Source organism: Coregonus lavaretus (genome assembly GCF_964263955.1).
Source record: "Coregonus lavaretus genome assembly, chromosome: 19".
Classification (NCBI taxonomy): Eukaryota; Metazoa; Chordata; class Actinopteri; order Salmoniformes; family Salmonidae; genus Coregonus; species Coregonus lavaretus.
The window spans coordinates 27,815,185-27,959,363 of NC_140006.1; the positions used below are offsets into that span (position 1 = coordinate 27,815,185).

Here is a 144,179-nt window from a genome sequence, read left to right on the forward strand (position 1 = left end):
TCACAAGGCAGGCAATACGCTTGACCTCATCTTTACTAGATGCTGTTCTTCTACTAATCTCACTGCAACTCCCCTCCAAGTCTCTGACCACTACTTTGACCCTACCTTACGCAGAAAGCGGCACAGGTCCTAATCCAGGCACTTGTCATCTCCCGTCTGGATTACTGCAACTCGCTGTTGGCTGGGCTCCCTGCCTGTGCCATTAAACCCCTACAACTTATCCAGAACGCTGCAGCCCGTCTGGTGTTCAACCTTCCCAAGTTCTCTCATGTCACCCCGCTCCTCCGCACACTCCACTGGCTTCCAGTTGAAGCTCGCATCTACTACAAAACCATGGTGCTTGCCTACGGAGCTGTGAGGGGAACGGCACCTCCTTACCTTCAGGCTCTGATCAGACCCTACACCCAAACGAGGGCACTACGGTCATCCACCTCTGGCCTGCTAGCCCCCCTACCTCTACGGAAGCACAGTTCCCGCTCAGCCCAGTCAAAGCTATCCGCTGCTCTGGCACCCCAATGGTGGAACAAGCTCCCCCACGACGCCAGGACAGCGGAGTCACTGACCACCTTCCGGAGACACTTGAAACCCTAGCTCTTTAAGGAATACCTGGAATAGTCTAACAGTAACCCTTCTACACCCCCCCTCCCCCAGTGGTGGTCGTCCCACTGGCCATCCTAAGTTGAATGCACCAATTTGTAAGTCGCTCTGGATAAGAGCGTCTGCTAAATGACTTAAATGTAAAAATTATTTAAAAATTGAAAGAATATGGCACCACAACAAACCTGCCAAGAGAGGGCCACCTACTAAAACTCACGGACCAGACAAGGAGGGCATTAATCAGAGAGGCAACAAATAGACCAAAGATAACCCTGAAGGAGCTGCAACGCTCCACAGCGGAGATTGGAGTATCTGTCCATAGGACCACTTTACACTCCACATAGCTGGGCTTTACGGAAGAGAACGCCAGAAAAAAGCCATTGCTTAAAGAAATAAACAAGCAAACATGTTTGGTGTTCGCCAAAGTGCATTTGGGAGACTCCTCAAACATTTGGAAGAAGGTACTCTGGTCAGATGAGACTAAAAATGAGCTTTTTGGCCATCAAGGAAAACTCTATGTCTGGCGCAAACCCAACACCTCTCATCACCCGAGAACACCATCCCCACAGTGAAGCATGGTGGTGGCAGCATCATGATGTGGGGATGTTTTTCATCGGCAGGGACTGGGAAACTGGTCAGAATTGAAGTAATGATGGATGGCGCTAAATACAGGGACATTCTTGAGGGAAACCTGTGACTGGGATGGAGGTTCACCTTCCAGCAGGACAATAACCCTAAGCATACTGCTAAAGCAACACTCGAGTGGTTTAAGGGGACACATTTAAAGGTCTTGGAATGGCCTAGTTAAAGCCCAGACCTCAATCCAATTGAGAATCTGTGGTATGACTTAAAGATTGCTGTACAACAGCGGAACCCATCCAACTTACATTTACATTTTAGTCATTTAGCAGACGCTCTTATCCAGAGCGACTTACAGTTAGGAGCTGGAGCAGTTTTGCCTTGAAGAATGGGCAAAAATCCCAGTGGCTAGATGTGCCAAGCTTATAGACACCCCAAGAGACTTGCAGCTGTAATTGCTGTAAAAGGTGGCTCTACAAAGTATTGACTTTGGGGGGGGGTAAATAGTTATGCACGCTCAAGTTTTGTTTTTTTGTCTTATTTCTTGTTTCCCAATAAAACATATTTTGCATCTTCAAAGTGATAGGCATGTTGTCTAAATCAAATGATACAAACCCCACAAAAATCCATTTTAATTCCAGGTTGTAAGGCAACAAAACGGGAAAAATACCAAGGGGGGTGAATACTTTCGCAAGCCACTACATTGTGCATATGCAAAGTATCTTATGCCCTTATACAATTTATATAGTATTTTTGATCATGCTGTGGGTCACAAGCTTTGTGCACAGTAGCTGGGCATGAGTCATATCTACCACCATAATGCTGTCCGAAATGCTGTGGCCCACCATATGCGCCATTCAGCAGCCGAGCAGCGTGATATCTCCAAACATTATTACTGGGTTTCCATCACTAAGCATATTCACAGAAGTACAGTTCATTTAAAAATGATTACTACTTTGAACCCTAAAATTTTATTTTTCCCAGATTTCAAGTTATCACCTTGGACCTTAGTGGGGAAGCTGACACTATATCGTGGTGCGATGACCAATCAGGCTTGTTCTACTGTAGCTTCCAGCTGTGTTGGATGGCTGTCGATACTGGCATTACCTAGCATGCTGAGGGCTTGTTAATCACCCACATGGCGATTAGCTGTTGGCTATCAAGCGTTGTATCATTTTTATGAAACGTTATGTCCGAGAGAGCTTTTCCAGACCACTCTCAATCAATCAATCAATCAATTTTATTTTATATAGCCCTTCTTACATCAGCTAATATCTCGAAGTGCTGTACAGAAACCCAGCCTAAAACCCCAAACAGCTAGTAATGCAGGTGTAGAAGCACGGTGGCTAGGAAAAACTCCCTAGAAAGGCAAAACCTAGGAAGAAACCTAGAGAGGAACCAGGCTATGAGGGGTGGCCAGTCCTCTTCTGGCTGTGCCGGGTGGAGATTATAACAGAACCATGCCAAGATGTTCAAAAATGTTCATAAGTGACAAGCATGGTCAAATAATAATCAGGAATAAATCTCAGTTGGCTTTTCATAGCCGATCATTAGAGTTTAAAACAGCAGGTCTGGGACAGGTAGGGGTTCCATAACCGCAGGCAGAACAGTTTAAACTGGAATAGCAGCAAGGCCAGGCGGACTGGGGACAGCAAGGAGTCACCACGGCCGGTAGTCCCGACGTGTGGTCCTAGGGCTCAGGTCTCTCAGTTGGCTTTTCATAGCCGATCATTTAGAGTTGAAAACAGCAGGTCTGGGACAGGTAGGGGTTTCGTAGCCGCAGGCAGAACAGTTGAAACTGGAATAGCAGCAAGGCCAGGCGGACTGGGGATAGCAAGGTGTCATCATGCCCGGTAGTCCTGACGTATGGTCCTAGGGCTCAGGTTCTCAGAGAGAAAGAGAGAACGAGAGAATTAGAGAGAGCATACTTAAATTCACACAGGACACTGGATAAGACAGGAGAAGTACTCCAGGTATAACCAACTAACCCCAGCCCCCCGACACATAAACTACTGCAGCATAAATACTGGAGGCTGAGACAGGAGCGGTCCGGAGACACTGTGGCCCCATCCGAAGAAACCCCCGGACAGGGCCAAACAGGAAGGATATAACCCCACCCACTCCGCCAAAGCACAGCCCCCGCACCACTAGAGGGATATCCCCAACCACCAACTTACAATCCTGAGACAAGGCCGAGTATAGCCCACAGAGGTCTCCACCACAGCACAAACCAAGGGGGGGGCGCCAACCCAGACAGGAAGATCACGTCAGTAACTCAACCCACTCAAGTGACGCACCCCTCCCAGGGACGGCATGAAAGAGCACCAGCAAGCCAGTGACTCAGCCCCTGCAACAGGGTTAGAGGCAGAGAACCCCAGTGGAGAGGGGAACCGGCCTGGCAGAGACAGCAAGGGCTGTTCGTTGCTCCAGCCTTTCCGTTCACCTTCACACTCCTGGGCCAGACTACACTCAATCATATGACCTACTGAAGAGATAAGTCTTCAGTAAAGACTTAAAGGTTGAGACCGAGTCTGCGTCTCTCACATGGGTAGGCAGACTGTTCCATAAAAATGGAGATCTATAGGAGAAAGCCCTGCCTCCCGCTGTTTGCTTAGAAATTCTAGGGACAATTAGGAGGCCTGCGTCTTGTGACCGTAGCGTACGTATTGGTATGTACGGCAGGACCAACTCGGAAAGATAGGTAGGAGCAAGCCCATGTAACGCTTTATAGGTTAACAGTAAAACCTTGAAATCAGCCCTTGCCTTAACAGGAAGCCAGTGTAGGGAAGCTAGCACTGGAGTAATATGATCAAATTTCTTGGTTCTAGTCAGGATTCTAGCAGCCGTATTTAGCACTAACTGAAGTTTATTTAGTGCTTTATCCGGGTAGCCGGAAAATAGAGCATTGCAGTAGTCTAACCTAGAAGTAACAAATGCATGGATTAATTTTTCTGCATCATTTTTGGACAGAAAATTTCTGATTTTTGCAATGTTACGTAGATGGAAAAAAGCTGTCCTTGAAACAGTCTTGATATGTTCGTCAAAAGAGAGATCAGGGTCAAGAGTAACGCCTAGGTCCTTCACAGTTTTATTTGAGATGACTTTACAACCATCAAGATGAATTGTCAGATTTAACAGAAGATCTCTTTGTTTCTTGGGACCTAGAACAAGCATCTCTGTTTTGTCCGAGTTTAAAAGTAAAAAGTTTTCAGCCATCCACTTCCTTATGTCTGAAACACAGGCTTCTAGCGAGGGCAATTTTGGGGCTTCACCATGCTTCATTGAAATGTACAGCTGTGTGTCATCCGCATAGCAGTGAAAGTTAACATTATGTTTTCGAATAACATCCCCAAGAGGTAAAATATATAGTGAAAACAATAGTGGTCCTAAAACGGAACCTTGAGGAACACCGAAATGTACAGTTGATTTGTCGGAGGACAGACCATTCACAGAGACAAACTGATATCTTTCCGACAGGTAGGATCTAAACCAGGCCAGAACTTGTCCGTGTAGACCAATTTGGGTTTCCAGTCTCTCCAAAAGAATGTGGTGATCGATGGTGTCAAAGGCAGCACTAAGGTCTAGTAGCACGAGGACAGATGCAGAGCCTCGGTCTGACGCCATTAAAAGGTCATTTACCACCTTCACAAGTGCAGTCTCAGTGCTATGATGGGGTCTAAAACCAGACTGAAGCATTTCGTATACATTGTTTGTCTTCAGAAAGGCAGTGAGTTGCTGCGCAACAGCTTTTTCTAAAATTTTTGAGAGGAATGGAAGATTCGATATAGGCCGATAGTTTTTTATATTTTCCGGGTCAAGGTTTGGCTTTTTCAAGAGAGGCTTTATCACTGCCACTTTTAGTGAGTTTGGTACACATCCGGTGGATAGAGAGCTGTTTATTATGTTCAACATAGGAGGGCCAAGCACAGGAAGCAGCTCCTTCAGCAGTTTAGTAGGAATAGGATCCAGTATGCAGCTTGAAGGTTTAGAGGCCATGATTATTTTCATCGTGTCAAGAGATATAGTACTAAAACACTTAAGTGTCTCTCCCGATCCCAGGCCCTCGCAGAGCTGTGCAGATCCAGGACAGCTAAGCCCTGGAGGAATACGCAGATTCAAAGAGGAGTCCGTAATTTGCTTTCTAATGGTCATGATCTTTTCCTCAAAGAAGTTCATGAATTTATCACTGCTGAAGTGAAAACCATCCTCTCTTGGGGAATGCTGCTTTTTAGTTAGCTTTGCAACAGTATCAAAAAGAAATTTTGGATTGTTCTTATTTTCCTCGATTAATTTGGAAAAGTAGGATGATCGAGCAGCAGTGAGGGCTCTTCGGTACTGCACGGTACTGTCTTTCCAAGCTAGTCGGAAGACTTCCAGTTTGGTGTGGCGCCATTTCCGTTCCAATTTCCTGGAAGCTTGCTTCAAAGCTCGGGTATTTTCTGTATACCAGGGAGCTAGTTTCTTATGACAAATGTTTTTCGTTTTTAGGGGTGCAACTGCATCTAGGGTATTGCGCAAGGTTAAATTGAGTTCCTCAGTTAAGTGGTTAACTGATTTTTGTCCTCTGACGTCCTTGGGTAGGCAGAAGGAGTCTGGAAGGGCATCAATGAATTTTTGTGTTGTCTGAGAATTTATAGCACGACTTTTGATGCTCCTTGGTTGGGGTCTGAGCAGATTATTTGTTGCGATTGCAAACGTAATAAAATGGTGGTCCGATAGTCCAGGATTTTGTGGAAAAACATTAAGATCTACAACATTTATTCCATGGGACAAAACTAGGTCCAGAGTATGACTGTGGCAGTGAGTAGGTCCAGAGACATGTTGGACAAAACCCACTGAGTCGATAATGGCTCCGAAAGACTTTTGGAGTGGGTCTGTGGACTTCTCCATGTGAATATTAAAATCACCAAACATTAGAATATGATCTGCTATGACTACAAGGTCTGATAGGAATTCAGGAAACTCAGAGAGGAACGCTGTATATGGCCCAGGAGGCCTGTAAACAGTAGCTATAAAAAGTGATTGAGTAGGCTGCATAGATTTCATGACTAGAAGCTCAAAAGATGAAAACGCCATTTTTTTTTTTGTAAATTGAAATTTGCTATCGTAAATGTTAGCAACACCTCCGCCTTTGCGGGATGCACGGGGAATATGGTCACTAGTGTCACTCTAATCTGCAGGTCTATTCTACTAATCTATGGGGTCTATTTCTCTAGTTATCAAATCATCTATTCTTCTCTGATGGCTTACTGGCATATAAGGTTTGACAGAAGCCAATAGCTCAGGTAGACTCTATTTAGGCCTAGATTTTACATTATCATTGTCACTCTTATTGTGCATGCTTACACATTCTTGCGCATGTTGCGGATGCATCAGCTACTGCTTAACAGTATCAGTATTGACATTAGACTATTTACATAGTACTAGTGGTTGTACGTACAGTGAGGGGGAAAAAAGTATTTGATCCCCTGCTGATTTTGTACATTTGCCCACTGACAAAGACATGTTCAGTCTATAATTTTAATGGTAGGTTTATTTGAACAGTGAGAGACAGAATAACAACAAAAAAAATCCAGTAAAAAATGTTATAAATTGATTTGCATTTTAATGAGGAAATAAGTATTTGACCCCTCTGCAAAAAAAATAATGACTTAGTACTTGGTGGCAAAACCCTTGTTGGCAATCACAGAGGTCAGACGTTTCTTGTAGTTGGCCACCAGGTTTGCACACATCTCAGGAGGGATTTTGTTCCACTCCTCTTTGCAGATCTTCTCCAAGTCATTAAGGTTTCGAGGCTGACATTTGGCAACTCAAACCTTCAGCTCCCTCCACAGACTTTCTATGGGATTAAGATCTGGAGACTGGCTAGGCCACTCCAGGACATTAATGTGCTTCTTCTTGAGCCACTCCTTTGTTGCCTTGGCCGTGTGTTTTGGGTCATTGTCATGCTGGAATACCCATCCACAACCCATTTTCAATGCCCTGGCTGAGGGAAGGAGGTTCTCACTCAAGATTTGACGGTACATGGCCCAGTCCATCGTCCCTTTGATGCGGTAAAGTTGTCCTGTCCCCTTAGCAGAAAAACACCCCCAAAGCATAATGTTTCCACCTCCATGTTTGACGGTGGGGATGGTGTTCTTGGGGTCATAGGCAACATTCCTCCTCCTCCAAACACGGCAAGTTGAGTTGATGCCAAAGAGCTCGATTTTGGTCTCATCTGACCACAACACTTTCACCCAGTTCTCCTCTGAATCATTCAGATGTTCATTGGCAAACTTCAGACGTCTCTATATGTGCTTTCTTGAGCAGGGGGACCTTGCGGGCGCTGCAGGATTTCAGTCCTTCACGGCGTAGTGTGTCACCAATTGTTTTCTTGGTGACTATGGTCCCAGCTGCCTTGAGATCATTGACAAGATCCTCCCGTGTAGTTCTGGGCTGATACCTCACCATTCTCATGATCATTGCAACTCCACGAGGTGAAATCTTGCATGGAGCCCCAGGCCGAGGGAGATTATTTTTATGACAGTTATTTTGTGTTTCTTCAAATTTGCGAATAATCGCACCAACTGTTGTCACCTTCTCACCAAGCTGCTTGGCGATGGTCGTGTAGGTCTACAATCTTGTCCCTGACATCCTTGTCCCTGACAGCTCTTTGGTCTTGGCCATGGTGGAGAGTTTAGAATCTGATTGATTGCTTCTGTGGACAGGTGTTTTTTATACAGGTAACAAACTGAGATTAGGAGCACTCCCTTTAAGAGTGTGCTCCTAATCTCAGCTCGTTACCTGTATAAAAGACACCTGGGAGACAGAAATCTTTCTGATTGAGAGGGGGTCAAATACTTATTTCCCTCATTTAAAATGCAAATCAATTTATAACATTTTTGAAATGCGTTTTTCTGGATTTTGTTGTTATTATTCTGTCTCTCACTGTTCAAATAAACCTACCATTAAAATTATAGACTGATCATGTCTTTGTCAGTGGGCAAACGTACAAAATCAGTAGGGGATCAAATACTTTTTTCCCTCACTGTAGCCACCGTTGGTTGCTATTTTGGGGGGTTTGGTAGTATATTGTATGTAGTTTGCTATCGGATGGTATGTCATGGCTGAGCTGTGCTGCTCTGCAGCAGTTTAATGTCTGCTCTCTCTCTGTATGATATTTTCTGTTAATATAACCATATGCTTTTATTTATATGCAGCCTCCCTTTATCAATGGTCCGATTGCAGGGTTTCATTTTAGGCGTCAGGACCCTTCAGCGTGTAGTCTGCTCAGGAATCTGACTGCTACTCATCATGGCCTACAGAGCAGCGACCAACATGCATATGAAAGAGTATCTCTCTTCTCTCAGTACCAAAAGTTTGATTTTCATGTTAAAGCAATGGTGTTGGGTTTACACAAATGATTTTCAAGAGGCGATCTGTGTTATGGCTTTTAGGGGTTCTTCATTTTAAATACACTCAATGTTCCATCCCTTTAATCTTTCATTTCATGGACACTCACATGTTAATCGTGTTCTCATACACTCCAAGAATTTAAGACTAGAAATGGAACATTGGTTTTAATCACTACAATTAACATTGCTTTTCATCCTCTATTTCATCCTCTATTTCCACCCAATGGTGGAACAAGCTTCCTCACGACGCCAGGACAGCGGAGTCACTCACCACCTTCCGGAGACATCTGAAACCCCACCTCTTTAAGGAATACCTGGGATAGGATAAAGTATTCCTTCTAACCCCCCCCCCCCCCCCCCCAAATTGTAAAGTGGTTATCCCACTGGCTATAGGGTGAACGCACCAATTTGTGAGTCGCTCTGGCTAAGAGCGTCTGCTAAATGACGTTAATGTGCCCTTGAGCAAGGCACTTAACCCTAATTGCTCCTGTAAGTCGCTCTGGTTAAGAGCGTCTGCTAAATGACTAAAATGTAAAATGTAAATGTAATGTTATGCTACCTGCATGCCAACCACGGGCGGCACCTGGCGAACCTCTGTTCAACATTGATGCTGGCAACAATGACAGATACTGGAACTAATCTTGGCTCCGGCCTAGCTCTGAGCAATAGTCATCTTACTCCAGCATGGACACTGCTACTGCTTCTCAAACAGTCCCAGCTTCACCCTTCAAGATCATGGGCCGATAATCCTCTGCTGCTTACGAACATTACAATTGATTAAATGTTCTTAGATTGTGGAAGCCTAGATGAGTTCCTGCAGTACTTGCTAATTTTGTCATGACTGTCAGCCCCATGGTCCAGTAGCCATGTTGCTTCTCTCTTATTGCAGTGCAATCTGCTATATAACACTGACTGTATATATAGATGCAGTTGGTTGGCTGGGGTCACAGGTAGAATATTGACCAGATGTGTACCAGATGACGGCTCATCTTGTCTCAGGAAGGGCACTGGGCTGTGCGTCACATGAGAATAAGCCTACTCAGCTTCTCAGAACTATATCTCAGTGGCGTGATTACGGCACAGTGTAGATGGGTAGATTATTTTCATTTACCAAGATGGCAGGTTCATCTTGCCTTGGTGATGACACCGGCAGTGAGTATATGAGAAATAAGCCTACTGAGGTTTTCTGAGAAGCTATCTCAGTAAGGTGTGCCTGCTATAGCTTACACATAGTTTCACCATGCTACACAGTGTCATACAGATGACATTGCTGAATTACTGTATATTAAAGCTCTTAAATGGCATGCTACTGCCATACACATAGTTTGTTGTCTGGCAGCGGTTCGGCTGTTTTGGGGATTGGTACAGTGTACCTTGCTCACTGCCTGTAATTATTATGATTTTATCATGATGCAGGCTCTTGCGATGAGCTACCCTGAAGGACCAAGACAACGTATTGTATGCATTCTAATCTTTTCTAAGAAATGGTTAAATGAATACAGTGAGGGGAAAAAAGTATTTGATCCCCTGCTGATTTTGTACATTTGCCCACTGACAAAGAAATGATCAGTCTATAATTTTAATGGTAGGTTTATTTGAACAGTGAGAGACAGAATAACAACAACAAAATCCAGAAAAAACGCATGTCAAAAATTTTATAAATTGATTTGCATTTTAATGAGGGAAATAAGTATTTCACCCCCTCTCAATCAGAAAGATTTCTGGCTCCCAGGTGTCTTTTATACAGGTAACAAACTGAGATTAGGAGCACACTCTTAAAGGGAGTGCTCCTAATCTCAGTTTGTTACCTGTATAAAAGACACCTGTCCACAGAAGCAATCAATCAATCAGATTCCAAACTCTCCACCATGGCCAAGAACAAAGAACTCTCCAAGGATGTCAGGGACAAGATTGTAGACCTACACAAGGCTGGAATGGGCTACAAGACCATCACCAAGCAGCTTGGTGAGAAGGTGACAACAGTTGGTGCGATTATTTGCAAATGGAAGAAACACAAAAGAACAGTCAATCTCCCTCGGCCTGGGGCTCCATGCAAGATCTCACCTCGTGGAGTTGCAATGATCATGAGAACAGTGAGGAATCAGCCCAGAACTACACGGTAGGATCTTGTCAATGACCTCAAGGCAGCTGGGACCATAGTCACCTTGTGATCATAGTCACAAGAAAACAATTGATAACACACTACACCGTGAAGGACTGAAATCCTGCAGCGCCCGCAAGGTCCCCCTGCTCAAGAAGGCACATATACAGGCCTGTCTGAAGTTTGCCAATGAACATCTGAATGATTCAGAGGAGAACTGGGTGAAAGTGTTGTGGTCAGATGAGACCAAAATCGAGCTCTTTGGCATCAACTCAACTCGCCGTGTTTGGAGGAGGAGGAATGCTGCCTATGACCCCAAGAACACCATCCCCACCGTCAAACATGGAGGTGGAAACATTATGCTTTGGGGGTGTTTTTCTGCTAAGGGGACAGGACAACTTCACCGCATCAAAGGGACAATGGACGGGGCCATGTACCGTCAAATCTTGGGTGAGTACCTCCTTCCCTCAGCCAGGGCATTGAAAATGACCCAAAACACACGGCCAAGGCAACAAAGGAGTGGCTCAAGAAGAAGCACATTAATGTCCTGGAGTGGCCTAGCCAGTCTCCAGACCTTAATCCCATAGAAAATCTGTGGAGGGAGCTGAAGGTTCGAGTTGCCAAACGTCAGCCTCGAAACCTTAATGACTTGGAGAAGATCTGCAAAGAGGAGTGGAACAAAATCCCTCCTGAGATGTGTGCAAACCTGGTGGCCAACTACAAGAAACGTCTGACCTCTGTGATTGCCAACAAGGGTTTTGCCACCAAGTACTAAGTCATGTTTTGCAGAGGAGTCAAATACTTATTTCCCTCATTAAAATGCAAATCAATTGATAACATTTTTGACATGCGTTTTTCTTGATATTTTTTGTTGTTATTCTGTCTCTCACTGTTCAAATAAACATACCATTAAAATTATAGACTGATCATGTCTTTGTCAGTGGGCAAACGTACAAAATCAGCAGGGGATCAAATACTTTTTTCCCTCACTCTATGTGGCGTTTCCTGTCTGAACTCTGAACGGCTTCTCAACTTCCACTGGTTTCTCAGCTGTTGTTGCAATCCACTGCTGAGAAATGATGTGCATACATCACACTGTGAATATATTTTCTTGCATTGTTATTCACACAGAGTTAAGCAAGAATGACAGGAAGAAGAGTAAGAGGCCCATTGTGGAATATGGTAGTTACATTTTTGAAATGTCTCATGGGAGCCAGTTGATGCAATAGCCCATTTGAGCCACACTGATGCCAAATTGCTGTAAATAAGATTAGTTCCTATAACAGCACTGCAGGGCAAGTGGCCTCTTAATGCTGAGATGTATGTAAGGATGGAAACGGAAGGAAATGCCTCACACAATTCTTCACTCATTGTTATCCAGTTAGACTAATCACATTAAATCCTCCCGTAGGAAAATAAATAAACAGCTTTACCCTGAGAATGACTCTTTTAAAGTCTTATTCCTGCTGCATAGGACAACTGTACATTTTTAATTAAGTCTGTACCTGGTTATGTAAATTGTAAATTAACATTTACAAAGTCTAAGCTTATTTTGTCATCCCAATGTAACTGTTGGAGTGTTGAACGCAGCCTCTGTCAGTGCCAGGAGTCTGTAATTGCCAACTAAGGGTGTGGCCCAAGGTATAAATTCTTGTCTGTTTCGTTCATTCAGGGGACCCCCTCACTATGTGCAGATTGGCGTGCCTTGGGAGGATGGGTGTGGCGACTGTGGCCTAGACTAAAGTGATGACAATGGATGGTGAGTATGTTCATGGCAAGGTTGCCCGTAGCCACTGGTACATGTTCCCCTTCTCCCATAGCACGCCTCCCTAGATACAGTATGTATTTTGTGTGTTGGCCAGAAACAATAAGAATATTGATTGAAATGTAATACATTCATTGACGATTAAATGCCTGTGTGCTAATGGAACTCTGAGGATGATTTAACCCCATTGTGCTTGTCAGCAGTGATTGTACAGAGAGCTAGGTGCGGAAGATGTCCATGAGAAGCTTTCATTGAGTTGCTCGAGTAATTGAGATTGTGAATAAAACGTATATTTCTGGCCTGATCATTCCCATGCTCCACTCCCGGATGTAAAGAACCTGTGTATTTTAGATGAATCCTGAGGACCTCACCTCGAGTAGATAAAAGGTGGCGTAGTACAGCTACAGGAATACTATTTTATATTAAATCCCCATGTTACACCTACAATTTCGTATATAATTGCAGCAGTGTTTGATTTGAGCATGTGGCTATTTTTGTCTCACTCACAGGGAACAAGTTTAACATGAGCTCAAGTTTGGACTTCAACAGATTCCAAAGTATGTGTCATCTGACGAAGACTTTCATACAACTGAGTACCCATGAACATAAACTGAATCACAGTTGAGGCGGCTATGCGTAGGGTTGATGTATTTTTTCCATGAGTGCTAGTGTAGTATTCGAACAAGGCTTGTTTGTTCAGAGGTGGAGTAGTTAGTAGGTGGGGTGTGCCTGCAGACACTTTCCACTGCATAGCTGTGTTCTGCCTCTGGATGGTTGGGCCTGTCAGCGCTGTAGGACTCGGCATGTCTGACAGAGAGTAGGAAACCCCCACACCATACTTTCGACACATCATTAGCTAGTCACTGCTCCAGAGCCAGACTATCAGTATGTATCAATTCGAAATAACGAGCTCAAACATCCAGAGTGTGTGGATGCTAATGCTTTGTCGGTTACCAAACATCAGATAAAATTATGGTAAAATTGCCCAAACCCTGTAGGGATGAAGTCAACTTGTACAACAAAGATGACAGAAATAATGTATAATGATCTCCAAGTGAAGATGGATCTGATATGTGAATGGGCATAATCAGTGGATTGCAGTGACTAGTTGTCCATAAACTACTTTTGAGGGAAGGACATGATTAATAACTAAATGGAAATAGCTCTAAAGGTAAAGGCCTACACTTTCCGTTAAATAATATATAATATTTTGTTAGGGCTCTATTCAATTCGTTCATATCGCAGAAGTTTAGCGTTACAGCGTGATTTAAATTTAAATACAATTTTACTGCATTAGTTGAGACTGCATTCATGGTAAACGCTGCATACTGTATGTCGTCTCAATCGGAAATTGCCTTCACATTTATATTGCGCAATCTGTAACACTTCAGTGATACAGATTAAATAGAGCCCTAATCTAATCACACATATTGTGAGCCTGAGCCAAACATTAGCCAATCAACAAAGAATCAACAAAGCATAGAAAATACTTTATTTTTGTCCCCCTTTTCTCCATATAGGCTAGCTGTTTTGTTAAATCAAATGACAGGATAAATTATGCATGCAGTATCCACTGTGGCCTGAACTCATAACTTGAATGATTACCTCAGCTTTTTCTTGTGTAATAACAAACAGCCAAAATATACAGCATGTTCTCATGCATAATTGGGACCGATCAAAGCTTCAGTGATAGAATGTGAAACTATCTTCTATGGCAGATTGATCCTGTGAATTGAAAAGGAAACGTATTTTTTCACCCTCAGACTTTTTACATATGAATAACTAATACTGAAGTCTTTAAGCTCAAAATAGGGATCATGAATACATAACAAGTACAAATGATTTGTCACCGGATTTGTAAATTGGAAATCAATTCAAAGATTCTTGAAAGACGGGACAATCTCTACTTTTTTTTCACAAATATTTTCTTAATTTTAACATTAGAAATATATATTTTGATAGACCAAAGTATCAGCTATCACACCATGTAAAGGAACTGCCAAATTCTTTAGTCTTTTCATAAAATACAACTAACTGGATTTATGTCAACCCCATCAGACACAATAAGGCATTACATTTTTACATGTAGTTTCCTACAAGTGTTTAAAGGCCTTGATTGTTTAATTCTAACATTAGATTATTAAAATATGTAATACAAATCTCCAAACTTCTTTTTGTTGTTTTATAGAGCTATATAATGCTCCAGGGCTAATTTCGTTAGCACGTTGGCATGTTTTTCTATATTCAGAAGATAAAACAACATTTATAAAGCAAACATTATCCCTTAGGTCTAGCACAGCAAATACCGCAATAGTTTAAGCATAGTCCTATGTGGCAGACTAGTGATGAAAATATTTTTTTCAGAATATTGACAAGCCACTGACAGAGTTGACGACAAATACTCAAAACAGACATATTTTTGCCTCTAAAAATAAAAGTTCAATACAAACATTTGTAAAATATAGAAAATGATCCCCAATAAAAACATAACAATTCTCAGATCTTACAGCACTCTCTATGAAGTTGACGTTAGACAAAAATCTGATGGAATTTTACAGAGTTTACAAAAATGTCATTTTTCTTCTTCATTGTAGCAATTTAGTTTTTCCTCAGTTGCTTCTTGACTGTAAAACCTAATTAAAATAAATATACTTGAATCATAACTCATATTCTTTATTCTATCAGGGAGATTGAGTTGACAGTTCATGGTTGTGACCATGGTGATTTCAATATTGTTTGTTTAAATCTATCAAAAGTAGAGAACTTTAAAGACAATGAGTGGTCTTGTTGCAATACATGTAATGAGGACATGAATAAGGGGTCCTTATGGTGTAGCTGACCCTGCTCATTCCTGATTAATTTAGGATTTTAAACATCTGACGGAAGTTGACCAAATCTTCGGACACATTTTTTAGGAATCACAGTTTTGAGATAGAATAACTATTATTTTAAGTCATAAGATCCTTTTTTCAGTTAATATTCATTATTGCCAGTTTTTAGAATTTTAAAACACTTTTGGAGAGCTTGAAATTGGGATTATTTTCTTCGGACAAGGGCATTTCTGGGCATAGAGCCGACATGGAAATGAATTATATAGAAACCATTAAAATAATTCCCAAAATAAATATTTCCCCTTATAAAATTCCCATAAATGTAGTTTTTTCTCCCTCTCAAATAATGCAACAAAATGCTTTTTTTCAACTATTAAAATTACATTTCCCTGCCGGACAAGGATTGTCCCGACTTTCAAGAATCCCTGAATTATAAACAGCTACTTGCATACAAATAACACACAACTTAATCCTTTATCAACACAATGGTGGAGAAAATACTAAATGATGGCATAATACCTCAACAATGATATGACAGAAGATAGCACTACATGTTAAAGGATGGCTATTGGCACTGAGGGATGAGGATATAAGAAATATCCTCTCAGCGCCCCATAAGTCTGAGAGCCTGGAGTCCATGCATAATGATATTATGAACCAATAGGGACAGTGCAAGACAGTAAACATGAATCTGTGTCATCAATCTGAGCATAAGGCAGCGTAACACACAAAACTGTTAGATAGAAAATAATTAATCAACAATACTAGCTGCTGTATGTATGGTTTGAGGCTGTAGGATACTCTACAGGGAATGAAACGTACACATTGAGCAATGTAATTAAAAGATCTCAGTGCTTCACTTTGTTCTATTAAATTCAGCGTTTGATACTTAACTCATGAATTTAATTAAGATCTCTATTCAGTGGGTATAGCAAGTACAGAAAAATATTTCAAAGTAGTTACATAAATTCCCGTTGTAAGTGCAATAACTGCAAGTGCTTTGAACTTGAAATAGTCCAACCTATTAAAAATAGTCTTCTAACTGAATCACAATACTAGATTGCTGGCCTCCAGCATTGGAAATATAAATAGTCCTCAAACTTCTGGTCTCCCAAATGTGAAGACAATGAATTTCACACGGAAGTGCACACTCTAACACATACGCCATGTGTCATCTATCACTCTCCCATGCACATACACACATTTGCTCATGCACATGCACCCACGTATACAAGCACACACACACATTTTGTTTTTCTATCCTTGTGGGGACCTAAAATGTATTTCCATTCAAAATCCTATTTTCCTTAACCTTAATCTGTAACCCTAACCCAAAATCTAAACCTAACCCCTTACCCTAACCCTAATTCTAACCCTAAACCTAACCCAATAGTCTTTGTCCTCATGGGGACGTGGGAAAGGTTTGACTTATTTTACTATCCCTGTGGGTACTTTGGGGGATTTTAGGTCCCGACAAGGATAGAAGAACCAACACACACACACACACAATCAATCAATCACTATCAAGCACGTATCGTTGGCTCTTTTATCCTCCTTCAAGCATTTCTGTTAAGCATATTGAACACCAGTGCCCGGCATCATGTACCTGTACCTTGCAGTAAAAAAGAGCTTTACATGAATACAAAAGGATAAAACCTTATCTGAACATCAGTCACTACTGCTACACCATCGTGAGGGCAACCCTGTCGGGTGTCATAGGTCCTGTTTTGACCGAGATCCACAAGTCTTCATCTTTCGGACTCTTCTTCTTTTTGTCTGATTTTGCTGTGGCTGAGCTGGGGCTGTCTGCACAGCAACCAGCGCAGTTGGCCCAGCGACAGCAGCAGTGGCAGCACACCACCAGAGAAGTAAAGAGCACCACCATAGGCAGGGCTATTAGCACCACCAGGCAGACTGTGTTGTAGATCCCCTGGTCATGCTTGGTGGTGGCCACCTTCCACAAGTCACTAAAAAAATCCAAGATGTCTTCCTTCATGGTTCCCTGACAGTGAAGCAACTCCTCTTAAGGGTAATATATTGAAGAAGAAGCCAATCAGCAAGTTCTGATTGAAGTAGTGAGCAAGGTTGTTGCTGTTATCAGGGGATTGTTCCTGTGGTGATTTGACCCTGATCTAGTGCTGGTTTCAGTTTCCTGGTGAACTCTTGAAGGTGAAGATTTCGCTGATATAGTAGGACATCCCAGTCACAATGAATATCTGATGAAGGAAAGGGAGGATGGGACAGACTAGACAAATCCTTGATGTAGGGAGAATCTTGTTATCCTCCCCTCTTTACTTAACTGCCTTGTCTGGGGGTTTGAAGACCAAAGCATTTTTTATAAAAGTTTGAAGACCAAAGAGGAGGGTTTTTCCTTCGTAATCCTTCAGTTGCTGTAATGATTCCGATCTCTCCTTGCCTTGATGGGAAGGTCTATGGAGTCTGCCTGTTTGTGTAGTTTGTTTGTTTCCTCTTTTGGGATTTGGGATTCCACCTCACGTCCTCTGGAGTCTCCTCTCTATTTTAATCCATTCTCCTCTGGGAGAAGTGATGGAATGAGGACATTTTCTGTGGAGAGAATTAGAGAGAAGAAGGTGAGCAGAATGAACCCCAGTCCCACTGGTGCCTCTTCACTCTCTTCCCTCTCCTGCTCAAGTATCTTATTCAGCTTTACTCTCATTAAAGTTGGAGGAAAAAGTCATGGCTCTGGCTGCCTGAGTGCAACATGGAGGGAAATACACTTGTTCTGGACTCATTTAAATGTGCCGGGTAATGGCGGCCTTGCTTTGATTGTTTGACTTAACATTGACTGAGTGTAGCATTCCACTGTACCTTGGATCAATGGTAACCGTTATGGGTATCCAGGAGGTCAAAGGGTAGCCGTCTCTAGTTTTAAGGTTTATGGTTACTAGGATTATGGCCCTGTGAGGAAATAAATAAAAAAATCCTCTATTGCCTGCTCCACTTTCTATGACAAATGTATCTGATTGCAAGTGAACAGAAAATAGGTTGTGATTGTCTCACAGCCCAAGTGTGAAATTGGCTTACCGTAGTCAGCTCCGCTTCCTTCCTAGCATAACAAAACAGGAAACAGCACACTGCTGCTACTTTGTGGTATCGAATTAAGAAGGCTGCACCTACTTGCAGTTTGTCAACATTAAAGCTCCCATTTCAACTAAACCAAATCCATTAAATGTAAGCTTATCCATTATTTATGTAGGTCTATGCATTTGGTTTATGATGAAGTTGAGCCTGAAGTTCAGACAACATACAGCACACTAAATGATCACACATAGGAAGGTATGATGACTGGAAAGAATGAGTAACAATCCCACTGGGCACACACTGGTTGAATCAACGTTCCTTCCACGTAATTTCAATGAAATGTTGGTTCAACGTGAAATAGACGTTGAGTTGATGTCTGTTCCCAGTGCGATGTGACTCATTAGCGTTGTCTAGCAAGGTGTAAGAATAGTCTTCCTCACCAAAGTAGAAAATGGTCACAGGTCTTTTGTAGTGCACACCACATGAATTTACAGACACTGTGAAGAACTTGGAGAGTAGTTTTCAAGCAGAAATTGAGAATGAAGAGAATCAATTAAATCTCAATGCATTCAAGGGGGAGAGAAAAATATATAAACATCTTCTTCTCTATCACAACATCCCCATTCCATAAAGTGTCATGCTATCAGACTATCTTTGCACTCTGGTCAGGCTGTGGAATGAATGTAAAATAACAACAATGTAACAAAATTGCATAACATTGTCTTGGCCTACGATCAGCTGTAAACAGGAAGATACTTTCAGTGGCTCACAAAGCCAGGATGGGGAAGAAACTCTTATGACTGCATCAGTAAGCTACATCTATTTATGGAACTTGGAACCCTGCTCTGCCCAACCTAAAAGCCTGAATGATAGAAGGCAACACAAGGCATCTTTAATGAATGGCCCAAGGTAATCATTTGTTGCAAACCCCTATGACTTGTCAACACATACTTAGAAGAAATGGCTTGTTTTAAATTCTAATCCTCTTATTAATACGAGTCAATCAACAGTCTTTTGCAGGGATAGTCAATAGTTTAGAGACAGCAAAAGGTATGCATTAGTGTACCGAATTCATATCTTTAATCAAAATCAGTGTCGTGGTAAGAAACACAAGATTGCATATTTTTGATGGGAACAGTTGGGAACATGATCATATCTCCACACAGTATAAGAGAGGACATTGTCTCAATGCATTACAGTTCAAGCTGAAAGGTAAACTTTAAGTCAGAGAGTATAAGTAGTGGAGGAGAGAGCATAATGAGGCAAGGTTTCAAATCAAATTATAGAAATCTCAGACATTTAAGATCTTAAGTGAACCTTAGGTTTAAACCATCGACACCAAAATGTCACAAGTCATAGACACATTGTGCAAAGGTCCAAGGCTATATTTAAGATTGACATTGACTGAAAGAGACATGCTATAGAATGGCACTAAGTATTGACTGAACAGCAACGTATAATCTGGTACGTCACAATACCTGTTGGACCGATGGAGGGGACTTTCCAAAACAGAAGACTTCCAGTTCACGCATAGTATTAAGTAAATTAATTGACTCCTTAGCCACAGATACTCAACCAAATAAGATCAACAGCATTCAAGATCAACAGCTTCCCATTCATAATTTCTCAACATACTTTTGAAATGTACACCTTACCGGCAAACAGTTTTAGAAGTCCGGGCCAGTAAATCTATTTTCCCCCTCTCCTCTTCCTTGTATATCCTCTTTAATATCGGCTGCTTTTTCTTGATATACTCTAAGCTCTCAATTTTGCCCCATACCTGGTCTGTATTGAATTGTGCTCTTTGTGCCAGTATCTCTTTACCTCTCTCTCCCCGTGTGAGTAACTCTCTCAGGGCAGCGTCACTTCTCCCTGCCCTGCACACCCTGTGTAAGAAAGGGCCCTCTGTCTGTACTCGCGCTCCCTTGCCTGACGCGCTGCATTCTTGTGGTTACTTTATACACACAAGTTCCCAGTGATGTCAGAGAGAGAGAGAGAGAGAAAGAAAGAGGAGAGAGAGCTCCCCTGAGAATCCCACTGCTCATAATTAATTGGACTTGATGTTTTCAAATTCATATTCCAAAGAGCTGCTGACTTTAGTGTTTGAACGCTTTACCACAACATTAATGCGCATAGTTATAAGTGTTATAAACCTAAGATTAACCAAAACACCTCACCCATTTCAGCACTGCCTCACTAACTCTTATTGGAAAGAGGAAATGAAAGTATGTGTGTATGTGCGTGTGTGTGTGTGTCCTGTATGCTCAGGGTATGGACAGAGCAGGGAATCAGGTGAAGCAGAGAGAGATGCACTGATGTGTGACTGCTCTGTAGAAATCTGGGAGAGATCATATGACCCTGTTCATGAGAAGAATGGACCTCATCCATGCCTATGGCAAACAGCATGCACTCACTGGTAAGAGACTGTCACATCCCACAATATACACACTTTGACCCCTGTACTTTAATTCGCAGAGAGAGATGAGGAACAGAAAGAGGGAAATTACCCACCGAAATATGTTCTTTTAAACCAAATAGGTGCTCTGACTGTCTAACTGACACCGAAAAGGGTCCCCTATTGGAAACATTTCTTATTTTGTAAACCTCCTACTGATCAATGAATATGCTGGCTGTTGCCATATGAGTATCTGTGTTTCATGATCACAGTAATCCTCATGGTGAAATAAGAATTTGAGATTTATTCTGTTTGCTCCAGGCTTTGTTTTAATGTGGAGTTTATTGGGATAAGCTATGCCCGGTTACCTGTCTGTAGGCTATATACTGTCATACTTCACATTGAGGGGTGAGGACTGAATCGTACACTCTTAGAAAAAAGGTGCGATCTAGAACCCTTTGAAGAACCCTTTTTGGTTCCAGGTATAACCTTTTTGGGTTCCATATAGAACACTTTCCACAGAGGCTTTGGAAACTCTATTCTCAATTTTCATAAACTGTGGCAGATACCAATAACACTGCTCAGCAGAAAACATTTTCACAAAGAAGTGGCTCTTATTGGGGATCTTTGGGGATAGGCTAAATATTGCCCTGCACAGAGGCATTAGGGGGCCTTAGAAACGTTACTATGCACATTTTATGAGCTCGTGCTCTAATGAAAAGTAAATCAGAAAGACGCGGAGGCCAAAAATAGGCTAGTCCGTTCCGTTGCTAACCAGTCCCAAAAGCAAAGCAGGCCATGAGTCACTCCTGTAAAATGTTTCGGCCCAGTGCAATGAAAACAGGAGGAGGGATCTGAGGAGCACACAAAGTGAATTTGATGGAGATTATTCTATATATGGAAGTACCTCTCCTGTCTTTTCAGTGATGGCATTGTAAAAAAAAGTCGTTATTAGCTCTGATGTAAACAAAGTGGAACTTTCCAATCCACTTTCTGACCAACCTACAGCTTGTGTAAATGTGTAAATGTGACTGGATGAAATTAGTTTGACTGTGTCTATGATATCAGATTCATGTTAAAGAGACTAATGATTTTGAAAGCACATCAATAAGTAGCCAATCATTTCCAGGCTAAAAGTTGAGGACTCGAGGCAGGGGCGTCAATTGGGTATGGCAGAGTATGGCAGTCACCATACCCTAGCTCAACACCAACAATTTAAAATAGGCTACAAAAATCATTCCAATCCCGATTTAAAAAACAATTGAGTTTGCAAGAAAGGCATTTCACTGTACTTGTGCATGCGATATTAAAACTTAAAACTTGAAAAATTGCAGTTTAGGGTATTAGCGGGCTGGTTTTAAGACCATATGGGCAGCTCAGAGCGGACGGGAAGGCTGTTTGCGTGGCTGCAGTGAACAGCTCTAAAGAATGCAGAGGTGGAAGACGGCTGTAGATGACTACGTAACTCCTGTTTGACTTGACATGAAACTAAACTACACTTTTTAATCCCGGTGCATAGAAGCTAATTGCTGTATGACGTGCTGTATGACATGTTGTTGTAGAATGTTATGTATGTCCATTGTCAGCTGAGGTGCATGAAGCTACAGCAGCCAAGGTGTTCTCCAAATAGCATTTTATAGTTTTAAATTGTGTAGAAATGCAGTAAATAAGCTTCAACTTTATAAAAATTCCTTGGTTTAGCTGAAATTACACCACTGACTCAAGGTACATTTGACCACATGATATACTGGACACACTGTATGAACCGGTTGGTTAATCCCAAATGACTCATCTCTTCCTTCCCCTTATTCAAGTATTTTAAAAGGCAGAATTAAGAAGGCACCTGTCCAAACATGGATTAAGAGACCAATGCTTGGAATTGTTATTCTCAGTAGTTGACTACTAGGGTATACTGTCTGGTACATACAGTCCAGTAAGTCAGACAACATCTATGGTATAAATAGAAGTGTCTGATTTTCGGGAGGAAAGCAGCAAGATGGAGTCATGAACTTGTGTAGTCTGGCAACTTACTTCCTGTTTCTCTGTCTGTACTGTTCTGTCGCATTTTTCAATAAGTTACCCAGTATTACCATGTGATATGTACACAGAAAGGAAGAAATTCCACAGAAACTCCTAAAGAAGTGCATTATTTTTAACTTTTTGTAACTTTACCCACTTGGCACAGACATAATTTCAACGTCTAGTTTTGATTTACATTTGGTTGAGTTGTCAACTAATGTGAATTCAACGTGAAATCAACTAAAAAATTCACCATGTTATTGGATTTAGGATAAAAGTTGGGTGAAATATTGACTAAATTCCCTTATGTTGATTACTTTTTGCAAATTCAATCCGTTTTCCACGTTGATTCAACGTCATCACATCTATTTATTTTTTTGAAATTATGTGGAAACAACATTGATTCAACCAGTTTTTGCCCAGTGCGTTTTTATGTTATTGTATTCGCAATAACCTGCAAGTTCAAACAAAAACAAAAATATGAATGCAACAATCTTAAAGATTTTACTGAGTAAGAGTTCATATAAGGAAATCAGTCAATCGAAATAAATGTATTAGGCCCTAATCTATGGATTTCACATGACTGGGAATACAGATATGCATTTGTTAGTTACAGATTACGCCCCTTAAAAAAGTAGGGGCATGGATCAGAAAACCAGTCAGTATCTGGTGTGACCACCATTTGCCTCATGCAGCGCGAAAGATCTAATTCGCATAGAGTTGATCAGACTGTTGATTGTGGCCTGTGGAATGTTGTCCCACTCCTATTCAATGGCTGTGCGAAGTTGCTGGATATTGGCAGGAACTGGAACACGCTATTGTACACGTCAATCCAAAGCATCCCAAACATGCTCAATGGGTGACATGTCTGGTGAATATGCAGGCCATGGAAGAACTGGGACATTTTCAGCTTCCAGGAATTGTGTACAGATCCTTGCGACATGGGGCCGTGCATTATCATGCTGAAACATGAGGCGATGGCGGTTGATGAAAGGCACGACAATGGGCCTCAGGATCTCATCAAAGTAGATGAGATCACACTTAATATGTTGTGAAATCTGTCATGAATGTATTGTAATGTTTTTTAAATGTATAACTGCCTTAATTTTTCTGGACCCCAGGAAGAGTAGCTGCTGCCTTGGCAGCAGCTAATGGGGATCCATAATAAATACAAATACAAATACAGCATTTCTGTGCATTCAAAAAAATCTATAAAATGCAATTGTGTTCATTGTCCATAGCTTATACCTGCCCATACCATAACCCCACCGCCACCATGGGGCACTCTGCTCACAACATTGACATCAGCAAACCACTTGGCCATACGACGCCATACACGTGGTGTGCGGTTGTGAGGCCGGTTGGACGTACTGCCAAATTCTCTAACACGATGTTGGAGGCGGCTTATGGTAGAGAAACAAACATTCAATTATCTGGCAACAGCTCTGTTGGACATTCCCGCAGTCAGCATGCCAATTGCACACTCCCTCAAAACTTGAGAGATTTGTGGCATTGTGTTGTGTGACAAAACTGCACATTTTAGAGTGGCCTTTTATTGTCCCCAGCACAAGGTGCACCTGTGTAATGATCATGCTGTTTAATCAGCTTCTTGACATGCCACACCTGTCTGGTTGATGGATTATCTTTCCAAATGAGAAATGTTCACTAACAGGGATGTAAACTAATTTGTGCACAAAATTTGAGAGAAATTGAACATTTCTGCAATCTTTTATTTTAGCTCATGAAACATTGGACCAACGCTTTACATGTTGCGTTTATATTTTTGTTCAGTATCATTTCCCACACTGTCATGGAGGATATTCATTTTGTGTTAATTGTCCAATAAACACAATCCAGGCTAAATGTATATCAATATGGTCATATATCAAAGTGAGATACAGTCACCTCCAAAATTATTGGTACCCTTAATAAAGATGAGCAAAAAAGACTGTACAAAATAAACAATACAAATACTGATCTATATTGTATGCTCAGAAAAATAGACAAATTATATTATTTTATACTAATGTAATTTGTCAGAGAAAGAGATCATTCTTAAAAAGGAAGTATTGCCATTAAAAAGTATTTACTGAGAACAACCAACAACTGTAAACGTCTGGAGTTTGCTAAACACCATTGGGAACCGGGTTATATGGTCAGATTAAAAGAAAATAGAACTCTTTGGCCACACACACCAGTCATGGGTTTGGCCTCGAAAGAAGGAAGCATAAGCAGAAAAGAACCTCATACCTACTGTAAAATATGGTGGGGCCCTTGTTAAGGTCAATGGCATTCTGAACTCTACCAAGTACCAGGACATTTTAGCCAAAAACCTGGTTGCCTCTGCTAGGAGGCTGAAACTTGGCCGCAAGTGGATCTTCCATGAAGACAATGACTCCAAGCACACATCACAATCTACAAAGAAATGGTTAATTGACCACAAAATCAACATTTTTCAATGGCCATCTCAGTCTCCGGACTTGAACCCAATTAAAAACCTGTGGTTTGAATTGAAGAGGACAGTCCATAAGCGCAGACCAAAACATATCAAGAATCTGGAAAGATTCTGTATGGAGGAATGATCTAAGATTCCTCCCAATGTGTTCTCCAATCTCATAAAACATTATAGAAGAATGCTGAGTGCCGTTATCCTCGCAAGGGGAGGGTGCACAAAGTATTTTACTTTTATTTTTTTATTACATTTAATATTTTTCTCTGAGCAATTGTTTTAGTATAAAATAATATAATTTCCCCATTTTTTTTAAGCATACAATATTGCTCAGTATTTGTATTACAGTGCATTCAGAAAGTATTCAGACCCCTTGACCTTTCCCACATTTTGTTAGGTTACAGCCTTATTCTAAAATTGATTAAATTGTTTTTTCCCCTCATTAATCTACACACAATACCGCATAATGACAAAGCAAAAACAGGTTTTTAGAAATGTTTTCTAATTTATTACAAATAAAAAATAAAAATATCACATTTACAAAGGTATTCAGACCCTTTAATCAGTACTTTGTTGAAGCACCTTTGGCAGCGATTACAGCCAGTCTTCTTGGGTATGACGCTACAAGCTTGGCAAACCTGTATTCCCACGGGGGGCCAGTATGAAAAATGTATGCACTCACTAACTGTAAGTCGCTCTGGATAAGAGCGTCTGCTAAATGACTCAAATGTAAATGTAAATGTATTTGGGGAGTTTCTCCCATTCTTCTCTGCTAATCCTCTTAAGCTCTGTCAGGATGGATGGGAAGCGTTGATGCACAGCTATTTTCAGGTCTCTCCAGAGATGTTCCATCGGGTTCAAGTCCGAGCTCTGGCTGGACCACTCAAGGTCATTCAGAGACTTGTCCCGAAGCCACTCCTGCGTTGTCTTGGCTGTGTGCCTAGGGTCGTTGTCTTGTTGTAAGGTGAAACTTCGCCCCAGTCTGTCCTGAGCGCTCTGGTTGTCCTTCTGGAAGGTTCTAACATCTCCACAGAGGAACTCTAGAGCTCTGTCAGAGTGACCATCGGGTTCTTGGTCACCTCCCTGACCAAGGCACTTCTCCCCCGATTGCTCAGTTTGGCCGGGCGGCCAGCTCTAGGAAGAGTCTTGGTGGTTCCAAACTTCTTCCATTTAAGAATGATGGAGGCCACTTTGTTCTTGGGGACCTTCAATGCTGCAGATATTTTTGGTACCCTTCCCCAGATCTGTGCCTTGACACAAGCCTGTCATAGCAAAGGGTCTGAATACTTATGTAAATAAGGTATTATTTTTTATTTTTTATACACTAGCGGTCAAAAGTGTTTTTCTTTATTTTTAGTATTTTCTACATTTTAGAATAATAGTGAAGATATCAAAACTATGAAATAACACATATGGAATCATGTAGTAACCAAAAAATATGTGTGATTAACCAAGCTTTCAAATGAAGATGTGTCTCCTGAATTATTGGCACCCTTGATAAAGATGATCAAAAAAGTATACAGTGCCTTCGGAAAGTATTCAGACCCCTTGACTTTTTCCACATTTTGTTACGTTACAGCCTTATTCTAAATAGATTCAATAAATACAAATCCTCAGTAATCTACACACAATACCCGATAATGACGAAGTGAAAACAGGTTTTTAGACATTTTTGCACATTTATACACTACCGGTATACGTTTTAGAACACCTACTCATTCAAGGGTTAATCGTTTAAAAAAAACTATTTTCTACATTGTGGAATAATAGTGAAGACATCAAAACTATGAGTTAACACATATGAAATCATGTAGTAAGCAAAAAAGTGTTAAACAAATCAAAATATATTTTCTATTTGAGATTCTTCAAATAGCCACCCTTTACCTTGATGACAGCTTTGCACACTATTGGCATTCTCTCAACCAGCTTCATGAGGTAGTCACCTGGAATGCATTTCAATTAACAGTTGTGCCTTCTTAAAAGTTAATTTGTGGAATTTCTTTCCTCCTTAATGCGTTTGAGCCAATCAGTTGTGTTGTGACAAGGTAGGGAGGGGAGGGAGGGGGGGGGGGGGGGGAACAAGTCCATATTTTGGCATGAACCGCTCAAATAAGCAAAGAGAAACGACAGTCCATCATTACTTTAATTTCAATAACTTTGAAAGTTTATTTCAAGTGCAGTTGCAAAAACCATCAAGCACTATGATGAAACTGGCACTCATGAGGACTGCCACAGGAAAGGAAGACCCAGAGTTACCTCTGCTGCAGAGGTTAAGTTCATTAGAGTTACTAGCCTCAGAAATTGCAGACAAAAAAATGCTTCACAGAGTTCAAGTAACAGACACATCTCAACATCAACTGTTTAGAGGAGACTGTGTGAATCAGGCCTTCATGGTCGAATTGCTTCAAAGAATCCACTTCTAAAGGACACCAGAAGAAGAAGAGACTTGCTTGGGCCAAGAAACATGAGCAATGGACATTAGACCGCCGTGTCTTTGTGAGACACGGTGTGGGGGAACAAATGATCTCTGCATGTATATTTCCCACCATAAAGCATGGAGGAGTAAGTGTTATGGTGTGGGGGTGCCATGCTGGTGACACTGTCTCTGATTTATTTAGAATTCAAGGCACACTAAACCATCATGGCTACCACAGCATTCTGCAGCGATACACCATCCCATCTGGTTTGGGCTTAGTGGGACTATCATTTGTTTTTCAACAGGACAATGACCCAACACATCTCCAGGCTGTGTAAGGGATATTTTACCAAGAAGGAGAGTGATGGAGTGCTGCATCAGATGACCTGGCCTCCACAATCCCCCGACCTCAACCAAATTGAGATGTTTAGGGATTAGTCGGATCGCAGAGTGAAGGAAAAGCAGCCAACAAGTGCTCAGCATATGTGGGAACTCCTTCAAGACTGTTGGAAAAGCATTCCAGGTGAAGCTGGTTGAGAGAATGCCAAGAGTGTGCAAAGCTGTCATCAAGGCAAAGGTGGCTATTTGAAGATTTTTAAATATAAAATATATTTTATTTGTTTAACACTTTGTTGGTTACTACATGATTCCATATGTGTTATTTCATAGTTTTGATGTCTTCACTATTATTCTACAATGTAGAAAATAGTAACAATTGAAGAAAAACCCTTGAATGAGTAGGTGTTCTAAAACTTTTGACCGGTAGTGTATAAATGTGCATACATTTCTATAAACCAGTTTTCACTTCGTCATTATGGGGTACTGTGTGTGGATTGCTGAGGATGTTTATTTATTTAATCCATTTAGAATAAGGCTTTAACGTAACAAAATGTGGAAAAAGTCAAAGGGGTCTGAATACTTTCCGAAGGCGCTGTATAGATTTTATACAGTTATTTTTGATCATCTTTATCAAGGGTGCCAATAATTCTGGAGATACTTCTTCATTTGAGAAACTTGGTTAATCTCACATCTGTTTTGTATGATGAATGCCAGTGACATCTATTTTTCAGGTAACTGTCATTAATCAATGTCTTACATTAAAGTAGGTACTTAACCTTCATTATATGCAACTCAAATAAGCAATCATTGAATTGCTGTTAATGATCTATGCAATTCCCATAAGGAAACCTGCCACAACATTTCTAACTGGATGTTTTTTCTAACTTTATATTTCAGGCAGTTGTGGAATCTTATGATAATTGGCATATTTTAACCTTCATCTAAAATAACAGACACATTGTAGAGAGTTTCCCACAAGGCAGTGGATTGACCTCATGTTCATTCCTGGCCTAAAATACTTCATGAGCAATGAGCTCACTCAAAATAAGACAAACATAAAAATAGCTCTAGCTCCAAGCTAGAGTCTAGAAGAGGCACATGCTACACATCATGACTTAGATTATGATTCAATCATCAATGTAAAATTACATTAAAGAAACAGTAACAGAGGTCAAACATTGTGCTTTCCATCATATAAAATGACATTATCTAACAGTATAGTTTAACCCACAAAACAGAACTAGAGAGCAGTCAAAATGAAATGCTGCTGTGTCTTGAATATTTTCACTGGCATGTCCTGAGATGAGCCACTGAATTTAAATTATATTACTTCTACCCTGCTTCCCAAATGGAACCCTATTCCCTTTATAGTGCACTACTTTTGACCAGAGTGCTATGGGGAATAGGGTGCCATTTGGGGCGCATCCTATACTTTTCACCCTGAACAGCCTGTAACAGCTCTTAGCTGGACGGATATAGAACAGAGCCCAGAGCCCTGAGGCAGAACGATAAAGTGGGCCTGAGACTTCACATGGACCAGGAAGTGCTTGCTTGGACTCCTTCCAGGGGGGAAGAGAGAGACAGTGCCCAATCATAAATCAGCATTAAGGTCTCCAGGACAAAACATTACTTATTTTGGAGACGAAGAAGCAAAGCATTAATAATGCTCGCCCAGTCCACAGCCTTAAGAGGCACTTTTGTGATTGTGTATGCTGTGGCATGTTAATAAATGGGACAAAAGAGAATGGTTTAAAAAGACCCATGGATGGAAGGAGGATAGGATTTGTACAGAAATGATGCCTGTGAGCATCAATTTCAACAAAAAATTGCACTTTGTAGAGTAATTTTATACCTTCTGGCCATGTTGACTTATACACAGACACTCTCTTTCCTGTATTATCTCAACATGTGATAGGAGTCAACTCTGAACAGAATATTTACACTCCAGAAATGATGCTTTGCAAGCATGTCGCCACATGCAAGTATTGCATAGTCCTCGTCTGTCATGGTCCTCGTTATGGACTCTTTACCAAGAAATGAAGACTGACATCTTATGATTCCTTAATTATAACATACACGCCCATTTCAATAACTGCACAATGCTGACATAGTTTGCCTTTGTAAACATGGCTATTCACTATTGATGAGTTATCAGTCATTTGCTGGTAGAGTTGCAAAATGTGACTTCTCCAGCAAACGACTGATAACTCATCAATAGCGAACAGCCATGTTTACAAAGGCAAACTATGTCAGCATTGTGCAGCTATTGACATTGTCACCTTGCACAGAAACGTACACAACACACTAGATCACTGACTAAATCACGCCCTACAAGAAGAGAAAAAGCAAGAGAGAGACAGCACAACATGTAGCCAAAAATTCTTACCTCTTATTTGCCTGCCTCCAATGGAGTTGTCACTAGTCTTCTTCGTGCCCTGCAAACATTCATGTTGAGTGGCCCCACTGGCTCACTAAATGTTAGCTATGTCAGAAGTATCAATGCTATCCATCAATCCGTTCCCGGTCCCTCAATTCTCAATTAAGCCAACGTATTTACGGCACTATTACCCAGTCCAAAAGAGAGCAGCACCTCCTCCTATTCACTTGTCAGACCCAATTTGCTCCCAGGGCTCAGTGAGTTGTGAAGCCAATGCAAGCTGCCCAACCAGGCTGAAGTTTGGGGCTGGTTTTACAGTGTCGCCTTTCATCACATTCATCCCAGTGATCTGTGAAATGACTGGAGGGTTGGAAGAGGGGCAAAGGGACCTCAGGACCCATTAATGGTTGGTATCCATATACAGTATGTGGAGACAATTGTGCAATTAAGCAGGAGTACACATGCGTTATTAAGAACGCAGTGAAGAATACCAAGAGTCCTATTCTGGTGTTAAGCTCAAGCTGGCTACAGACAACAAACATCAGGTGTTAGTGACATTTATCCTATGTTACTGTTTGTTATAGGTTCATAATTTTTTTACCACAGTATATTGCAATATCTCGTGACAACCTGGTTGTCATATGGCAGAGTCAGTGACATGTTTGTTTTGATTAAGGCAGAAAGAATTATGTTTTTCAAAAGCAGCGCTATCCATGTTATATTTGGATAAGGACAGAGTATAGATAGCCATTGCATGGGCCTAATTATTGGCCTTTCCCACGGTATGCTGTTCTGTTTATATCATAACTACTTCCGGCAGTAATTGTGTTGTTCATTATTTAGTGCACCATTTCTGCTCGCTAGACATTTGTATTTAATTAATGACTAATTAGGACATGCCATTTTTATATGCCTACAACGTATTTGTCTAAGTGTTGTTGCCTGCATTTATGAATATCAGCATGCTCTCAAATACAATACTGTATAGTGTGTTCAGGATTATACAATTCTGCAGTGGATACTGTTTCCTGTGTTTAAGCATGATCCTATCCAAATGTTGTTGCCTTGACCTGGTCACGATATAATCCTCTGTGTACAGTATGCTGCTAGTATGGGGTTCTTCAACCTTGTATTTCCCAGGCACCCCTGCCCTGGCAAACCAGCAACCCAGGGACCCCCATCATATATTAGCAATATGTATTATCATCAGATGAATTAGGAAGGCAAGGAGAACTAATCAATATTTAAAATTAATAGATTTGGTAAGTATTTTGACCTCCCCACCTTATCATTGGAAGAGGAAGTGTAAACTCTAACATAGCCTATTAGCTAGAAAGGAAACGCCAAACCCATTGTTTAACCAGTTTAACAGCTGTTTAACTGGTTAAACAAAGGTGCAGAAAGGTATGTCCAAGTCAAAAAAGCTTACCAGGAACCAGCGGCACTTGTGGTTCCTTTTTAAAAGCTTATGTCAGATTCTCCAGTTAGTGGAATTAGCTCCATTGAGTGTAATTTGCTAAATATTGTGAGTTGAAAAATAAAGATGACATCGTTAGAAAGTTGACATCATTAGATAAATACTGTCCTCTTTTATACTGTAGGTATGTAATTAAAAATGTGTTTATTCTGTTGTTGCTAGCAATATTCATGAAAACATTTAAATAAAACAAATGTTTTTCACTTTTCATTTTATATTTTCGTGGACCCCCTGCAGTACCACGGAAACCAGGTTGAATATCCCCTGTGCTAAGTGTATGCTAAAGCTAAAGCATGATATCCAGGTTGTGTGTGTCTCTGTCAGGCTCTGACTACTTGGTCAAAAGAAGTGCACTATATAGGGAATAGGGTGCTATTTGGGACACAACCCGTGTCTCTGTCAGGCTCTTTCTCTGTGGGACAGTTAGTGTCAGGTTTGATGGCAGCCCCTTTGCTGCAGCCATCACAGAGAATCCCATCACACTGTAACAAGGTGAGTAGGACGGAGCCAGGCGCAGGAGGTGTCAATCAAAGAATCTGGTTTATTAGTCTGCAGCAATGTGTAAACCAAATACAGTGCGACTTAAATGCGTACTGGGAAAACAAAACACACGGGTGAATATCCCAGCAATAAAGTAACATAATGCTCAACACGAGCTAGTGACACCTCCACATGGAACAATAACACCCAAAGACATGGGGGAGCAGAGGGAATAATTATGCAGAGACTGATGAGGGATATGTACCAGGTGTGTGTGAAAAGGCTAGAAGGCCGGTGACGACGAATGCCGAAGCCTGCCCGAACAATGAGATGAGGCAGCTTCGGAGGGAGTCGTGACAGTACCCCCACCCTTGACGCGCAGCTCCAGCAGCGTGCCGACACCGGCCCCGGGGACGACCAGGAGGAAGCGGAGCAGGGCGATCCGGATGGCGACAGTGGATGTCCCGCAACAGGGAAGGATCGAGGACATCCTTCACTGGGACCCAGCACCGCTCCTCCGGACTGTACCCCTCCCACTCCATGAGGTACTGAAGGCCCCCCGCCCAACGCCTCGAATCCAGGATGGAACAGACGGAGGGGGCAGAGGGACCTCCCGCACCTCAGACTCCTGGAGCGGACTAGCCACCACCGGCCTGATTAGAGACACGTGAAACGAGGGGTTAATACGGTAATCAGGAGGGAGCAGCAACCTATACATAACCTCGTTCACTCTCCTCAGGTTCTTTGAACGGCCCCACAAACTGCAGGCCCAGCTTTCGGCAGAGCAGGCGGAGGGGCAGGTTCCGGGTCGAGAGCCAGACCCGATCACCCGGTACAAAGACCGGGGCCTCACTGCGGTGGCGGTCAGCGTTGGACTTCTGGCGACGCACAGCGCACTGGAGGTGGACGTGGGCGGCGTTCCATGTCTCCTCAGAGCGCCAAAACCAGTCGTCCACCACAGGTGCTTCAGGGTCTGGCTCTGATGCCATGGTGCCAGAACCGGCTGATACCCTAAAACACATTGAAATGGTGACATGCAAGTGGAGGAGTGGCGGAGAGAGTTCTGGGCATATTCGGCCCATGGCAAGAACACCGAGCACTCCCCCGGCCGGTCCTGGCAGTAGGACCGCAGAAACCTACCCACATCCTACTTCACCCGTTCCACCTGCCCATTAGATTCGGGGTGAAACACAGAGGTCAGGCTGACCAAGACCCCCAGACGTTCCATGAATGCCTTCCAGACCCTAGACGTAAACTGGGTACCCCGGTCAGACACTATGTTCTCTGGCACCCCGTAGTGCCAGAAGACGTGAGTAAAAAGGGCTTCCGCAGTTTGCAGGGCCGTGGGGAGACCGGGCAGAGGAAGGAGGCGGCAGGCTTTAGAAAAGTGGTCCACAACGACCAGGATGGTGGTGTTACCCTGAAAGAGGGGAAGATCAGTTAGAAAGTCGATCGATAAGTGGGACCATGGCCGTTGTGGAACTGGTAAGGGATGTAACTTACCCGCTGGAAGGTGCCTAGGTGCCTTACCCTGGGCACACACTGAGTAGGAGGAGACATACACCCTCACGTCCTTAGCCAAGGTAGGCCACCAGTACTTCCCGGTAAGGCAGAGCACTGTAATGCCGATGCCTTGGTGACCAGAGGAGGGGGACGTGTGTGCCCAATAGATAAGAAGATCACGGACACTAGACAGCACATACCAAAGGCCAGCTGGGCACTGAGGTGGAGATGGCTCTGTGCGTAACGCCCGCTCTATGTCCGCATCCACCGCCCACACCACCGGCACTACAATGCAGGAGGCCGGGAGTATGGGGGTGTTATCAATGGGCCTCTCCTCTGTGTCGTACAGCCGTGACAGTGCATCTGCCTTCACATTCTTAGTGCCTGGTATATAGGACAGCGGGAAATCAAACTGGGTGAAGAACAAGGCCCACCTGGCCTGGCGAGGGTTCAGCCCCCTCGCTGCCCGGATGTACTCCAGGTTACGGTGGTCAGTCCAGACGAGGTAAGGGTGTTTAGCCCCCTCGAGCCAGTGCCTCCACGCTGTAAGGGCTCTGACAACAGCCAACAGCTCACCAACGTCATAGTTCTGCTCCGCCGGGCTGAGCTTCTTAGAGAAGAAGGCACAGCGGCGGAGCTTGTGTGGCGTGCCCGAGCGCTGGGATAGGACAGTGCCTACCCCTACCTCGGACGCGTCCACCTCCACTACGAACGGCAATGAGGGATCGGGATGGACCAGTACCGGGGCTGAGGTGAACAGAGCCCTCAGGGTACTGAAAGCCCTGTCAGCCTCAGCAGACCAGCGGAGCCGGGACGGCCCACCCTTCAACAGAGAGGTGATGGGGGCTGTGACCTTGCCAAAGCCACGGATAAACCTCCGATAGTAATTGGCAAAGCCAATGAAGTGCTGCACCTCCTTAACCATGGTTGGAGTCGGCCAAATACACATGGCTGAAATGCGGTCTCCCTCCATCTCCACACCTGAGGTGGTGATGTGGTATCCGAGGAAGGAGACGGATTGTTGGAAGAACAGACATTTATCTGCCTAGGCATACAGGTCATGCTCCAATAGTCGCCCAAGCACTCTGCGAACCAGGGACACATGCTCGGCGCGTGTAGCGGAATACACCAGGATGTCATCGATGTAGACCACCACACCGCGACCAAGCATGTCCCGAAATACCTTGTTCACAAAGGACTGGAAGACTGATGGAGCATTCATCAACCCTTACAGCATCACCAGGTATTCATAATGCCCCGTGGTGGTGCTAAATTCTGTCTTCCATTCGTCCCCTCGCCGGACACGCACCAGGTTGTATGCACTCCTGAGATCTAATCTCGTGAAGAAGCGCGCCCCATGCATTGATTCGATCACAGAGGAAATGAGGGGTAGAGGATAACTATAGCAAATTGTAATTTTATTAAGTGCACGGTAATCAATGCAAGGACGCCGACCCCCGTCTTTCTTCTTCACGAAAAATAAATTTGAGGAGGCGGGTGAAGTGGAGGGACGTATGAACCCCTGACGCAGGGACTCTGAGATGTATGTTTCCATAGCCTCCGTTTCAGCCTGCGACAGGGGATATACATGACTCCTGGGCGGCACAGCGTCTAACCGGAGGTTTATCGCGCAATCCCCCGAGCGATGGGGTGATAATTTGGTAGCCTGCGTTTTGTAAAAGGCGTGCGCCAAATCAAGGTATTCGGGGGGAATGCACACGGTGGAGGCATTTTCTGGACTTTCCACCGTGGTTGCACCAACGGAAACAGCTAGACACCTATCCTGACACTCTCGCGACCACCCCGTGAGAGCCCTCTGCGGCCATGAAAAGGTGGGGTCGTGTAGTGCTAGCCAGGGAAGGCCCAACACAACAGGGAAATCAAGGGACTCAATAATATGAAACGTGATTTGCTCATTATGGTTCTCCTGCATAATCATAGTGACTGGTGCGGTAACCTCCCTAGCAAAACCTGACCCTAATGATCAATTGTCAAGTGCTTTGACGGGCAATGGAATAGACAGGGGAACCAATGTAATACGTAGACTAAGAGCTAAAGATCTGTAACTAAAGTTCCCAGCTGCGCCTGAATCTACCAGCGCCTTACACTGGGGAACTACTGTGTAATCAGGGAAGTTGACGTGGATGGTTAAATGAAGTTGACGTGGATGATTAAATGCGCAGAAGATGGCTCTGAACGAGTGTGGGTTTGTGCTACCTGGGGTGACGTGAGAGTGCCCTGCCTGCCGCCTCCAGAACCAGAATAACTCTGACGACATCGTGCAGCAGAATGTCCTCTTCTGCCACAAGAGTGGATCTGTCATCCTCCGTTCTCCCTGTCATCCTCCGTTCTCCCGGAACGCTGCACCACCCAGCTCCATCGGAACGTGAGGGGGGGTGAAATGGGCAGGCCCTTTCTAGGACGTCCTCTCGAAGCCAGCAGGTTGTCCAACCGGATGGCCATGTCCACCAGTTGGTCGAAGGTCAGAGTGGTATCCCGGCAGGCTAGCTCCCTTCGGATGTCCTCACGCAGGTTGAATCGGAAATGGTCGATGAGGGACCGCTCGTTCCACCCGGACCCAATCGCTGGGGTTCTAAACTCCAGGGCAAAGTCTTGCGCGGTCCTCGCCCCCTGCCTCAGATGGAACAGACGCTCGCCTGCCTCTCTTCCTTCGGGGGGATGATCAAAGACTGCACGGAACATTATGCTCAACATGAGCTAGCGACACCTCCACATGGAACAATAACACACAAAGACATGGGGGAGCAGAGGGAATAATATTACAGAGACTGATGAGGGGATATGTACCAGGTGTGTGTGAAAAACAAGACAAAACAAATGGAATGATGAAAAGAGGAGCGGCAGTGGCTAGAAGGCCGGTGACGACGAACGCTGATGCCTGCCCGAACAAGGAGATGAGGCAGCTTCGGAGGGAGTCGTGACACACACATTGACTTAATTTTCAATCACTTTCATGAACTCACAACATACTGTACATGAGAGTTACTGAGAATACATTCTCTGTAAACAAAACAAAAAATTTACCAAGAGATGGAAGTATTGAATGATATTCAAGTAAAAAACAACTATTAGTGTGAGTGAAATTATTGTTAGATTGTTGTGTTTATTTATAAAGCATGTGAAATGGACTTGAGACAGAAAAGGACATCTGAAATAACTGCACTTGTAAACAGCAAAATTGACAATTGGAATATTTTATTAGTATGTAGAAAATGTATTAAAAAATTTACTATACAGTACATGTTTTAAGTCAATCTAGAACTAATCTGATCGGTAATATCCAAGATTACCCAACACAATCCAGATACTCATCAAAGGAGCTTTTCCACGGTCCCAGCCTTCCTTCACATTCTTCATGGGATCTTAAGCCAAACAGGTAAAGTACACCTTTTAACATTACTTGGGGCTATTTTTCAGCTATACAATGGTGTTGCATCAATTGAAAAATGTATAACATAGCTGTGTCTAGTATAGTCATAAATACCACAAAATAAATAAATGACAGGAAAATATTCCACACACTTACTATAAGCCTGGTTAAATCACACAACAGAGGAACAGATTGTGGGTTTGAGTTGTGATCCAGTGCGAGTTGTTGTTCCAGTGAATTGTGAAGCTGTGATTGGTTAAGTAATGGGGAAATATGGAACATTCTGAAGCACTAGATGAGCTGCTACCATCTGTTATGCAAATGATTAATAGAGTAAAGTCTGCCCTCACACAGAAAAATCTTCAAACCTTCCCTCAGATATAAATACAAAGATCTGCTGTATGTGTTCCAGATAAAACAGAGAAAGACGCTTCACAGTATCTCATCTGTTCAAATAGAAGAGCAGACCACAGCTTTCTCATACAAGTCACCGCTCATAAATCCTTTAAGGTCGAGATGCTAACTTGGCCTCAGGCTATCACATTTAAAACCAGGGTTGCATCCCAAATGGCACACTATTCCGTATATAGTGCACTACTTGACCCTGGTCAGGGAATAGGGAACCATTTGGGATGCAGGTCCAATCTGACTATTGACCTGATCATCCTACATCAGCTCCTGGGTAGAGAGGGCAACAACATTAATCTAGAATGCCTACTAACAGAGTAACAGCAATGTTATTCCTACAGCATATATAAAAAGGTAAAATATATATTTCTGAGCACAAACACTAATGATTCTAGGGCAATATAATCAAAGATACTGGTAACCAAACCAAGATATCTAATCGGCGTCGTTTCCAATGGGAGCAAATTAAGCATCGTGGGCAGAACAAGCAAGGAGGTTGGCAGAGCCAAGCATGAACTAATGAGATCCTATTGGCGTGTTTTAGCATGTATTGCATTTTTCCATTAGGGAACGCCTTCTCTGTGAAGTGCGTGTGTGCAATAACGCAATTCGCCCTTGTACTCCTTCTAAACAATTGTTTTTTGTTGAAACCTTGGCAAAGGGCCAAGTCTACAAAACCTAGTGCACTCTGTTCGTAACATATTCTAGTTTTGGGAACAGAAAACTGTATTGAGATTGAATGTTAATTAGCAGAATGTTGGCCAAGTTTCTTCTAACTCCATCTTCTCCCTCTTTCCGCCACTGGACTTCCTCTCATCACTATATTTGGTGGTGAGTGGATATTCTAAACAAATGCTTCAGATTTATACATCTTGTGAGACATCTAGCTCCTTCTTCTATCTGTGATATAATCATCCTAAAGTGATGAGATAATTCACCCATAATCTGCATTATGTTTTAGACAGCCATGCAATTGTCCCCCATTTCATTTACAAATGAACTGTGATATACTGTGACTAAAGCATTAGAGTCTTTTCTGTGAGGTTGATTATGTGCAGTCCTATTATCAGAACCATATAAATTGAATCACAGTGGTGTGTGTTATCCCCATTCTAGTGATTATATTTCTATGATCAGAACTAGTCCTTCTCCTTCATGATGAAAGTGATGGCATGGGAGCAATAGTAGGACAGATTGAGTTGGCCCTAAGGGGAAATACAGTTTGTTTCCCAAATGTAAGTATTAATCACATTCTTCAACATATTCTTCTGCTTCACAGTTGTTGTCTAGTAGAGGTCTGACAACGCCTGGTAGAGGTATACTTTATCTACTTGGTTCGGTTTCACAGTTTATGGAATTAGTACCAGCATCGCAAATACTTCTGTCACGTACACTACATGGTCAGAAGTATGTGGACACCTGCTCGTCAAACATCTCATTCCAAAATAATGGGCATTCATCTGAAGTTGGTCCCCCCTTTGTTGCTATAACAGCCTCCACTCTTCTGGGAAGGCTTTCCACTAGATATCGGAACATTGCTGCGGGGACTTGCTTCCATTCAGCCACAATACCATTAGTGAGGTTGGGCAATGATGTTGGGCGATTAGGCTTTGTTCGGTGTTCCAATTCATCCCAAAGGGTTGAGGTCAGGGCTCTGTGTAGGACAGTCAAGTTCTTCCACAATGATCTCAATAAACCATTTCTGTATGGACCTCGCTTTGAGAAAGGGGGCATTGACATGCTGAAACAGGAAAGGGCCTTCCCCAAGCTGTTGCCACAAAGTTGTAAGCACAGAATTGTCTAGAATGTCATTGTATGCTGTAGCGTTAAGATTTCCCTTCACTGGAACTAAGGGGCCTAGCCCGAACCATGAAAAACAGCCCCAGACCATTATTCCTCCTCCACCAAACTTTACAGTTGGCACTATGCAGTCGGGCATGTAGCATTCTCCTGGCATCCGCCAAACCCAGATTAGTCCGTCGGACTGCCAGATGGTGAAGCCTAATTTATCACTCCAGAGAACGCGTTTCCACTGCTCCTGGGTTCAATGGCGGCGAGCTTTACACCACTCCAGCCGACGCTTGGCATTGCACCTGGTGATCTTAGGCTTATGTGCGGCTGCTCGGCCATGGAAACCCATGTCATGAAGCTCCCAGACGAACAGTTATTGTGCTGACGTTGCTTCCAGAGGCAGTTTGGAACTCGGCGGTCCCGTTCTGTAAGCTTGTGTGGCCTACCACTTCACAGCTGAGCTGTTGTTGCCTCACAATATCAGCACTTACAGTAGACCGGGGCAGCTGTAGCAAGGCAGAAATTTGACAAACTGCCTTGTTGGAAAGGTGGCATCCTATGACGGTGCCAAGTTGAAAGTCACTGAGATCTTCAGCACGGGACATTCTACTGCCAATGTTTGTCTATTGAGATTGCATGGCTGTGTGTTCGATTTTATACACCTGTCAGCAACTGGTGTGGCTGAAATAGCCGAATCCACTAATTTGAAGGGGTGTCCACATACTTTTGACCATGTAGTGTATGTGCAAAGTGTTGTCTACAGTAGTCCTGATGTGCAAAGGCATGAAAAACAATTTTATATTCAGCATATTGAGATTCTATTATCTTTCTTACAGACAATACATTTTTAATGAGCTGTTATTTCCTTCCTCAGTATCCCTCAATCTGTTTATATTCTTTTAGCACTCAGTATTTTCACAGCCATCATCGATTACATGCATTTGCACTTGAGGTTCCTTTCAATAGTTAGATGTGCTTTTACATCGCAAGCCAAACACGGATAACAGTATCTTACTACTATAATACCTTTCGATCAAAATTCTAGTTCGTTGTAGATATTCTCTCTTTTACTCCCCTGAAACCACATCAAAACAGGTAAGGGGATTTAGTCACTGCAATTGAAATATATATTTTCCAGCTCAGACTTCAACTTGAATTCTTGGCAGAGATTCTGGGGGTTTAAATACTGACAACAAGCTTAATGTGTGTGCACATTGCACAAAGCCCTGCTAAACCAGGGGTGTGAAGGAAAAGGTTGAGTTACAGAAAGGAATCATAACATAAATAAGAACTACAGTATGCCTGTCCTACAGCTTGAAATAGGCCAGCATCAACTTCTGGATAATCTTCTGGATAATCAGAACACTTCACTTAACCAAGTTTGAGGCTTTGCAAAATAGGACTGTATCATTCTGATTGATTGATTGACAATTGATTAATTTCAGATTTCTGTGAAAGAGAGCTTTTTCAAAAGAGGGAGAAGTCAGTAAGCATTTGGATTACAATTCGAGCACAACAGCATTTGCCAAAAGTGATACCTCTTATGTTACATACATTTCATCTGTTATCTACAGAGCTTCATCACTCTCATTCCTTGTACAAAGTGCCATGAGGCAAAGTTAGTCTATGTAGTTAATAAATAAGTACCCATCCTATTCTAGTAAAAAAAGAAAACACTATGTCTTGCTCAGGGAGATGCATTGCATTAGCAGCTCTGAAACAGTAACTTGACAAGCGGAATTCTGAGGAGAAATTCTACATTGAAGTAAATCAAAATCAAATCACATTATATTTGTCACATGCGCCGAATACAACGGGTGTAGAATTTACTGTGAAATGCTTGCTTACGTGCCCTTCCCAACTATGCAGATTCTGATGACACGTTTGTTATTACCATGAAGGTGTTGATCATATTGGTAGCATGCAGTAGGCTCACCCCTTTTCAAAAGAAGTCTGTGTTAACAACTACAGTTAGAACAATAGGGGAAGTAGTATCAGCGTTTCATAATTCTTCTATATTACTCTGCATCTACAAGGGTAAATACTGAAATATGTCTCCTCCTCCTAATTCCTATACGGATATATTAGTACCAGTAGTCTATAGGATGGACAATCACCATTGTTTCAAGTCATCAAGTCTAAAGGACAATGAACAAGATGAAATATACAAAATTATTATGACCCACTGTGTGGTTGTTACAGTTTGTAGAGCTTGGGTGAGGGTATTTAAATATTGGTAAATTAGTCAATAAAAACAACTAAGGAGAACAATACAATTAAACGGTTTGATGAAAAGGATTGGATAAGTAGGATTACAGCGAATCCATCAAATGTACATCGAGGACATGAGGGGTTCTCTACAGCAGGCCAAATGTTACTTGCACTGGTGGCATAACATAGTTAAACATTAAATACGGGTGAGACAGGAGGATTGTATAGTGTACAGGACGACTATCGAACACCAACATACAGCAAATGAGCTTATCAATTTCAAATAATTCACAAAAATACTGACAAAGAACTAATGTTCAAAAAGTAACCATGACAATTGTTGCTGGGCCTAAAACCAAGGATCGCAAAAACATCTGCTAATGTGATGATGAGGTTACAAAGAGAGAGAGCTCTGTCGACAGCGCATTTTTTTATTCAGCAAATCTTTGGTTTCATGTCCGAACTATTAGTACCATCACTGCAAGTAACATAATGGGGAAACTTTTGAGAGTGCTAATTCAAATATAGGATCTTCATACAGCTTTATATTTGTTTGTGGAGTTAGAATTTCCTCATGGAGAATACCGTATGTGAATATTGGTCAACGATGTTATATATTTGAGTTATGCAGGGCAGTGTAAAGACAAGTATCGAATGACAATGGTCATACTATGTATTACCTTACTTGCTCACTGTTCTTTTCTTACTAAATGGGCACTGGAGTCTAGGCCTATACATTTCAAGTTGAGCAGCTTTTGTTTGGTGATCCAGTTTTTTCCATTCCAACCAGGGTGTGGATTTGGGATTTTATTGTACATTCAAAAGTAAATTGGACAAATGGACATAAATAAATAAATCAAGAGCTGATGTTGAATCCACTGCTACAGGCTGGTGTGTAGCTTGGTGATTGCTAATGCTGATTGGCTCATTATGAGTGCCAATGTATTGTCAATGTCCAATGAATTGCTCCATGCAGGCATTTGACTATGAAACTCATGGAGGGTTGCTATTTCAGTAAAAATCTCAATAACAAGGCATCAAATCATATCATGTAATAAATGGACTTTGTTACAATATCAGTTATAAAAATAGAGATATCTTACTTGTTTACGGGCATATAGAATTTTGTTAAAATTACTATTTTTAATGGGGGAAATAATCCTAGCTCTCATGTACTTATATTGTATAGATACAGAGAAGTTCATGATAGCTACTCTGAGCTCACCTCTTCACCTTCCAGGACAGGGCAAATGACTAAACACAAAAATATCATGGTTTACCTCCCTATTTTAGCAAATAGATAGCCTTAAAATCCAGACTGAATTACACTACGTTTCACTAGTGGAGTGAAACAAACTTGAAACAGAGCTGAATTCAGTCTGGATTTCCAGGCTAGCAAACAGAACCATTGTCATTCAAATGTTGTATAAATTGCATAGCTCCTCCTTTTGTCTTTCAGCCTTATGTAAAAGTAGGAACAGCTAGCTGGATTGGGGTTGAGGGGTAAGGTGTAGGGGGTTTATTCTGGAGGAGTGGACCTCCTTCGCTTGCCACTGATGCTGCGGTAGTTGAACGGCCTCATCTTCATCTCCACAAAGGGGACAGAGAACTCATGGCCCTTCCAGTGGTACCAGTTGATACCCTGTATAGGATGAAGAGAGGACAATTTAGGATCAAGAGAGAACAGTGTTTAAAAACAGAGATATCTAATATTACATAACATGGTTTTCTTAGAATATGTACAGTGTACTTCATTTATCAAGGATGTGCGTACGGCCACAAACTTTACTATATGACTTATATGTCTAATATGGATATTGTCCTCAATGTTCAGTTCACTTCTAATTCAAATATGACATCCTCAGCTGTCTCCTGTCTCTTCAGCTGTCTCCTGTCTCCTCAGCTGTCTCCTTTCTTCTCAGCTGACTCTCAGACCAACCCTAGTGGTATTTCCAATATTGCCATTGTGCTGTTCAGAAAAATGTGTGGACATTTTCATTGCTTTTTGTGGTTTGAACTCACTATGGTCATTGTAGACCAGAATTCAATTAGTGGATAAAAATAATGCAGACATTCTTATCTTACCTACAGTACAATGTACATGTAACTACCAAAAGAAAGGAAACACGAATAAATGAGGGATACAAAGTATACTGAAAGCAGGTGCTTCCACACAGGTGTGGTTCCTGAGTTTAATTAAACAATTAACATCACATCATGCTTAGGGTCATGTATAAAAATGCCCAGTTGCCCATTATTTTGGCTACCATGGCTAGAAGAGGAGATCTTAGTGACTTTGAAAGAAGGGTCTCAAAGGAGTATAGGGGGTTTAAAGGGTGGGTGTGTGTGTGTAGTCACCAGATCTCAACCAAACTGAACACTTGTGGGATATTCTGGAGCAGCACCTGAGACAGCGTTTTCCACCACCATCGACAAAACACCAAATTATGGAATTTCTTGTACAAGAATGGTGTCGCATCTCTCCAATAGAGTTCCAGACACTTGTAGAATCTATGCCAAAGCACATTGAAGCTGTTCTAGTGGCTCGTGTTGGCCCAACGCCCTATTAAGACACTTTATGTTGGTGCTTCCTTTATTTTGGCAGTTACCTGTAGCTAGTTCCTCTTTTTATGTCTGTCTGGGATCATTTAATGTCATCAAAAGGTTGAAGATATTGTGAAACTGCTGAATTGTGTAATGTTGGAAGGCTTCTGTAGTAGCCTCATCAAAAGCTCTTTACAAGGCTCTTACTTGTAACACATATCACACTGGTGGGAAAGCAGCAAGAGCTTTAATGTCTAATACAAAGAAACTGGCCTTAGTGCCTTAGTTTTCTTTATGTCTTTACTGGAAATGACTGGGAATCTCACAGTGTGGCCTTTAATGCCAGTCATCACATTGGTAAGCTGAGGCAGCTGTTCAGTCCCACTGCTCAGTCCCAGTGTGGATGATAACAGGGACACCCACCTGACTGTGTCTCGACTCGCCGTATTTCCCGTTCAGGTTGGCCCGATGGCAGTTTTTGTACCACCAGGCTCCTTTGTAGGACAGGGCACAGTTGGTCACGGCAATGTCATTGTCTCTGTCCTTGGTGGAGAAGGGACGGCCTTGGTGATAGGTCAGCGAGTCCCCTGTGACAGGGAATGAAAATTAATTGGCAGTCTGAACCGTATAATACTACTTGGCTGAAGCCAAGTGTTGAGGGATGGGAGATAAAATAAGTACAGTATATTTCCTTCAAGAAACCATAAAGGAGATGGAGGAAAACTGCTTTTATGGTTCAGTGGTATGCATGTCTTTGCTATTAGAGGTCATACACGTTTAATAGATCAGTTGATTGGTCTTAAATCAGCGCCACATAGAGTAGAGTGTACATAAACGCTCACCAGCTGTGCCATTGTACTCTCCTATCCTGAGTTTGTATAGATTCCTGGTGTCTCCAATGGCGAACTTGTCATAGTTGGCGTAGACAGACTCCTGGCCATCCTTCATGTCGATCCGGAGCTCATAGCGACCTTGAGCTGAGAGCTTCTGTATGTTGTCCAAACCTGAAGAAGAAGAAGTGACAATAAAAACACACAAACGTACATACAGACAAAAAAATGCTGTAAATATACAGTACCAGTCAAACGTCTGGACACACCTACTCATTCAAGGGTTTTTCTTTATTTGTAATATTTTCTAGATTGTAAAATAATAGTGAAGACATCAAAACTATGGAATCATGTAGAAAAATAAAATAAAAAATTTAGTAACCAAAAAAGTGTTAAACAAATCAAAATATATTTTATATTTGAGATTCTTGAAAGTAGCCACCCTTTGCCTTGATGACAGCTTTGCACACGCTTGATGGTTTTTGCGACTGCGCTTGAAGAAACTTTCAAAGTTCTTGACATTTTCCGGATTGACTGACCTTCATGTCTTAAAGTAATGATGGTCTGTCGTTTCTCTGCTTATTTGAGCTGTTCTTGCCATAATTTAATGCCTTGTCACAACACAACTGATTGGCTCAAACGCATTAAGAAGGAAAGAAATTCCACAAATTAACTTTCAAGATGCGCACCTGTTAATTGAAATGCATTCTAGGTGACTACCTCATGAACCTTGTTGAGAGAATGCCAAGAGTGTGCAAAGCTGTCATCAAGGCAAAGGGTGGCTATTTGAAGAATCTCAAATATAAAATATATTTTGATTTGTTTAACACTTTTTTGGGTACATGATTTTTTTTCTACATGATTCCATATATGTTATTTCATAGTTTTGATGTCTTCACAATTATTCTACAATGTAAAAAATAGTAAAAGTAAAGAAAAACCCTTGAATGAGTAGGTGTGTCCAAACGTTTGACTGGTAATATATATATATATATATATATATATATATATATATATATATATATATATACAGTGGGGGAAAAAAGTATTTAGTCAGCCACCAATTGTGCAAGTTCTCCCACTTAAAAAGATGAGAGAGGCCTGTAATTTTCATCATAGGTACACGTCAACTATGACAGACAAATTGAGAAAAAAAATTCCAGAAAATCACATTGTAGGATTTTTAATGAATTTATTTGCAAATTATGGTGGAAAATAAGTATTTGGTCACCTACAAACAAGCAAGATTTCTGGCTCTCACAGACCTGTAACTTCTTCTTTAAGAGGCTCCTCTGTCCTCCACTCGTTACCTGTATTAATGGCACCGGTTTGAACTTGTTATCAGTATAAAAGACACCTGTCCACAACCTCAAACAGTCACACTCCAAACTCCACTATGGCCAAGACCAAAGAGCTGTCAAAGGACACCAGAAACAGAATTGTAGACCTGCACCAGGCTGGGAAGACTGAATCTGCAATAGGTAAGCAGCTTGGTTTGAAGAAATCAACTGTGGGAGCAATTATTAGGAAATGGAAGACATACAAGACCACTGATAATCTCCCTCGATCTGGGGCTCCACGCAAGATCTCACCCCGTGGGGTCAAAATGATCACAAGAACGGTGAGCAAAAATCCCAGAACCACACGGGGGGACCTAGTGAATGACCTGCAGAGAGCTGGGACCAAAGTAGCAAAGCCTACCATCAGTAACACACTACGCCGCCAGGGTCTCAAATCCTGCAGTGTTAGACGTGTCCCCCAGCTTAAGCCAGTACATGTCCAGGCCCGTCTGAAGTTTGCTAGTGTGCATTTGGATGATTCAGAAAAGGATTGGGAGAATGTCATATGGTCAGATGAAACCAAAATAGAACTTTTTGGTAAAAACTCAACTCGTCGTGTTTGGAGGACAAAGAATGCTGAGTTGCATCCAAAGAGCACCATACCTACTGTGAAGCATGGGGGTGGAAACATCATGCTTTGGGGCTGTTTTTCTGCAAAGGGACCAGGACGACTGATCCGTGTAAAGGAAAGAATGAATGGGGCCATGTATCGTGAGATTTTGAGTGGAAACCTCCTTCCATCAGCAAGGGCATTGAAGATGAAACGTGGCTGGGTCTTTCAGCATGACAATGATCCCAAACACACTGCCCGGGCAACGAAGGAGTGGCTTCGTAAGAAGCATTTCAAGGTCCTGGAGTGGCCTTGCCAGTCTCCAGATCTCAACCCCATAGAAAATCTTTGGAGGGAGTTGAAAGTCTGTGTTGCCCAGCGACAGCCCCAAAACATCACTGCTCTAGAGGAGATCTGCATGGAGGAATGGGCCAAAATACCAGCAACAGTGTGTGAAAACCTTGTGAAGACTTACAGAAAACGTTTGACCTGTGTCATTGCCAACAAAGGGTATACAACAAAGTATTGAGAAACTTTTGTTATTCACCAAATACTTATTTTCCACCATAATTTGCAAATAAATTCATTAAAAATCCTACAATGTGATTTTCTGGAAAAAAAAATCCTCATTTTGTCTGTCATAGTTGACGTGTACCTATGATGAAAATTACAGGCCTCTCTCATCTTTTTAAGTGGGAGAACTTGCACAATTGGTGGCTGACTAAATACTTTTTTCCCCCACTGTATATATATATATATATAGACTGTATATAAAATCATTGCTCATTTCAAATGATAACTGTCACTTACGCAAGTCTAAAATTAACTTCTACCTGCACCTTGACATGGTAAAAACTGATGCACACAGGAAATGACATGTAGAGATAACAGGAAGCGGTCAGATGGTGAAAAGTGTCCATATCTTCCTGTCAACAGTCTGTGTCCGATTTGGCCTTGCTGCTGAGGCCAGCCCAGAGCCTAGCCAGGCTGTGATGATAAGGACCAGGGAGATTAGACCTATCTTTCCCAAGATAACAAACCTTCCCACTTGGCAGGGATGTTTCCTGTTTAACCTCAAGCTGAAAATCATATGATGTTGTAGATGCCACATGATAGCAGATGGCAGTTTTTTAAACCATACGAAAAAACGTCAAGCTTCCGATGATAAGCATTGGGCTGAACCAGGGAAAAACTGGGCTTGGGCTTCGATATGTCAGCAAAAGATACAATCTGCATTAGAAAACAAAGAAGGCCCTTCGTGGTGACAGGGGAAAAGCAACTGCTGTAATAAGATTAGTTGAACATTGAGTGAACTCAGATTTGCCATTGCAGAATGCAGGATCATCCGCTACTAATCGCTTGGATAGCTTAGTTTTTCATTAGAAATTGCCAGCAGGATAAAAAATGCATTCAGAGGCTGAATTCTGTTCTCATTATATCTCATAAATTAACATCTCTTATCATTTTATTACCCATCTTACTCCTACACTTCCACAGCAATGAGGGGGCAAATTAAAAAGAGCGATAATAATTGCATATTGCACAACTGCATCAATTTCTTTATATTACGACCTCAAATGGACAATATATTTGGCCAGGGTCAGGTCAATGAGTCAGATTAATGGATAGCGCCGCAGCTGTAATAAAAATGGGCCTTTTTAAACGGCTACTGATAATAGCATCCGCTAATTCCCGTTTCTTCAGTGTGACACAATCTTAATCTTAAGAAACCCAGTAGAAAGAGTGCTTCCATATCATGGTAGTTAAACCAAATGTTATTGTGTCTCACAACAGCAGTATGTACTGCAGGATGTTGTAGATAAGGTCAGGTGCTGTGTGCTTACATCATCTGAAGCTACACTATTCTGTCCTCTGAGAGCACCACTATTCTCCTCTCGTGGTCATATCTATACCAGTGGCGGTCAGTGCCGTTTAAGATGAGGGAGGACAATTTTTTTTCATGAGCATAGCCTTATTTCTATTACAGCTATTGGATGACTCTCATTCGTATTCCATTCACCCAGTTCATTGTAACAGCGATAGGTTTAGGCTCCTACATGATACTTGAATTTTCCCTATACCCATCGTGAGGTTGCTACAACCTAGCCTATGAATGAAAGTTTACAACGCAGGTGCACACAGGTCGAGAGACAAATTTGAGGTGACAGACAGTGACACATGGACAGACAGTGACATTCAATACCGCCTTGCACACTCTTGCCTGCATCTAGATGATATAGGGTGTAATCATTAGTCCAACAGTAGCAAACTAGAGTTTATATTGGTCAAATTCAGGTATGTTTATTCCCGTTTTGTTCCGTTTGCTTCCGTTTAAGAAATCGGCGGAATGAATACACCCCTGATCACGCATAAACACAGTTCACTTTCATAGCAGCCATGTTGTATTCCTTCTATGCACTCTCGTCCTCTCACCTTGTCCCTTCGCTTGTGGACTTCAATGCACAACACATCAGCTGTATGTGACCAGGCGAAAAACCTTTCCAAGCCAAACCGCTACACACAGCCTATATTGTTGTCACCATATTAGCTAAAGTAACATCATAGTCAGCATAGCTAATAGAACTAATACGTTAGTAAACCAGCTACAATCATGCAGTAACGTTAGTGTACAGTCAGTAAGCAGTTACACCGGTGGGTCCCGGTGGCAATAAATTAGTAATACCAAAAGCTTACCTTGACTTGGAAGAGTTCCAGTGTTGTGTTGGATAGTCATAGCCAGCTAGCTAACATATCATCCCTCTGCAGGGTGTTTCAGTAGGCTAAACTAGCTAGCAGCATTTGATAGTTAAGTAAGTGAAACTGAAAGTGAAAAAAATAGACAAAATCTCTCTCTCTCTCTCTATTTCTCTCTTGCTTCTCCTTCATTTTGGAAGAAATTAATTTGGTCAAAACTGTTCGACTATTGTCTTTCTCTCTCTTTGAGTCAACTACTCACCACATTTTATACACTGCAGTGCTAGCTAGCTGTAGCCTACGCTTTCAGTACTAGATTAATTCTCTGATCATTTGATTGGGTGGACAACATGTCAGTTCATGCTTCAAGAGCTCTGATAGGCTAGAGGACGTCCTCCGGAAGTTGTCATAATTACTGTATAAGTCTATGGAAGGGGGTGAGAACCACGAGGTCCTAGGTTTTGTATTGAAGTCAATGTACCCAGAGGAGTACGGAAGCTAGCTGTCCACTGGCTACACCATGGTGCTACCCTACAGAGTGCTGTTGAGGCTACTGTAGACCTTCTTTGCAAAATAGTGTGTTTTAATCAATTGTTTGGTGACGTGATTATATTCAGTATAGTTTTATCTAAAAAGGATAACGTTTTAAATGTTTGACCATTTAAATTTTTATGAAATTCACTGAGGAGGATGGTCCTCCCCTTCCTCCTCTGAGGAGCCTCCACTGATCTATACCATGTTAGTGTCAACGGTACATGATCAGCACAGCACATTGTAATATACAGGATGCTGGCTACAATGCTCCCTGTCATGGCAGGAGGTGTCTTTGTTGACTACGAATAAGACTGGACAAGGAGGAGCACTGGGTGTGCTTGCCTGAGCCAGAGGTGACATCCTACTGCGTTGTTAAGGACAGACAGGGGATATGGGATGGACCTGGCAAAAAAGTCAGAAGAAATATCAACTAGATTCAGGCACGGGCCGATTTTTTTATTTTGTGGATGGTCGGGGGGCCGGAACATAATTACAAATAATTTGTAGACTGCAAATTGTCCACAAGAAGCCCAGACAGATTAGAGTAAAACATAATAATTTCAAACGTTGCTTACATTTTAATATGATCACGTGTCTCTTTACTATGTGTGGAAATACTTGGGAACAGATTTCCCAAATAAAAATCACTTCGAGCTGATTTACTGGTTTTTATTTTTATTTTTATGTCCAACAACGAAAAAATAAAAAAATAATATTTGCTAAAAAAACATGGGGGGGGTAAATAAAACCACCTGCGGGCCAAATTTGGCCAGCGGGCCGCCAGTTGGGGAACCCTGATCTACTGGATGAGAAGTGCTGTAAGCTTTTACCAATCAGGAATGAGTCATGAGTCATAGTTGTTTACCAGGATCTGTGTGTCACTAGTACATGTGGTACAGCCTGGGTAGGAGCTTAGTGGCATTTGCTGATATATAAAGAGGCATGGATGAATGCTCTGACGTAAATGCAGGGTCATCAAGATTCTGTAATGTTCTAGAGGTTAAATTCATTAACGATCCTTTTATCAAACAGACAGATTTTGGTTCTGAAAGTGTACTGTATTGTATTTTTCTAATTAAAAGTACCAAAAGTATTTCTCAAGGTTGGGATCTCTGCTATGAAGTATTCATGGAGACAATCTTTTATCTATTTCCAAAACAATAACATGAAAACTGGCCCATGAAGAAACATTGTTCATTGGCAGCTTTTCTAATGAATATAACTATGGCTTTTATGATGAGATTAGCAGAAATCCTCCACAGTGCATCAAAGGAGAGAGCCTTTTGTTTTGTATCAGAATCAGAGGATTTATGAAAAACAATCACCATACAGTGAGAAATGAGAGCTGAATACATCCATTAATAAATCACAGAACTAGTGTTTGTGAAGTGAAGTAATAAAATAAAGAAAAGAGCGAGAGAGACTAGAAACAACATACTAGAAAGTAATGTGTAAATTAAGTAAACTGTTAACCCTGCCATGGGAGAGATAAGCAGAAGCAGAGACTGCAAGACAAACACAAGGGCCTCCTATTCCTATTTTAAAGAGATTATTCTGTACTTTTTGCACTTTTCAGCCTGTAGTTCTGAAAGTAGTACTCACGAGCCAAAAGTGGTCCCCGAAAAGTGTGTACTACGTGCACCACGTCATTGCTCTCTCTCTCTCTCTCTCTCTCTCTCTCTCTCTCTCTCTCTGCTGTGTCCACTGAGCCATTGGGCTCCTTATTGGATAACGCTTGGCAGGCCTCTTGCTAGCTGTCACTCAAATGCGAAGGGCTGAAGCTCATTGGCTAGAACTCAAATTGCTAGGTGGCTGGCCCACTTGGGGGAAGATGCAGGGAAAATGGTGCGGCACAGCTTCAAGATAAGTCACTTTCAAACTATGGATTTTGTGGCAAATTGTGGTGAGACAGTAATTCTTCTCATAGCTTATGCATGTATGAACTACACATTGACAGATCCAGTCCAAAGTATTAAATAAATACTTTCTTGGTCGCCAAGTACTGGAGCATGTCTTTAGGTAGTGTGCAATTCAAACTACATTCTCTACCCCAGGAGTGTGGGTACCTCTCTAGAGAGCTAAGTAGCCCCGAGAGATAAAGTACCTCCGAAAAAGTGTTATGGGGTTGAAATGAGCCATCTAGAAAACAGTCTTACCGAGCCAGAATTCATCCTCTAGGTTTCCAAAGCCGACCCTGTAGTCATTCCACTTCCTGGAGAAGTCTGTCAGGCCATTCTGACGACGTTGGAACACCTGAAACACAGATACAGATAAAGATACAGAGTGAAGACCAGGTGACAACACTTTATTCTACCTACATTTTGATAAAGTACACGTCCCAAATGGCACCCTTTGCACTGAAATGTTGGGTGTTGTTGGGTGTTTGTCTACAAGGTATATCTCCTGCTATGAGACACTTACAATCCAGCCTCCTTCGTCTGTGGTCATATCACAGTAGACCTGCACTCCCTGATTGGCGTCTCTGTTGATGTAGATGGTGTAGACGCCATTGAGGGACTCGCCGTTTAGCAGATGCTGGGCACAGTTCTGGGGGGTGGCAAACAGACGGTTTCCTGGAGAGGAGGAGAACAGAGCACATGAGATCAGCTCAACACAATGGAGAATGACCAGGACTGGGTCCGTATTCATAAAGCGTGTCATAGTAGACCTGCTGATATAGGATCATAATGAATAAGATTAAATAGACGGTGGATCTGATCCTAGATCAGCTATCTTACTCTGAGATGCTTATTGAATATGGGCCTGGACATTGGATAGAGATTGGAGTGGACATTGGCATAAATGGTAAATGTGTGTGTGTATGTGTGTATCTGTATGCTTGCTTATGTGCGTGCGTGTGTTTACCTGTTGTGAAGGCCATAGAGATGATACCACTAGTCTCTAATCCCCTGGCAGCCTGCAACCTCACAGTGTATTCTGTGGTCTCTGCCAGGCCCTCCAGACGGATCCATGTGTCCTCGGCATCCAGGATCAGCTCCTGTAGTAGCAGCACCACACACACACACACACACACACACACACACACACACACACACACACACACACACACACACACACACACACACACACACACACACACACACACACACACACACACACACACACACACACACACACACACACACACACCACAGAGGGGAGAACACACAGATCAGGGAACCGTAACTATGAGTGGATACGGTACAGTAAACCGTTTTAGCTAGATCCAATCCTAACAATTGTACAGCAGACAGTAGCCCAAAGCGGGGATACTATCTAACTCCTACCAACAAACAACAAAAGCACCCAGGCACATCTACAGAAATGAAAAATGTATGTCAGGCCCATTTAAATGTTGAATTCATTATTCTGTGTTGTTGGCCCTTGTACAACTCTGTCCTGTGTTTTTGTTAGTGATAAGAAGGAGAACTTAAACCACAGATAGAGGAGAGGAAAGGATCTTATCAGACACTGGTGCTATAAGGAGCTGCCAGGAAGAAGATTTTTTTTAATTTCTGTCTAAAACTCAAGATGGTTCAATTCCCTTTCGTTGCTTTTGACAAACCAACTTTTATCAAGCGGATCTTCTGATGGCATCGTGTTTCTCTCAGAGATCTGAAAAAGAGATCTCTGTGATGAGCTCTCTAGGAGCTGGCCGTGACAGCAGAGTGAACTGTGAATTTAATGGGGCTTTGAGCCACATGAAATATCTATGAAGAACTGGATGAAATATTCAGCCATTTTGAAAAAAGTCACACATTTTAAGGCAATATGTTGGATGAATTATGCAGTTAAAGCCACTCTTTAATTGATGTTTCTCTCACAATGGACCTTACACTGATTCACTGTCGTTTAAAAAAAAAGATTATTATTTTACTATTAGGATAAAATATTTCCATGTATGGAATTGTTGATCATGTACAAGGAATAATTTACAATAGATTGCATGTTGCCTAATTACTGTATATAATCTAGTATTGCTCTAATCTGGAAGGTCAACATATGATTTATAATCAAACTAAAACAGATTACTGTGGTGAATATGAACATTATATTAACAGAGAAAAAAGGTTGGGAATAATTCATGGAGACTGAAATGAGCTCAAACAGAGTAAAACAACACAGTCTGTGACTAAAACCAAATCCTCTGTGCATGACTGACACCCACTGGCCAAACACAATCACCAAAAACACACAAGGTCAATATAGTTAAAGGCATGCATCTTAACAGACGTGTGTGTGTGTGTGAGTGTGTGTGAATGTGTGTGTGTGTGTGTGTGTGTGTGTGTATGTGAGAGTGTGTGTGTGTGTGCATGCATGCGTGTTGATATATATAGAAAAGACGAAGACAGTGAGGACAGTACAGTCTTGAGCTCTTTTTGTGACTTTGTCCCAAATGGCACCCTATTCCCTTTATAGTGCACTACATTTGACCAGAGCTATAGGGGGAATAGGGTGCTTTTTGGGACGCATACTTGGGCTCTGTCTGTATGATGTAATTAGTTGAGAGAGATATCTGCTGTAGAATATCAGGGGAATTGTTCCTGGTGAGTCATTATTAATAGAGGTATTGCATCAGGATAGTCCGGTTAATCTACTTTATTATTATTACCCAGCTCCATAAAATAATTTTATTAAAATGAAAAATGTTCCAGGAGGCAAATTAAAAGATCTAAACAGCTCTATTGCCTGGGCATCCACAGTGGAGTAGAGCTGAATGGGTCTTTGAGGCAATTTGTCTGGGCGATACAGGATGTACGCTACCGGTAACACTCACATTACGGCTCATATATTATCAATCATATCTCCTGTGAGCACGTTTGGCTTGATGATACACTATGGAGGCCTACAGTGTGTGATTTTGATTGGAAATTCATAGACAAAGATAAGGCAGTGTTTTGGCAGCTTGGCTGTTTGTGCTATGATGCCAACTCCTTGTCACTCATTCATTCCAATGTTTGGCTTGACAATGACAGCAATGGAGAAGACAAGAGCACAGACAGATCCGGGACCAGGCAAGTATTTTGGCAGCTTGAAAACACTACACATAACACTTATGGCTCATATCAATAGGGCTGGTACAATTACAGTATAACCGTTGACAGTTATGGATGAAAACCCTCATGAAAATAAAATAATAGTCAAAAATGTTTTGGGTGGAACAAACAGGGACAGCCGGGAATTTGTGCAGTTATTGCTCCTAGCTGAAATGTAAAATGTTCAACTGTTTAAAAAAAAAATATATATATATATATATATATATATATATATATATATATTACGGTGACCATGGTCATTTGGCTGGTCAATTACCGTCATCAAAATTCCATGACTGTCACAGCCCTACATCTCAATTCCTCATGTGAGCCTCTTTGGCTTGATTATACAGTAACAGTTCAGTGTGTGTCTGTGTGAGAGTGATAGAAACTCTTGTTGAAAAAGTTAGATAAGCCCTACCGTATTCTACTTACCTTTCTGTTGCCATCCGCTGATTTGTATGTGAGCATGTAGTTGTCGATGTCTGCGATCGGCGGTTGCCAGGAGATGAGGGCACTGCGGTGGTTCACCTCGCTAGCCGTCAGGTTCAGAGGAGCGTCCATGGCTACAGGGGACCAATCAAATAGCAGATTACTACATCACAGTTCCATTGAGTCAAATCATTCTATGTTTGGTGGTCAATATTTTGTATCCAAATACTGTACGTAAATTGGGAATATTGCCCAATTATGGTCTGTCTCCTAATTTGATGACCCCCCTCTAGCGGACCTTAGTTGAAGACACCCTTCTGCACATGCATTCTCATGTCCTTTACCCAGCATCTATAACTGCAATATGTTTTATCTGCCAAAGATTCACGCTAAAAAAAGAATTAGACATTCCAAACAGAAGGTTTTTGCCCAAGACCCTATCCTCCTCTCACATCTAGAAAGCTGATACATGCACTCCTTTTCCTATCTCTCTCATTTTAATTTTTCCCTGTTGTCCTCAGGTGTTTTCAGGGGAGATCTATGACAGCTCAGTAATTAACAGCGTATTCTACCACTGATAGCCTCACGACTGAAGGATTTTCTACATGAGATGCAATGACATCTCAACACTGCAGTAGTGCCGACTAGACAAAATTACAATGTGGATGTCCTCACTGACTTGACTGCCTCTTCCAGGTCTTATCTGACAGATTGCCATTCTCCTCCTGTCTCCTCAACATGACTGCAATGCCTGAGAGGGTGTTTGTATTTCCTTTTCCTTCCGTCCCCATTTCATTGTGATGGACAATGATTCAACATTTTCATATAGTCAGAGGGCACATCTCAGAAGCATTTTCAGCCATCACAATGCCTACACTTCTCTCTTGTTTATTTTCTCTCACACTCTCTGATCTCTCTCAATTCTTTCTCTCGATTCTCTCTCTCTCATTCCCTCTCTTTAATTATAGTATACCTGCACTCGGAGGCGCGTTAACACTCTTTACATTAGCAGCAGTTCTAAAGTTCTATTCTGAGAGTTAAAGGACATTCTGTAACATTCTAATGTTCTATAGTTTTGCCACATGCTAATGTAGAGGTGTCTCAATACAGATGGCAAGGGCAGTAATTAATTATTATTATTATTATGATAAGAAGATCAGTAAATAACATTTCTCTCACTGGTCAAGTCTTTTAGAAAGTGAGTCACCCAATAACTTAATGCTCATAAGAGGCCATCACCACTGGAACTATTTTATCAGAGCATAACAGCTAGCGAAAACAAAGCGTAAGCAATGCATAACCACATGAAAAACATTTAATGAGACGCAAATGAAGAACAGAAAAGCCCTATAAAGTCTGGTGAACTTGGCCATCCCATCCAGTGATTATGAGACAACAAGGCTGGCACTGGAATAGCAAAGCCAATGGCCTGTGACACTTTACACAAATTAATTTAGCCAAAAACAGTGTCTATAAATTAAGTTTTGCAAAGGGCACTGGTTGATTAAACATAGGGGAATTGCCCCTCCCTCTAGGGAGACTTTTACTGCAAGACACAAGACAAAATAAAGCCATAGAAAAGTACTGGTTGTTCTTTTTTCTGGACATAAGTTTGTGTACTCTACAGAGGCAGAGCAGCAGCCCACTTGTTCTGAAAATGTTAATGCAGCTCCAGCAGAGTGCAGCCTAGGTAAAACTCTGCCGTTCTGCTCCCTTGGGGATATTAATGGCCTGCTGCTGACAGAGACTTTTTGTCTCGAAAATAAAGTTTAGAGCCCCAACTAAACTAAACTAGACCATTTTCCTCATCTCCCTCCCCTGCCGTAGAGTAGGTATGATCTCATTGGCTTGTGGAGGTCGTTAGCTAGGAGTACGGTGTCCATATTACGACAGCCTCAGTCTCGGCAACTCTTGTGGAGATTGAAAAAAATTGTGCGAATCTTGCTGAGACTGAGGCTGTCCTAACATGGACACCTTATAGCAGTAGAAACATGGTCAGTAAGTGATCACACTGCAAGGGCCTCAATCAGAGGGGCAATGATTCCTGTTGCTAATTAGACACACTTTAACTGGGAGGTGTGAAAGGGCACCCGTTAATTGAATAGGAGCAAGTTTCAAGTAGTTTCAAGTAGCTTGCCTTGCTCTGTGCTGCTTCTTGAACATGTGCCTTCAAAAAGTATTCACACCCCTTGATTTTTCCCACATTTTAATGTGTTACAGCCTGAATTTAAAATAGATTAAATTTAGATTTTGTGTCTCTGGCCTACACACAATACCCCATAATGTTAAAGTGGAATTATGTTTTTAGACATTTTTACAAATTAATAAAAAATGAAAAGCTGAAATGTCTTGAGTCAATAAGTATTCAACACCTATGTTATGGCAAGCCTAAACAAGTTTAGGAGTAAAAATGTGCTTAACAAGTCACATAATAAGTTGCATGGATAATAGTCTTTAACATGATTTTTGAATGACTACCTTATCTCTGCACCCCACACATACAATTATCTGTAAGATCCCTCAGTCGAGCAGTGAATTTCAAACACAGATTCAACCACAAAGACCAGGGAGGTTTTCCAATGCCTCGCAAAGAAGGACATCTATTGGTAGATTGGTATAAAAAAAAGCAGACAATGAATATCCCTTTGAGCATGGTGAAGTAATTAATTATATTTTGCATGGTGTATCAATACACCCAGTCTTAACAAAGATGCAGGCGTCCTTGCTAACTCAGTTTCCGGAGAGGAAGGAAACCACTCATTGATTTCATCATGAGTCCAATGGTTATTTTAAAACAGTTACAGAGTTTAATGGCTTTGATAAAAGAAAGCTGAGGATGGATCAACAACATTCTAGTTACTCCACAAAACTAACCTAAATGACAGAGTGAAAAGAAGGAAGCCTGTACATAATAATAATATTATTCCAAAACATGCATCCTGTTTACAATAAGGCACTAAAGTAAAACTGCAAAAAATGTGTCAAAGAAATTAACTTCATGTCCTGAAGGCAAAGCGTTATGTTTGGGGCAAATCCAACACAACACATCACTGTGTTGTGTTGGATTTGCCCCAAAGAGTACCACTCTTCATATTTTCAAGCATGGGGTTGGCTGCATCATGTTATGGGTATGTCTGTCATTGGCAAGGACTAGGGATTTGTTTTTCAAAAAAATAATAAACGGAGCTAAGCAAAGGCAAAATTCTAGAGGAAAACCTGGTTCAGTCTGCTTTCCAACAGACACTGGGAGACAAATTCACGTTTCAGCAGGACAATAGCCTAAAACAGAAGGCCAAATATACACTGGAGTTGCTTACCAAGATGACATTGAATGTTCCTGAGTAGCCTAGTTACAGTTTTGACTTAAATCAGCTTGAAAAGCTATACTAAGACTTGAAAATGGCTGTCTTGCAACGATCAACATCTAACTTGACAGAGCTTGAAGAACATTAAAAATAATAATATGCAAATATTGTACAATCGAGGTGTGCAAAGCTCTTAGAGACTTGTATTTTATTGTCTTAGGTGTGTGAATACTTATGTAAATGTAAATAATATTTAATGGTAAATACATTTGCAAAAATTTATAAAAACATGTTTCACTTTGACATGATGGGGTATTATGTGTAGATGGGTGAGATTTTTTTTACATTTTGAATTCAGGCTATAACACAACAAAATGTGGAATAAGTCAAGGGGTATAAATACTTTCTGAAGGCACTGCATATGTACTGTAGCTGCTCTTAGTCTGTGTAGGTTGCTTCTGAACAGGTGGGTGGTAAGTAACTAAGCAAGTAAAGTAACTAACATACGTGTTGCAAAGTTGGCGATGACGGTTCCGCTGGTCAGGGGTCCCTTGGTGGCGTAGAGGGCTACAGAGTAGGTGGTGCTGGGCATGAGCTTAGTGAGCTGGTGCTCCTGTTTCACACCTTCCACCAGGAAGGTATTAGCTGTCACTACAAGAGTAGAAGGAACACAAATATATATATTAGAATAGGAGAATACATGAGATTGTAAACAAACCTGACTTTTATGATTACATGAAACTATTTGGAGCCTTAATTATTAATGTATAGCGGTTGCCTAGGATATGCATGTTCACAGTCAGAGTTGGTAGACTGGGGTTCCTATGGGTATTACATGGGTCAGGTTTAATTGCATGTTGCATAAATACATTTAGCTCAAATTCATGATTCCTTATTTGTTTGCATGACTAAACTTTGTATAATCAATCTAAATAAATTGGCTGTTTAATAAATGGCTTACTATAACCTCAGAAATACCAGGATCCATGATGGTGGTGAAAAATAATAGGCTAACAAAAATGTTCAGCCATGATTTCATTGCCTGGATGAGTATATTAGAGAGGACACCTAACGAACGCACCAAAGAGTCAATAGAGCACATTAGCAAGAGGTTGCTGAAGAACCATAATTGGTGGCCATATTGATGAAAGCTGCATCGACTAGCAAGCGGAAGTCTGAGCTGATTTCCAAGTAGCTGTGAGACACTTTCCTCTGAGAGCCGAGTTGGCAGGAGTCCAGTCCACCTAGTCTTACTCTACAGACTCAGGGCGCTCCACATGCTCCATCCCCATAGCAGAGAAACAGTGGCTGTGAAAAGACAATAAATCCACCTACCCTGGTTGCAGGTGAGGGTGAACACGTAGTTGTCAACGCTGGACAGAGGAGGGTTCCACCGGAGTAAAGCTCCTTGTGAGGTAATGTTGAGGGCTGTCAGTTCCATTGGCATGTCCATCGCTGTATCAAAGAGAGAGATGAAAGCAATGCATGGGTCAGAGAGGATACCATATCAACACTAACCCAAGATGGCCCATTCACTTTACAAAATGTCATCTACTGTATGTTCCAATTTACAGACCACCATGTGGACTATATACTCTGCAGATTGAGGCTAATTTGTAATGACTCTCTTCTCCAGTGAGATCACAATTCTTGCTAGTATAACTGACATCAAAGGCAAATTATACAGTCAAATATTCTGTACAGTACACAGAAGAAGCTTTTATTTAAGACTCCCTACCTACCGCAAGAACCAAGAGAGAGTAGGAATTTAATTACATGTTTAACTTAGTGTTTTAACCTCCATGTTTTCAAATGGATTTTTGGCTTTACAGAAAAAGTATTGAGAATACAGAAGTAAACAGCTTGCGTTAATACACCATACCCACATGGCTGGGAAATGGCTCAGAATCAACCGTTAATACACCATACCCACATGGCTGGGAAATGGCTCAGAATCAACCGTTAATACACCATACCCACATGGCTGGGAAATGGCTCAGAATCAACCGTTAATACACCATACCCACATGGCTGGGAAATGGCTCAGAATCAACCGTTAATACACCATACCCACATGGCTGGGAAAAGGCTCAGAATCAACCGTTAATACACCATACCCACATGGCTGGGAAATGGCTCAGAATAAACCGTTAATACACCATACCCACATGGCTGGGAAATGGCTCAGAATCAATCGTTAATACACCACACCCACATGGCTGGGAAATGGCTAAGATTATATCTAGGAATTATAATCACACTGCTTGTGAATAAAAGGTGTTTGATTACACTTATTACTATAATTACAAAAATATTTAAATGAATCTAATGAAAGCTGCCAATTTGAAGTGAAATAAAATTGAATTAGATTAGATTGAATAAAAACAAGAATTGTATTTCTCTAACTGTTGATTGTCCTATTTGAAACTAATGAATATATGTAAAAAATTTAAATTTAATAATCATAAAAGATTAGATTGAATAAGCCAGAACTACTTCATCACTCAAAGCGTGTAATGATGTGTGGGGATGCCAGTAGTACCACTATTGAGTAGGGATGTGTTTGTGGCTAGTTGGTACTGGATTAACCTTTAAAGATGATGGTGCATGGTAAAGGATGGAAGCGGAATGCCAGAGGTCCGGTGCAAAAGAGGTGGTAGATTTATTAACAAAAATAGTTACAAAAATAATAAATAATTAATGTATAAGATGTATAAATAAATGTATTCCCTGAAAAATGAAAATGACAAAAGAAAGCTTAATTAATTAGAATAAAGTAAGAATAAACATATTCAAAAGTTTCCACAGTCTCAGGACAAGCTGTTCAACAACCAAGAGTCTGAGCTCAATGCCCAGCTATACAGTCGTGGTCAAAAGTTTTGAGAATGACACAAGTATTGGTCTTCACAAAGTTCGCTGCTTCAGTGTTCTGAGATATTTTTGTCAGATGTTACTATGGTATACTGAAGTATAATTACAAGTATTCCATAAGTGTCAAAGGCTTTTATTGACAATTACATTCAGTTTATGCAAAGAGTCAATATTTGCAGTGTTGACCCTTCTTTTTCAAGACCTCTGTAATCCTCCCTGGCATGCTGTCAATTAAATTCTGGGCCACATCCTGACTGATGGCAGCCCATTCTTGCATAATCAATGCTTGGAGTTTGACAGAATTTGTGGGTTTTTGTTTGTCCACCCGCCTCTTGAGGATTGACCACAATTTCTCAATGGGATTAAGGACTTGGGAGTTTCCTGGCCAAATTTCGATGTTTTGTTCCCCGAGCCACTTAGTTATCACTTTTGCCTTATGGCAAGGTGCTCCATCATGCTGGAAAAGGCATTGGTCGTCACCAAACTGTTCTTGGATGGTTGGGAGAAGTTGCTCTCGGAGGATGTGTTGGTACCATTCTATATTCATGGCTGTGTTCTTAGGCAAAATTGTGAGTGAGCTCACTCCCTTGGCTGAGAAGCAACCCCACACATGAATGGTCTCAGGATGCTTTACTGTTGGCATGACACAGGACTGATGGTAGCGCTCACCTTTTCTTCTCTGGACAAGGTGTTTTCCGGATGCCCCAAACAATCGGAAAGGGGATTCATCAGAGAAAATGACTTTACCCCAGTCCTCAGCAGTCCAATCCCTGTACCTTTTGCAGAATATCAGTCTGTCCCTGATGTTTTTCCTGGAGAGAAGTGGCTTCTTTGCTGCCCTTCTTGATACCAGGCCATCCTCCAAAGGTATTCGCCTCACTGTGCGTGCAGATGCACTCACACCTGCCTGCTGCCATTCCTGAGCAAGCTCTGCACTGGTGGTGCCCCGATCCCGCAGCTGAATCAACTTTAGGAGACGGTCCTGCTGGACTTTCTTGGGCGCCCTGATGCCTTCGTCACAACAATTGAACCTCTCTCCTTGAAGTTCTTGATGATCCGATAAATGGTTGATTTAGGTGCAATCTTACTAGCAGCAATATCCTTGCCTGTGAAGCCCTTTTTGTGCAAGCAATGATGACGGCACGTGTTTCCTTGCAGGTAACCATGGTTAACAGAGGAAGAACAATGATTTCAAGCACCACCCTCCTTTTAAAGCTTCCAGTCTGTTATTCTAACTCAATAAGCATGACAGAGTGATCTCCAGCCTTGTCCTCGTCAACACTCTCACCTGTGTTAACGAGAGAATCACTGACATGATGGCAGCTGGTCCTTTTTTGGCAGGGCTGGAATGCAGTGGAAATGTTTTTTTGGGGATTAAGTTCATTTTCATGGCAAAGAGGGACTTTGCAATTAATTGCAATTCATCTGATCACTCTTCATGACATTCTGGAGTATATGCAAATTGCCATCATCAAAACTGAGGCAGCAGATTTTGTGAAAATTAGTATTTGTGTCATTCTCAAAACTTTTGACCACGACTGTATACTTTCACAGAGCCGTATCCTGCTTGGCCTGAACCATTTCTGCCAGTAAGTAGAGGGTAGGCTACACAACCGGAAGTATAGAGTAAATGCTTTTAAAAGCCCAGTGCAATCAAAAACGTGATTCTCCTGTGTTTTATATATATTTCCATACTATGAGGTTGGAATAATACTGTGAAATTGTGATGATAATGCCCTTTCAGTGTAAGAGCTGTTTGAAAAGACCGCCTGAAATTTTCACCTGTTTTGGTTGGATGGAGTTTTGGCCTGCCTATGATAAATGTTGTCTGTCATCTTTTATCAGTATGAATTCGATATGGGCTACATGCAACTTTCAATGGGGGCTAGTAGCAATGTTAAGAACAATTAGAATCCATGGTATTTGTCAGGCTAATTGGGTCTAGTGAAAAGGTAGAGGATAACCTTTTCACATGATGTAATCACCTGTCTCAATCAATGAGATAAGATTTGTTGGATTACTTCATGGAGCAATAATTTTAATAGCTATTATCAATGCAATGCAGTAAAAACACCAGAATCTGCTGAACCACAGTACCTGTCTGCCCCAGCCACGGCCATTAGCTGGACAGTTGACTCAGATCCAGTGAATCCTGGACAGTCATTACCTTTGGAATTGCAGCTAGCGCCTCAGTGCCTGACAACAGTAGCTACTCGGCCGGCCGGACTCTCCAGCGACCGCACAAAAACTCTTCCTTAGTGCTAAAGATCTTCATAAGCTGTCTGTGTTTGTGTTTCTGGCCTGTAAGTGGAGCACCAGCCCAGCTACGTTCATGGCAGAGCATCTCATCTGACACATTGGATTTCGAGACACTTTCAGGCACAGCGAGCTCCTCTTTCCATAACGTGTTTTATCTCTTTCTTGCTGAACCACACCACAATGGAATTATATTCTTCTGCTCCTTCACATAGTTTTGTGAAACACTGCCTGAGATTCATCATAGCTGCAGCATTAGCAGAATGCTAGTGTTCATCTGTTTCTCTGAAAATAAGTTAAACCCTGTAACTTCAGAACGTTAGTGGTGTGTTTTTTTCTAGTTTTGAGTTACACTCTGATACTGGAGTGAAAATGGAGCAGTGGGTGCTATCATTGGGTATGATCGCATAAAATCAGCCTCAAGGATGAATAGCGCTGCAGTGATATTCTTAGATTCCATTGAAAAGGTGAATATGATAGTTGAGAGTGGTGTTGTGTTGCGGGAGACACAGACATCGGTATTTCATATGCACAGCAAATGTGCTGTTAATCATATGCACTTGTCTCCTATGAGACACGACATGTTTCAGCAAAGGAGATTTGCATCCAAAAAGAACCTTCTTTATTGTAGATACAAGTTGACCATGACGAGATACTCTTCATACTCTTATGAATCCGGCGAAGAAAGTTATACTTTCTAACGTGCCACCATTTGTTTGAGATGAAGTGTTGGAGCGAGAGTTTTCTCGTCATGGTCAACTTGTATCTACAATAAAGAAGGTTCTTTTTGGATGCAAATCTCCTTTGCTGAAACATGTCGTGTCTCATAGGAGACAAGTGCATATGATTTTAAAGAAGGACACTGACAAGCTGAATTTAGCATTCAGTTTTAAGATTGATGGATTTGATTATGTCTTCTACGCTTCTACTGAATCAATGAAATGCTTTGGCTGTGGAAGAGAGGGGCATTTGGTTCGTTAATGTCCCGAGAACGAGCGCGCAGAGCCCGGTAGCAGATCTAATGCTGGTGCAGCTTATGCACCACCGCGAAGGGATAAACATTCTAAGGGTGCAGGGGAAGGGAGAAGGTGGGCAGATGTGGTTGGAAAAGTAGGAAAGGAAAGCAGTGTGGCTACGGAGGCAATTGTGGTAGATCAGAACAAAGAGGGAGGGAAAACAGTCGGTGAGATTGCGACTGCGGTCGCTGAGGTGGTACTGGAAAATGAAATTGGAGGTCAAGAGGAGATTTAAATAATGGAAAAAAACAGCTGTTTTCAAAGTACAGAGGAGTAAGAGGAAGAATTGAAAGGGTGGTGAAGGGTCTAATTCTAAGAGGAAGGTAGAGATTGATAAATCAGTTGAGGATAAACAGGTTGTAGAGATGGAGTTTTCTTCTGGGGAGGATAGCGAGAGTGAGTCATCTGACACGTCACAACAAAATAGAAAGATAAATGGGGTGGAAGGGAGGTATGAGATTGAGAAGGTATGACAATTTCTGAAGTTGACAAAAGGGAAGAAATACAGTGAGGGAAAAAAGTATTTGATCCCCTGCTGATTTGGTACGTTTGCCCACTGACAAAGACATGATCAGTCTATAATTTTAATGGTAGGTTTATTTGAACAGTGAGAGACAGAATAACAACAACCAAATCCAGAAAAACGCATGTCAAAAATGTTATAAATTGATTTGCATTTTAATGAGGGAAATAAGTATTTGACCCCTCTGCAAAACATGACTTTGTACTTGGTAGGCAAAACCCTTGTTGGCAATCACAGAGGTCAGACGTTTCTTGTAGTTGGCCACCAGGTTTGCACACATCTCAGGAGGGATTTTGTCCCACTCCTCTTTGCAGATCTTCTCCAAGTCATTAAGGTTTTGAGGCTGACATTTGGCAACTCGAACCTTCAGCTCCCTCCACAGATTTTCTATGGGATTAAGGTCTGGAGACTGGCTAGGCCACTCCAGGACCTTAATGTGTTTCTTCTTGAGCTACTCCTTTGTTGCCTTGGCCGTGTGTTTTGGGTCATTGTCATGCTGGAATACCCATCCACGACCCATTTTCAATGCCCTGGCTGAGGGAAGGAGGTTCTCACCCAAGATTTGACGGTACATGGCCCCGTCCATCGTCCCTTTGATGCGGTGAAGTTGTCCTGTCCCCTTAGCAGAAAAACACCCCCAAAGCATAATGTTTCCACCTCCATGTTTGACGGTGGGGATGGTGTTCTTGGGGTCATAGGCAGCATTCCTCCTCCTCCAAACACGGTGAGTTGAGTTGATGCCAAAGAGCTCGATTTCGGTCTCATCTGACCACAACACTTTCACCCAGTTCTCCTCTGAATCATTCAGATGTTCATTGGCAAACTTCAGACGGGCCTGTATATGTGCTTTCTTGAGCAGGGGGACCTTGCGGGCGCTGCAGGATTTCAGTCTTTCACGGCGTAATGTGTTACCAATTGTTTTCTTGGTGACTATGGTCCTAGCTGCCTTGAGATCATTGACAAGATCCTCCTGTGTAGTTCTGGGCTGATTCCTCACCGTTCTCATGATCATTGCAACTCCACGAGGTGAGATCTTGCATGGAGCCCCAGGCCGAGGGAGATTTACAGTTATTTTGTGTTTCTTCCATTTGCGAATAATCGCACCAACTGTTGCCACCTTCTCACCAAGCTGCTTGGCGATGTTCTTGTAGCCCATTCCAAGGTCTACAATCTTGTCCCTGACATCCTTGGAGAGCTCTTTGGTCTTGGCCATGGTGGAGAGTTTGGAATCTGATTGATTGATTGCTTCTGTGGACAGGTGTCTTTTATACAGGTAACAAGCTGAGATTAGGAGCACTCCCTTTAAGAGTGTGCTCCTAATCTCAACTCGTTACCTGTATAAAAGACACCTGGGAGCCAGAAATCTTTCTGATTGAGAGGGGGTCAAATACTTATTTCCCTCATTAAAATGCAGATCAATTTATAACATTTTTGACATGCGTTTTTCTGGATTTTTTTGTTGTTATTCTGTCTCTCACTGTTCAAATAAACCTACCATTAAAATTATAGACTGGTCATTTCTTTGTCAGTGGGCAAACGTACAAAATCAGCAGGGGATCAAATACTTTTTTCCCTCACTGTATATGCAGGATTATAATGTAACAGATTTTTTTCCTGAAGGTGAATTGTTTATTGAATCAGCAAAGTTTCCGATGTCAAAAATAACAGGGGGAGGTTTGACAAGCCCTGCAATTGCTAGACTCAAGAAAGTGGTCACCAGAGTGATAAGTGATGTACATTCTAAAGGAAATGAAATAGTTCATTCACAGCCTTAACTCTGTAAAGAGATGTGGTTTCTGTGTCTTCCTCTGTATTTTTTTTTCATCCATTCAGTTTTAAGATTTCTTCTTTAAATGTAAATGGGGCAAGAGACGTTAAAAAAAGAGCCATAGTGTATGAGTTACTTAGGGGAAAGGGAAGTGACATAAGTTTTCTACAAGAAAGGCATAGTAATTTGGAAAATTAAGTTATGTGGCAACAGGAGTGGGGGGGGGACAGTGGTGTGTAGTCATAAAAACTCAAAAAGTGGGGGTGTGGCCATCTTGTTCTCAAAAGGGTTTTTGCCTTTGTCATATGAGGTTGAAGAGGTAGTTGAGGGGAGGTTATTAAAAGTTAGAGCGAGGTATGAAAACATCACTATGTGTCTGATAAATGTATATGCCCCAGTGGTGGCAGTTGAGAGGGTATGTTTTTTAGAGACATTATCAAATACCAATAAGAAATGTAATAATGAAGATTATTTATTTATTGCTGGGGATTTTAACTGCACAGTCAGTGATTTAGGTAGAAATCACAAATAACCTCATATAGCCTCAAGGACTTTTTTAAAACGCCTCATTGTAACACCTGAACTGTGGGATATTTGGAGGAGTCAACATGGAGGCACGAGACAGTACACCTGGGCCCATGTGAGAGACAACACCATCTCTATGGCCAGGTTAGTTAGGTTTTATTGTTTTGAGCATCAATCTCAGGTGTGTAAATCAAGTGTGATAACCCCAGTGCGATTTCATTAACGCTGTAAAACCCAAAAGCGCATACTGGCATTTTAATATAACTTTATTGAGTGATGCTCACTTCAGGAAATGTTTTAGTTTTTTCTGGGAGAGGTGGAGGTCTCAAAAGGCCAGTTTTGTATCCCTTCAACAGTGGTGGGATAAATAGAATATCCAGATTCAACAATTCTGTAATTAATACACGAGGAATGTCACCAAAGACATCACCAGATCAATGAAAGCCCTTGAGTCTGAAATAGTGGAACTCCTGACGTTGGTTGAGACCACAGGATATCGAGGCCATACTCAGGCCCTCAAGAGGAAAAAAGCTGCATTGGCAGACCTGCTGGGTATCAGAACACAGGGGGCATTGGTGAGAAGTAAGTTTCAGGGAATCGCTGAAATGGATGCCTCATCCAAATGTTTCTTTGGTTAGAGAAAAAGAATGGACAAAGAGGAATTATTAATTGTCTCAAATCAGCTGTTGGACAGGAGCTCACTAGCCCTAGCGAAATTAGAAAGAGGGCAGTAGAGTTCTATGCTGAGCTCTACAAGTGTGAGTACAAAGATGATAAAACAGTGACACAGCAGTTCCTTGATGGGCTCCCACAGGTGGCTGCAGAAGCTCAGGTTGAGCTAGAGCAACCATTGTCTTTGCAGGAGCTATACACTGCATTAAAAGGCATGGAAAATGGAAGGACACCAGACATCGATGGGCTTCCCGTTGACTTTTTAAAGTCTTTTTGGGCTATGTTGGGAGAGGATTGACTAGCAGTAGTTAATGATAGTTTGACCGGAGGGTTACTACCGATAAGCTGCAGAAGGGCTGTCCTCACCCTACTGCCCAAAAAGGGTGACCCTAGGGAGGTGAAGAACTGGAGGCCGGTGGCTTTATTGTGCACTGATTATAAGATCCTGTCAAAGGCTTTGTCCAACAGGCTGAGGGAGGTGATGGGGAAAATCATACATACGGACCAGTCCTACTGTGTTGCCGGCAGGCAGATAGGGGATAACATTTCTCTGATTCAGAATTTTTGGGACGTCTCTAGGGCTATTGGGTTGGATGCTGGTCTAATTTCAATTGATTAGGAAAAGGCATTTGACCGAGTCAATACTTATGGCACACTTTTGATGCGTTTGGTTTCAGCTCTGGTTTTATTGCTATGATAAGGGTGATATATGGTGACATTGAAAGTGTATTCAAAGTTAACGGTGGCTTGGGTGCTCCTATTAAAGTGTGTAGAGGTATTAGGCAGGGATATTCTTTGTCGGGAATGTTATATGCCATTGCTATAGAGCCACTACTAAATAGCATTAGAAGTCGCATTGAAGGGGTGTACCTTTCAGAGGATATTCCTCCTATTCGTCTCTCAGCCTATGCTGATGATGTAGTTATTTTAGTGAAAAATCAAGCGGAGGTGGATAGTTTGAGTCTAATGGTTGATCGTTTTAGGGGAATATCCTCTGCAAAGGTAAATTAGGAAAAAGGTTGTGCTTTACAGATTGGAGAATGGTCTGGAGGGATCATGGCTTTGCCAGGGGGGCTGGAATGGTGTAATGGAGGTTTTAAGTATCTTGGAGTGTACCTAGGAGATGAGGAGACAATGGAAAAAAAATTGGATTGGGGTGGTTGAAATGGTGGACGGGAGGATGAGGAGATGGCGTTGGTTGTTATCTCGTATGTCATATAGGGGGTGCACTATTATAGTTAAAAATGTGGTTGCCTCTGCACTGTAGCATCGGTTGTCAGTTTTAGAGCCAACATCTGGCCTTCTGGCTAAGATACAGGCGATTATTGTAGATTTATTTTGGGATAGATATCATTGGGTTCCACAAAGTGTTTTGTATTTGTCAAAAGAGGAGGGGGGACAAGGTCTTGTACATCTTGCTCGTAGGGCTGCTGCTTTCCGGTTTCAGGTTATTCAAAGGTTGCTTTATGGACCGGAGAATGTGGTTTGGAGAGGGTTGGCAGGTCTTGTATTACAGCAGGTTGGGGGATTAGGTTTAATAGTAGACAGATTTCTAGGGAGGGAGTACCTCTGTTTTACAGAGGCCTTCTTAGGGTTTGGAGCATAATGAAGGTGTCCAGACGTCAATGCATTGGCTGTTATGGAACCTCTGGTGTACGGGGCAAGACTGGATTGTACAACTTGCAGCTGTTCCACATTTCTCCAAGATTCTGGTGAAGGGCAAAATCATCACCTTAAAACAGTTAATGGCCATGGCTGGGCCCACCTTAATGGATGGAAGACGAGTGGCTGAACATTTGGGGGTGAGGTCGGAAAGGATTGTCGGACAACTGCTGGGAAGCTGCAGGAATGCTCTGATAGCAGAAGAGTGGGGTATGCTTAATAGTCACAAGAAGAAGGTACAAGATGAAAACGTCTCATTTCCAAGACTAGGGATTACACCCAATATCACAGAGTCAGAAAGAAAGGTGTTATTACTGGATTTGAGAGGGTTGGAAGAGGTGGGTTTGGATGAGGTGAATGGGAAATACTTATATAGGGGGTGTGTCAAGGTGTTGAATAAAGATAAATAGAAAAATAGAAAATACACTCCATGGAGGGTAAAATTGGGTATTGATGACAAGGTAAAGCTAGCATGGAGAGCACTGCACAAGCCTCCGTTACAAAAGGGTACCGGTGATGTGCAATGGAGGGTTTTGCATGGCATCATTGCAGTTAATGCTTTTGGATCTGTTATTAACTCAGATGTTGGAGATGGATGTCCTTTTGGTAATATAAGAGAAACAATTTTTCACTGTTTTATGGAGTGTGAGAGGATAAAACCTCTCTTGGAAATGCTGGAGTCTTTGTTTAAAGCTGTAGGGGAGATCTTCAATGACACTGTTTTTATTTTGGGGTTTCAATATAGTAAGCAACAGAAAATAAAATGTCAACTGTTACATTTTATTTTGGGACAAGCTAAGATTAGTGAAAGCGAGAATAAAAGTGCCTTTTGAGTTCTTCTCGGCTGTAAAAGATCTCCCATTGTTTGAGGAGAAGTGGGCTTATGAAGGAGCGGTTTGTTTTGTGGAGGGGAAACTATTTTTTGTTGATGAAATGAGTTGAATGTATATGCTTTTGTATTTTTATTTAATTTATTTTTGTTTAAATTTTTATTTAGGAATGACATTTGTTGTTTCATTTCTGAAAAGGTAGTGTGCCAGTATTTGTGTTAACATTGAGTATAAAATAAAGGTTTTATAAAAACTCTGTCTGTCTGTCTGTCTGTCTGTCTGTCTGTCTGTCTGTCTGTCTGTCTGTCTGTCTGTCTGTCTGTCTGTCTGTCTGTCTGTCTGTCTGTCTGTCTGTGTCTCTCTCTCTCTCTCTCTCTCTCTCTCTCTCTCTCTCTCTCAATTCAATTTAAGGGCTTTATTGGCATGGGAAACGTGTGTTAACATTGCCAAAGCAAGTGAAGTAGATAGTAAACAAAAGTGAAATAAACAATAATATTAACAGTAAACATTACACTCAGAAGTTTCAAAAGAATAAAGACATTTCAAATGTCATATTATGTATATATATATACAGTGTTGTAACAATGTGCAAATAGTTAAAGTACAAATGGGAAAATAAATCAACATAAATATGGGTTGTATTTACAATGGTGTTTGTTCTTCACTGGTTGCCCTTTTCTTGTGGCAACAGGTCACAAATCTTGCAGCTGTGATGGCACACTGTGGTTTTTCACCCAGTAGATAAGGGAGTTTATCAAAATTGGGTTTGTTTTCAAATTCTTTGTGGATCGCTGTAATCTGAGGGAAATATGTATCTCTAATATGGTCATACATTTGGCAGGAGGTTAGGAAGTGCAGCTCAGTTTCCACCTCATTTTGTGGGCAGTGTGCACATAGCCTGTCTTCTCTTGAGAGCCAGGTCTGCCTACGGCGGCCTTTCTCAATAGCAAGGCTATGCTCACTGAGTCTGTACATAGTCAAAGCTTTCCTTAAGTTTGGGTCAGTCACAGTGGTCAGGTATTCTGCCACTGTGTACTCTCTGTTTAGGGCCAAATAGCATTCTAGTTTGCTCTGTTTTTTTGTTTGTTCTTTCCAATGTGTCAAGTAATTTTCTTTTTTTTTTCTCATGATTTGGGTGGGTCTAATTGTGTTGTTGTTGTTGTCCTGTGGCTGTGTGGGGTCTCTCTCTCTCTCTCTCTCTCTCTCTCTCTCTCTCTCTCTCTCTCTCTCTCTCTCTCTCTCTCTCTCTCTCTCTCTCTCTCTCTCTCTCTCTCTCTCTGTGTGTCTCTCTCTGTGTGTCTCTCTCTGTGTGTCTCTCTCTCTGTGTGTGTCTCTCTCTGTGTGTCTCTCTCTCTGTGTGTGTCTCTCTCTGTGTCTGGAGTCCTGCTGGTTTTGGAAAGACATCTCTACCTGGCTCATCAGCATGCAGTGGTGCACTCCCTTTGCATGCTGTGGCGAGTTGGTTAAGCCCGTGTTAGTGGCGTTCACTTCACACCCAGAGGAGCTACTGCAGCCTACACACCTCTCTCTGGTAGTTCACTAGATGTCAAATATATCTCACATCTCACACAGCTCAGTGATGCGGAGCTCTGTCTATCTGACTGACTAACTGCCTGACTGTCTGTCTGACTGACAGAGGAGAAGCAGAGACAGAAATAAGGAGAGGCTAACAATTATAAGGCCAAGGGGGTAATGGTAGCTACACTCGCTGCAGCAGCAACGAGAGGCAGGTATTCTACTGTCTGTGTCTGAACATCATTTCTTAGTGTGCAGGTGGCAATGTGAGAGATCCACGGAGTGGGTACTAGGAATAAAATTCACTGACAGAGCGTCCCATTTATCTTGGAAAGATGCTATGTCTGACTCCAGAACATTTTGTTCCCCCTCTCATACTCCGAGGAGCACATACAATAAGAACTCCAGCTATCATTTTAGCAAACAAGCTAACTCATACTTGTCAGTCAAGAAAACATTGAATCACTGGAAAAGTGATGGTAAGGGTTCAGGGGTACCACAATACGTTTGCAGAAGTTGTATATGATGTGGCGACAAAGATTATATAATACAATATACATTGTCAGTTCCTATAGTGGCATTATAGCTGAGGCAGTACAGGATCGTAAGGGGTCAGAAAAGATAATAAGGGGTCAGAGGTCAGACCTGTGAAGACACTGGTGGTGATGGACTTGCTCTCCTGGCTGCCCCGCACAGCGTTCAGGTTGATCTCATACTCTGTTGCTGAGTGGAGGCTGGACAGGGTGTAGTTAGTGACGTTGTTGTCAATTACCACGCTGTCCACTGGCCCTAAAGAACATGGTATTAATTAAATATCGCACTGTTACAGTATGCAGTTTTTCTTCTACAAGAAGCTGAACTTTCTCCTCCAATACCAAACAATGGAATAACATAATTTGGTCACACTTGGATTTGGATAGTCCCATACTGATGATATACAGATGGTTATACTATCAACAAACTATTGGTTGATAAGCAATTGCTTGCTAAGGTTACGGTTAGGGTTAGGTTCAGAATAAGGATTAGGGTAAGGGTTAAGCTTAGGGTTAGGCTAAGGGTTAAGCTTAGGGTTAGGATGAGGGTTAAGGTTAGGGTTAGGGTGTTAGTGGATAGTTTGTTGAAATGTTGTTGACAGTTATTGAACATCTACGGAATATCTACAAACCATCTACTTGGGTCTATCCAAATAAAGTGTTATCCATCATTTTTTAAAATGAACTTTTCAATAAAAACATGTCAGAAGCCTTCGCCTACCTCTTGCTGATTGACATGACATCTTGTAGTAGTCAAAGGGAGCGAATGGTCTCAACCATGATATGGTGACAGAGTCTTCAGTGGCATATGACACAGTCATCTCTTTAGGTGGGTCCATTCCTCCAATAGAGAATAATAGTACATGTTAAGAATGAAGAGATGTTCTTGCTATTGAGACACACACTATACACTAATACAAGACGTTCTTGACATTTAACATAACCTTCTCACGAAAACGGCTAGCTCCATGTATTCAATATTTTTCAGTTTGTATTATTTCTGTATATGAAAGGTGCATGAATTGGGGAGCAAACAGAAGTGAAGAGGAAGTTCAGCTACTCTTGGAGGACACTCAAGGCAGTGGAAGTTAAATAAAGCGTAGATAAAAATGTTTCTTTATTGATAAAAACAATGCATTTCTGGACACATTTTCCTCCCATAGTGTAAAAAGCACTGTGTTTATCCTGCACATTAGGTACATCATAAAAGATGTACTAAAATAGCATGCTTCTCTGGCCAGAGCAAGGAGAACAGAGAGGGATATTTGCATTGTGATCGAGTGTGGTTGCCCATAAGGGATTAGTTCATGATTTGTTTATGTGTCCCCAGAGCTCTTACCGCTGCGACAGCAAAGGTTACCAGAGACAATGTGAGCAAACAATTAAAGTGACTTATAAGGTCGGCATCCATTATGGAGGGAAGGGATAGAGAGATTGGTTCTCTCTATTGTTGTGGACTGAAGCCATAGAAATGCTTGTAAAACCAACGCCGCCACCCTTCCCATTTCCATTACAATAATGAATATTATTCACCAGCACTGACGATGATTCATAAGTTAGGCTTCAGCCTCATTTAAATTCTGCTAGTAGGAAAGAGTGGTGTAAATAAGTTGAGATTATTCATGTATGCCTATCTTTAATTATTTCCCATTCAGCAGTGCAGGCTGCTGTAATAGCTCTGCATTTAGACTCAGTATTCATGTGACATGAGATAATTTGTGCAAACTGACGGACTGCATCAATGTGCTTTGCTGCTCCAAGGTGCGTCCCAAATGATACCCATTCCCTACAAAGTGCACTACTTTCAAGCCCTGGGCAAAAGTAGTGCACTAAATAGGGAATAGGGGGCCATTTGGGATGCAACCCAAGTCTAATCTGCATTCACCTGTGTGAGGCATTACAACATATGGTACAGTAAACATGTTGTCATCACTTTATTCAGATTTACCATAAGATCTACCACTTAAACATAAAGAAATACTTTCAACCTTCAAAGACAGTCAGGCGCCACAGCAAGCCCACCAACCCTATGGTTAATTTGCATATAATAACATGGTGTGATAACAAGCTGAAAATAGCAACGCAATAACAAAACACATAGATGCCAAAGATCTGCAACAAATGAATCAGTCTGAATCCGCGATACCCCTAACCTTTGTTCCAGAAATCTGTATGTCACCAGACAAAGAGAAAATGGCTGGCACTCTGGCAGACAGTGACTAAGATAGTTGGCATGTAGAGCAGTAATCAGACAGCAGTATGCAGGTGGCTATCCGCAGAGTTAATATCACAGTGTTTACATCTTCCCTTGGGCTTGGCAGCTGTGACTGTGAGTAACAGCCTGCTGATGCGACAGCTGAATATTCCCGACACCTCCAGGTTTAGGCAGGGGTAATTAAAGGAGGATTACACTCCCAAGCATTAATAAAGAAATGAAAGGTGGAGGGGAACGTTGTTCTGCAGTGAGTGCAGCTGTGTGTGTAAGAATCTTAATGAGCAAGAGGAGACATGCCATAAAAGTGTCAGGATGGTGTTCTGTTCTGGAGCTAGACTACTTGCTGACAAACAGAACGCCATTTGAATACAACAATAAACTCCAAGCACGTACTGCATGTGCAATGTGATGTGTATCCTAAGTACAGGAAGTTTTATATATCCCAAAATGTTGTCCTTCATTAGCGACTGTCTTGTGTCAGCAAACCATCAGCCAAAATCAGACATCAATGCAACCTGTGATCAATCAATGCATAAGACATTGCAGCAGTTTTGCATTAGTCAGTAGTTATTTAGCCTTGTTGTTGTCCCTGTGTGACCCACCATGGACCATGGGAACCTCCAGCGTAGCTCTGGGTCGTATGTATTAGGGCACGCCATAGCAAAACGTTTTGCAACGGGAAACAAAAAAAAAGATTGTTTATCATTGTTTCAGTTTTCTTCCATTTGGTGCCTAATGAATACAACCCTATTTCCCCTTGCAGAGATAAATAGCTTACCTGTGGTGAGCGTGGCTGTGACAGCCTCAGACTTCACCACTCCTTGTATGGTGATAAGGCTGACAGTGTACTGTGTGGAGGGCAGGAGTCCCTCGACAGAGGACCGGGTCTTGGATCCGTCCAGGGTAACCTTGGAGGTGTCAGTGCCGTCCTCAGAGCTGTAGCTGAGGATGTAGAGGTCTGCGGGTGGGGCAGGGGCGCTCCATGCCACCGTCACAGAGTCCCATGTAACATCAGACAAGTAGAGCGCTATGACTGGGCGGAAGCCTGAAAGTCAAAGGTCAAAGACACCGGCTGCATGGTCATGAAGGGCTGTAAGGGACAGCTGCTGTCAATATATGGTGCTGGGGTTCTGAGGCAGGCAGGCAGGCAAAGGACAGTCAGTCAGTCAGTCAGTCAGTCAGTGGATGGCATGGCTGGTTATTAATGGGCAGCTCTCTCTGGAGGTTCTCTCCTTCTCAGAGAGACTGGCAGAAAAGTAATGAGCATGACGGGGAAGCGTGGAAGTGAAGAGCTAGAGATGGAATACACACAGCGTAGGAGGCCAGTGACAATGGAAGGAGGCTGAACGCCGAGCGAAGGACGGATGTCAAAGTTGACAGCAGAGACTGGATGAAAACATGTCCGTCAACGAGGCATGGCTGTTTTTGAAAGATTCACCAATAAAAGACACTGGTTGAAGTGTGTTGTCAGAACAAGAAGAAGGAATGGAAATATGAAGACTGCCAGGACAGTTTGCTGTCTGAGGTAGACAGATGTAGATGAGTGTGAAAGAAAGAGGGACAGGAAAGATTAATGTTGATTTCGTTTTTTTCTCCGTTGGATGGGTCAATTTGATGAAGAATGGTGATGCGGTTAACAAGCGCATGTAATAGCTAACCGTAAATTATTAACATTAATTGTTGCATCAAAGATTGACACTACCTAATAGCTCGATTTGTATTCACCTTCCCAAAAGTAGTTCCACATGACATGCAATGTCAAGCCTATTCTCTAGAACAGCAATAATCTCTACTTTTCAGCCACATAATTGCTTGTTCAGGAATGTGAGAGCTTCACTGAAAACGCTCACCTTTATCCAGTTTATTTGAAATGTTATTAATAGACTACTGTACATCTTCTATTAATCTAATAGTACAATCTATTGTAATAATAACTGCTATGTAAATAGTTAACCAATAGCTACCTGGACTATATGCATTGACCCTTTTTGCACTAACTCTTTTGACTCATTACATATACTGCTGTTACTGTTTATTATCTATCCGGTTGCCTAGTCTCTTTATCCCTACCTATATGTACATATCTACCTCAATTACCTCATACCCTTGCACATCGACTCGGTACTGGTACCCTGTGTATACAGCCAAGTTATCATTCCTCATTGTGTATTTATTCCTTGTGTTAATATTTGTTCTATTATTTATCTGCATTGTTGGGAAGGGCCCGTAAGTAAGCATTTCACTGTTAGTCTACACCTGTTGTTTTACAAAGCATGTGATAAATACAATTTGATTTAGTGCCTTGCTCAAGGGCACATCGGCATATTTTTCACCTTGTCAGCTCAGGGATTCGAACTAGCAACTTTTCGGTTACTGGCTAAGCTACCTGCCGCTGGAACTGGTACAGGTGCAGTTACAGTCCAGACTGCGTTCTAAATGGCATAGGGCACTACTTTTGACCAGAGCCCAATAGAATCCCTAGAAGGGGAAAATAACCTCTGACGATGGTTAATTGATGGGGTAAATGCTATTTCCATGGTTATACAACTTCTACCTCTGCTATTCATAATAGTACAATGTAATGTCAGTTATGTCAGTTACTTGGCCCTGGTAAAGTACAGTTCCAGTACCTGTGAAGCCATTGATGGTGGCTGCAGTGCTTTGCTGCCTTCCCCTCTGAGCAGCTACAGTGATGGTGTATTCTGTGACTGGCTCCAGGTCATTGAGCGTGGTGGTGGTCACGTCCTTGGGGACCATCACCTCCGTGGTCAGGCCAGATGAGGAGGTGTAGGTGACCATGTAGTGGTCGATAGGCCCCTGGACCAACCCCCACAGCAGGGTGATGGTGTTGTCTGTGGACGCTGTCACAGTCAGGTCCATGGGGACATCCAGAACTGAAACACACAGTAAAGAGTAGTTCAAGTATAATCAACATAGAGTGAACATACCAATAAAACTATTTTTATTAAAGATTCAATTCTTGATTGCCATACCAACCAAAGCTGTAAGGAATTTGATTTAGTGCAGCTAATTAAAACAGAGACAAAAATACCCCTTTGTTATGGCAAGCATAAATAAGTTCAGGAGTAAAAATGCACTTAACAAGTCACATAATAAGTTGCATAGACTAAGAGCGTTGGGCCAGTAACCAAAAGGTCGCTGGTTCAAATCCCTGAGCCGGCAAGGTGGAAAACTCTGCCTTTCTACCCTTGAGCAAGGCAGTTAACCCCCAACAACTGCTCGGCAATGACGTGGACATTGATTAAGGCAGCCCCCCGCACCTCTCTGATTCAGAGCAGATTTTTGAATGTCATGCTTCAATGAAATTCAAACAAACAAAACATGTAAAAAAACAAAAGAGAACAGGGTGGTGAATTTGTGTTTACTGATACTGGTAGTTATGATTTTCTGTGTCTGATCACTGATTTGCACAGATGAGCCAGGCGATTAACTCACTTACCAGTTCTGGCGTTCATTGTGGCAGGAGAACTCTGGTTGGTGCCAAGCATAGCTGATATGCCAATGCCATACTCTGTACCTGGCAACAAGTCTGTGTGAGAGAGAGAGAGAGAGAGAGAGAGAGAGAGAGAGAGAGAGAGAGAGAGAGAGAGAGAGAGAGAGAGAGAGAGAGAGAGAGAGAATGAGAGTATGACAGATGGACAACGACAGAGACAAAACATAGAGAATACCATGCCAACTATTGATTTTAATTTGAATGTGAATAGAAAACCATTAAACATAAGCTGGTTATGTGAATGAATCTCTCCATGCAATACCCCGGCGGACAATACAGTATGATGATATTAAAGAGGAAGAATGAGCAGGCAGATGGAGCCTTTCAGAACTGCCTATTAAAAACGGCATTAATAATGAAGGGCTTGCCACATACCATGTTCATCAATATGTTTTGTTAAGATTTCTGCTAACCTTTTTCCAAGCGCATAATTAATCAGAGTCAAAATCGATATTGCAACAGTGAGCTTATCAGGTTACAGAAATGGAGAGAGGTGAGCATTGATTGCTGTCATCCCGCGCAGACCTTCCCTAATTCTGATATGCCCTTTACGTAAGACAGACACCATACCATTTCCCACACATCTGAAAACTGTTCATGTCGGCAACTTATCAATACTCTTTAGTGAAAATGTTTTAATAAAATCCACGGCATTTGAATCTCACTCAGTCATTCAACAGACATCCTTATCATTCTACACAATGCCACTATAGTGAATCATGAGTTACCAACATTACATTATTTTGTCCTAAAAACAGAGGTGTAACAAAAACCCAAATTATCCCCACTTGTGAGTGTGGTCTTGCTGGTGGGTCCGTCGTTGAGTGGGACGATGACTTTCTCGTATTGGTCCCCTGCCAGAGTGCTGTAGACCACCTGGTACCCCTCTACCTCCGCCTCGCTGTTGTCCCACTCCAGCTCCAGGGTGGTGGAGTACTTGGACAGCACCCGCAAGTTCTTGGGCGCGTCGATCTCTGAGAGGAACAACAGAACTGACAATGTTGGGGCCACTGAGACCAATCATCAGAAGTGGGACATGGTTTCCACGTGCAGTGTCATCAGTAAGTCAGATCATAAAACAGGATGATATGACCATGGAAATAAAATTACTAATGACTATTTCTATGCCATTCTTTACTGTATTTGTAAAATAAGACATTGTGAAAATGTAAAGAGCCAAGAGTACAGTAGGTACTATATTCGATGTATGTGTCTACAGTGATGGATATGTCTACAGTGATGGATATGTCTACAGTGATGGATGTGTCTACAGTGATGGATATGTCTACAATGATGGATATGTCTACAGTGATGAATATGTCTACAGTGATGGATGTGTCTACAGTGATGGATGTGTCTATATAGTGATGGATGTGTCTACAATGATGGATGTGTCTACAGTGATGGATGTGATGGATGTGTCTACAGTGATGGATGTGTCTACCGTGATGGATATGTCTACAGTGATGATGTGTCTACAGTGATGGATGTGTCTACAGTGATGGATGTGTCTACATTGATGGATGTGTCTATAGTGATGGAGGTGTCTATAGTGATGGATGTGTCTATAGTGATGGATGTGTCTATAGTGATGGGTGTGTCTACAGTGATGGATGTGTTTACAGTGATGGATATGTTTACAGTGATGGATGTGTCTATAGTGATGGATGTGTCCATAGTGATGGATGTGTCTACAGTGATGGATGTGTCTACAGTGATGGATGTGTTCACATGAAAACTACTTATTCCATCAAATAATCCGGAAGAAGCTGCTTGTACAGTACAGTCCTATAGTTGTATGGTCCTCACCGGTGCTGAATTCTGTGGAGATTGTTCCACTCTCATTGCCCTTGCGAACACCACTGATGGACACCTCATAGCGCGAGCCTGGCCTCAGCATCTGCAGGGAGTACTGGCTGAGGGTGGGCTGCAGACGGAAGGTGGTAAAGGGCCTGTCCCCTCCCACCAGGCCGTAACGCAGTACTATCTGGTCCATCTTGGCCTTGGGATTGGTCCACTCCACGAAGGCCACCGAGTCCGAGACGTCACGCACTATCAGCTGCGTCGGCCCATCAATCACTGTAGGGGACAGGAGAGGTAAATCTACATGACAGGGTTCATGATCTAATGTGCATCCAAAATCGCATCCTATTCCCTATGTAGTGTGTTACTTTTGACCAAGGCACATAGGGTTTTGGTCAAAAGTACTGCACTATATAAGGGATAGGGTGCCATTTAGGACATAGCCCTAGTGAACCATAGAGGTAGTTAGCATCTACAGTAGGGAAAAAAAGTATTTAGTCAGCCACCAATTGTGCAAGTTCTCCCACTTAAAAAGATGAGAGAGGCCTGTAATTTTCATCATAGGTACACGTCAACTATGACAGACAAATTGAGAAAAAAAAATGCAGAAAATCACATTGTAGGATTTTTAATGAATTTATTTGCAAATTATGGTGGAAAATAAGTATTTGGTCACCTACAAACAAGCAAGATTTCTGGCTCTCACAGACCTGTAACTTCTTCTTTAAGATGCTCCTCTGTCCTCCTCTCGTTACCTGTATTAATGGCACCTGTTTGAACTTGTTATCAGTATAAAAGACACCTGTACACAACCTCAAACAGTCACACTCCAAACTCCACTATGGCCAAGACCAAAGAGCTGTCAAAGGACACCAGAAACAAAATTGTAGACCTGCACCAGGCTGGGAAGACTGAATCTGCAATAGGTAAGCAGCTTGGTTTGAAGAAATCAACTGTGGGAGCAATTATTAGGAAATGGAAGACATACAAGACCACTGATAATCTCCCTCGATCTGGGGCTCCACGCAAGATCTCACCCTGTGGGGTCAAAATGATCACAAGAACGGTGAGCAAAAATCCCAGAACCACACGGGGGGACCTAGTGAATGACCTGCAGAGAGCTGGGACCAAAGTAACAAAGCCTACCATCAGTAACACACTACGCCGCCAGGGACTCAAATCCTGCAGTGCAAGACGTGTCCCCCTGCTTAAACCAGTACATGTCCAGGCCCGTCTGAAGGTTGCTAGAGTGCATTTGGATGATCCAGAAGAGGATTGGGAGAATGTCATATGGTCAGATGAAACCAAAATATAACTTTTTGGTAAAAACTCAACTCGTCGTGTTTGGAGGACAAAGAATGCTGAGTTGCATCCAAAGAACACCATACCTACTGTGAAGCATGGGGGTGGAAACATCATGCTTTGAGGCTGTTTTTCTGCAAAGGGACCAGGACGACTGATCCGTGTAAAGGAAAGAATGAATGGGGCCATGTATCGTGAGATTTTGAGTGAAAACCTCCTTCCATCAGCAAGGGCATTGAAGATGAAACGTGGCTGGGTCTTTCAGCATGACAATGATCCCAAACACACCGCCCGGGCAACGAAGGAGTGGCTTCGTAAGAAGCATTTCAAGGTCCTGGAGTGGCCTAGCCAGTCTCCAGATCTCAACCCCATAGAAAATCTTTGGAGGGAGTTGAAAGTCCGTGTTGCCCAGCGACAGCCCCAAAACATCACTGCTCTAGAGGAGATCTGCATGGAGGAATTGGCCAAAATACCAGCAACAGTGTGTGAAAACCTTGTGAAGACTTACAGAAAACGTTTGACCTGTGTCATTGCCAACAAAGGGTATATAACAAAGTATTGAGAAACTTTTGTTATTGACCAAATACTTATTTTCCACCATAATTTGCAAATAAATTCATTAAAAATCCTACAATGTGATTTTCTGGATTTTTTTTCCTCATTTTGTCTGTCATAGTTGACGTGTACCTATGATGAAAATTACAGTTCTCTCTCATCTTTTTAAGTGGGAGAACTTGCACAATTGGTGGCTGACTAAATACTTTTTTTCACCACTGTATGTTGCAGTGTAGCTAGCTCGACTGAACAGTACACTACTTTTATAGCATTGTCATTCTGTGAGGGAACAATGTCAAAGTGGTGCCCTCTGATTGGTCACGTTTCTCTCAGTGAGTGCTAATTGGCTGTCCATGCAATTAACTAGTTTTTCACTGAGGGTGCAGGGAACATCTGCAGCTTCAACAGGCCTTGAAACTAAGCTAAACCTCATCCATTTCTTCTGACCTGAAGATTAACACCTGAAACACTTACTGTAATTGACTGCTAAACTATTAATGCGATAAACCTGACAGAAAACAGTTTGCTGTGTTTCCTCGAAGATCGCACACGGGGTTTCAAGATTCTTGGCTAAGAATTAATTCCCTCATTCCCTCACCAGAAGTTTGGTATCTTTATCTTTTTTTTTTCTTTCCTCAAAGAAGGATGGCTAAATCTTTACGACTATAAATAATTGAGTGACTTAAAATGTGTCTTTCTTTATCCAATAAGGTATCTGTGGGTGGACATGGTGAAAAATGTATGAACGCTCATGAATTATGAATGCCTTAATTACAACCGACAGTGGGCCTGGGTTGGAAAATTAATGGTGTTTTCACTGCGGACACGTAATTTGAATTGTTATGGAAAGTTCAATTGAATCTAATCCCACTGTCTGGAACTGTCAGTCTGAGGAATTCCTGGGTGAAGTTTACATTAAGTGCATAATTGCTGGCAGACCAAGTCATTCGTCAAGGTGACATTTCCCATTAGTCTCAGTCGTGTGATGCATGTAGTGTATGTGAGATGTGTATGTGTGAGTCCCCCACATCTTGAGTGGTCTTTTTCTGAGCTACACTGATTAGCCTGAAGAGTATCACATGGAGAGAACAGGGTAGGGGTGGGCATACGGGAACACATACTGTAGAGACAACAGTGGCAAAGAGACTCATTTTCAGTGACGTGGGGATAATACAGAAACAAAAGCTGCAGTAGGTGTGTGGAAACTGTGAACCAACTGAGGGTGTTAAGTCTGAAAACTGAGGGACTTCCTAATATAGATGCCATACACGAGACACCCACAGGTCTACGCCCTCAAAAAACCTACAAGCAGGGATTTCAACAACCAAATGTTTATGGACATAGTAGATAGATAGAAGTTTGTGAATGATGGTTTGGTGAGGTTTGAGTGATCACAGAACCATACATACATGTGGTGACGGTGGCGGATACGGGCTGGCTGCGGCCTTGGTCCCTCAGAGCTACCAGGTTGACGGTGTACTCCTCCCCTGGCCTCAGGCCTGTCTGGTGGAACGAAGTGATGGTGCTGGGTAGCTGGGCTGTCATCCCTCCATCATTGTCCTGTCAGAGAACACAGACAGGCAGAACCCTCTGGCTTCACTTGGGCTCCTCTTGTCATATATAGTATGGTTTCCAAATGGAACCCTATTCCCTATATAGTGCACTACTTAACATAGGCTCTAGTCGAAAGTAGTGCACTATAAAAGGAACTGGGTGCAATTTGGGACACATTTCTGTCTTCACTCTCATATACATACACAGGTAAACAACCCAACCTGCTGTCCATGCAGGAGTGATTTATGGTTCCACCTGGGCTACTCCTGGACAGATGGTAGTGCAGGGGAAGGATCTGAACAAACCTCAACCCTCACTGCTCTGACGAGCACCAAGCTATGGCATCCATAAATATGATATTGTGATTGACTTTATGATAAATTAACCTCGTGTTAGTTGTTCTTTTGGCGGTTAAGCTCCAGGTCTGTTAAGAGTTCTGTGCTAAATGTCATTGTAAAAAGGGTAATCCACATAATATTTGATTGACAGGTTGATGATTGATTGATTGATTGACTGATTGATTGACTAACTGACTGACTGCCTGCCTGCCTGGCTGATTGAAAAGTGAACAATCCTGATAAGTACATTGGTATGAACATGTAATATTGCCGGGCCACATGTAATATTGCCGGGCCACAACAGGTGCAGACATTACAGTGAAATGCTTACTTACAGCCCTTAACCAACAGTGCATTTATTTTTAACAAAAAAGTAAACATAAAACAACAACAAAAAAAGTGTTGAGAAAAAAAGAGCAGAAGTAAAATAAAATAACAGTAGGGAGGCTATATATACAGGGGGGTACCGGTGCAGAGTCAATGTGCGGGGGCACCGGCTAGTTGAGGTAGTTGAAGTAATATGTACATGTGGGTAGAGTTAAAGTGACTATGCATAAATAATTAACAGAGTAGCAGCAGTGTAAAAGGATGGGGTGGGGGGGCAGTGCTATTGTCCGGGTGGCCATAATTAGCTGTTCAGGAGTCTTATGGCTTGGGGGTAGAAGACTTGGCGCTCCGGTACCGCTTGCCGTGTGGTAGCAGAGAGAACAGTCTATGACTAGGGTGGCTGGAGTCTTTGATAATTTTGAGGGCCTTCCTCTTGACACCGCCTGGTATAGAGGTCCTGGATGGCAGGAAGCTTGGCCCCAGTGATGTACTGGGCCGTACGCACTACCCTCTGTAGTGACTTGCGGTCGGAGGCCAAGCAGTTGCCATACCAGGCGGTGATGCAACCAGTCAGGATGCTCTCGATGCTCAGATAACAGCTGTTGGTGTAGGGTGGTGGGTGAGCCCTCATCTCTCATTGCTTTTGGCATTGTGAACTCTTGTTTGTTCCTAGCCACTGCTTTTATGCTCACATCCATTACGATATTGTCAAGTTTCAGGGCGCTTTTGGATTAATTCCACAGAGGTTGAGACTCTGACTTCTACTATGATTTCCCAAGTGACGACATTGAGGTTGAACCCCTCAAACCCCTATGGGAAAGGAGATAGCTAGCAGACAAAGTCTCTTAGGCAGCCTCACACCCAATGATGTAGATTGAAGAGCACTGTGACCCAACTACTCCCATGCCGTTTGGTATTCATAGCCTGTCACTTCCAAAAGAGCTTTCCAAGTTTATTTCCATGGCATTTATGCTTTTCATCTAAAAGCCCCAGACTTAAAGTCTTTGAGCCCAGCCAAACTTCTGTCCTTCCTTGCCGGGAACACCTAAATGAGAAAGCCAATTATGGAGAGAGGTACTGAGGATTAGAGTACCTGGTGTTTATAGTGGGAATTAAATGGAAAGCTTTGCTAACTTTGAACCTGTGGCTAATATGGTTATGAGTTTGAAGATGGCTCCTGCTTGCTGATCCACCTAATTGTCAATAAGCCTTGGGCAATCCATCATCTAATTTGGCAGAGACTTTAAGTTGAACGGTGAGAAATTAATCCCCCTCCCAATAATAATATAATAATACTTTGATTGGTTTTCATCTTTAGCTGACAATCTGTGGATACTATACGATTAGAAAGGTTCAAAATGTATGTAAAACATGGAAACCAAACGAGGGTGGTCTATGGTGATAGGTGGGATGGGTTGAGAGTGGCTGAGGGGTGGGATTAAAGAGCTTATGTTTGGTAATGTATTATTGTTATGTGACTGCTTTATATAAAAGTGTATGTAAAATGTATATATAAAATGTATGTATATGTAGCCTAAAAGCTGTGAAAAAAAAGCAAAAAATATATTTGTCCTCCGAAGAGGGGCTGGGAGGTGGGGTGGGGGGGTGGTGGATGGGTTAATACAAATAAATAAAATAAATAAAAATTAATCGTCCTCCTAGTCAAAATCTAGCCAAGGATTGGCATATCAAAAATGCATGTTAAATTTGGTTTGGCAATATAATGTAGGTACTGTATTTCAAAAGAAAGCCTCCTGAGACAGAAGCCACCTGAGCTGACAAAGACAGGTTTTATTGTACAGTTTGTTTGTTGTTTTTGTTGTTGTTGCTCTTCAGCATACTGCCGTGTACAGTATCATGCTGCTTTTCCCAGAACATTGCCAACCCTGTTCTGAATGTTTTGAAGCCAAAGTGACTGAATGTTTTCATCTCTATGGGGAAGCTGCATATGCATGTTGACTGAGTATTTTCTTGTTCCTGAATAATTGTTTATTTTCATAAAAACTGTAGGCGTGGTACATGTCAAAATATGTATTGTGTTGATTCATGTTTTGTCCAACTTCTGTTTTGTTCAAAATATGTCAGGTGTTGGAACCAAACTTATTTTCCAATCGTTTCGTTCTGAACAGAACCATTACTTTTTTAGTTCCGTTCCACAGTTCCGACCTGCAAAATAAAGTTCTAAACAGGTTTGAACCCCCCAAAAATTACTGATTTATATACACCGAACAGAAATATAAATGCAAAATGCAATAATTTCAAAGATTCTACTGAGTCACAGTTCATATAATAAAGTCAGTCAATTTAAATAAATTCATTAGGTCCTAATCCATGGATTTCACATGACAGGGAATATAGATATGCATCTGTTGGTCACAGATACCTTTAAAAAAAGTAGGGGGGTGGATCAGAAAACCAGTCAGTATCTGGTGTGACTACCATTTGCCTCATGCAGCGCAACACATCAATCGCATAGAGTTGATCAGGCTGTTGATTGTGGCCTGTGGAATGTTGTCCCACTCCTATTCAATGGCTGTGCGAAGTTGCTGGATATTGGCGGAAACTGGAACATGCTGTCATACACTTCGATCCAAAGCATCCCAAACATGCTTAATGGGTGACATGTCTGGTGAGTATGCATTTTCAGCTTCCAGGAATTGTGTACAGATCCTTGCGACATGGGGTCGTGCATTATCATGCTGAAACATGAAGTGATGGCGGCAGATGATTGGCACAACAATGGCCCTCAGGATCTCGTCACGGTATCTCTGTGCATTCAAATTACAATTGATAAATTGCTATTGTGTTTGTTGTCTGTAGCTTATGCCTGCCCATACCATAACCCCACCGCCACCATGGGGCACTCTGTTTACAACGTTGACCTCGGCAAACCGCTCGCCCACACAACGCCATACATGCTGTCTGCCATCTGCCCTGTACAGTTGAAACCGGGATTCATCTGTGAAGAGCACACTTTTCCAGCATGCCAGTGGCCATCGAAGGGGAGCATTTGCCCACTGAAGTCGGTTACGACGCCAAACTGCAGTCAGGTCAAGACCCTGGTGAGGACGACGAGCACGCAGATGAGCTACCCTTAGACGGTTTCTGACAGTTTATGCAGAAATTCTTTGGTTGTGCAAACCCACAATTTCATCAGCTGTCTGGGTGGCTGGTCTAAGACCATCCCACAGGTGAAGAAGCTGGATGTGAAGGTCCTGAGCTGGCGTGGTTACACATGGGCTGCGGTTGTGAGGCCGGTTGGACGTACTGCCAAATTCTCTAAAACGGCTTATGGTAGAGAAATTGACATTTAATTTTCTGGCAACAGCTCTGGTGGACATTCCTGCAGTCAGTATGCCAATTGCAATTTCCCTCAAAACTTGAGACATCTGTGGCATTGTGTTGTGTGACAAAACTGCACATTTTAGAGTGGCCTTTTTTTGTCCCCAGTACAAGGTACGCCTGTGTAATGATCATGCTGTTTAACCAGCTTCTTGATATGCCACACATGTCAGGTGGATGGACTATCTTGGCAAAGGAGAAATGCTCACTAACAGGGATGTGAACAAATTTGTGCAACATGTTTTATAGAAGTAAGCTTTTTGTGCATATGGAACATTTCTGGGATCTTTTATTTCAGCTCATGAAACATGGGACCAACACTTTACATGTTGAATTTATATTTCTGTTCAGTGAGGTTCCTTTCTGTTCCTTTTAAAACCTCTGAAATCTTTTTTTCTTACATTCACTCAACATTAAATTACTTCACCAATTAGTGCGGAGAGGGCAGCTTGCTATGGAGCGGGCAAGCTATAGCTAGTTGTTTACATGCGCAATGGACAGACAAGGAAGTATAGGGCGCGAGATGCGACTGAAATTCTGCGGGTGGGAGAGAGAGCGAGAGAGGGTGGAGGAGGAGAAGGCTTGGCCGAAGCACTGGGCATCTTGTTATGACATGCATTATTGTAGTTAGTAAATCCAATGTGAATCGTGACAATTATAGTATCCTTAACTAGCATTGAAAAAGTTAACCCATTCTTCTCTAATTAAAAATCTCTCTCCCTAATTTCTGAATCACGCTTGTAACGTCAGTAGGCTACAGTAGAATATGCATCGGAGGGGGAGTGGCAGGTAGCCTACACACGCACACACACTGGCATAGATGTTCAGCTGTCAGACAGACACTGGAATACGTTTCTAAGTGACAGGGTGAGGGCTTTGCATAGGCACTTTGTTGCGTTTTTTGTGGGACTGGGAAAAAATGCCCGGAACGTTAAATAATGTTATTAACCGGTTCCCATGCTTTTAAAAGAATGGTTCTGTTCCAGAACAGTATAGATCACTTTCATTCCCGGTTCTGATTTTGTTCCTTGAAAATTTTATTTTCCGGTTTTCTGTTCTGTTCCCTGAACCGGTTCCAAACCCTGGTTTTAACAAGGTCCAATGCAGCTGTTTTTAAAATGTATCTCAATATCAAATCATTTCTGGGTAACAATTAAGTACACAATATAAACAAAAGTATGTGGACACCCCTTCAAATTAGTGGATTCGGCTATTTCAGCCACACCCGTTGCTGACAGGTGTATAAAATCGAGCACATAGCCATGCAATCTCCATCGACAAACATGGCAGTAGAATGGCCTTACTGAAGAGCCCAGTGACATCAGAGTGGGAGGAGCAGGTAGCCTACACACACAGGAACATATTTTCAGCTGTCAGACACTGGAATACATTTCTGAGTGACAGAGTTAGGGCTTTGCATAGGCGCCTTGTAGCGTTTTTTTGTGGGGGAAAAATGCCCGGAACGTAAAATAACGTTAATAACCAGTTCCCATGCTTTTAAAATAATGGTTCTGTTCCGGAACAGTATAGATAACTTTGGATCCTGGTTTGGATTTGTTCTTTTCAGGTTCTGTTACCTGAACCGGTTCCAACCCCTGAAATATGTTCACCTAAATCCCTAGACCAAGACAGATTATCTGCAGTATATGGGATTCCAGAGATTGTAGGTACAAAGTAACAAATCATATCTACCATTCACTCTGCATTCATTCAAATGGTTTAGTTACAGTATGCGGCTAAAGTTGAATATCCATCCACATCTGTCCTCTCTGCCTGTGAAACCTTACCTTGGGAATGAAGCTTATTTCCCAGCCATCAAATGAGTAGTAGAAAGGTTGCCACTGCACCTCCACGGACGTCTCCGTGATGGATTTGAAGAGTAAACCGTCTGGATTTGAGAGATCTAGGAGGCAAGGAGAGATGTATTATAGGCGTCCATCTTCTGTATGCTCAATAAATCACCCTCTTTACAGAGGCAGAGACAATTCCTCTCTGGGGATAGGGGCAGGGGGAAGAATACCTCACCCTGTGGTTAAACCATGTTTCTTTCATATTGGAGGGCAGGCCAGGCAGCAGGTGCACATCCAATGCTTTTAAACAAACTGTTGAATACTGTGGTGGTTAGCATAGCCCCTATGTAAACATTTTCTTCATTGGGTAAGCTTTGATCTATAAACATGTCATAATGAAAACATAATGTCCAAATACACTAGATCAGTCTTACACATATATATTTTTTAATCTTGTCTCATCACTGCAATGGGCTCTGGAGGCAAAGGTCAAGCCATGCATCCTCCGAAACATGACCCACCAAACCGTGCTTGTGAACACCCGCCCGCATCAATGTGTCAGAGGAAACACTGTTCAACTGACAACAGCCTGCAGGCACCTGGCCCACCACAAGGAGTCGCTAGAGCGTGATGAGCCAAGTAAAGCGCCCCTGGCCAAACCTTCTCCTAACCCGGACGATGCTGGGCCAATTGTGCACCGCCCTATGGGACTCCCAATCATGGCCGGTTGTGATGCAGCCCAGGATTGAACCCGGGACTGTAGTGACGCCTCTAGCACTGGGATAGTGCCTTAGACCACTGCGCCACTCGGGAGGCCCACTAGATGAGGCCTAATCAGAAGGACTAAAATAGATATGCAAATAACTAACTAAGTAAAGCTTCACAACTATACTGTATTATAGGTAGAAAAAACCTTGAGCAGAATTGCATGAACATACTCTTGTCAGCTTTAATTTCCTCTACTGAATTGACTTTATTATTTCAAAATTAGTGATCATGTCAGAACCAGGAGTGTTGCCTGCTGATGAGAATTGTAACTTTTAGCGAAGGCACAATCATTCCAGGACAGATAAATGCATGTTTAATATATTTTTTTAATGCTTTCCATTCTGGGCCGGAGTGTGAGTTTTGCATATGTCTGAGAAGCATTGACTGGAAACTAAGAGCCTGCAGCAATTTGCCAATCTGACATTTATACCCTGCAGGAGGCAGGAGTCTAATCACATCCTGTTGGCAAAGATCGGCGTCCTCCTTCCAACAGGATTTCACTCAAGATGTGGCTGTGAACGTATATGTGAGTTTTTGCATTGTTGTTGTCAAACACTTGAGAAGTGTTTAAGTGAGGACAAGATGTACACCTAGGATAATGTATGATAATGGTTACTTTGTTTGAAGGTGAAATATAAGTGGCATGTTTTTTTCATAGCATCCATCATGCAGTCCCTTATGTGTGTGAAAAGTGTTTTGATACTGCATCTCACCCGTCTGTGACGGTACACTCAACCTTCTTAGACCATTTTACTGAAAAGGAAGAAGTATTGTAAGTAGAAGGTGGCAATCTGTTGACACCTGAAAGGAAAACTAAGCAGAAAATAAATACATTGTGGAGGACTTTGTAAGTCGCTCTGGATAAGAGCGTCTGCTAAGTGACGTAAATGTAAATGTAAATGACTTAAAGGGGTAATCTGCGATTGGTACATACATTTTGAGAATGTTTTATTATTTATATATAGGCCTACCCATTGATTCTTGAAGAATGTAAATTATAAATCACCAGATTGCCCCTTTAAGCGTAGGTCCACTTGGTATGATGAGGCCTGAATAAAATTATAGAAAATGGCTGCCTGTTGTACTCACAGGTTGACACCTGAGCGTTGGTAGCGACACTGATGACGTTGTTGAGCACAGCGTAAACGTTGATGTTGTACTCGATGCCAGGCTCCAGGTCTGGGATACTGCAGGTGGTAGTGTTCCCAGGGATCCTGATCTCCAGCTGGACCCCACCTGGGCTGGTGGCCATGTAGGTGACCAGGTAGTCCGTCATCAACACCGACCCCTCCCACTCCAGGTCAATGGTACGCTCCGTCACTCCCCGCACGCGCAGGTTCAGAGCAGGAGCCACTGTGGGTGAGACGTAATTTACATAGTGTGAAATCAAAACCTTGCAACCTTGCAGGACCATGCATTACATTACATCCAGCAGGTGATCTTATTCATTCTTGCTCAGTCCCACTTGACCCACCTGCATAAACAACAGATTCTGATTTGCACTTGACTTCCAATTGCGTGTTGAATGCAAAATGCAGAGAAAACAAACAGTGCAAGACCTGTTCATTTTAACTTACAATACACCAGTGGTGCCACCACCACAACTAAGCTTGCATATGAGAGTGGATTTGTGGAAGGCTTTGATGTTCTTGGGGGCAACGGAGACAGAGCCAGGCCATAAACCTGAGAGGGTTTGAGTGTAGAATGCAAATGAAGCCCTGCATAAACAAGAGTGGATAAGTTTACAGCTCAATCGGAGAGAGTGAGTAACAGATATTGTCCTGAAGGCAGCTAGTGGTGTGGGACTTTCCTCTGTAGATTGAGCTCAGTGGTGGTGGTGGTGGTGGAGTATTAAGCCCTCCTTGGGGAGCCGTTGAGGGACTCGAGGAAGCGTTTGAGTTACTTCCACACGAACACGACAGATGGAACCGAGCCTGCCTCCTCCTCAAGACTGACCCTGGAGTGAGGAAAACTCCTGCGGCATTCACTTAGGAAGATTTATCGCATGGACCAGATTCAGTCTTAAGTAAGACACAAAAAACTGAACCAGTGGTAAAGTGATTGATATGGGGTATAGGGAGTGAGCACTGTAACTAAGCCTTCCAACAGAATGAAGGACACCCACAAGAGAGTGCCCACGTGAAGCAGTGCTTAGATCTTTAGAGCAGCGGTCCTGCTGAAGGGCTTTGGGTACATTCCAAAAGGCATCCTATTCTCTTAATAGTGCACTACTATGGGCTCTGGTCAAAATAAGTGCACTATAAAGGGAATAGGGTGCCATTTAGGACGCATTATATGTGCCAGGACAGACCCTCCCTCCACTGCTATGTCTGCCTCTCATTAATCACTCTTTCATTTGGATGGATGATCCATCATGGATCAACAGAGAGAGGAGGGGAGTGAACCGCTGCACTGCTGCACTGCGTTACACTGGGGTCATGTGGGTCAGAATTCTGGCATGATGAGGCCAAGGCCCCACAGCACAGCTGAGGACCACATCACATCATTGTTTTTTGTTTCCATCCACTTAACTTGTTATTGCTCACAGGAAACAGCCTTCACTGCTTGACTGATCTTCTGTTTACGGAGCAGTGGTTGGCCCTCCAATATTGTATATTAGGACAAAACACAATTAGTAGAAGGGGTGAACTCCCTCAACTCATCTCATATTGTTGTATTGGGTTTAGACTGATGATGTGAGTAATTATAGGAGCGTGGTTGGAGTTTAGTGTTTAGGGACTGTTTATCAGAGATGGGATTATAAATAGGTCATAGGTCATTGTATTACACTAATATTATGGAAGATAATAAACAGCATTGTATAAACAGCAAAAATTGGGTTATCCTAAAAATTCTGCGCAAAAATGGAAAAGGGTGATCCAAAATGCAGATGTCATGAAGACTGAATAGAATAAATAAAAATAAATTGTCATTTAATGCAGCTGTGCTACTGTATGAAGTCAAGGCTTTGTCAAAAAATATGTTTAAGTCAAGATTGTTGGTTCTATTTTTGTGGGGCATTCTGGATGGCAAGGTCATTGATGTGTTCTCTCTGGCTGAAAATGGCTGTCAGTCAGTGAACAACTCTATTAACAAGAGGTGACAGGATGGACAGGCTCACATGCAACCTGACTACTAGTGAGAGCTCCTGTATTTCTCTGGCACAAACTTCAAACCATTTGCATTAGGTGTATTTGTTTTTGTGGGGTGGGGGCTAAAAACTATTTTGAAAACCTTTTAGTCATGCATAATAATTATTCAATGGGAAAATTTGCAAAAGTGTAATGATGAATAGCATTTTGAATGGTAATCTCATCATGTGAATGCAGCTGCTTTGATTTTACATTTTAATCTTGCCAAATGCCTAATTTAAATTCCATAGTCTCATTATTCTCATAGCAGGAGAAAATGGGGCCACAAAAGCATATCCTGATTTTTCTACTTTGATAATGTGAAACACTTACAATGCCTGCCACCCTATGAGCCCTGAATAGGTAATTGAATGGCCTATTTTTGTATTCTGCAACCTCCCTCACACGTGCCATTGCTACTTTAACTCTAATTGCAAAGAAATAAGCAATTTTGGCTTTGGCGAGTCCTGCTGAAAATGAAAGGGAATGAGGTAGAGGATAGGTAATATGATTTGTTCTTTTTTCCTTTCTCTTGAGATGACAGCTGTCTACAGCAATAGGGGGGATCAGAAGCCTTACTGAGAACTGCTGTGAACCCAAGCTAGCTTGATTCAGATATTGTCTCAGCTTAGGTTAATGTGACACATCTTGCCCAGTGAATGTGACTTTTGACAAATTAATGCTGTTACACCGCGAGCCGTCACCAATTTTATAGCTACTGTTTGAAGCACAGGGTGTTTGCAAGAGGTGTTTGACTCTAGGAGTCCTGTTTTTGGTCAAGAGCTGTGGATTCAGCTGCTATTGCATGGAGAGCATTTCTATTATCTGGAAATACACCATTCTTGGAAGTATTTTCCAGATAATAAAAGCTTATATATCCCCAAAGAACCAATTGCAGACTGAAACCACTGCTTACCATAACCTCTGTGAAAATTAACTTTCTCTAGATATGATTGGATGCAGAGCCTTATGGCCAGTTTACATTGTGACGTAATTCATTATGCTGGATGTCATCTTCATGCAATCTCTGCTACTGGACGGAGAGCATTGGGTTCCACGTTGCAAAACAATGTGGAGGAGAGTCTCTCGTATGACCTTTTTGCAAAATATGACCTTTTTATTCAAGACAGGAGAACGAAGGTTACATATGTGACCATGTTATGTGACCTAATGGATCACTCCAATATATTGGTATCACTCCGCGGCAGAGGGATACAACCGAGGTGTGGATTTATAGATTTACTCCTGTGTAAATTTTTGTCACTGCTGGGGTCCGCCACTATATAAAGACCCCATGGCCGCGACACACGTTCTCTACATCATTTTTGAGGCGCCTCTAGCACCGCAGTATGAAAATGTATGCACTCACTAACTGTAAGTCGCTCTGGATAAGAGCGTCTGCTAAATGACTAAAATGTAAAAATGTAGAGGATTGGAGTGATCCATATACAGTGGAGAGAACAAGTATTTGATACACTGCCGATTTTGCAGGTTTTTCTACTTACAAAGCATGTAGAGGTCTGTAATTTTTATCATACGTACACTTCAACTGTGAGAGACGGAATCTAAAACAAAAATCCAGAAAATCACATTGTATGATTTTTAAGTAATTAATTTGCATTTTATTGCATGACATAAGTATTTGATCACCTACCAACCAGTAAGAATTCCGGCTCTCACAGACCTGTTAGTTTTTCTTCAAGAAGCCCTCCTGTTCTCCACTCATTACCTGTATTAACTGCACCTGTTTGAACTCGTTACCTGTATAAAAGACACCTGTCCACACACTCAATCAAACAGACTCCAACCTCTCCACAATGGCCAAGACCAGAGAGCTGTGTAAGGACATCAGGGATAAAATTGTAGACATGCACAAGGCTGGGATGGGCTACAGGACAATAGGCAAGCAGCTTGGTGAGAAGGCAACAACTGTTGGCGCAATTATTAGAAAATGGAAGAAGTTCAAGATGACGGTCAATCATCCTCGGTCTGGGGCTCCATGCAAGATCTCACCTCGTGGGGCAAGGTCCCCCTGCTCAAGCTAGCGCATGTCCAGGCCCGTCTGAAGTTTGCCAATGACCATCTGGATGATCCAGAGGAGGAATGGGAGAAGGTCATGTGGTCTGATGAGACAAAAATAGAGCTTTTTGGTCTAAACTCCACTCGCCGTGTTTGGAGGAAGAAGAAGGATGAGTACAACCCCAAGAACACCATCCCAACCATAAAGCATGGAGGTGGAAACATCATTCTTTGGGGATGCTTTTCTGCAAAGGGGACAGGACGACTGCACTGTATTGAGGGGAGGATGGATGGGGCCATGTATCGCGAGATCTTGGCCAACAACCTCCTTCCCTCAGTAAGAGCATTGAAGATGGGTTGTGGCTGGGTCTTCCAGCATGACAATGACCCGAAACACACAGCCAGGGCAACTAAGGAGTGGCTCCGTAAGAAGCATCTCATGGTCCTGGAGTGGCCTAGCCAGTCTCCAGACCTGAACCCAATAGAAAATCTTTGGAGGGAGCTGAAAGTCCGTATTGCCCAGCGACAGCCCCGAAACCTGAAGGATCTGGAGAAGGTCTGTATGGAGGAGTGGGCCAAAATCCCTGCTGCAGTATGTGAAAACCTGGTCAAGACCTACAGGAAACGTATGATCTCTGTAATTGCAAACAAAGGTTTCTGTACCAAAAATTAAGTTCTGCTTTTCTGATGTATCAAATACTTATGTCATGCAATAAAATGCAAATTAATTACTTAAAAATCATACAATGTGATTTTCTGGATTTTTGTTGTAGATTCCGTCTCTCACAGTTGAAGTGTACCTATGATAAAAATTACAGACCTCTACATGCTTTGTAAGCAGGTAAATCTGCAAAATCGGCAGTGTATGAAATACTTGTTCTCCCCACTGTGGGTCACATAACCGTGGTTACATACGTAGCCTTTGTTATGTTTCATTATATTGGATCACTCCAATATATTGGTGTACCCGTACCAGATGAAGTTGAACCGAGACGCAGGGGCCATCAATGTGGAAGGGGTGTCCCGGCACAGTCCCCGGAAGGGGAGGCGATGCCCAGGACCGCTGAACCAACAGAAGAGGGAGGTGCCACATTTACCCGATAGTACCTAGCAAAGGTGCAAGAGGAAGCCCAGCTGGCCTCAGCACAAATATCAGCGAGGGGTACTCCTCTCAGTAGAGCCCAGGACGCAGCCACACCTCGTGTTGAATGTGCCACCACAGATCCCAGCACTGGCCTGCCAGCCAGGTGGTATGCTGTTGTAATCGTGTCCACGATCCAGTGAGAGAGCCTCTGCTTTGATAGCCCAGCCCCCAGGAATCTCTCACCATAGCAGACAAAGAGCTTTGTCTGTTGTTTTCACTGACCGTGTCCGCTCCACATAGGCAGCCAGAGCCCTTGCAGTCTGCATGGTGTTCATTATGCTCTCCTGTAGTCCTAACATGGACCATTGGTGCCGTTCAGCGGCCAAGCCCACAGACTGAGGCGGATGTCTCGATCCTGCGGATGGCAACTTGTCCAGGAGTGAGGAGATCTCCAGCCACAGGGTTATCTTCTTCAGGGGGTCAGCCACCATGGTGACACCAAAGCCCCTGAAGGACGGGGGCCGGCACCCAGGGGGACTCCACACCCAGGGGGAGCATTGTGGACAACACCCAGGGGGACTCCACACCCTCCTCCCATTTTGCCCTTTGATACCGGAAGAAGCGGCCGAGGCCGGGGAAGGGTGTGTCATGGGTCCTGCCGGGGCCCGCCTCTCCTTTGGCGCCCCAAGCGCCTGGGTCCCCCAGGCACGTCCCTATGGTGGTGACAGTTGACACGCTGTGCCCCTCCCCACTGTCGTCCCTCAGCATGAGGCGATGGGGCAAGAGAGGGACCGTGTTCGGGTGCAGGTGGGTGGCGACGGTCTGTCTGCCTTGAACCTGGGCCTGAGGAGGCGGCATGAACCGTCTCAGGGTCTCCCGGTCCCTACGAACCTTATCAGTCTGCTTCAGAATGTCATCAACCCCTGGGCCAAACGTCAGCCCTGGGGTGATGGGGAGAGTGGCAAATGTGCTCTGGAGAGCAGCTGGCAGATGGGATTGGGCCAGCCAGAGATGGCGCTGGGAGGTAACCACCTGCACCATGGCCCGTCTGTTGGCGTGGGCCACATCCCTCTAGAGCAGGGAAAGCAGGCGAGACACCTCCATCGCTTCCCGGAGGAGCTCCTCTGTGCCCTCCTGCAGCTGGGGCAACAGGGTCTGCAGGTAGGCCTGCAGCAACATGGCCAAGAGAGCAGAGGGACCTATATGTGGCTTTTAAGTCGGCATCAAAGACTCTGGGGGGTCCCGGCTTCAGTCGTGGGTTCCGCCCTATAATCTCCCAGTCCGGGAGGACCATGGCAGCTATCATGGTACTCCTGAAATCCGAGTGACTTCGCGCCCGCAACATAACTCCATGGACCAGTCTCTGCTGTGAGTCGAAAGCGCCCCCTGGCAGGGCCCAGCTCTCCTGCAAGGCCTTGAGGAACTCAGCAAAGATGGGGACAGATAGAGAGTCATCACTGTCCACCAGTTTGATGTCCAGTGTATTGGCTACCCGAGTGAGTAGGCTCCTCATAGCCTCTCAAGCCGCTGGGGGCCTGGTAGCCCTGCTCACGGCGCACCACTCCTGAGGGAGGGAGCTCGTCCCCAGCCTGAGCCCGAGCCTGGCCGATCCACTCGCGCATGGCCTCAAATCGCGCCAGGCGCAGGTGTTCTCAGAACACCACACAAAACAGGCATCCAGTAGGGCGCTCCACCGCCCTCTTAACGTGGCTCAAAAAAAAGATGTGTAATGGTGCCGGAGGGGATGGCTGCCGTTTTATGGACACTTAACCAACTGTGCTATTTTGTTTGTTTTTTCGCATTGTTTGTAACTTATTTTGTACATAATGTTGCTGCTACCGTCTCTTATGACCGAAAAGAGCTTCTGGACATCAGAACAGCGATTACTCACCTTGAACTGGACAAATAATTTTTATTTAATGAGTCGGACATATAACCTACCAACGGGACATTAAAAGTAGAGTATCTCATGATAAGCTGTAGACCACACTATCTACCAAGAGAGTTTTCATCTATATTCTTCGTAGCTGTCTATTTACCAACACAAACCGATGTTGGCACTAAGACCGCAAACTGAACTGTTTACGGCCATAAGCAAACAGGAAAACGCTCATCCAGAGGCGGTGCTCCTAGTGGCCGGGGACTTTAATGCAGGGAAACTTAAATCAGTTATACCTAATTTCTACCTGCATATTCAATGTGCAACCAGATGGAAAAAAAACTCTAGACCACCTTTACTCCACACACAGAGAAACGTACAAAGCTCTCCTCGTCCTCCATTTGGCAAATCTAACCATAATTATATCCTCCTGATTCCTGCTTACAAGCAAAAACTAAAGCAGGAGGCACCAGTGACTCGGTTAATAAAAAAGTGGTCAGATGAAGCAGATGCTAAGCTACAGGACTGTTTTGCTAGCACAGACTGGAATACGTTCCGGGATTTTCCAATGGCATTGAGGAGTACACCACATCAGTCACTGGCTTCATCAATAAGTGCATTGATGATGTCATCCCCACAGTGACTGTACGTGCATACCCCAACCAGAAGCTATGGATTACAGGCAACACTGAGCTAAAGGGTAGAGCTGCCGCTTTCAAGGAGCGGGACTCTAACCCGGAAGTTTATAAGAAATCCCGCTATGCCCTCCGACGAACCATCAAACAGGCAAAGCGTCAATACAGGACTAAGATCGAATCGTACTACACTGGCTCCGATGCTCATCGGATGTGGCAGGGCTTGCAAACTATTACAGACTACAAAGGGAAGCACAGCCGCGAGCTGCCCAGTGACACGAGCCTACCAGACGAGCTAAATTACTTCTATGCTTGCTTCAAGGCAAGTAACACTGAAACATGCATGAGAGCATTAGATGTTCCGGATGACTGTGTGATCACGCTCTCCTTAGCCGATGTGAGTAAGACCTTTAAACAGGTCAACATTCACAAGGCCGCAGGGCCAGATGGATTACCAGGACGTGTACTCCGCGCATGCGCTGACCAACTGGCAAGTGTCTTCACAGACATTTTCAACCTCTCTAAATTTCAAGCCTCTGCCTCTAACCCTAGGAAGCTCTTTGCCACCTTCTCCTCCCTGCTGAAAACACCTCCTCCTCCCCCTCCCTCCTCCCTCTCTGTGGATGACTTCGTCAACCATTTTGAAAAGAAGGTTGACGACAACCGATCCTCATTTATTAAGTCAAATGACACCGCTGGTCCTGCTCACACTGCCCTACCCTATGCTTTGACTTCTTTCTCCCTTCTCTCTCCAGATGAAATCTTGCGACTTGTGACGGTCGGCCGCCCAACAACCTGCTCACTTGACCCTATCCCCTCCTCTCTTCTCCAGACCATTTCCGGAATCCTTCTCCCTTACCTCACCTCGCTCATCAACTCATCCTTGACCACTGGCCATGTCCCTTCCATCTTCAAGAGAGCGAGAGTTGCACCCCTCCTCAAAAAACCTACACTCGATCCCTCCGATGTCAACAACTACAGACCAGTATCCCTTCTTTCTTTTCTCTCCAAAACTCTTGAGCGTGCCGTCTCTAGCCAACTCTCCTGCTATCTCTCTCAGAATTACCTTCTTGATCCAAACCAGTCAGGTTTCAAGACTGATCATTCAACTGAGACTGCTCTTCTCTGTGTCACGGAGGCTCTCCGCACTGCTAAAGCTAACTCTCTCTCCTCTGCTCTTATCCTTCTAGACCTATCCGCTGCCTTTGATACTGTGAACCTTCAGATACTCCTCTCCACCCTCTCCGAGTTGGGCATCTCCGGCGCTGCTCACTCTAGGATTGCATCCTACCTGACAGGTCGCTCCTACCAAGTGGCGTGGTGAGAATCTGTCTCCGCACCACGTGCTCTCACCACTGGTGTCCCCCAGGGCTCAGTTCTAGGCCCTCTCCTATTTTCTCTATACACCAAGTCACTTGGCTCTGTCATATCCTCACATGGTCTCTCCTATCATTGCTACGCAGACGACACACAATTCATTTTCTCCTTTCCCCCTTCTGATAACCAGGTGGCGAATCGCATCTCTGCATGTCTGGCAGATATATCAGTGTGGATGTCGGATCACCACCTCAAGCTGAACCTCGGCAAGACGGAGCTGCTCTTCCTCCCGGGGAAGGACTGCCCGCTCCATGATCTCGCCATCACTGTTGACAACTCCATTGTGTCCTCCTCCCAGAGTGCAAAGAACCTTTGCGTGACCCTGGACAACACCCTGTCGTTCTCCGCTAACATCAAAGCGTTGAACTGATCCTACAGGTTCATGCTCTACAATATCCGCAGAGTACAACCCTACCTTACACAGAAAGCGGCACAGGTCCTAATCCAGGCACTTGTCATCTCCCGTCTGGATTACTGCAACTCGCTGTTGGCTGGGCTCCCTGCCTGTGCCATTAAACTCCTACAACTTATCCAGAACGCTGCAGCCCGTCTGGTGTTCAACCTTCCCAAGTTCTCTCATGTCACCCCGCTCCTCCGCACACTCCACTGGCTTCCAGTTGAGGCTCGCATCTACTACAAGACCATGGTGCTTGCCTACGGAGCTGTGAGGGGAACGGCACCTCCTTACCTTCAGGCTCTGATCCTACACCCAAACAAGGGCACTACGTTCATCCACCTCTGGCCTGCTAGCTCCCCTACCTCTACGGAAGCACAGTTCCCGCTCAGCCCAGTCAAAGTTATTCGCTGCTCTGGCACCCCAATGATGGAACAAGCTCCCCCACGACACCAGGACAGCGGAGTCATTGACCACCTTCCGGAGACACTTGAAACCCTACCTCTTTATGGAATACCTGGAATAGTATAAAGTAATCCTTCTACCCCCCCCCCCCCCCCCATAAAAAAATTAAGTTGAATGCACCAATTTGTAAGTTGCTCTGGATAAGAGCATCTGCTAAATGATGTAAATGTAAATGTAACAACACATCCGCCACGCTGATCCTCAACACGGGTCTCCTCAGGGGTGCGTGCTCAGTCCCCTCCTGTACTCCCTGTTCAGTCATGACTGCATGGCCAGGCACGACTCCAACACCATCATTACGTTTTCCGTTGGCCTGAACATCAAAAACGACGAGACAGCCTATAGGGAGGAGGTCAGAGACCTGGCCGTGTGGTGCCAGGACAACAAGCTCTCCCTCAACGTGATCAAGACAAAGGAGATGATTGTGGACTACAGGAAAAAGAAGAGGACCGAGCACGCCCCCATTCTCATCGACGGGGGCTGTAGTGGAGCAGGTTGAGAGCTTCAAGTTCCTTGGTGTCCACATCCCCCACAAACTAACATGGTCCAAGCACACCAAGACAGTGGTGAAGAGGGCACGACAAAACCTATTCCCCCTCAGGAGACTGAAAAGATTTGGTATGGGTCCTCAGATCCTCAAAAGGTTCTACAGCTGCACCATCGAGAGTATCCTGACTGGTTGCATCACTGCCTGGCATGGCAACTGCTCGGCCTCCAACCGCAAGGCACTACAGAGGGTGGTGCGTACGGCCCAGTTCATCACTGGGGCCAAGCTTCCTGCCATCCAGGACCTCTGTACCAGGCGATGTCAGAGGAAGGCCCTAACAATTGTCAAAGACTCCAGCCCCCCTAGTCATAGACTGTTCTCTCTGCTACCGCATGGCAAGCGGTACCGGAGCGCCAAGTCTAGGTCCAAGAGGCTTCTAAACAGCTGCTATCCCCAAGCCATAAGACTCCTGAACATCTAATCCAGACTCCTGAACATCTAATCCAGTACCCAGACTATTTGCATGTTTTATTATTATTTAAATTTTTTGGGTATTCTTTCTTAAAACTGCATTGTTGGTTAATGACTTGTAAGTAAGCATTTCACTGTAAGGTCTACACCTGTTGTATTCAGTGCATGTGACAAATAAAATGTGATTTGAAACCCAGGCAGTGCATTCACAAGGTATGCGGATTCCCAGGGGGGATGCCACCATCACACCTGTCACAATGGGAAGCCATAAGCTCAGCCAAGCCAACAAGGCCACTGAGTAGGGGTCCGGGAGAGCTTATGTCGTGACCTGCTTGGAGGAATAGGAACCTGGTGAGGGATAAATGACCCAGTACCTCTGCAAAAAACCGGGGCAGACCAGTGTGGGAGAAACAGGCAGACAAAAAAACAGCAACCAGGTAATGGATTTGATTTATTTGTTTTTGTTGTTTTTGTTTTACGCCAACTGCAATATTAGCATTACATTACACGCAATTCACAACACACACACAGTCTGTGCAGCAAGAGCCACCATACTAATGGATGCACACGGAGTCGTAGTGTAACGCTAACGAAACACAGGTACGACAAACCACGGGCGGAAGATATAGATCAACCGCGCGCAGCGAGTGGAGCACTCAAGAGGAGGGGCTGGCTATGTATTCAGCTGCTCCAGGCTGCAAACAGCCAGTGAGTATACTTCCACGCAAGATATTACACTTAACAGTGACTTACCAAGTTTAATCCTCAAACCACACGGACGTCCACCGAGAAAATGAAAGAGAACGTGTGTCGCGGCCATGGGTCTATATATAGGGGCTGACCCCAGCCGTGACACAGGTGTACGCGGGAGTAAATCTGTAAATCCTCACCTTGGAAGTATCCCTCCGCCACGGAGTGATACCAATATATTGGAGTGATACAATATAGTGAAACATAAACATATTGTTTCAGTTGATAATAAAACATGTTTTGTTTAGATACTTTTTCCTCAACTTGTTTTTATAACTTTCTAGCAAATCAAGCTATCTTATAGAGCAGCTAAAAGCTAGGCCAGAGCTCTCCAATCCTATTCCTGGAGAGCTACCCTTCTGTATATTTTCACTTCAACCTCAGTTGTAACTAACCTGATTCAGTTTATCAACCAGCTAATTATTAGTATCAGGTTCGCTAGATTAGGGTTGGAGTGAAAACCAGGACAATAGCCCTCCAGGAACAGGGTTAGAGAGCCCTGAGCTAGGCTATACTGTAGCTAGTGACCTCCACCTAATAATTATCATCAAAAACAAACGTCATTACCATCACAATAAACTAAAACAGAAGGCAATATTCATAAAGTACAATTGGCTTATCAGCCAATGTGTGTTATCTTTAACATACTATTAAAATAATACTTCATTATTTACAAGTTGCTAACTATCCCATAATATAATATAAATAGTCGAAAACCACTTATTTTCATCTTCTTCTGAGGTTTGTTAACTTCTTATTCTTCGACAGACTCTGGCCGGACTGAAGAAGACTCAGATTTAGAAAAAGTGTGATTATGGTTAATGTGAATGAGGCTTGTCTCAAATAACCAAATATCCACCCATATATATCCACTCTTGGAAACTACAATAGCAAAAAGTATGAAGGTAAATGAATACCTCTCTCAGAGGAGCTACTGTCTGTTTTCCTATGGTTTCCTCTTTCTCTCACCTGCAGAGCAGTCGTCTCCAGCGAAGCCCTCTTGGCAGACACAGAAGCCTTCCCTACAGATGCCCTTCTGACTACAGTTGTTGGCGCAGTAGGCCAAGGAGCAGTCTTCTCCTACGTATCCTGGGCGACACTGGCAGGTTCCGTTGGTGCACAGCCCTTGGTCAGAGCAGTCGTTGAGGCAGCGACCCAGCGTACAGTCCTCTCCAGTGAAGTTCTCCTCACAGATACACTCCCCATCCATGCACAGCCCTCGACCGGAGCAGTCCGCCGGGCAGCGGGGCTCCGAGCAGTTGTCCCCTCCGAAGTCGCGGTCACACATACACTCGCCCTCCATGCACACTCCCTGTCCGGAACAGTCGTCTGGGCAGCGCGGCTCGGAGCAGTTCTTGCCCGTCCAGCCGTCCTCACACACACAGCCACACAGGTCCATTTTGAAGCTGCCGTGGCCACTGCACTGAGGAATGAAGTCCAGGTGACCTAGAGGAAGAAATGAGAACAGAAAACAACATCACTAAATATACTGTATGCTTTCCTAATGTCAACATCATCTGTTGTAACAGTGTACGTTTTCAAACAATGTAACAGAGTAACAGTCTAAAAATAAAGCTATGAACACTAAGAAATCCCCAGGCTTTCATATCCTGGTGCTATCTACTCAAACCAAGACGCTCAGTAACTGAATGAAATGAAAGCCTGACAATCCACATTGGCCTCAAATTAGCCTATGACCAGGGTACAGTAGCTCTAATAATACTGTCAAGCTGTACTATTATTCCCCACTTACCCATGGCTGAACTCTCCCCACAGCCACAGTTGCCAGAGCTGCACTGGGCCCTCAGCAGCGACATCTCTCTCTCCAGCATCTCGATGCGGGTGGCCAGCTGCTGCACAATGTTGGCTGCGGGACAGGCACAGGCCTGTTTGGGGATGTTGATGCGGTGGGTGAAGGTGACCTGGCTGTCTGCGTCCACTGTCTGCTCTGTGAACTCCGTGGGGCCCTGCCCACCCCAACTGGACACAGCCTCTCTGGTGGCCTGGCTGGGTGGAGGCACTGCTGAGTCCAGATCCACCAAGCACAGAGACTCTAGGGGCACGTTGATGTTGTACACATGGTTGAAGACCATTGGCTGCTCCTTGTTGGTCTGGTTGTTAGATGGGCTGGTGGGGCCATCTGAAGGGGCCTGTCGTCTGACCCTGATGGTCCGGACCAGCTTCCCCTCCTCACCGGACGGGGATGGAGCAGCCTGGGTCCCCAGAAGGAGTAGAGCCAGGCCCAGCAGCCAGCCTCGTGCAGGGCCCATGGTGAACCACCACGGCGTTAGAGCCATGAACCTAGAGATAGGGCTCTCCTGACACCACCGTACTTACCGGCAGACTTCTGATAGGATCTACAGAGGAGAGATAAAAAAAGAAAAACTGTGGTGGGTGGTTGAGTAGGGTTTTGGGATTTGGGATTTGGGGTTTGCCTCTGTTCCAAAAATTGAAAATAGTCTTTGATCTATTGTGAAAGAATAATTGGCTTGGAAAAGAACTGGATGCTTATGGGATGTTTAGAACCCCTAAATATATTTCTGCACACAACACCAAATATTTGATTTTTCCCACAGGAGAGGGATGTTGAAATATTGAGCACATAGAACATGTTGATACAGGGATTCAATAGAGCCATTGCTTTAGTGATTTTTCCTTCTACTGTAATCCTCTCTCTCCAGCGACTGGGCTGAGGACAGGAACAAACCGCAGAATGAATCACATTGAGGGACTGCTTCCCAACTACAAAAGCCCCTGGTCAGAAAGTGATTATCTGCGATGACATTTTTCCATCTCTGTTAGACAGACTAGACAGAGGGCTTTTCTAAAACGATGAAGTATTTTATCAAAGCTCAATCGGCAGAATAAAAGTGAGACTTACACTAAATGACACATGCTCTCTGTTCATGGAGGAAAAATGACTTTTTACCAGGACACAAATCAAACTGTGTATAAGGTTGTGTCTCTCAGATGTATCTTTAGGAAGTCAAACACAGCATGCCAAGAAGCCTGCGGAGTCTCAATGCATGAAGCCTTTTTCAAAAGAATGTATCTGATATTGAAAATCAGCTTCTTTTTTTTTTTACCGAAAAGCCCCCTTGTGAAAGGGAAGTCAACCTTTCATATTATTCTCTTGTTTTTTATCACAAAGCAGGGCAATTCCCCTAGACTCCATATTTTAAACCAACCACAAGCATGAGGTTTGCAGTTCATGTCATTACTGCTAATATTTAAAGGTTACTTATGAGCACAGCACCCTCAAGGTGAGAGCATACAACCAACTTGGTGCATGTGTGCTAAACTGATACAGTCATTATAAAACTGAAGACGAGACAGTGTATAAGTCACTCCAGGGATTTGAGAGGTGGGAGATATGTTCAATTATAAATATACCACGGCTAAGGGCTGCATCCAGGCACTCCGCGTTGTGTTGTGCAAGCTGAACAGTCCTTAGCCGTGGTATAAGCCCAAGCCATTTAACCAGCGAATCCACCAAATAATTGAGAACCAGAAAGATGAGAAAGAGATCAAATTATTTTCATACCCATTAACTAGTGCAGGGTCCCTTTGATTAAAGTGAAAACGTGGTACATGCAGTTCTATAGTCAAATTGACATGTTCAGTAAAAGGCCCTGAATGTCTCTCTGACTCACGCTCAGTCACACAGACGGGGACTTGTATAACGGTCTTGCTCCTCTATGCCACAGCAACTGAGATACACCAAGTTCAGTTTCGTTTCGTTTATTTGCACAAATATGCATACTGTGAGTAAAAAACATACTATTTTACCCACTTTATATGTATATACAGTACTGTATTCTAGTCATGGCCAGTATGAAAAATGTATGCACTCACTAATTGTAAGTCTCTCTGGATAAGAGCGTCTGCTAAATGACTAAAATGTCAATTGGATCACAAAATAAAATAAAAATGGCTCATCCTATATAACTGCTCTATACACACCATTTACATATACTGTTAAATAGGATTAGCCATGACTAGAATACAGTACTGTATATACATATAAAGTGGGTAAAATGGTATGTTTTTTACTCACAGTATGCATATTTGTGCAAATAAACTAAACGAAACTGAACTTGGTGTATCTCAGTTGCTGTGGCATAGAGGAGCAAGACCGTTATACAAGTCCCCGTCTGTGTGGCTGAGCGTGAGTCAGAGAGACATTCAGGGCCTTTTATTGAACATTGCTTGTTCTGATGTTGCTCGTTCTGATATATATATATTTTTACTTTATGGTTATTGATTGTATACTGCACTGTTGAAACATAAGCATTTCGCTGCACCTGCTCTAACATCTGAAAATCTGTGTACGTGACAATAAACTTTGATTGATTTGATGCCCTCATTGCCCTGCTCTCCAGCTCAGGCATCATATGGGCTGAATTTATGAAAGTTGTATAGAGAGAGACTATAGGGAGTCATAGGAAGTTTAGCATTTGCAGTGGGCCCACAGCGTTTGGAGACAATTGGGTTTCATCAAGGCCTGTTGTCAGGCCTCAATTAGGACGCCTCTCAATTAGAAGTGACAAAGAGGAGGATGAGGATCAACACCAACGACTATCTCAATTTACTCTTCAGGAGAAAGGTGTTTTATCACACATTTCCGCCCTGGATGCACTTACTGGTCATCCTCCTGACTTGACCGTAATGAGAACTGACAGCGTGGCGGCTCACAATCCTCCGGCCGCCGGGCTGCCTACTGCTGAATGGGTGAAAGTGAAGAGGCACTGTGGGAGCTGGGAGCACGTTGACAAGTCAGGAAATTAGTTTGGCACTACTATGGCATGTTGCCATTTTAGGCTATACCCTGTAATGACTAGTAGTGTGAAAGTGAGTAGAGTACCTGCTAAGGTAGATGACCAGAGAACAATAGTGTCAGTTTTCCTGAAAGTGGTCATTTTCTCGGGAAATTTAATGTGAATTGGTTCTCCCAGCTGACCCCCCGCTAGCTGGAATGATTTTTTTTTAACACTGAGGCATAAAGCAATTCTGTTCAAAGTTTATGATCATGAACCCTATAAAACTGGCTGCCAGAAACAATATAAAATATACAAACTGTACTTTACATAATACACATTTGGGTACACACTCTGACAACACACTCTGACTGGACACTCTGTAAGCACCGGCAGCTTTGGGATGCCATTGACAAGCATTACACAGAAATCCATAAGTGACCTGAGCAGGCAGATAATTCACCAAAAGAAAGCCATTTTAATTTCCCTGTGCACCCAAAAGCATGCTTAAAAGCGTGTTTTAAAAAGAGTTGTAAAGCCTTGATCTTAGCCAGATACATCTTTTCTTTCAGAGACCAGTCATAAGCTGAATATCCCTTTCATCCAAAGCTTTCTTTTTATGGCTCAGGCTGGAGATGATACAAGAGAAGAGTTGAAATATGCATACTCCAATTATGCACAGAATCAGGTTTTGTCTTAATGATGTAGAGAGAGAGGTTTAAAAAGAGAACTTTTCTCACAAAGTGTCATTGAAGGCAGTGAAGAGGGATGACTCGAGAGAGCTCCACTCCTCACCACATATCACAGAGGAACAAAAGCAGAGTATCAGCACAGGCAATAATGAAACACACAAATCTTGTCACGCATTTTAAGCAGCCATTCCAATAACAAATATACTGAGCCTTCCCTATATCCTGACCATCTGCTTTCACCTTGAACATAACATTACCACCAAGCAGGACCATGCAATAACTCCTGTCTGTTGACGGCCAATAGCACTTTTCAGTCTCACAGAGAACAGGTACCAGGCTGCCTGGGGCTTGATTGAAATGTCAGGACAAGGAGCATGTATGTCAAAAGCTCATTTGGAATAAATAGCATGTCTGGATGTTTGAAAAATATAATTGTGTGCTGAGCCTGTGGTCTAGCCGTAACGCTCCCGGCCAGTCACACATACTGACCCCCACCGGAGACCGGGGTTCAATCGCTGTGTCCACCCTTCCTACTGTTCTCCAACTTGACTGGCTTCCGCATCTTTTTCCAACTGTCTAAATATATATCTATTTTTAAAAATAAGTAACCAAAAAATATATATAATTATGTTACAGTTGTCTTATACCTGTGTAGTAATGGTGAAATTACACAAGTAACACCATTGTTCTGTTGTAGGTTAGTGGTAGGTTGTTGTAGGTTGGTACAACTGTTGTATGTTGTCAAATGTATGCAAACTTATGTTTATGATGGGTATATTATGCCAATGGAAAACTTACCTCAAGAGTGTCTGATCTGATCAACAGTAATTATAATCATTGTGTTTTATGTGAAATTGCCCGATGATCCTGACTCTGAGTGTATTTACTGTCTAATGAGCTCATAAATGAAGGAAATACCGTAGGGAAGTATACAAATACAACGTACAGTAAGATGCTAAAAGCTACATGGTGTTACCGCTAGAGTAGGTCAAGAAATACATGAACCTTTCCCCTAACATAACACACAATCCTATTTGTCTGCTGAGCATTAAATCTTGAGATGCCTAAATCATACTGTAATAAGGAGATAGCAGAGATGCTGCAATTGCAACCTTTCACAGTGTGCAATGAGTGACATTCTGAATTACCTACAGTAAGGTTTTATATTAGACAAAAAGGCACAAAGATCGATTGCTCAGATTCTAAAGGATATGAAGGCTAGGATACACCACAAAACCAGGACCAGAAAATGGTTAGAAAGAAATCATGTTACTAGGCTAACTCTTGTTGTTTTATATGTACTTCTAATCAACTTCAAAACAAGAGAAAAAATAATTGAATTTCATCTGATGGGAATATACTTTTGTAAAATGTGACTATTCAACACTTTGCTCTCATTTCGATATGCTTTCATTTCTCATTCAGCTGCCATTACACTGAGAGGTTCTTAAAGAGGTGTTACACAAGCTATTACACCACATTCTGCAATATATATGTGAGCGGCATTGATGTTTCCTCCCTCCCTGGTGCCGTGCTAGATCACAGTGTCCCCCGGCACCCTCAGGGAATAGCATCCGACGCTCTGCATATCTTTATAAACTCAGCTTATCTGAGTGGGACAGAGGCCTAAAGCCTTTTGACTTCTCCTCCCTACTCCTCCCTTCTCTTCCAAGTACTGACGATTGTGAGATGTTTTAAAATCCACGTGTGTATATCTTTCCCCTTGAGGACTTTCTAGCTACAAAAATAAGTCAGCCTTGGAGTCCTAGTGGCTGCCTGGATCCTTCATACTGTACTAGGGGTATGAAGTGTCAGTATCACTTCATACCCAGTGTCCTGTGTCATAATGGAACATGTGGGGGGCAAAGCACCAGAGCGATTCTGCGATGCTGCTACAGATGTAGGATCTTAATTTGATCAGTCTTTTGTTGCTGAGAATTTTCCTGTACCACAGGAAACGCAGATGAGCGTCATGACTTACATAAATTCACTGAAAAGCTGCACTAACACACGGTTATATTAACAGTATTGCACTTTTCATGTAGCCTAATATTGGCCAGCTAATAGCCTAACCACCAATCAAGCAACATTATGTTGCTAAATAATTATTTTGCTGCGACAATACTGGTCGAATTCAGATCGATCCTACACCTGTTCCTTTCCCCCCTGCTTCTGTTCAACTCTATCTTTCTCTTGAGATCTCTCTAACTGTCCTCCTTTATTTCACACAGTATACAGTATCTGTCCAGACCAGAGCTGCTGAATAAAGAGATGTCTGCGTGTATGGTGCTGAATCCCTAATGGACCTGGGTTGCTACAGAGCTCTGCCAGGCTCTGGCTAGCCACAGACAGACCCAGGCCCTGGGAAGTGAATCTGTAACCCCTATTTGCACAGGTTAATGTGCAAACACCCCAACATGTTCACTATACCAATAGCCAGCCTCCACGGGCACTCTGCCCCTCGCTACCTTGTAAATCTCCATCTAGCAACATTACGATTCTACACTGAGTTTACAAAACATTCCATGTCATAGACTGACCAGGTTAATCCAGGTGAAAGCTATGATCCCTCGTTGATGTCACTTGTTAAAGCCACTTCAATTGGTGCAGATGAAGGGGAGGAGACAGGTTAAAAAATGATTTTTAAGCCTTGAGACAATTGAGACATGGATTGTGTATGTGTGCCATTCAGAGGTTGAATAGGCAAGACTAAATATTTAAGTGCCTTTGAACAGGGTATGGTAGTAGGTGCCAGGCACATCGGTTTGAGTCAAGAATTGCAACGCTGCTGGGTTTTTCCACGCTCAACAGTTTTCCGTGTGTATCAAGAATGGTCCACCACCCAAAGGACATCCAGTCAACTTGACACAACTGTGGGAAGCATTGGAGTCAATATAGGTCAGCATCCCTGTGGAACACTTTGGACACCTTGTAGAGTCCATGCCCCAACGAATTGAGGCTGTTTCCAGGGCTCAGTGTATTCTCATTACTCTAGCTGCACTTGGCAAATTGCCTTGTCTTTCAGGATCATTGGCCACTGTTCATTTTCAGCACCTGCAACCTATAGGGGTTGAAGGTGTCTTTTTCTCTTTACTCCTTAGGCCTTTTTTGCATAAGGATGCGTACTAATACTACTCACATTGTTAAAAAAATAAGTATAGCTTAACAAATAATATCTGTCTGCAAATAACGGAAATGCAATATTTCCAAATGAAGTAAGGACCTTAACAGTCCTCAGTAGCTTCAATAACGCAGAGTGAACCCAAAAAATATAATTTTGGCTTAAATGCTATAAAAGATGCCATCTACAGAAATTTTACCTAGTGCTTAGATAAAAGGTAGACAAGATAAAGATTAATAATATAATGCTGAGCTGCAATCATTGTTCCCATCTATCTGAGGAGAGCCTGTGGGATCAGCTGCTGCAGCAGATACAGAGGGCTCAGGGGGGACACCATGAATAATGACCAACCAAATGGTTCCCTGTTTAATGGAGGGACAGTAAAGCAGAACACAGGCAGTGTCTCAACTGGCACCCTATTCCCTATATAGTGCATTACTTTTAAACAGGACCCATAGGGCTCTGTGGTCAAAAGTAGTACACTATATAGGGAATAGGGTGCCATTTAGGACAGAACCACAGTGCATTTAAATGAGGGCTCACTGAGTTCATGCCGCTATGATTCAGGATGAATTGAATTTCAGATTTGTCCCACCAGAACAAGGCTGGTCAGAGGCTGCAGGCATACTGGGGCTGGGCACCATGGTGACGGCTTTTAGATTAACTACTTATTCTATTGTGATCTATTGTTTCAGAGTCATATATTTAGGATATGTCTAAATATGTGGCTATGTATTGTTTTCTATTTATGCTAATTTTGTTGTGATGGAAATTAGTTTTGTCCAAGTCTAAAATAACATATTTACAGTATGTGGAAATATGGATGCAAAAAGATTCGATGTGTTATCTACAGGGTGTCTTTCGAGATGCATGTTACGTAACTCAAAGAATTCTGTCCCTTGGGTCCTGCAGCAGTGTGCTGGGACTTAACCAGGTAAGTGTAGTTGTCATTAAAGTATTTGATAAGGGAATCCCCATTTAATATATGTAAAGCCAATGACTGCCAATGAGTCAGAGATGATGGCATTCCAATGAACACATGTTTTTGTAACTCCTCTATCTTTGTAAACCTGACAGTGAATCCCACTTATGCAAAACATCAAATAATCTGTCAGTGCTGTGGCTTGACAACCACTAATATCCTCCTCCTCCCTCTTAGGCTACACCACTGTTCTGATCCAACCCAACCAGGCTTTTGAAACAGCCCGGTCTCCATAACCCCCTCTCCAAAGTCATTTTTTTCTTTCATCTCCCTCTTTCAGAAGAGGCTGTTTCCTGTGGGCCAGAACTGACTGTTATTGTCCTACCTTTCATGAAAATATAAGAAATGTTTTCTCTCTGCTTTTGAGCCACGAGAAAGAGTCAGGGATTAAGGTAGCTTGAAATGAGGGCGCAACACAACACAACAACATGATACCAACATGATCGTGTCAGAGACATGATCAAATAACTACCGGAATCAAGACAGGATAGATGTGTTTTGTTGTTGGTGCCTGTTTGAGTTAGATGCCAAACCAGAGGAACTCATAAATAATTTTACCTGGTTAGGATTTCATTCAATCATCAAAAATAGGTTTCTATACACATCACAGTGATACAGTGATTTTGCTTGGAAGGTGTAACATGTTACTTCATGGAATGATATGAATAAAATGCAAAATAACCATTTTTATATGAGGTTTTACGAAACTAAGGGAAGGTCTAAGGATGATATCAAAGTACAAACCTCCTGTATGCATCCTTCAGTAATGTTTAAGCCTCTTATCTTCCACTCTTGTAAATGGAAATCTGTCTGTGAGAACTATTCAGAATCACCATGTGAAGATCAACTGAAAGTAAGACACATCTCAACTCAGATAGGGGTAAAAATAACACAGTGCAAGGAGAAGGGGAAAAAAGGCTGTCTATATGCTCTGAGACAGGTTGGACATTGAGTCGACTGTCATAAATATCAAACACGTCCTGATGGGATGCAACAATGGTCAGAGGAGCATACGCATACCGATAGGATGCATGGGGAGGGAGTAGCTCCGGTTTGTACCATCAAAACTATGATTATATGTAGAAGCCAGACAACATAGTTTAAATAAAGCCTTTAACGTCGATAGATCAATATATCACCAAGTAACCGGGAGAGAGTGAGCAGTCAGTTATATACAACAGCGAACCAATCTGTGAATAAACCCAACAAGCCATGGCTACTCTTAGAGAAAAAGACAAAGAACAACTTGGAGAAGCAAATGAGAGCAGCAAACAACTGAAGGATATCCAGGAAAATATAGTTCAAATGCTCTCAATGCTCACCAAAACAAACTGTCACAATCTCTTTTTAAAAAAGGAACATTTGCTCAAAAGGAAAGTAGAGTCTATCGTGTCAGATATGCATGCAGACATGTGGAGGAAAAAGACAACAAAACTGGCCTTCTGGAAACAAAGGTGCAAACTTTAGAAGATGAACTGGACCAGCTAGAAAACAGAACGAGACAAAATAACATGAGAATTTAGTCCTTACCGGAAGACGAGGAAAAGGGAGACCTTTCCAGCTTCGTGATCAAACTGATACCAGAGAAGCTTAGTGTGGATGTATCACCAAAGGATCTGGAGGGATGCCATAGGATCGGCATGAAACAGAAGAACTCGAAATACCCTCGCGTGGTAATCATTAAGCTGTGGAACTATCAGACCAAAGTCAACATTCTGAAGGCACAGGGGGGAAAGGAAATCAAAATCCATGGCCAGTCCATTTGATTCGTCCAGGACCTGTCTGCTAAGCTGAGGGAAAAACACAAGCAATTCATTCTGATCAGACAGTCACCGGAGGAAAAAGGAATCAAGTCTCAACTCTGATTCCCGGCAGTGCTGTGGGTATGGAAGGGAACACAGAGAATGGAGTTCACAAGCACTGATGAAGCCCTGAACAGGCTGCAGGAAACCTTTCCAGTTGAAAGAAAGCTCAATGCCCTGAGGAGAGGCAGAAAAAATAGATAAGTACACTAGGCTACATACTGTGATGCCCAAGCCCAGCTTATCGTAAATTGAGACAACATTCTTCCCTCTCACCCCAAGCAACTGTTATTCTCTAGGAAGTAACGATAGAATTAGTCAATGCCAATGAGATACATGTACGCTGAAAAGACAATATAAAAGAGGAAATACAGCATATAAGTCAATAATTGTTAATAATTATTATATGGATGTGTTTATGTTGGCAAGAAGGTGTATTTGTGGGTATGTGTCTGTGCATATGAATGGGAGAGTGAACAACGTGAATATTAATATGTATAGGAGGGCGGGAGAGAATGGGTGTGTGGAAACATAGGGTATATGTTGTGTGTGAATGAAGGAGAATGGATGAGTAAGTGGGGTGTAAATCTGTCTGAGAAGAAGGGAGGGGGGGAAAGATGGAGTTTGGGATAAACTTGGCCTGGGTGGGTAAAGAAGGGCAAGGATGGGAGGTAGTGATAAGCTTGGCTTGGGGGTGCAAGGATGGGACAAGCTTGGTTTGGGTGGGCAAGGGTGAGTAAAGATGGGAGGTGGGGATAAGCTTGGCTTGGATGGGGTAAAGGGGGGAGAACTGGGAGGGGTGGTGGAGAGTGATAGATTTGGTTTGGGAGATAGAAGGAAGGACTTAATTATTATTATCTTTTTTTATGACTTGTGAAATGAATAAGAGTTCTGGAAAGATTTGGAAAGGATGTTGAATCATTATAATTCATTGTATGTCATTACAACTAAGATTTAATGGTGGTTATTGGTGAGAACGGAGATGGGGCTATATCGGGGGGATTGGGATGGGGTGATGGGGAGGGCATCAAACACTTCTCTGAGGTGTGCGTGGGGCCTCCACTCATCCCATTTCAGTCTCTTGGAGGACCCACTCACCCCAAGTAGACCCTCACCAGCCACTATACTATACTTTACTTTATAAGGTAATACAAAGTAACCACAGTACTTAAGTGGCAGTCATTCTTCAAATGTATGTACAATGTATGTACAATGTATCCACAGTATTTTTTTGTACATTAGGAGAGGAGTCTCCCGAGTGGCGCAGCGGTCTAAGGCACTGCATCGCAGTGCTAGCTGTGCCACTAGAGGTCCTGGTTCGAATCCAGGCTCTGTCGTAGCCGGCCGTGACCGGGAGACCAATGGGGCGGCGCACAATTGGCCCAGCGTCGTCTAGGGTAGGGGAGGGAATGGCCGGCAGGGATGTAGCTCAGTTGTTAGAGCATGGCGTTTGCAACGCCAGGGTTGTGGGTTCGATTCCCACGGGGTATGAAAAATCTAAAAAATAAAATAATGTAAGTCGCTCTGGATAAGAGCGTCTGCTAAATGACGTAAATGTAAATGAGTCGTAGCTAAAAAGCCCTAAAAAAAGTCTCAAGTACACGTATTTTGCTTCATGTTTTTTTGTTGTGTGTTTTTTGTTGAATGTCTACTCAGCCCACATGCCCACATGCTCTATATACTGTATGTAATGTATACAATAACTATGTATTTATACAATGATCCTCCCATTCTATGGAATGCCCACCGCCTTCATATGTCATGCCTGCTAAAATGTTTTACTTGGTTCTTCAATGATAGACGGAACAGAAAAGGTTAAATTTGATTCTATACAGGTAAAGAACAACAAAATCAAATTTATCACATGGAATGTGCACAGGCTCCATGATGGGGGGAAAAAAGCATTTGGTTCTTGAACACTTAAAGAAATTGCCAGCAGAAAAAAATTGAAATTGAACATTTAAAGAGGAGCTTGGTTGGAGAGGCCTATGCTGCCACCTACTGTAGTAACAGCAGAGGTGTAGGCATCCTGATTAATAAGAATACACCATTTTCCCTTATATCCCAGCACATGGACCAAGAAGGCCGTTTTCTAACGATGAATTGTACCTTGCATGGTGAAAAATACACATTGATTTCACTGTATATCCCACCAGTGGCAATCTGGTGTTTTTAGATAGAATTCAAGCTATATTAGATCAAATCGAGACAGAAACTATTTTTTAGCGGGTGACCTAAATCACACATTCGATAAGATTGACAGATGCAAATTTAGGGAGCCTCCGAAGAGGCCGAAATGTTCATCTCTACAAATAATTTACAGGACACCTGGAGATTACTATTCCCAACAACAAAATTATTTTCCTTTTTTTCTCAAAGTAAGAAAAGCTACTGAAGAATTGACTAATTTTTCAAAAATGCACAATATTTTTAACTGGATTAAAAAATGCATGATATAGTGATATCGGATCATTCTCCGGTATTATGCTCAATAACACCAATAGAAAATACACTTAGGGACAGAATTTGAACACCCAAAATGTATTAAATACGTAAACGAAAAAATTTAAACCTTTACAATTACAAATGTAGAGATAGTGGACAGAGAAAAGCCAAACCCCCATTATAATTTGGGATGCTTTTTAGTCGTACATTAGGGGAATGATAATCTCATACTCTGCAAAAGTTAAATCTGATTTAGGTATATATATATATAAAAAGTATCTTTACAAGGTAAAGAAGGAAATAAAATGTATGAACTTAAGCAGGAATATGATATTTTACTTTTGAGAAGAGCCAACAACTACAGGTTCAACTCAAATAAAGCATACTACTTAATGGCAAATAAACCTGCTAATACAGTGGCTTGCGAAGTTATTCACCCCCCTTGGCATTTTTCCTATTTTGTTGCCTTACAACCTGGAATTGAAATTGATTTTTGGGGGGTTTGTATCATTTGATTTACACAACATGTCTACCACTTTGAAGATGCAAAATATTTTTTATTGTGAAACAAACAAGAAATAAGACAAAAAAACAGAAAACTTGAGCGTGCATAACTATTCACCTCCCCAAAGTCAATACTTTGTAGAGCTACCTTTTGCAGCAATTACAGCTGCAAGTCTCTTGGGGTATGTCTCTATAAGCTTGGCACATCTAGCCACTGGGATTTTTGCCCATTCTCCAAGGCAAAACTGCTCCAAATCCTTCAAGTTGGATGGGTTCCGCTGGTGTACAGCAATCTTTAAGTCATACCACAGATTCTCAATTGGATTGAGGACTGGGCCATTCCAAGACATTTAAATGTTTCCCCTTAAACCACTCGAGTGTTGCTTTAGCAGTATGCTTAGGGTCATTGTCCTCCTGGAAGGTGAATCTCCGTCCCAGTCTCAAATCTCTGGAAGACTGAAACAGGTCTCCCTCAAGACTTTCCCTGTATTTAGCGCCATCCATCATTCCTGTGGGGATGGTGTTCTCGGGGTGATGAGAGGTGTTGGGGTCGCGCCAGACACAGCATTTTCCTTGATGGCCAAAAAGCTCAATTTTAGTCTCATCTGACCATCTCATCTTCTTCCATATGTTTGGGGAGTCTCCCACATGCCTTTTGGCGAACACCAAATGTGTTTGCTTATTTTTTTTTTTAAGCAATGGCTTTTTTCTGGCCACTCTTTCGTAAAGCCCAACTCTGTGGCGTGTACGGCTTAAAGTGCTCCTATGGACAGATACTCCAATCTCTGCTGTGGAGCTTTGCAGCTCCTTCAGGGTTATCTTTGGTCTCTTTGTTGCCTCTCTGATTAATGCACTCCTTGCCTGGTCTGTGAGTTTTGGTGGGTGGCCTTCTCTTGGCAGTTTGTTGTGGTGCCATATTCTTTCAATTTTTTTATAATGGATTTAATGGTGCTCCGTGGGATGTTCAAAGTTTCAGTTTTTTTTATAACCCAACCCTGATCTGTACTTCTCCACAACTTTGTCCCTAACCTGTTTGGAGAGCTCCTTGGTCTTCATGGTGGCGCTTGCTTGGTGGTGCCCCTTGCTTAGTGGTGTTGCAGACTCTGGCTCCTTTCAGAACAGGTGTATATATATACTGAGATCATGTGACAGATCATGTGACACTTAGATTGCACACAGGTGGACTTTATTTAACTAATTATGTGACTTCTGAAGGTAATTGGTTGCACCATATCTTATTTAGGGGCGTCATAGCAAAGGGGGTGAATACATATGCACTCACCACTTCTCAAGTAATTTTTTTTATTTCACTTCACCAATTTGGACTATTTTGTGTATGTCCATTACATGAAATCCAAATAAAAATCCATTTAAATTACAGGTTGTAATGCAACAAAATAGGAAAAACGCAAAGGGGGATGAATACTTTTGCAATCTCTGGAAACCTGTTTCAGTGTTCCAGAGATCTGAGACTGGGACGGAGGTTCACCTTCCAGCAGGACAATGACCCTAAGCATACTGCTAAAGCAACACTCGAGTGGTTTAAGGGAAAACATTTAAATGTCTTGGAATGGCCTAGTCAAAGCCCAGACCTCAATCCAACTGAGATTCTGTGATATGACTTAAAGATTGCTGTACACCAGCGGAACCCATCCAACTTGAAGGAGCTGGAGCAGTTTTGCCTTGAAGATGTGCCAAGCTTATAGAGACATACCCCAAGAGTCTTCACTGACATTTTCAACATGTCCCTGACTGAGTCTGTAATACCAACATGTTTCAAGCAGACCACCATAGTCCCCATGCCCAAGGACACTAAGATAACCTGCCTAAATGACTTCCGACCCGTAGCACTGACGTCTGTAGCCATGAAGTGCTTTGAAAGGCTGGTCATGGCTCACATCAACACAATTATCCCAGAAACCCTAGACCCACTCTAATTTGCATATCACCCCAACAGATCCACAGATGATGCAATCTCTATTGCACTCCACACTGCCCTTTCCCACCTGGACAAGAGGAAGACCTACGTGAGAATGCTATTCATTGACTACAGCTCAGCGTTCAACACCATAGTGCCCTCAAAGCTCATCACTAAGCTAAGGATCCTGGGACTAAACACCTCCCTCTGCAACTGGATCCTGGACTTTCTGACGGGCCGCCCTCAGGTGGAAAGGGTAGGTAACAACAGATCTGCCACACTGATCCTCAACACTGGGTTCCCTCAGGGGTGCGTACTCAGTCCCCTCCTGTACTCCCTGTTCACCCATGACTGCATGGCCAGGCACGACTCCAACACCATCATTAAGTTTGCCGACGACACAACAGTGGCAGGCTTGATCACCGACAACGATGAGACAGCCTATAGGGAGGAGGTCAGAGACCTGGCCGCTTGGTGCCAGGATAACAACCTCTCCCTCAACGTGACCAAGACAAAGGAGATGATTGTGGACTACAGGAAAAAAAAGAGGACTGAGCACCATTCTCATCGACGGGGCTGTAGTGGAACTATCATGGTCCAAACACACCAAGACAGTCGTGAAGAGGGCACGACAAAGCATATTCCCCCTCAGGAGACTGAAAGGATTTGGCATGGGTCCTCAGATCCTCAAAAAATTATACAGCTGGACCATCGAGAGCATTCTGACTGGTTGCATCACCGCCTGGTATGGCAACTGCTCGGCCTCCGACCGCATGGCACTGCAGAGGGTAGTGCGTACGGCCCAGTACATCACTGGGGCCAAGCTTCCTGCCATCCAGGACCTCTATACCAGGCGGTGTCAGAAGAAGGCCCTCAAAATTGTCAAAGACTCCAGCCACCCTAGTCATAGACTGTTCTCTCTGCTACCGCACGGCAAGCGGTACCGGAGTGCAAGTCTAGGTCCAAAAGACTTCTCAACAGCTTCTACCCCCAAGCCTTAAGACTCCTGAACAGCTAATCATGGCTACCTGGACTATTTGCACTGCCCCCCCCATCCCCACCCCATCTTTTTACGCTGCTGCTACTCTGTTAATTATTTATGCATAGTCACTTTAACTCTACCCACATGTACATATTACCTCAACTACCTCAACTAGCCGGTTCCCCCGCACATTGACTCTGCACCGGTACCCCCCCCTGTATATATAGCCTCCCTACTTTTATTTTATTTTACTTCTGTTCTCAACACTTTTTTGTTGTTGTTGTTTTATTTTACTTTTTAATTAAAAAATAAATGCATTGTTGGTTAAGGGCTGTAAGTAAGCATTTCATGGTAATGTCTACACCTGTTGTATTTGGCGCATGTGGCCAATAAAATTTGATTTGATTGATTTGAGACTTGCAGCTGTAATTGCTGCAAAAGGTGGCTGTACAAAGGATTGAGTTTGAGGGGGTGAATAGTTGTGCACGCTCAAGTTTTCAGTTTTTTTGTCTTATTTCTTGTTTGTTTCACAATAAAAAATATTTTGTATCTTCCAAGTGGTAGGCATGTTGTGTAAATCAAACACAAACCCCCCAAAAATCTATTTTAATTCCAGGTTGTAAGGCAACAAAATAGGAAAAATGCCAAGGGGGTGAATATTTTTGCAAGCCACTGTAAAGGAAACCTGAATTTACAAATAACAAAAATACGTATACGTTTTTGTATTTATTTTCGGTAGTACCAATTACCCCACCAAAGACATTCTTTAAAAAAGATATTCGGTCATAACAGACTTTATATGGGCAAATAAAATTCATAGAATAAAAAGGAAAGTTTTACATCTTCCTAAGTCTGAGGGTGGTTTTAACCTTCCAGACTTGGAATTGTATCAATTCGCTACCCAAGGCTTTTACTTGCGACATATAGTTAAACGCCATCCCCACAATCTTTTTACGTGTCTATTTTCAAAGGATAAAGCTAAGAACATTAACAACTTCATTGTTAAGAACACTATAACAGTATGGAAGAAAATGAAACGTATTCTACAAGAACCAATATCACTCCCTAAAAACACAACCTTATGAAACAATCCTTAGATAGCTTTTCAGAATTCACCAATAAATTGGTCCACATGGAAAACTAAAGGCATAGAAACCGTAAATGACTTGGTAATGGGAAATAAATATATTTCCATGACAGAATTAAAAAGTAATTTTGGACTGACCAATGTAGATAGTTTCAAATGCATGCAATTTAAGGTTACATATCACAAAATGTTGAAGTCTTTTGGCAGCAGAGCAACCTTGAGGGAATCTTATATGAGTCAGAAAAGGATGTTCATATAATAGGGAAGATATACAAAACCTTGCAGAGAGCATATCCAACTGACCATCTCTTAGAAAAAATATATAAAATATTGGAAACTTTACATAAAAAGAGCTGATGTTGGCACAAGATGGAGGGAATGTTGGAGCATAACTAACAACATTTCAGTTAACGAAGATTTACGCTTAATCCACTATAAACTAATGTATAGAATGTATTATACAAGAGACAAGATCCACAAATTCTACAGCACAACGGCAGAGTCATGTCATAAGTGTTAAACTAATAATGACTCAATAATCCATGCTTTCTGGGAATGCTATAAAGTCTGGAAGTTGTGGGGGGAGCTAGAACGTTGGCTGTCAGAAGTATTACAATGTAAACTTACTTTTAATCCGTCTGTCTGCATATTTCAAGACATGGCGTATGGGGGTGTAGTGAGATACCTAATGGGCTGGATGATTCTCTTCTCATCACTCATCTTGAAAAAACGTATACTAAAAACTTGGAAATCAATCCGCCATCATTAACACAATGAAAGATCTAATCATTGTATTATTGAAATATTGAAATAGCTTGGGTGACTGAGAAAAACAAATTGATACAATTTAAGGCCAAGTGGCAAACAATAAAACAGGCACTAGGGATGGGGGTGTGAGCATGCAGGTCTGGGCAGATGAGATGTAGTCATTGTTTGTGTGCATCTGTAAGTTGTTGTTGTTGTTGTTGTTGTTGTTGTTGTTGTTGTTGTATGTTTGGATATGGAGTGGAGAAAAAATATGTAAAAATAAAAATAAAACACTTCAACAGGAGCGTGTTAACAACAAGATAATGGACATAGCTAACAATTGCGGACTCAAAAAGCTTTGTTTCATCGTGACTTCCACCTAGTAAGGTTTGACTGGTTGTGATTAATACAATATTTTGATACACCTATACTCATTTGGAAACAAGCTTTATGATGCAGTGTAGAAAGTGGAAAGTGTAGAAAGTGAAACCAATCCATTCCCAATCATCCATTACAGTTTTTGCCCATTGCTTACACACTGAAACCGAATGCTTAGACCAAAGCCTCAATACCTAAACTTCTTGTAGCATACCTTAAACACAGTGTAACCATAGCTTAAAAACAATGTCAACTTTGCACTTTGTTTGCAATTCTGTAACACACTTATTGCGAAACACTACACACGTTTTCTTACATTAGACACTTTGTTCAAAAACGAAATCACCTGTTATCATTGGGAAAACACTCTGTTCAAAATGCAAAACTCATCTGGCAATTGTATGCACTTACATACACACCTGAAAACAGAACACCAATCAGTCTGAGCCTTAGCACTACAAATAGGCCTAAGGTAAGCAATTTTTAGAACTTTGCAAGCATGGAGGCATTGAGGGTCAGAGTAAGAGGAGGACAAAGAGAGAGAGGAATCGGAAGTGGAAGAGGACGTGGAAGAGGACGAGGACCAGTGCGGAGACGCATATCAGATGACATCAGGGCTACTCTGGTGGACCATGTGATAAATCATGGCCTGTCCATGAGGGAGGCTGGGCAAAGAGTCCACCCTAACCTCAGTCGCTACACAGTAGCATCGATAATAAGGACATTCCGACTGGAGAACAGGTATATCTTCAAGTTTCTACTCCAGACTGTACCTATTGTGGTCCTCTGTAGCTCAACTGGTAGAGCCCGGCGCTTGTAACGCCAAGGTAGTGGGTTCGATCCCCGGGACCACCCATACACAAAAATGTATGCACGCATGACTGTAAGTCGCTTTGGATAAAAGCGTCTGCTAAATGGCATATTATTATTATTACAGTTTTTGCCCATTGCTTACACACTAAAACCGAATGCTTAGACCAAAGCCTCAATACCTAAACTTCTTGTAGCATACCTTAAACACAGTGTAACCATAGCTTAAACACAATGTCAACTTTGCACTTTGTTTGCAATTCTGTAACACACTTATTGCGAAACACTACACACGTTTTCTTACATTAGACACTTTGTTCAAAAACTAAATCACCTGTTATCATTGGGAAAACACTCTGTTCAAAATGCAAAACTCATCTGGCAATTGTATGCACTTACATACACACCTGAAAACACTTGCACAGAAAACCGAACACCAATCAGTCTGAGCCTTAGCACTACAAATAGGCCTCAGGTAAGCCATTTTTAGAACTTTGCAAGCATGGAGGCAATGAGAGTCAGAGTAAGAGGAGGACAAAGAGAGAGAGGAGTCGGATGTGGAAGAGGATGTGGAAGAGGACGAGGACCAGTGCGGAGACGTATATCAGATGACATCAGGGCTACTCTGGTGTACCATGTGATAAATCATGGCCTGTCCATGAGGGAGGCTGGGCAAAGAGTCCACCCTAACCTCAGTCACTACACAGTAGCATCGATAATAAGGACATTCCGACTGGAGAACAGGTATATCTTCAAGTTTCTACTCCAGACTGTACCTACTGTGTGTGTCACATGATTCTGTATCATATTACAGTATTACTGTACTAACTATACTATACAAAAATGGGTAGTGCTGTGAAGTACTGTATATGTAAAGGAATACCATTGTGATGTTGCAGTACTGTGTACAGTTTGAAAGTACAGTATGTGAAAAATAACCTAACCAATGACATCTTGTGGTGGCATTTTCTACAGAATGGTTGGACGACCTCCTCAAGGTGGAAGGGAACGGCTCTTCACTCAACAACAAGAGCTTGCCATCATTGAAATGGTGCGAGAAAATAATGCAATCTGACTTCGTGAGTTGCAACAACGCATAATTGCAAATGGAAATGAATTCAACAATATCAACAGGGTCAGCATTTCTACACTAAGTCGCATCATACAGAAACATAACTTCAGAATGAAGCAGCTGTACAGGGTGTCATTTGAGAGGAACAGTGTCAGGGTCAAGGATCTGCGCCATGATTATGTGCAGGTATGTGTCACTTTACTTTACATATTATATATTGTGATGTGGGAATGAGGGTTTATGCTGCCACCTGCCCTGCCTGTAGCTTGTAGTTTTTGTCTATACTCACCCAACCCAGCCCCTACTTGTGTGAAAATATAGACATTGTAGTTACTGTATGTGTTTTCAGTAACACTATTCAATATTTTCTGTTACAGACAGTTCTGGAGTTTGATGCCGCCGAACTGCCGCATGAGTTCATCTACGTGGATGAGGCAGGCTTCAATCTGGCCAAAACCAGGCGTCGGGGCCGTAACGTAGTTGGACAAAGGGCTGTTGTAAATGTCCCTGGGCAGCGTGGGGGAAATATCACCTTGTGTGCTGCAATTAGTGTCCAAGGATCATGCCACTCTAGGTCCCTACAATACAGGAAAGGTCATTGCATTTCTAGATGCACTACATGCAGTTGTGCAGGACAGACCACAGCAGCCCAGGTTTGTTGTCATCTGGGATAATGTTAGTTTTCACCGGGCTGCTCTGGTCCGAGATTGGTTCAACAACCATAATCATTTCACAGTTTTATACCTGCCCCCTTACAGCCCCTTTCTAAATGCAATCGAGGAATTCTTTTCAGCGTGGCGGTGGAAAGTATATGATCGGCAACCAGTGGCGGCTCCTGAAAAAATTCTCAGGAGGGGCAATTTTTCTGATGATTTAGGTGACCTACACACATTTTAAAAAAGATATGTCCAGCAACAACATGAAGACAGGGGCAGCATATAAGTCAATACCAGAAGCATTTATTGACTGATCTGGGGAGATGGATTCCAGTTTCTGTGACAGATTATAAATAATCTCTGATGCCTTTGTTATATTAGCTTTTGGTTGAATGTACTGTCGTAGTAAATATATAATGTTATAGCTTGGTCTGACTAAAATCTTGTGCATGACCCATTTTGTGTTGGGCGTTTGTTTCTGTTCCTATCCTATAACAATGGACAAAAGAGTCCTATCTTGTCAGCCTTGTCAGCAGGTGGCCAAGGAGTGGTGATCCTAGCTGACCTAAGACAGGACACTTTTACTTTACTCGCGTGCACGAACGAGTCCGTGCACGCGATTCCAGATATCTTTACCTCTGAATAAACTGCCTTTATTATACCATATCCACCCTGTCCAAAGTCTCTACTTGGTCTCAGTTCTCCAGTAAACTTGTGATTATCAACAGTACACAACGGTAACAAACAATTGGGGGAACTCACGGGGCAGATAGTAACCACTTAAAAGGAAGCGATTCCCAAACCTTCCATAACAAAGCCATCACCTACAGAGAGATGAACTTGGAGAAGAGTCCCCTAAGTAAGCTTGTCCTGGGCCTCTGTTCACAAACACAAACAGACCCCACACAGCCCCAGGACAACAACAACAACAACAACAACAACAACAACACAATTAGACCCAACCAAATCATGAGAAAACAAAAAGAGAATTACTTGACACATTGGAAAGAACAAACAAAAAAACAGAGCAAACTAGAATGCTATTTGGCCCTAAACAGAGAGTACACAGTGGCAGAATACCTGACCACTGTGACTGACCCAAACTTAAGGAAAGCTTTGACTATGTACAGACTCAGTGACCATAGCCTTGCTATTGAGAAAGGCCGCCGTAGGCAGACCTGGCTCTCAAGAGAAGACAGGCTATGTGCACACTGCCCACAAAATGAGGTGGAAACTGAGCTGCACTTCCTAACCTCCTGCCAAATGTATGACCATATTAGAGACACATATTTCCCTCAGATTACAGCGATCCACAAAGAATTCGAAAACAAACCCAATTTTGATAAACTCCCTTATCTACTGGGTGAAAAACCACAGTGTGCCATCACAGCTGCAAGATTTGTGACCTGTTGCCACAAGAAAAGGGCAACCAGTGAAGAACAAACACCATTGTAAATACAACCCATATTTATGTTTATTTATTTTCCCATTTGTACTTTAACTATTTGCACATTGTAACAACACTGTATATATACATAATATGACATTTGAAATGTCTTTATTCTTTTGAAACTTCTGAGTGTAATGTTTACTGTTAATATTTATTGTTTATTTCACTTTTGTTTACTATCTACTTCCCTTGCTTTGGCAATGTTAACACACGTTTCCCATGCCAATAAAGCCCTTAAATTGAATTGAATTGATAGTAAGGTCGCAATGACACAGAAAGCAGTTTAATGTCGGGGTACAGAGTCGCTCTCTTACCAGGATCGCGGTCCGCTCTGACCAGGGTGAAGGTGGCCGGCTCCACTTCTCTGTCCGGGACTCTGTCATCCAGCCAAGTCTCCCAGCTGTATTGGGATTACAGCTGCCTGCAGCGTTTTCATTATTTAGTCCGTTCGTAGCGGGTATGTACACGATCAACAAGATCAGTCCAAAACCGAAAGATCAGTTCAAAGCAGAATGTTTGCAGAATGTTTGTAAACTAAGTCTACAAATTAAAAACATAAAATAACGCCACACTGCAGGTCACAACAGAGACGCTGCTAGCCGCCATTGTCTTAGTTACGTTCATGGTTACGTCACGTATGACGAAAGCGCGTAAGTGCATGCCCACAGACACCCATAGAGAATGTATTGAAAGCTTTGAAATTTGAAAAAAATAGATTTTACATGACAGGCTATGAGAGACTTCTGGGCGATTTTCAACTTGACTGAAATCGCCCCAAAAACGGGCGGGGCCATTTGAAGCACGACTTTAGCCTGATTTGATATTTAGTGGCTGGCAGATCAGACGTGAACACTGATAACTACTGTTGCCGTGATATAATTGATTAGAAAAAAATCCCTTCCTTTTCCCGTTTGGCAGTGCGTCGCCCATATCGCCCTATTGAACACACCGCCCATGTCGGCAACCACATGCCCGCATGACTCTTCTGCAAGCAATGGAAGAGGCATGTGAAGACATTGAAGTGGGATCAATCCAAGGGTGGATTCGGCACACAAGGCGATATTTTCCCCGATGCCTAGCCCGTGAGGACATCGCCTGTGATGTTGACGAGGTCTTGTGGCCAGATCCGAACAGAAGGCGTGATCCATAAGCCCCCCCGCCCCCCACCACACACACGCACACACACATGCACACACACACAAAACAAGTATATGTTTTTTCCCCCAATAGCAATTTATCCAGTAATTGTCTTGTTTTTTTACTTTTGTTTTGTTGCTAAATTTGATGTTAAAAATTTCTGTAAGAATGTTTGTTTTTTTGTAAAAACTTTTTTGTAAATACTGTTTGATTACTGCAGAAATTCTACTTTTGAGTTTTACAGAAGACAATGACAATAAAAATAGAAACACAAAGACTGCAGTGTTTTATATAAAGCCCATCAGTGTGTTGCTGGTGATATGAAAGAGTAATTCAAATGTTGCTTGTGTGTATGGTTTTGTTGCAAGAATTTCATTTTTAGAAAGGAGTGTTAAGTTTTGATTGCAGTGTTTCATTTTGGCATATATGTGAGTTGTTAATCTCCAAGTGCTATGTCTGATTGGCTTGTGTGTTGAGTTTTGACATAATGAGCCAAATTCTGCAAAAAGTGTGTAAGCAATAGGCAAAAACTGTATTACTGTATGTGTCACATGATTCTGTATCATATTACAGTATTACTGTACTAACTATACTATACAAAAATGGGTAGTGCTGTGAAGTACTGTATATGTAAAGGAATACCATTGTGATGTTGCAGTACTGTGTACAGTTTGAAAGTACAGTATGTGAAAAATAACCTAACCAATGACATCTTGTGGTGGCATTTTCTACAGAATGGTTGGACGACCTCCTCAAGGTGGAAGGGAACGGCTCTTCACTCAACAACAAGAGCTTGCCATCATTGAAATGGTGCAAGAAAATAATGCAATCCGACTTCGTGAGTTGCAACAACGCATAATTGCAAATGGAAATGAATTCAACAATATCAACAGGGTCAGCATTTCTACACTAAGTCGTATCCTACAGAAACATAACTTCAGAATGAAGCAGCTGTACAGGGTGCCATTTGAGAGGAACAGTGTCAGGGTCAAGGATCTGCACCATGATTATGTGCAGGTATGTGTCACTTTACTTTACATACTATATATTGTGATGTGGGAATGAGGGTTTATGCTGCCACCTGCCCTGCCTGTAGCTTGTAGTTTTTGTCTATACTCACCCAAACCAGCCCCTATTTGTGTGAAAATATAGACATTGTAGTTACTGTATGTGTTTTCAGTAACACTATTCAATATTTTCTGTTACAGACAGTTCTGGAGTTTGATGCCGCCGAACTGCCGCATGAGTTCATCTACGTTGATGAGGCAGGCTTCAATCTGGCCAAAACCAGGTGTCAGGGCCGTAACGTAGTTGGACAAAGGGCTGTTGTAAATGTCCCTGGGCAGCGTGGGGGAAATATCACCTTGTGTGCTGCAATTAGTGTCCAAGGAGTCCTGCATCATCATGCCAGTCTAGGTCCCTACAATACAGGACAGATAATTGCATTTCTAGATGCACTACATGCAGTTGTGCAGGACAGACCACAGCAGGCCAGGTTTGTTGTCATCTGGGATAATGTTAGTTTCCACCGGGCTGCTCTGGTCCGAGATTGGTTCAACAACAATAATCATTTCACAGTTTTATAGCTGCCCCCTTACAGCCCCTTTCTAAATGCAATCGAGGAATTATTTTCAGCGTGGCGGTGGAAAGTATATGATCGGCAACCACATGCCCGCATGACTCTTCTGCAAGCAATGGAAGAGACATGTGGAGACATTGAGGTGGAATCAATCCAAGGGTGGATTCGGCACACAAGGCGATATTTTCCCCGATGCCTAGCCCGCGAGGACATCGCCTGTGATGTTGACGAGGTCTTGTGGCCAGATCCAAATAGAAGGCGTGATCCATAAGCCCCCCTGCCCCCCACCACACACACACACACACACACACACACGCACACACACAAAACAAGTATATGTTTTTTCCCCCAATAGCAATTTATCCAGTAATTGTTTTGTTTTTTTACTTTTGTTTTGTTGCTAAATTTGATGTTAAGAATTTCTGTAAGAATGTTTTTGTAAATACTGTTTGATTACTGCAGAAATTCTACTTTTGAGTTTTACAGAAGACAATGACAATAAAATGACAATAAAAATAGAAACACAAAGACTGCAGTGTTTTATATAAAGCCCATCAGTGTGTTGCTGGTGATATGAAAGAGTAATTCAAATGTTGCTTGTGTGTATGGTTTTGTTGCAGTGTTTAATTTTGGCATTAATGTGAGTTGTTAATCTCCAAGTGCTATGTCTGATTGGCTTGTGTGTTGAGTTTTGACATAATGAGCCAAATTCTGCAAAAAGTGTGTAAGCAATAGGCAAAAACTGTATTGATCAAGCCAGGGTACGATTTGGCTAGATTTATCATGTATCACCACTGCCTGTGCCAGTGGCATTGAATTCTGATCCGTTCAGTTCCCAGAATATCCCAGACCGGTGACTCCAGGTCTAATTCATTAACAGGCAGCTACCCGTTAGACTGCCAGGTCTAGTGTACCTTGCCCTGGGAGGACAACTCATCAGCATAAGGGGCTTTGTGTGTGTGCATGTGTGTGTGTGTGTGTGTGTGTGTGTGTGTGTGTGTGTGTGTGTGTGTGTGTGTGTGTGTGTGTGTGTGTGTGTGTGTGTGTGTGTGTGTGTGTGTGTGTGTGTGCTACTGTCACCACCATACGTAATCATGACTGGTGCATGCATGATGATCTAAGGCTTCCAGTGGCTTAATTCACAATCTCATTTCTGCCGCGCCGCCACAATAACAACAATCCCTCTAAGTATTTCATTAACAAGTTAAAGATGCCATATCCCAGAGGGATCTAGCGTCTCTGAGCCTGCTACCTCACGTCGTACATAAAAAATCCTCATCTGCTATTTGGTGGAACGAATAAATGAATCTCTACAGAACGCCATTACCGATTCAGTGCTAAGCCCTGGCTGTGTTGCTGTGATCACATTAGTAACAATTAAGTGTGGCCGGGTCATTCAGACGGTTACTCTGGCCTCTTGAGCATCAGGATACTCTGCAGCATGCAACAAGTGATAACTCACTTGTTTTCAACCAGTTTAGGAAATTTGGTTTAATTGAAGATGAAAGAAAACTGGTCTCTAAATGCTTCATCAAATGTATACTAGTAGGGATGATAGCTTTATAACAAACCAGTGTTCTGTCACTGTCATCACATTTACTGTACACTGAGGGATGCATTGAACAGGCAATACATGTCAACACAATATACATGCTGACTTCCAAACCATGAATACTGAATGATAAATCACAGCTTTATGGATTATGTTGTTTTACCTTGAGTTCAAGCAGTAGTTCTCCTATGCCGATGTCTAATCCTGCACCTGTCAACACACAAAGAGAGGTATTATAGTCAGACATCACACACACACACACACACAAACACAAACACACACACATAGCCTATCCCCCTGCCCATGAGCTCTCTGTCAGCCATGGTAAAGAACATTTATACTACGCGAACACCCTCCTGCTGCTGGAATACACAAAGTAGTGAAGAGGATACTTCTCTCAACATGAAAAGAGAAATCCTCATATACTTTCCTCGCCTTGTCTCTTCCTCAGGGCCTTTCCTCACCTACTGGGAGATAAAGCGACAGCCTTTGCAGCTTGTGTTGTCAGCTTTAAGGAATTGCAAATACACCAAAATTGCTTCATTTTCTCTCTCTCTTCGACAGCTATTCAGTTTTATTATACACTGAGGATGGCTGCAGGGTTAGATCTTAAACATGACATGGTGCTGATGATACCTATCTCAGTGTGCCTAAGAGAAAGGCCCTTGGCCACAAGGGCATCCGTCCACTTTGTACTATTGTGCCACACACACACACACACACACACACACACACACACACACACACACACACACACACACACACACAAGCAAACACACAGACACAGGCACACACACTGTTTACTATTTCTCTGCCAACCCAGTCCTGGAGGTGGAGAATGATACAGATTATCCTGTTTTAGGTCATTCAGTTTTATATATAGTTGTGAGAGAAAGGTATTTTAAATGTAATTAAAAATGCTTCCTGATGTTCATTGAGCAGGTCAGCAAAGCTAATAATAATAATAGTCATTTAGAGCAAACAGAATAGCATATTATTAATTCATACATGACAGATTGTTTTGGGGGGAATTTGTCACTTTGCCAGTAGTAATATCACTATAAGGAGAATAAAAGCATCTCTACAATACTACTTGTGGCTGGTCTCTGTGTAAATCATTGCTGGCTTCCTGTAATTTGTTATCTTTTGGAGATCCCATTTTCAATTTGTTGATGCAGCAGATGGATTCCCCCACAGTATCCATTTATCACCTGTCATGGTAAACCTGTTTTGTCCTTTTCTACCAATGAAAAATGGGTAGGGGTTGGGAGAAAAATAAAAGCTGTTATTAAACTGTATTTTGGTTTCCTCAAACAATATAATGAAACCTTTGGTTCCAACATGGTAGACATGAATATTCTCTCTCTGAATTTCTAAGTCCACAACTGGAGTTTTAAAACCTTGACTATGACATATCAAGTTCAACCTCAGAATGAGTAACGAAATGGAAATGAAAAGCCACTCAATGTGACTTCTCACACTAGTGAAAAACATTTTTTTTTTATAATGAAAATGTGTCATGCCTCAATACACAAATGATAATATGCATAATAATTTACTGGATAAATGGAGCATTTTAATTTAAGACACACTTTTCATCCTAGAAACAAAGGATCTTTTGGGCTGGCTGATGGGATAACTGCAAGCAGAAAGAGCCATTGTTAGCAGTTAAAAGCTCTCTGAGTATCTTAGCCTTTTGATACCAGCTTTTATTTCAGAAACTACTAACTGAAATAATGAATTCAACACTGGTTGCAAAATCCATTACTCTCACCAACTTTCTTGCTGAATTAGGAGAGACTATACAGTAAATGAATACAGTGGCAGTGTGTTGTTTTCTAAGAATTACAGTAGGAGCAAAAACAACACAGTTGAGGGTCTATTGAACAGTAGAAGAAAATCATTTTTAGTCCAAGAATAGGCTTCATATATCAGCTTTATTTACATAAAGTTGCTTCTCTTGTCATTTGAGCTTTCAATTGTCTTTGGCGTTTTCTTGGTTTATTGTTGTGTGCAATAGGCTATACTCTAGCTATCACTGCATACAAAAATGCCACAGGGATACAAATAAATGTTTTATGTAAGGCCAGGCCAAGTATTTCTTGTTAGACATGTTTTAGTAATCACTTTTATGTAGCTATTAGCCTAGTCCACGAGATATGAAACAGCATTTTGGAAGGAAACAAAATAGTTGCTGAAGGGTATTTACAAGGCTAAGCGAGTTAAGCGAATCCTCAGTTATTCAGGATGCCAACTCTCACAGAGCAGTCCCAGGTATGATTAACCTGAACCCAGCAGACCACAGGCCCTTTCCACAGTCATTATTCTGGACTTTGCCAGTTCCCAGCAGGGCAGGCCAAGGGTGGGACAAAATTGGCTGTGCATATCTATGACTATCTGACATTCCTGGATGCAAAATTAAATTAAAATCCATAAATCAATTTCTTAGCATGGGCCTCTTCAAATCATAGCCCTGGAGTTAGAGGCAATAACATAAGCCAATTTCTAGTGGAGTTATGGGGACCCCCCCCCCCCCCAAAAAAAAAAAAAAAAACGAATTAATGGAAAATGTATGTGCACAATGAAATGCCACACTTGCACTGTCTTTAGAGGTGAACAAAAAGCAGGCATGTTTCAGCTTTTAAAAGAGTCCACCCAGGAGCAGAGACTTTTCTTTTTTCCTGCCTGCCATACTCAAGGATCTTCTAAGTGCTTTTATCGCTTGCATGTCATTGAGTGGCAGGGTTCAATGAAGCACAGTTCATTAGTCAGAAAGCAGCAGACAGCAAACTAGCGATGGGCTACATATCAAAACCCAAGAACTTATACCCTAAATCCCATCCAAAAAGGTAAAGGTTTGACCTGCCAAGTCCATTCAGTTTGTTAGTTATTTTCTTAAAATGTACCACATTAGCAACGCCTTAAAATAAGCCCACGCACTCCTTGCTTGGAGCTACATGCAGTGTTTCTTCCCATGCTTTCAACTATTAAATGTATCCATCTAAGTCAGCATAAAAGAACTGACAGTTCAAGTGATGTGCTGTGGGCAAGCCACATCTGATTAAGAGGTTTTTAATGGCTTTATGGCCTGTGGCAGGCACAACAACAGCCTTCTGGACCCACTCATAACCTGCTACTGCACATCCACTTCTTATAGCAGCGAAGGTAAAGAGGCATACAAGCCGCCGCTGATTTTCTACAAGCCCCATTCCCTCACTGGAAACATCCCTCATGCTACAGATGTAGGACCTTAATTTGATCACCCTGTTGCAGGAGAACAGGACATTTTAAACTTGGAGTGTATTTGAGGTTTAAAAAGGCGCCGATGACGTCGATTAAGGCAGCCCCCTGCACCTCTCTGATTCAGAGGGGTTGGGTTAAATGCGGAAGACACATTTCAGTTGAATGCATTCAGTTGTGCAATTGACTAGGTATCTCCCATTTCTTGTGAATTCTTTAAAGGACATTCTACTCCAAATTAAATGATGTTCTCTTCTTATTAAACTCTTCTGAAAATCGAGGACAGTTTAATTTTATCTCTTGGTCTCACTGACATCCCTAGCCAATTATATATTGACACCAAAAATAATTTAGCTAGCATAACATTACTGTATTTTAGCTAAGAATTATTACATACATCTATATATAAGGTTGGCTACACTTCCAGGATTACAAGATAGCTAGCTAGTTACCTTGGAGGTTTCTCAGATGATCTGATAAGAATCTGAGGAAGACATGTAACTTGTTGTAACTTGTCACTCTGATCTTAAAAGAGAATCCAGCAGACATTTAAATGAATATATGTATATATAGAGAGTGGGGGGGGAAAGTATTTAGTCAGCCACCAATTGTGCAAGTTCTCCCACTTAAAAAGATGAGAGAGGCCTGTAATTTTCATCATAGGTACACGTCAACTATGACAGACAAAATGAGGAAAAAAAATCCAGAAAATCACATTGTAGGATTTTTAATGAATTTATTTGCAAATTATGGTGGAAAATAAGTATTTGGTCAATAACAAAAGTTTCTCAATACTTTGTTATATACCCTTTGTTGGCAATGACACAGGTCAAACGTTTTCTGTAAGTCTTCACAAGGTTTTCACACACTGTTGCTGGTATTTTGGCCCATTCCTCCATGCAGATCTCCTCTAGAGCAGTGATGTTTTGGGGCTGTCGCTGGGCAACACGGACTTTCAACTCCCTCCAAAGATTTTCTATGGGGTTGAGATCTGGAGACTGGCTAGGCCACTCCAGGACCTTGAAATGCTTCTTACGAAGCCACTCCTTCATTGCCCGGGCGGTGTGTTTGGGATCATTGTCATGCTGAAAGACCCAGCCACGTTTCATCTTCAATGCCCTTGCTGATGGAAGGAGGTTTACACTCAAAATCTCACGATACATGGCCCCATTCATTCTTTCCTTTACACTGATCAGTCGTCCTGGTCCCTTTGCAGAAAAACAGCCCCAAAGCATGATGTTTCCACCCCCATGCTTCACAGTAGGTATGGTGTTCTTTGGATGCAACTCAGCATTCTTTGTCCTCCAAACATGACGAGTTGAGTTTTTACCAAAAAGTTATATTTTGGTTTCATCTGACCATATGACATTCTCCCAATCCTCTTCTGGATCATCCAAATGCACTCTAGCAAACTTCAGATGGGCCTGGACATGTACTGGCTTAAGCAGGGGGACACGTCTGGCACTGCAGGATTTGAGTCCCTGGCGGCGTAAAGTGTTACTGATGGTAGGCTTTGTTACTTTGGTCCCAGCTCTCTGCAGGTCATTCACTAGGTCCCCCCGTGTGGTTCTGGGATTTTTGCTCACCGTTCTTGTGATCATTTTGACCCCACGGGGTGAGATCTTGCGTGGAGCCCCAGATCGAGGGAGATTATCAGTGGTCTTGTATGTCTTCCATTTCCTAATAATTGCTCCCACAGTTGATTTCTTCAAACCAAGCTGCTTACCTATTGCAGATTCCGTCTTCCCAGCCTGGTGCAGGTCTATAATTTTGTTTCTGGTGTCCTTTGACAGCTCTTTGGTCTTGGCAATAGTGGAGTTTGGAGTGTGACTGTTTGAGGTTGTGGACAGGTGTCTTTTATACTGATAACAAGTTCAAACAGGTGCCATTAATACAGGTAACGAGTGGAGGACAGAGGAGCCTCTTAAAGAAGAAGTTACAGGTCTGTGAGAGCCAGAAATCTTGCTTGTTTGTAGGAGACCAAATACTTATTTTCCACCATAATTTGCAAAGAAATTCATTAAAAATCCTACAATGTGATTTTCTGGATTTTTTTTCCTCAAATTGTCTGTCATAGTTGACGTGTACCTATGATGAAAATTACAGGCCTCTCTCATCTTTTTAAGTGGGAGAACATGCACAATTGGTGGCTGACTAAATACTTTTTTCCCCCACTGTATATATATATATTTTTTTGTTGTTGCAGTGGTAGCAACGATTAAATTAATATAGGGGAAACACTGAACCCACAGCCCCCACTCACTCTCTCCTTGGACTGCAGCAGAGAGGTGTAGGGAGCAGAGAGGTGTGGGGAGCAGAGAGGTTTGGGGTGGGAGGTGAGGACAGGAGGCCAGTCTTGGATTTCCTCCAGATTGACACAGAGAGGGTGAGAACGTGAGAGAGAGCGAAAGTGCACTCCTCAATCAATTGCTATTGACCCTTATTGCAGCAGGGATGGGATTAGGAATATGCCTTCCTCTGAGATAAAAACAAGTATTTTTGTTGTTGTTGTTGGTGACCCCTGCATGTTATACAGTCCCATCTGTGTTATTACACATTGCTGCCCTCAGTAAACAAGTAAGATGTCCTGTCAATTAACATTGTGATAATTGTTTGGGTCAGCAATTGGCTAGTTCATTACTTGAGTAGCCTTAGGAATGAGTGATTGGGTAAGATCATTGGAAACTCTAACACAATCAGTGTAGCATTACTATTTTATTTGTACAGCTTTCTTAACCCACAAAGGAACCTAAAGTCTCTGATTAATTTGAAATGCCTTTTTGTCTTCCATAGATATTTAGCAATTGATTTCAGATCGAATGCTGTCATACAATCTTCATGGATTTGGTTCCCAATTCTACTGAATTCTGTCTTGTTTATATAGTCAAGGCTCAAATGACCAAATACCAGCATACATGACGTTCTTTATCAAACTCATTCTTAGATTAGTGAGTTACAGAGATCACTTAAAGTAGCCGCTGACCTGAGGGTGGGAGGAAGCACATGCGGAGGACATTTAGAGGAAATAAGGTGGATTCATGTGTAGTGTTCAAGATCCACAACCAATATGTTGAAAGTGATTCCTTCCTGTGCTTCAGAATATTTACTGCATGAGTCACTCAATGAATTAAGCAAATGAACTCCGGCATTACAAGACCTCTGCATTCTATATATAACTTATGCATCTGGGATGGAAATGCAACTAAAACAGACAATTTCCTGGGATGAAGCTGTATAGTAAGTTCTGGTTATGACATGTTCTTAAAGTCTGTTGAAAAGTCTGCATGCTTGAATAAACAAATGTTTTAATAAAATGATTAGCTGAGACAATAATCTCTCAATGTTCTGCTGAGCAGGCTACCCCAGTTGGGACCCACACATCTACACTCATATCAGGCCTTTGTTCTGCCAGTCAGCTTGGTAGTGGCTTGACAACGGCACAGGCAGACTTCTGAAGGCTCCTGTCACAACTGTCACAAGCACTCCTATCACTTCAGAGATGACATTGCCTCCCTGGAGGCAGTACGGGGCACAACCACATTTATTTCTGTATGCTCATAGAGAGTTCTGACCGACAATGTGTTAGCCCGCAAATATCTGACCTAAAAGAGGTTTATCTTGATTTCTGCTGGGATGAGGCAGCGATAGATAGATGTGATAGAGCTTTATAGACATATGTGCTGTATGCCTCACCACAGGCATTATTCCACTTAATCAGCGTCCAGGACAAGGCTATTGGCTGTGATGTCAAAGTGGGTGACGAAGCCAACCAACCCCCTGGTGGTGTCTATACTAAAAGTGGACTGTGCTGGCCTGGCTGTCAGATCTGGATTGGCATATCGGACTGTCCTGTAGAAGTGGCCAGGATCTGATCAATGCATTGGAATGCATTGGGCCGTTGGGCTGTGTGGAGGGGGATCATGGGAAGCATTGATGGTGTTGCCTGCCCTTGAACACATGCTGTCTCTAAACAGAGATCAGTTGGCCCAGTTTTGTCTGTGGAAGTAGCGCACAGAACAGATGTGTATCAGGGGAACTGCTGGTGAATCAGTCCTAACATCAGCCTCATTCCTCGAAGGGGGAGATGAACACTGGAACACCAGGGATTTGCATTGTGGAAAAGGAACCGGCAAGTAAGTATTTCATTGGACGGTGTTGACCATGTGTATCCCATACATACGACTAATAAAACTTGAAATTTGACTTGATGTACTCTGGCCTTGTACCATAACACGTTCTCTGTCAATGAAAAAACACTATGAACTAGACTGTCTATTCTTTATTGATTAGGTTTTTTGATTTGTTATCAGATGAGAATTCCGCTTCATGGATCATCAATGTGCACTTGTGAATGAGCAATACAATATAACTAACAACTCCGAGAGCATCACTTGATATAACTGAAATTGCTACTTCAAAACTATGCTTGTTTCATTAAGAATCATGTTATGAAATAAGTATTTTTATCTAGTATCTCAAAGTATTCATTTTTACCTTGGTAAAATTATGTTACAAGTTACCTTTTGTTGGCTTCAAACTAAATATAAGATGGACACCTGCAGTTCTATTGGATATTTAGCTTTTTACGAATTTGAGGAGTAGCAATTGCATGGTGAGACCCAACAGCAGTAATCTAGTGTACTGGGAGGATGCTGTCCTCAATACTGCTGGCAAAGTCACAATAATGAAATCCTCTTTTAAAATCAGTGTTCATTAAGCTTCTAATTTAAGACTACAAAGGAGATATTATTTGCATTTTAATGTAAGTTTTGTTTTGCCTCCCTGCACTCACTGCATACAATAAGTACTCAAATAGGATAGCAGAGAACAGAATCATAAGAATAAGTCACTTCGGTGAAAATGAGAAGCTGGCTTTGTACTGTATGTAAAAGATCCCACAGATGAACCCTGTAAGCATATGGCTCTGCTGTAGACAAGACTATCATCTGCAACGTTGACAGTGGAAATTAGGAGTACAGTTTTCTATTTTTAGGATTTCATATGGGGAGGATAATACTTTGTTATCGCCCAACCAAATTTGTTGGCACAGTTTATTTTTAAGGCAAAGGATTACTCCATCTGGGAGTCAGTTACTGCTAAGGTCAAAGGTGATCGAAAGTAATTTTTACTGGAGGCTGTTTTCCATACAGTGTGAAATACTCACCCGAATCACCATGGAAACTCTGAGACCTCAAACTTTGCCTGAAAGTTTAGAAAATAATCTAGAATGGTCTTGTTAACAGATATACTAAATGTGAAGCAGAGATGAGAATAGCAATAACCAGAAATGGTAATCAATTGTATATCAAAAAATTTCTGCTAACTCAGTTGCTACTTCAACATGCTGCATTGTAAATCATTGCTTTAATTGCCACTTTCCATGTTGCTTTAATGAATGCAAATTATCAGAGAATTCTACATGTACTTCAGTTAGAAACATAGCCTGGTCCCATATCTCTTGCCATGGCATGGCAATTCCATTAGGAGTTGGTAAGAGAGCAGATACAGACTGGCATCCAGGCTGTGAAAACTTTCAAGAGGTGACAAGAACTCTGGGCAACTATATGGTGTCACCAGCAGAGGGAGTAGACTACAACCTTAAAAAAGTTCACAAAACCAGAGATTTGGGAACAAAAGGATAAAAAGCCATCATCCCATTCTCACATGTTGAAGTCTGGACATGAGCTCATCAGAGAAAACAAGCTTGTTTGGACAATCAACTCCATACCAGTCTACACAAAGCATCCAAGCATCCATTAAGCTGCTGTCCTATGTCTATCAACCCTCTTTCAAAATGGCCTTCTGGGGACTCAATTGTTTTGCCTTTTCTAGATTACAGTCATCTATGTTCTTTTTTTCATGGATATGAAGTGTGCACCCATTTTATCCCGAACACTATATTTTCGTAGTCATGGCACATTTCTATAATTTTATTATAATAATAATAATATGATAATAATATAACAATATATAATATAATACAAATCTATCATTTCAAACTGATAATTTCCATTTCCAAAAGAGATACTCAATGGACAAACTCTATCTAATCTTAAAAGACTGGTGTAATCTATTACATAAAAATATACGTATTTCTCACAGGGACCGTCACAGTGTAATAACAGTGGCCTATTTGACACTATTAGTGTTTAATGTATGCATTGCCACTACTTCTGAGGTTCTCCTACATCTGTTTCATGTCCTTACTCAAAACCGCTTTTTCTGCAAAAAGGGACTGTGATCAAGAGGAATATGTTATGTCTATGAAAATGTTTAATTCATTTTCTTATTACATTTCAAAGAACTGATAACTTTTAATACGTTTTGTTTTATGTTTTGTTGGATTGCGTTAATTTTCAATTACCATGGGGATCATAATGGCACTAAAACATAAAGTAAAAGATAATACCCAACAAGTCACATCAATTGCTTTAAGGGTGTCAGGACACCTTTCAAGAAATGTCTACGTTTTTTGGATAGAATATGCATATAAATGACCATAATTCACACTATGCAAGTTAACCCTATGTAAAGTATCTTCAGTTTGTATATAAATAGTGTTTTGTCTCTATGCTACTATGTACTCTGTCAGCTATTCTCCAATGTTCACATGCTCTTATGCATACCTGTCAACACAATCATAATTGAAAGTCTATGAAAACTCAACATTATACCTTTCATTTTGTTATGAGAACAATGTACCCATGTGAAAGTTTATAAATGAGTGTTCTAGATTGAAGTGTTCTAGATTGAAGTGTTCTAGATTGAAGTGCCTATGTCAATCTAAATGATGTTGAGAGGATAGAGGGAAAAGGAGAAAATAGAATATGATAGATTAACTAAGTGATTTACTTTTATAAACTGGGCGGTTCGAGCCCTGAATGCCGATTGGCTGACAGCCGAGGTATATCAGATCGTATACCATGGGTATGACAAAACATTTATTTTTACTGCTCTATTTACGTTGGTATACAGTTTATAATAGCAATAAGGCACCTCAGGGGTTTGTGGTATATGGCCACTATACCACGGCTAAGGGCTGTATCCAGGCACTCCGCTTTGCGTCGTGCTTAAGAACATCCCTTAGCCGTGGTATATTGGCCATATACCACACCCCCTCGTGCCTTATTGCTTAAGTATACCACTAACAGGAAAAGGATTTGTCTAAAACATTATACACATACTTCACTGGTACATTGCAGCTGATGGACTGAAAAATATCGCATTGGTTTAATGTGAAACTTAACCAAGAGAGGTAAACACATTCTGATAAATGCTCTGTTCAGTGTGACATTAATTAAATAAGTCAATGAAAGTCCATCATGTGAAAAACCTTCATTAATGTTCTTAACTAGATAATGATAGCTTCCTCAATGTCGTGCAGCAAAGCAGGTAATTGGTTTTCATGGACTGAGACTTTGAATTTATTTTATCGTGAGGAAGAGACTAACAAAATGCAATGACGTGGAGAATAATTAGTCTCATGGCTGGATTGGAATTTAACCATGTCAACATTCAATCACTTTATTCAATGTGATCTATTCATAATTTCCTTCTACGGATTATGAAATATGTATTAAAATGTTTTACTTTCCACAACAAATATCATGAATGTGCATTTTAGTTATATGATTACATTTGTCACTTTTTCAATAATAGCAACTTGGATTCACATAAATCATTTCTTATACTATCACAACATTCACAATATCCTATAATAATCTATTGTGGCATCACAATGAGAAATTAAATACAGTTGAAGTCGGAAGTTTACATACACCTTAGCCAAATACATTTAAACTCAGTTTTTCAAAATTCCTGACATTTAATCCTAGTAAAAATTCCCTGTCTTAGGTCAGTTAAGATCACCGCTTTATTTTAAGAATGTGAAATGTCAGAATAATAGTAGAGAGAATGATTTCTTTCAGCTTTTATTTATTTCATCACATTCCCAGTGGGTCAGAAGTTTACATACACTCAATTAGTATTTGGTAGCATTGCCTTTAAATTGTTTAACTTGGGTCAAACGTTTCGGGTAGCCTTCCACAAGCTTCCCACAATAAGATGGGTGAATTTTGGCCCATTCCTCCTGACAGAGCTGGTGTAACTGACTCAGGTTTGTAGGCCTCCTTGCTCGCACACGCTTTTTCAGTTCTGCCCACAAATATTCTATAGGATTGAGGTCAGGGCTTTGTGATGGCCACTCCAATACCTTGACTTTGTTGGCCTTTAGCCATTTTGCCACAACTTTGGAAGTATGCTTGGGGTCATTGTCCATTTGGAAGACCCATTTGCAATCAAGCTTTAACTTCCTGACTGATGTCTTGAGATGTTGCTTCAATATATCCACCAAACTTTCCTTCCTCATGATGTCATCTATTTTGTGAAGTGCACCAGTCCCTCCTGCAGCAAAGCACCCCCACAGCATGATGCTGCCAACCCTGTGCTTCACGGTTGGGATGGTGTTCTTTGGCTTGCAAGCCTTCCCCTTTTTCCTCCTAACATAACAATGGTCATTATGGCCAAACAGAGTTCTATTTTTGTTTCATCAGACCAGAGGACATTTCTCCAAAAATCTTTGTCCCCATGTGCAGTTGCAAACCGTAGTCTGGCGGTTTTGGAGCAGTGGCTTCTTCCTTTGCTGAGCGGACTTTCACGTTATGCCGATATAGGACATGTTTTACTGTGGATATACAGTGGGGAAAAAAAGTATTTAGTCAGCCACCAATTGTGCAAGTTCTCCCACTTAAAAAGATGAGAGAGGCCTGTAATTTTCATCATAGGTACACGTCAACTATGACAGACAAATTGAGAAAAGAAAATCCAGAAAATCACATTGTAGGATTTTTTATGAATTTATTTGCAAATTATGGTGGAAAATAAGTATTTGGTCACCTACAAACAAGCAAGATTTCTGGCTCTCACAGACCTGTAACTTCTTCTTTAAGAGGCTCCTCTGTCCTCCACTCGTTACCTGTATTAATGACACCTGTTTGAACTTGTTATCAGTATAAAAGACACCTGTCCACAACCTCAAACAGTCACACTCCAAACTCCACTATGGCCAAGACCAAAGAGCTGTCAAAGGACACCAGAAACAAAATTATAGACCTGCACCAGGCTGGGAAGACTGAATATGCAATAGGTAAGCAGCTTGGTTTGAAGAAATCAACTGTGGGAGCAATTATTAGGAAATGGAAGACATACAAGACCACTGATAATCTCCCTCGATCTGGGGCTCCACGCAAGATCTCACCCTGTGGGGTCAAAATGATCACAAGAACGGTGAGCAAAAATACCAGAACCACATGGGGGGACCTAGTGAATGACCTGCAGAGAGCTGGGACCAAAGTAACAAAGCCTACCATCAGTAACACACTACGCCGCCAGGGACTCAAATCCTGCAGTGCCAGACGTGTCCCCCTGCTTAAGCCAGTACATGTCCAGGCCCGTCTGAAGTTTGCTAGAGTGCATTTGGATGATCCAGAAGAGGATTGGGAGAATGTCATATGGTCAGATGAAACCAAAATAGAACTTTTTGGTAAAAACTCAACTCGTCGTGTTTGGAGGACAAAGAATGCTGAGTTGCATCCAAAGGACACCATACCTACTGTGAAGCATGGGGGTGGAAACATCATGCTTTGGGGCTGTTTTTCTGCAAAGGGACCAGGACGACTGATACGTGTAAAGGAAAGAATGAATGGGGCCATGTATCGTGAGATTTTGAGTGAAAACCTCCTTCCATCAGCAAGGGCATTGAAGATGAAACGTGGCTGGGTCTTTCAGCATGACAATGATCCCAAACACACCGCCCGGGCAATGAAGGAGTGGCTTCGTAAGAAGCATTTCAAGGTCCTGGAGTGGCCTAGCCAGTCTCCAGATCTCAACCCCATAGAAAATCTTTGGAGGGAGTTGAAAGTCCGTGTTGCCCAGCGACAGCCCCAAAACATCACTGCTCTAGAGGAGATCTGCATGGAGGAATGGGCCAAAATACCAGCAACAGTGTGTGAAAACCTTGTGAAGACTTACAGAAAACGTTTGACCTGTGTCATTGCCAACAAAGGGTA

General features: G+C 42.3%; 2 protein-coding genes across 2 annotated transcripts; both read right to left on the minus strand.

Moving 5' to 3' along the window:
• Positions 1 to 15,100: 15,100 nt before the first annotated feature.
• On the minus strand, positions 15,101 to 17,361 carry LOC311146868 (uncharacterized protein). Its single transcript, XM_084183483.1, has one exon. It carries the CDS (start codon positions 17,261 to 17,263, stop codon positions 16,949 to 16,951), a length of 315 nt encoding a protein of 104 aa, XP_084039609.1. The 5' UTR covers positions 17,264 to 17,361; the 3' UTR covers positions 15,101 to 16,948.
• Positions 17,362 to 43,084: 25,723 nt separating this feature from the next.
• LOC311146621 (tenascin-R-like) lies at positions 43,085 to 105,498 on the minus strand (the record flags this gene model as incomplete). The annotated part of the gene is made up of 21 exons (XM_084183151.1): positions 43,085 to 43,207; positions 44,533 to 44,696; positions 44,952 to 45,113; positions 52,214 to 52,310; positions 52,479 to 52,630; positions 52,923 to 53,055; positions 55,529 to 55,659; positions 59,338 to 59,481; positions 60,166 to 60,285; positions 73,114 to 73,257; positions 73,723 to 73,842; positions 75,995 to 76,261; positions 77,847 to 78,110; positions 78,677 to 78,766; positions 79,519 to 79,722; positions 80,540 to 80,809; positions 83,800 to 83,950; positions 89,739 to 89,854; positions 91,599 to 91,862; positions 104,171 to 104,647; positions 104,955 to 105,498. The coding sequence occupies 21 exons, from the start codon at positions 105,496 to 105,498 to the stop codon at positions 43,085 to 43,087; spliced, it is 4,137 nt and encodes a 1,378-aa protein (XP_084039277.1).
• Between the last annotated feature and the right edge of the window lie 38,681 nt (positions 105,499 to 144,179).

Bases quoted from the DNA above. Each gene is read 5' to 3' on its own strand.
- LOC311146868 (XM_084183483.1), bottom strand. From the start codon at position 17,263: ATGAAGGAAGACATCTTGGATTTTTTTAGTGACTTGTGGAAGGTGGCC.